Source organism: Lactuca virosa, chromosome 1, assembly GCF_052849685.1.
Source record: "Lactuca virosa cultivar CGN04683 chromosome 1, Lactuca_virosa_CGN04683_v6, whole genome shotgun sequence".
NCBI classification, from domain to species: Eukaryota; Viridiplantae; Streptophyta; class Magnoliopsida; order Asterales; family Asteraceae; genus Lactuca; species Lactuca virosa.
Window position 1 is genome coordinate 286,523,267 of NC_136426.1, and position 144,179 is coordinate 286,667,445.

Below are 144,179 nucleotides of genomic sequence, written 5' to 3' on the forward strand. Positions count from 1 at the left end.
CGGTAAGTTTTAAGACTGTTGCAACACCACATCACTCCGAAAAACATGTCGGTCACATCTCGAATGAATATAGTTGATCAGGCTATATTGATCCTAGCTATGATTACATAACTGTCCAGGTTTTACCGTAGTGTTCAACCTTTAAATACTTCTGTTCTGTTCTTGCTGTGATACTTGTTCTAGTATGTATATATGTATAAGCACGTATGTATACTTTTATAAGGTATGATTATATATTTAAAATATATTCTTATCCAGAGCACTTCGGCCCTATTGTATTTATAGTTGTATATCTTTTATCGGTTGATATACTTAGTTCACTATAAACAATACTCTGATACCAATCTGTCACACCCCAAAACCGGAACGGCAGAAACGTTCTGTGGTGGAGGACGTCATGTTTAGTATCACAAGACATGCATCATACTAATCAAAGTAATAAACAACCATTTCATTAGAAAGAAAGTGTTTACAAAGTATGTGATTCACATAATATAGAATACATAGCAAATAACAAAAAGACATGAAGCTATACTGCTCCATCTTCTAAATCCTAGTGCGCGTACCTGTCTACTGGTCTCCTGAGAATACAAGTTATTTTGAAAGAGTAGATCAGCATTTAAGCTGGTGAGTTCATAAGATTTAAGTGATATAAGTAATTTATAAGAAAGTTGTAGTAAGTTTGTAAGAAAGTTGTAGTAAGTTTGTAAGTTCTGTTTTAGAAAAGTTCGCCTGTTCCTCCAGAAAATCCTATATTTCCTGCTTTGATGAAAGATAAGTAAAAATGACTCTATAATCCTTTCTATGAGTACTAAATGGATACAAGTTATATAAAACCCAGAGTAAACAAACAATCGGTTGTGTGTATCTGCCCTAAGCCTACAACCAAACAAGGAACAGGAAATGAGGCGGAAAGCACACATCCCATTGTTTTTTAGATCATCGTTGTATATAACCCTGGCGTATTCACTTGGTACTCACGGAGTTAACTATAATAGTTCCTTTATATTTGATGAAAAGATTCTTTAAGAAAACCCTTATTTCTTTTAATAAAAATGGTAACCACAGTGGTTCCTTCTATAATCACTTAGTTTATACTAACTATATATAATCTAATATCGAACAGATAGTTAATTGTGTGGATCTTCCCTAAGCCCGCAACCAAACAAGGAACAGGAAATGAGGCGGAAAGCACACATCCAACTACCTATCAGGTATTAATTATATATAACCCTGATGTATAAATTAAGGTATTATAGAATTAACCACCTACGGTCCTTTAAGTTTATACTGGTTTAATAAAATGGATTAAACCCTTTACTGCTATGTTTCTAGTTTTGACTACCAAATGTTCTATTTGAAAAGTATGTTTTGTACTAGAAAGCTGTGCATTGAATTAGTGTCCTATGTCCTGACCCATACCTGGTACCCCTTATGATTACTTGGTGTATATGGAACATATATATAGCTAAGGTCTGATAGATAGTAGGCTGGGTGAATCTACTCTAAGCCCACAACCAAACAAGGAACAGGAAATGAAGCGGAAAGCACACATCCTACTTCCTGTCGGACCCGATTAATATATATATCCCTGAATGCATACACTAAGGAATCATAAGGTTAGAATTATAGGCCCCCTTTCTACTGAATGTACTAGACTCGACGGTTTTGTTTGTCGTTTGTAAAATGTAAATTTTCCCTAGATTATAACTATCTTGACTCGAAAATAGTTTGCATTAACTTTCAAGTGGAACTGTTACAAAATGAAAGTAATGGGAAATTATAAGTACACAGTTGTCTTTTGAATTGACATCCTGACGTACCGATTACCTTAAAACATGTTTGTTTTATTAAGGTCATAATGTGATGGATAGTACCCATACTATACGCTCTCCCTGTAAGAGATTCTGGGGACCAAACGCGACTTACGCAAACAAATTGCTAGGCCGTCTAGATTCACATTAAAGTTATATGATCATGTATACCCAATTTTACTATCACCTTTTGTTTAGAACAATGAGTTAGTGATTCATTGGTATAATTAGATCCTGTAGTTGTTCTTATGCTATAGCATCTTAGTATGTTCGTTCTGTTATAGTATCTTAGTATGTTCGTTCTGTTATAGTATCTTAGTATGTTCGTTCTATTATAGTATCTTAGTATGTTCGTTCTATTATAGTATCTTAGTATGTTCTCTTTGTTATTGCATATTGTTTCTACCTCCCTGTTTCTCTTTATAGTATGCTCTAGTATCTAGTATGAAATGAATCCCTAAACTATACCCCTTATAGTTTACTAGTATTTTACTTGAAATGATATCGAAAAGACTCATTTTTGTACTAAGTTATGCTGGTACTTTAAAAATGGAGTTTTGTTAAACTATAAAGTAACATAACTTTAAAAGAGTTTTTGAAATGTTTTGATCACTTATAAAAGATATAAGCAATCTTTTGAAAGATGTTTATAAGAAACAATTGCACAATTAACATTATGTTCAACTGGTATTCCCCCCTTAAAAGCATTTAAAACAGTTACAAGATTCATTATAGGGGTATGAACTCACCTTATGTGGGTGATTCAAACGAATATGCGCGTAAGGATGAGAAGTTCCACGAATGAAGTCCTGAAACACAAACGAGTCCTAAATGACATATATGGCATGTATTTGCATGAATATAGTGTTTATAAGCAAGTAACATGTAAGGAAACACCCTTTGGGACTAGGAAACACTTGGACCAAGTGTTAGAATGACATGTGGTTCATCTAAGGGATGTTTAAGGCCACTATTTGGTGTTTACGGCCATGGGTTTGTGGCCATGGAGATTACAGCCATAAACTCATGGTAAAATGAGCACAAGAGGGTGATTGAATGATAGGGAAGCTTGTGGGACAATCGCTCAACAAGAGGATAAGCAAAACTAACTTCTTAGAAGGCTTTAAGTTGTTTACGGCCAAGATGGATGAGTTTACGGCCAAGCAAGGAGTTTACAGCCGTAAACTCATGAGCATTATGCACAAGATGGTGTTTTAAAGTCCTATCTATCATCCATTAGGGTTTCAAGGTCTAATGCTTGGATATGAGAAGGGTTTGTGGCCAATATGTGACCAAAACATGGGTTTACGGACAAGGGAGATTCCTATGGCCGTAAACTCATGAGGTTTATACCTAGATGGTTGTTTCAAGACTATGATCTAGTGTTTAACTGCTCTAACTAGATGATAGATGGAATACTCACTCTTTTGAGGGCCTTTGAGGAGTTTTCGGCCACCAAGAACAAGTGTGTGTTCTTGGTGAAAGTTGATGATCTTGAAGATCTAACCAAAAGAGATGATTTTATGGATGAAATCAAAGGGGTGTACTAGATTAAGAAGAATAACAACTCAAGGATGGAAGAACACTTACGTTTTTGAAGATCTAGGATGAAAGGCTTGATGATACTTGAGAGAGAATGGGATTTTCTTGAGGTGGAAGTGTAAGAATGAAAGAAAAGTGAAGGGAATGAGAGTTAGGGAGGGAGTTTTCGGCCAGCCTTGAGTTTACGGCCGTAAACTCATGTGTTATGGCCGTGAACTCCTTTTGATGGTGTTTAAGGCTTGAATGTTGTACAGTGACTCTAGCAGGTACTTCCTATTACTCATTCTTTGGATGTACTAGGCTTAAAACTCATTAGAATGATCCTTAGCAAGGCTAGAAGGCAATGAACTTAAGTCTGACTTTTGGTTGATTGTACTGACTTTACAAGGCAAAAAATTTCGGATTGTCACACCTGCATCTCGGGAGGAGCCAAACGATATGGTGCCTTGGCTATCGGAGCCGCACCAGGGACTAGGTCGATCCTGAACTCCACCTGTCGCTCCGGAGGTATCCTCGGCAGCTCCTCCGGGAATACATCCGCGTACTCTCGCACTACCGGTACATCGCTCACTGACGCCTTACCTGCCTCCTAGGTATCCATAACGTAGGCGACATACCCGTTGCAACCCTGCTGGAGGTAGCGCCAAGCCCTCGTTGCTGAATATAAAGCTGGTCCATGCTGTGGTCTCTCGCCCTGAATCATCAGCTCTCCCCCGCTTGGGGTCCTGACACGTACCAACTGCCGCGCACAGTCAATCACAGCCCCATTAGGGCTCAACCAATCCATACTGATGATGACCTTGTTTCCACGCATAGGTATGGGAACCAAGTCTACTAAGTAACGCTCCTCGAACAGTCTCAAAACACAATCTCCGTAAACCTTTGATCCTCGAACTGATCGGTCATCAGCAATCTCAACCTCTAGCGGGCAATCCAACATGCCCTAAGACTCAGGGAACCTCTTGCCAAGTGCAATAGAGACAAATGATCGGGTAGCACCGAAATCGAACAATAGCTGAACTAGAATGCCGTTCACATGGAACGATCCTAAACAAAACACATATCGCAACACATAAATATCATAAACAACATATAATAAAAGATAGGGAGAAGAAATCATACCCGTCACTACATCGGGTGCGGCGCGTGTCTCCTCGGTAGTCAACTGGAAAGCTCGGCTCCTCACCACTGGAGCTTCTATCTTGCCCTGCCGGCCATCAGTGAGCCGCAGGGTCGCTGGAGCTGGCGCCGCCACTGGCGTTGCTGCTGTTGCTGACAATCTCAGGCAGTTGGCCTTTTTATGGCCTCTCTGGTTGATGTGAAAACACAGCAACTCCGATGTCGGAATGATGGGGGTAGGGGCTGTACAATCCCTGCCAAAGTGCCCCACCTTGCCGCAGTTATAGCATCCCGATGATCCTAGTCTACACACCCCCTCGTGCGGCTTCCCGCACTTCCCGCAGCGGCTCCGGCCCTGATGGCCCTTCGACCTAACGTCGGATCCCTTGGGTTTCTTCCCCGAAACCCCAGTCACCTGTACCTCCTTCACCTTCCTCTTCCTGATGTGCTCCAAGTCTATATCCCTCTCCCTCGCCCTGGCAATCATGGAATCCAGGGTCGGACATGCCGAGTAGCTGACATGCTCCCGGATGTCCTCCCTTAACATATCATGATAGCGGGTCCTCCGTATATCCTCATCTCCTGCATACTGAGGTACTAGTAAGGCCATCTCTCTAAACTTGGCGGTAATCTCCGCCACCGTCTCTATCGTCTGCCTCGTATCCCGAAACTCCATGGCCAGCTGCTGAAGCTCCACGGCCTGTACAAACTCAGCCCTAAACCTGGTCACAAAGTCCGACCAGGTCATCGCCTCAACAGCTGAGGCTCCCAAAGAATCACCAACCGACTCCCACCAATCCCTAGCCCTGCCCCTCAAACATCCAACAACATACCGGACCTTCGATCCCTTCGGGCAGGAGCTAGTCAATTGAGCAGACTCCATGTCTGCAATCCATCTCCTGGCAACAATGGGGTCCTTGACCCCATGGAAGTATGGCGCACCGCATCCCCTGAAGTCCTTAAAGGACAGTGTGCGCGACCCTGACTAGCTAGCCGCCCAGTCACTCCTAAACGCCCTGAGGCGATCCTCCATCAGCTCGATAATCCCTTCCTTGATCGACCTGAAAATCACCGGGGTTGAATCAAGGATGCCTCTGGTGATCTCAGAAGCAATGAACTCTCATAGTCCCTCATTAACAGGCTCGGCACCTGACCCCGAACCTGATCCTGAGCCGGATCCTTAACCTGATCCTCCTCCTTGACGCGTAATCATCACCATTCTGAAACAAAACAAATAACTGTCAGGGTCATACATAACTTCTGGAGGTCTCACATACTACAAGTTCCTTGGTTCTATCTCGGCCCTCCTTGACTCGAGTATGGATCCACTGCTTTCAGTAGTACGGGCCCATACTAAATTCCACATCTATCCGTACTTTCCTCAAGGATTGCCTTGACTTCACCAAATCCCTCTTTACTACTGCCGTCTGCACTAATCCCATCCTAGGCTTACCCTAGGGTAACTCTCCGGCCTACCCTCCGCCCTCAGTTGCATAAGGAATCCATGCTACATTTACCTAACTAGCTCGTGAATACCAATACATATCACTAAGACTAGATAATTCTTCGAATCAGAGGTCCTACCCTACAATAGTTAGACTCAAACAAGAGCTGCGTAATAGGGCTAAACCTAACCTTCTGAAATTATGTAGTCCTTGAAATATGTAACTTAACGTATTCGTTTACTAGTTAGCTAAAGATAACTAGAACTACTAAAAGCACAAAGCTAGCGGCATTCGAGCATTGAGTAACCATACCAAACATATCCTATTCAGACCATCATATTACTCACTAATCAGATCTAGCATATAATCCAATAAGCACATATAGCAGGCACATAAGGCATCTTCCTAGATCCTCAGCCCTAATCTAGCATGCAGTTCTCATATACATTAATAGGCATATAAGGCATCATTCCTAGATCCTTAGCCCTAATCTAGCATGCAGTTCTCATATACAAATCATATCGTAACATAACATGTATGGGTATCTTGGGGAAAACTTACTTGAGCTCGGCCGGTCGCACGCATCACACACCTTGTTCTTTCTTAAAACCATTTTATTTTAAATTTTGGAAAAACTAATTTCTTGTAAAAATCTTTCAAACCCTCGATTTGAGTCCAGACACCCCCAAAGGTATGTCGGAATCCCTCAAACCAAGTCTCTGATACCAACTTGTAACATCCCGATTTTTAATACTAAAAATTTCATTTTTGATTAAGTAATTTATTAAGACTGTTTACTGAAAAGCAACATTAATACTATATCAACTCATACCCCATAAAACAAGTGTCATAAAATAATAAATATGTCAGAGTACAATCCCTAGAACGACATAATGCGAAAATCGAGTGTGTGCGATGCGCTCCTACCGTGTCGGCTCATTCCCGTTCGAAGAAGAGGTACCTTAAACAAAAACTGTAAACTGTAAGCACGAAGCTTAATGACACCCCCCATCATACCACATACCATACAATAACATACTGTCAGGCATATCTGACTGCCCGAATGTCACACCCCAAAACCGGAACGACGGAAACGTTCGGGGGCGGAGGACGTCATGTTTAGTATCACAAGACATGCATCATAGTAATCAAAGTAACAACCAACCATTTCATTAGAAAGAAACGGACGTCATGTTTAGTTCATCCGCACATGAGTTCTTTGTTATCGGGCAGTCCCTCCTATAGTGTCCATTCTCACCACAGCCATAACAGGCTTGGTTTACTTCAACTCCGGGGACTTGGGAGATCGGTTGAGCCGGTTCCCTGCAGAAACGGACTGTGTGTCCCTTTCTGTGGTAGTTCAGGCATTGCATTTCCCGACATACTTCGGTGTGGTGATAGTTGCACTTTCCACACATCGGGAGAGTTCCAGCATATCGATTGACAGATGGTGAAGTAGCAGGTGTTGTGGCGGCGTATATAGTACCCGTTTGTTGCTCTTGCATGGTTTCCTTTGTTGTTCGCTTCTTCTTCCTCTTGTTCCCTGACTTCCGTTTATAGTCCTCTCCCTTTAATGGCTTGGGAACGGGGAATACCATGCCATGGCGGACTCCATGGTCAATGAGTCGCTGGGCCAGGCATTTGGCACTATCGAATGTAGTTGGGTTAAAAGACAGTACATCTCCTTGAATCGGGGTAAATAAACCCCAGATGTACCTTTCTATCTTCTTGCTCTCCGGAGTAACCATCCCGGGGCATAGTGCTGCCAGGTCGCTAAACCTGTTAGTGTAGGTCACTTTGTCTGAGCCGACCATGGTGTGCTCCCATAGTTCTTGTTCCAACTTTTGGACTTCGCCCCTTGGGAAATATTCTTCCAACATCATCTCTTTCAGGTTCTACCAACCTATTGAGTTAGCCACTGATAGGGTCAGTGATTTAACATGGCTATTCCACCATGATAGGGCTCTATCGGAGAAGGTGCATGCAGCAAACTTCACTTTGCTCCTTTGTGTGCACAAACAGATTGCGAAGACCGAATCTGTTTTCTCGAACCATCGCATCAGAGCAATGACTCCCCCATTTCCATTAAAGGATTTAGGTTTGCAGTTCATGAAGTCTTTATACGAACACTCCCGTGGGTGTTCATGGGTAACTCCAGGGTTGGTTAAGTGGGTACTGCTACCAGATTCGTAGGTACCACTTTTGCTGATGTGAGCTAGACCAGCTGCCACTGCGGCTGATATTGCTGCTTGAAGAGTAGCAGGATCGAACTGTGGAGTTTGAGCTGGGGTTATCGGAGTAGTGCGCCTGTTTGACCTACGAGGAGGCATCTTTGCTAAAAGAATACAAAGATGAGATGGAATAAGTCTATAACAGTGGTTTATAAGCCAAAAGCTGAAAGACAAGGTTATCCTAGTTCTGAGTGTATTTGGTTTTGACTTTCATGGGGTTCTGGAAACAATTCATAACAGAGTCTATGCAAAATAAACTTTATGAATTAGAAATGGCTATCCTCGAATGAATATCTGTGAATTGAATAACTGTTACCCGTTGCACGAAAAGACAATAATCCTAACACATAGTGTGAGCAGTGTCTCCACTAGCTCATTAAGTTAAACAAGATTATTATTTATTAGTGTGTCGAATAGGACGTTTTGGTTACTTCGGCTGATCCTTCTTTGAAAACTTCTCATGAACCTGCTCTTGTTCCTCCTTGACTCCTCTGTTTATTGCTATGAGGTAGTGGTTACGTCTATCTGGGTTTGTCGTGCGAGAATGGAACTGTCTAAAGAATCTATGAGACTTTAAGTGAAACATTATGGGGTGATCCTTACAGAGTCCTCCTATAATTGCACAATGTATACAAGTTGTATATAATTTAAGATTAAATAGACCTTCGAATAAGTGATCCTACTCCAAAACCACAACCAAACAAGGAACATGTAGGGAAGCATAGATCACAACTTCTAAGTCTATAAAATCTCAATTATATAAAACCTTGGAAGTATACACTCCAAAATTATAGACCTATCCGTAAGGATCTTTTAAATTATCACATAAGTTATTTATAGTGCCTAAAATACTCCTATAGTATTTTATTATAATGTACTTGGTATGTTTTAAACTTGTTGTTTGTTATAGTATCATAAAATACTCCCATAGTATTCTAACTTTCTGTTCTTATCTAGACATCCCTTGAATAGAGTTAGCTAAGTTTTAAGACTGTTGCAACACCACATCACTCCCAGACACATGTCGGTCATATCTCAAATAAATATAGTTGATCAGGCTATATTGATCCTAGATATGATTACATAAATGTCCAGGTGTGACCGCAATGTTCAACCTTTAAATACTTCTGTTCTGTTCTTCTTGTGATACTTCTTCTAGTATATATATATATATATATATATATATATATATATATATATATATATATATATATATATATATATATATATATATATATAAGCATGTATGTATACTTTTATAAGGTATTGTTATATTTTAAAAATATATTATTATCCAGAGCACTTCGGCCCCATTGCATTTATAGTTGTATATCTTTTATCGGTTGATATACTTAGTTCACTATAAACAATGCTCTGATACCAATCTGTCACACCCCAAAACCCGAACGGTGGAAACGTTCGGGGGCTGAGGACGTCATGTTTAGTATTACAAGACATGCATCATTGTACTCAAAGTAACAAACAACCATTTCATTAGAAACAAAGTGTTTACAAAGTATGTGGTTCACATAAGATAGACTACGAAAGTAAATAACAAAACAAGATATGAAGCTATTATGCTCCATCTTCTAAATCCTAGTGCGCGTACCTGTCTACTGGTTCTCTGAGAGTACAAGTTATTTTGAAAGAGTAGATCAACATTTAAGTTGGTGAGTTCATAAGATTTTAGTGATCTAAGTAAGTTGTAAGTTCTTTTAGAAAAGTTTTCCTGTTCCTCAAGAAAATCCTATATTTCCTGCTTTGATAAAAGATAAGTAAAAATGACTCTACAATCCTTTCTATGAGTACTAAATGGATACAAGTTATATAAAACCCAGAGTAAACAAACAATCGATTGTGTGTATCTGCCCTAAGCCCACAACCAAACAAGGAACAGGAAATGAGGCGGAAGGCACACATCCGATTGTTTGTTAGGTCTTCGTTGTATATAACCCTGGTGTATTCACTTGGTACTCACAGAGTTAACTGTAATAGTTCCTTTATATTTGATGAAAACATTCTTTAAGAAAACCCTTATTTCTTTTAGTAAAAATGGTAACCACAATAGCTCCTTCTATAATCACTTAGTTTATACTAGCTATATATATTCTAATATCGAACAAATAGTTAATTGTATGAATCTGCCCTAAGCCCACAACCAAACAAGGAACAGAAAATGAGGCGGAAAGCACACATCCAACTACATATCGAATATTAATTATATTTATATAACCCTGATGTATAAACTAAGGTATTATAGAATTAACCACTAAAGGTCCTTTAAATTATGCTGGTTTAATAAAATGGATTAAAACCTTTACTGGATAAGTTTCTAGTTTTGTCTACAAAATGTTCTATTTGAAAAGTATGTTTTGTACTAGAAAACGGTGTATTGAATTAGTGTACTATGACCTGACCCATACCTGGTGCTCCTTATGATTTCTTAGTGTATACGGAATATATATATATATATATATATATATATATATATATATATATATATATATATATATATATATATATAGGTAAGATCGAATAGATAGTAGGCTTCGTAAATCTGCTCTAAGCCCACAACCAAACAAGGAACAGGAAATGAAGCGGAAAGCACACATCCTACTACCTGTCAGATCCGATTAATATATATCCCTGATATATAAACTAGTGAATCATAAAGTTAACATTATAGGCCCCTTTCTACTGAATGTACTAAGATTGTTCTGTTTGTCGCTTGTAATGATGTAAGTTTTCCCTAGTTTATAACTATGTTTACTCGAAAATAGTTTGCATTATCTTTCAAGCGAGAATGTCACAATATGAATGAAATGGGAAAATGAAAGTATGCAGTAGTCTTTTAAAATGACTAGTGAAATACTTGTTCATGTTACTAGTAAGTTATGTAGCGTTGTTCTATGGTTTGGCCGACTACTAGAAGTAATGAAATCCTATACTCTTAACGCCTTTATCGATACTGTTGTGAGTTTTGTATATATTTATGTGTTTTATTTATTAATATCCGGTACTTTGTAGATGTACCCCTTTATAAATAAATATGGTACTTTGTAGATGTACCCCATATATAACTCCGATACTTTGTAGATGTACCCCATATATATATAAATCATAGCATATTGTAGATGCACCATATATATATATCCATTATACCACTTTTATTATCACCTTTTGTTTAGAACAATGAGTTAGTGACACGTTCCCTTCCTAGGTTACTGGGAATCATTGGTGTAATTGTGTTAATCATGATTTTTTCTTCTGTTATAGTGTATTGTGTGTTCTCTTTGTTATATTGTATAGTATGTCCCTCCCTGTTTCTTTTTATAGTATGTTCTCTCTGTCCTAGTGTATAAAATGTTCTCTCTGTTATCGTGTATACTATGTTCTTCCTTGTATTAGTTATAGTATGATCTGAACCCCTAAACTATACCTATTATAGTTTACTAGGATCTTTACTTTGAACTGTTACTGACTTGAAGAAAAGACTCATTTATCTACTAAGTTATGATTGTACTTTAAAAATGGAGTTTTTATAAACTATAAAGTAACATAACTTTAAAAGAGTTTTGTAAATGTTTTGATCACTTATATACACATAAGCAATCTGTTAAAATGATGTTTATCACAAAACATTTACACAATTATCATTGTATTCAACTTGTATTCCTCCCCCCCCTAAAAGCATTTAAAACAATTAAAAGATTGATTATAGGGGTATGAACTCACCTTATGTGGGTGATTCAATCGAATATGCGCGTAAGGATGAGAAGTTCCATGAATCAAGTCCCGAGACACAAACGAGTCCTAAATGACATATAATGCCATAAATTGGCATGTAATTAGTGTTTAAAAGCAACTAACATCCAAGGAAACTACCTTAGGGACTAGGAAACACTTGAACCAAGTGTTAGAATCACATGTGATTCACTAAATGCAGTATACGGGCACATCATGGAGTGTACGGCCAAGGGGTGTATGGCCCTGGAGTGTACGACCGTACACTTATGGTAAATCATGCAAAAGAGGGTGATTGAACCATGGGGAAACTAGTGGGTCTATTGCTCAACAAGAATATGAACTAAGTTCTCATTTTGGAGGCCCTTTTGGAGTGTTTTGAGGTGTGTACGACCATGCAAGGGTGTATGGCCGTACACTCCTTTTATTCCAGTTAAGTGGTCGTTTCTAGGGTGTTAAACAAGAGTTGCTAACGTATACCAAGCATAAGGAAATGATACTTACGTTTTGGGAGCTTGAAGAGGGTTTACGGCCACCAAGAACAAGTGTGTGTTCTTGGTGTTCTTGATGAAAGATGAAGATCTTGAAGATCTACCCAAAAAGATGATTTTCATGGATGAAATCAAAGGGTGATGCTAGATTAAGAAGGATAACAACTAATCAAAAGGAAGAAAGGCTTACATTCTTGAAGATCAAGGTGAAAAACTTTATCATAGTTGAGAGAGAATCCGATTTCTTGAGTGAGAAGTGTGAGGAATGAAGAGTAATGAAGGCACAACTCAATTATGGATATGAGTTTACGGCCCTAATGGGTGTACGGCCGTACACTCATGTGTACGGCCGTACACTCCCTTTGATGGAGTGTTCGGCTTGAAATAAACATGAAGAACTTAAGTAACTCATTTCTAAACCCTAACTTTGAATGTACAAGGCTTAGAACACTTAAACAGACTCTAAACAATGCTAAAAGATGGCAGAAACGATTCTGAGTCTCGGTTGAATTGAATGGCTGGATTTACAAGGAAAAAAGTTTCGGGTTGTCACATCATCCCCCCGTTAGATGGAATTTCGTCCCGAAATTAGCTTTCTTAGCAGTACTACTGGGGTTGTGCTCCTCCGATTGACTGAATACTCACTCGTAGACCTGGGCAACTTTTCCCTACTGTCCATGATAGGATTCATACCTGGTCCATCTATATAACAAACCGTTATTTCAAACCTATGTAATAATGTAGGTCAATTTGTATTTCTTTTTAAAATAATAAAGAGAAATTTTAGCATACTGTGTATATTTACATAATTGACCCTCAAAAATAAATTATTAAACAATCTCGATTGGTATGAACCAAGTGATAGAGATTGTAACAAGGTTTCCAAAAACATAAAGAACACTAAAATCCGAGTTATAACGAAAAAGTTATGACCAATCGAAGATCCGCGACAAAACCGGCAAAACACTGTTCAGTGTAAAAACTGAATTTTCAATTAAAGGGTTTTTAGCCTTAGCGATCTGTATGAAAGTTGTAGTTTATGTTAAACCGAGAACTTTCATAAAAAGAACGGCAAAATCTGACATCGTATGAGGAAGTTATGATTTTTCTAAGTTTCAGTATAACAGTGTACAGCTAAAATCTCGAAATAAAGATCGAGTGATTTTTAGCTGACACAACCTAAACAAGAATTGAAGGTCTCGTCAATAGTAGTACAACGGTAAAAAGACAGACAAAAACGGACGTCGGATGAAGAAGTTATGAATTTTTAACGGATTTCCCGTCCTGGTCTGTTAAAAATATTAATATTAAAAATAAATTAAAAATTAGCCGACGAAGTGTAAATGAAAGTCGTAGAGTATGATTTTACCTACGCGTGCATATAAAGAACATAAAAAATAAAGCTCGTATGCGAAAGTTATGATTTTTGCAAGTTTTTGGCACAAAAATCAAGAAAAATGGAAAACCGGGCAATTTCGCATGCATGACCCTCGGACACGTCATCCTCGCATGCGAGCTTCCACGTGTCGACTGCTGATTGGACCGAAGTCTTGCGTGGCACCTTCTGATTCAACCAAGTCCTCGGTCCACTCACCTTCGGACACCTTCGCATGAGACACCCCGGACACCTCCCTCGGACGCCCCTCGGACCTCCGTGCCCTCTTCCCATTGGACCGAAGTCCGGTCCAGTCCGAAGCAGCCATTTGCGAGCCACCTGTCCGAAGCAGCCCCTCCCTTCACCACTTGTCCGAGCACGTGTCAGTCTCGCATAGCCTCGGATCCGAGGCTTCAGTGTATATAAGAGGTGCGAGACCCTCCAGATTTTTCACCCTTTTCACACCAATTTTCACACACTTTCACCCCTTTCGCTTCCATAAGCTCACATACAACCCCTAAAGCCCCGGTATCTTATTTCGAACCCTAAGCAAGCCTCGAAGTCCCGAGATTCCCGAGAAGTTAACCTCTCTCCAGTCGAAACTCTGCCCAATTTGAGCCGGTTTCTCGTCAAACAAACTCCTTTTCGTGAAACGAAACGCTGTCCGAATCACCACCTATCAAGTGAGTTCATACCCCCGTACTTTCATAATTTCTACTGTTTTAAGGGGGGGAATACAAGCATAACACAAGAACTTTGTGTTATAAAATCATGATTTCAAATTATGATAAAACGACATTAAATCATCAAAAATACTCAAAACATTAAACTCTTTTATAAACTTATATTTTTCCCCAATATTCATATTTGTATATATATATGTATATAAATAAGATTTAAAAGGCTTAGGACTGATAACTCATTCTGGGTCCCTTTCCTTGTTTGGATGTGGGCTTATAGTGCCGGTTATTTGTCCGAGTGTCGTTTAAATTTTAATTATATATTAAATTGTATATGTATATGTATATAAATATAAAAGTTATTTCATCAATTCAAATATCTTCGTAACATGTTGAGCAAGGGATTACATGCAAGCATAGTTAAATACCGATTCAGAAAGTACATATAAATTATAATAGGTATAATTTATACATAGAACAATAATACATGATTCAAGTATACTAGAATACACTGTTTTACAAGAAACAAGGGTTTTGATTCAGAACAAATCAAGGGTTTACACTTATCAAATACATGTTCGGAATACTAATTCAAGAACATTATGTCAATCATTTATTTCAGAATGATTGGGTTTTGATTCAAGAACATACATGTTCGGAATACTAATTCAAGAACATACTGTCAATCATTTATTTCATAATGATTGGGTTTTCATAACTAATATACATGTAACGTTTATATGCTTTTTATGAGATATTCAATTCAGGTTGTTTAATTCATTTTAGACAACCAAGGTAAAGCCTTGACATTATAACCAGAATCTCCAGCCCGGGGATCGAAACAAGTTGTGTGTAGATCTATATCGGGATTGACAACCCCAAACTCAGGCTGCTAGCTACATTCAGGCATACACGTCAATGAGTGGCAATTGTTATCAACAGTTTAAACGCCCACAAAGCATTTGTTTCAGGCCATCCGTCATAGTATGGTTATAATAACTCATTAAAAAGATATTAACAATACGTTAATGTATAAACAACTAAACGAAAGTACACACTCAAAGTACCAGTTTACAGAATACAAACTACAATGGTTCAATACAGTTTTCAATAACAGCTGGTGGAGCCAGGCACACTCTCAGTTACAAGTTTTCATAAAGGAATACAAATACAAAACATTGATACAAAGAGAACGGTTTTATGGGAATAAAACTACTTTTCATATACAACAGAAAATATAGGATTTTCTGGAACAGTTTACATATACAAGATACAGAGATACTCTTTCAAACATAAACACTTATGCACTCACTCAACTTTATGTTGATACTCTCTTTTCAAATTACTTGTATTCTCAGGGAAATAATACACAGGTACTCCCCGAGCTTTTTGAGAAGATGGAGCTATGTCGAGTCATATCTTCTTTTGTATAACTATTTTGGTTCAATATACAATGATTGAACACATGTAAATACTTATACTTTTTAAATACAATGGTTGTTTGTACTTTGATGCATGTGTTGTGATACTACAATTGAAGTCCTCCACCCCCGGACGTTTCCGCCGTCTGCTTTGGGGGTGTGACAGATTGGTATCAGAGCATTGTTTATAGTGAACTCAGTATATCAATCCATAAAAGATATACAAACTATAAATACATCGGGGCTAAGAGCGCTGACTACAAGTATACTTTGTAAAGATTTAAGTGTTTTTATAAGAAGTATACTAACACTAATACCTACAAGTACAGTATCACTGTCATAAGAACTTAAAAGTATTTGGATGTTGAACACTATAGTCAAACCTGGGCAGTTATGTAATCATATCTGGAATTAATATAGCCTGATCAACTATATTGATTTGAGATATGACCAACATGTGTTTGGGAGTGATAGTAGTGTTGCGACATGTCTAAAACTTACCATACGTATTTAGAAGAACTACAGAACAGAATACAAAGATTAAAATACTACGGAGAGTATTTTACTAACCTTAATTCTAATACAAAACCTATGGTTGAACACAATTTACCTGGGGACCCCTACAATCCACAAAATGCAGGCTGGATCACAGAATCAGATGAAGAACCCTTTGAGGACAGCGAATAAATTGGTACGGATACAGAGCCACAAGTCTGCAACCCTGGGGAGCGTCCCCTGAGCCAAGATGAAGCAGAACCCATACCCGAGTGGGGCCAATACATAAACCAATGGAGTCGACAAGACGGCCAACGCCCTCCTTACGGAATGGCACGAGGTTTCTATAACGTCTCTAGAGGAGGAACAACTGATAGAGGTCTTCCAGTTATAGTAAAACGAATAGCCCGGAAAGCCGATCAATTAAGGATGTAGATCAATGGAATCCTAGAAGTGAATACGGTAGCGCAGGCGAACACTGCAGATATCCTTCGTCTTGACGAAATGCACGATGACACCCAGCACCATACAGAAGCCCTTCAGAGGCAAGTCTATGCTGCTCAATCAGAGATCAGAGAATTGAGGGAGCATCAAGCTGCCCAAGAAAGGCGCTGGAAGACGCAGGATGAAGCAGGACCTAGCAATCGTCGTAGCAACCGCCGCAAGTAGTGTTCGCACTACTTCTACTTTCTACTTTCTATATCAAATGTATATACTACTTTTCACGATATGTACAAACCGAGTATCAATAAAACAATAAGCACTTTACTTCAACAAGAGTTAGTACGATTCTCATAAACATCCTATTCCAAAGTTTTGGATCACATAAATTTTCCAGTGTTATTTTTCATGCTTTCAATACGACCGCGGAAATTTTATTTTCGGTAGGTCGGTTTGATGTCGATACTTTGTCAGTATTGTGGTATATTATAGACCTGCTTTAAGGTCAAGTTTTCCGAACCTTATGTACTTAATATACCAATACAATCAACATGTACATTCATACTATTTGAAAAATAACCATTCAATTTCATATTATCCTGTTGCAAGTTGTACTTGCAGTCGATTTCTATTTCCAATTCTTTGCGAAGTTCATGTTGAATTATGTGTTTAGTTCAGAGATATCAAATTCATATTCATTCTTGATATCTCACTATCTTTTTATCTATTGACTTTTATAGCAAGAGATGCCTCCTTGTAGAAATCGACGACGTAACACTGAAGCACCGACACCACCCCCACCACCACCTCCTCAATTCGACCCCGCTGTGTTTCAAGCGGTGGTCACGGCAGCTATAGCGGCTGCCATGTCTCATATCCATACTCCTGGTGTTAGTGGATCGGGAGTTGGTGCACATCCTTCTAACCATGGCGAAAGTCATGGGCATTCGAGAGAATGCACTTATAAGGATTTTTCTAATGACAAACCCAGGACCTTTAATAGGACTGGGGGAGTTATGGCACTAAGACAATGGATTGAAAAGACGGAAGCAATCTTTGAAATTTGCTCCTGTCCGGAGGGTAGAAAAGTTAAATTTGCTGCCTGTACTTTTTCAGATAGGGCCCTAACATGGTGGAATGGCCACATTAAGTCACTTACTCTGGTAGTGGCTAACTCGATCAGCTGGGAGAGCCTAAAAGCCATGTTAATGCGGGAATATTGTCCGCGAGGGGAGATACATAAACTGGAGCAAGAACTATGGGCTCTTACAATGGTTGGTTCTGACATATCAACCTATACTAGTAGGTTCTGTGATCTGGCAATTCTTTGTCCGAATATGGTTCCTATGGAGAGCAAAAAGATTGAGAGATATATTTGGGGTATGTCGCCCCAAATTCAGTCAAGTGATTTATTTTCAAAGCCTATTACTTTTGACAGTGCCAAAGAGCTGGCACAATCTCTTATCGACCACTGAGCCCGTCAAAACTCTGTGGTTTCTGCTCCAGAACAACCCAAAGAGAACAACAACAACAACAACAACAAGAAGGGTTGGAACAAGAGGATGGGCAAATCTCCTCTGGAACCTACAAAGAAGCAACAAGTAGTGGCAGTCCATGCTACTACTGTACCTGCTACCATACCCGCTACTGTACCTGCTGCTGTCCCTAATAACCTTGCACCAACTAAGCCCTATGCTGGTACCCTCCCTAACTGCAACAAGTGCAATTTTCACCACAACGGAAATTGCCGAGAATTGCAGTGCCGTAACTGCAACAGGAAAGGACATACTGCCCAATTATGTAGAATACCACCCCAACCACTTAACCAAGTACCTGCCGCTGGAGTAGGCCGAGCATTCTACCAATGCGGTGATGTGGGCCATTTCAAGAAAGATTGTCCAAAAGCTGGAAATGCCGGTGGGGTTGGGAGAATTTTAGCACTGGGTCATGAAGAAGCAGTGGTAGACCCTGCAGTGGTCACGGGTACGTTCCTTCTCAACAATACTTATGCATGCATTCTATTTGATTGTGGTGCTGAGAGGAGCTTCGTGAGCCATAATTTTAAACATCTACTAAATCAAAACTCCCAACCACTAAATGAAACTTCACAGTAGAAATGGGTAACGGGAAATCTAAAACCACCAATGATATATACATAGGATGTATCCTTACCTTGAATGACTTGTCTTTCCCAATAGACCTTATGCCGGTCTCTATCAAAAGTTTTGACATCATAATAGGTATGGATTGGTTGTGCCCCACCCATGCCGACATCCTATGTTATGAAAGAGCTATTCGTTTGAACTTGCCAACTAATGAAACTCTTATTATATATGGCGACAAACCCGGAAAGATCCTTCGGATCATTTCTTGCATCAAGGCACAGAAGTACCTTCGTAAAGAGTACTGTGCTTTCTTAGCTCACGTCGTAGACAAAAAGCAAGAAGTGAAAGATACCGCGAGCATTCTAGAGGTCTGCAACTTTCCCTATATTTTTCCCGATGATCTTCCAGGAGTACCTCCCGAACGTCAAGTCGAATTCCGAATCGACTTAATCCCTAGTGCTACCCCTGTAGCCAAATCCCCCTATCGTCTTGCACCTTCTGAAATGCAATAATTATCCAGCCAGCTTAACGAACTCCTTAATAATGGTTTCAGAAGACCAAGCTTCTCACAGTGGGGAGCACCGGTTTTGTTCGTAAAGAAGAAGCATGGATCATTCCGCATGTGCATAGACTATCGCGAGTTGAATAAACTTACCATAAAAAATCGATATCCTTTGCCTCGCATTGACGATCTGTCCGGCCAACTTCAAGGTGCGAACTACTTCTCCAAAATAGACTTAAGATCCGGGTATCACCAATTACGGATTTTGGAGGAAGACATTCCCAAGACCGCGTTTAGAACTCGTTATGGTCATTACGAGTTTATAGTGATGCCATTCGGATTGACGAATGCACCTGCTGTGTTCATGGATCTAATGAACAGAGTGTGTTGTCCATTCCTGGACAAATTCATCATAGTCTTCATCGACGACATCGTTATCTACTCAAGAAGCAAAAAGGAACATGGCCAACATCTTCTTCAAGTATTACAAACCTTAGGACAGAAAAAGTCTATGCGAAGTTTTCAAAGTGCGAGTTTTGGATTAGGAAGGTTGAATTCCTAGGTCACGTGGTCAGTTCAGAAGGAATACACGTGGACCCTTCCAAAATCAAAGCAATTGAAAACTGGCCAGCACCCAAAACCCCAACAGAAATCCATCAATTCTTAGGTCTTGCCGGCTACTATCGCAGATTCATCCAAAATTTCTCCCGAATCGCTAAACCACTTACCACCCTAACGCAAAAGGGTGTAACTTTTGGTTGGGGAGAGAAGCAAGAAGCAGCATTCCAAACGCTCAAATAAGACTTGTGCAGTACACCGATCTTATCTCTACCCGAAGGGACATAAGACTTTGTAGTGTACTGTGATGCTTCAAATCAAGGGCTTGGGTGTGTACTTATGCAAAGAGGAAAGGTTATCTCCTACGCCTCACGACAACTTAAGACGCATGAAGTCAACTATACAACACACGACCTTGAACTAGGAGCAGTGGTGTTTGCTCTGAAGATCTGGAGACATTACTTATATGGCACGAAATGCACAATATTCATGGACCATAAAAGTCTCCAGCACATCTTCGATCAGAAAGAGCTGACCATGAGACAACGACGATCGGTGGAGCTACTGAACGACTACGAATGTGAAATTCTTTATCACCCTGGTAAAGCAAATGTAGTAGCTGACGCCCTTAGCAGAAAAGAATACTCGGGGACGCCGAGTAAAGTCGTTTACTATGACAATCCATTCACATCTGTCCACACAGATCAAAGAAGCTCAACTTGAAGCCTTGAAACCTAAAAACATGGCAGGTGAAACTCTGAGAGGAATGGATAAGAACTTCGAAATCAGGGATGATGGAGTCTATTATTTCATGAACCGGATTTGGACACCAAAGTTCGGTGGTTACAGAGACGTGGTTATGAATGAAGCACAGAAAACCCAATACTCCATTCATCCAGGTTCAGAGAAGATGTATTTGGACCTTAAGAAACTAGACTGGTGGCCTAACATGAAGGCCGAAATCGCTACCTTTGTGGGCAAGTGCCTTACTTGTGCCAAAGTCAAGGTAGAGTACCAGAAACCTTCAGGTTTATTACAACAACCTGAAATCCCTAAATGGAAGTAAAAGCGGATTACAATGGATTTCATAACCAAATTACCCAAGACTTCGGGTGGTTATGATACTATTTGGGTAATCGTCGATAGATTAACCAAATCCGCACACTTCTTGCCAATAAAAGAAACCGACAAGATGGAGAAACTAACCAGAACTTACCTTAGGGATATTGTTAGACTGCATGGTGTACCAATATCTATTATTTCGGACCGAGATAGTAGATTCACCTCTTATTTCTGGAAGTCTTTACAAAACTCTTTGGGAACTAGGTTGTACATGAGTACAGCCTACCATCCACAAACCGACGGACAAAGTGAGAGGACGATTCAAACATTAGAAGACATGTTGAGAGCTTGCGTGATAGACTTTGGAAAGACATGGGATATTCATTTACCCCTTGTTGAATTCTCTTATAACAATAGTTATCACACTAGCATAAAGGCTGCTCCATTCGAAGCCCTCTATGGCCGCAAGTGTAGATCCCCTCTGTGCTGGGCTGAAGTGGGTGACACGCAGCTAGCTAGAGGTCAAACTCCTGACAGTTCTCTCACTGGTCCGAAAATTATTCGAGAAACCACAGACAAAATCGTACAAATTCGGGAGCGACTTAAAGCTTCCAAAGATAGACAGAAAAGCTACGCTGACAAACGGAGAAAACCCTTGGAATTCCAGGTTGGTGACCGCGTCTTGTTAAAGGTCTCGCCCTGGAAGGGCATGATACGCTTTGGAAAGCGTGACAAATTGAATCCAAGGTACATAGGACCATTCAAAATTCTTACTAGAATTGGTCCTATAGCTTACAAACTTCGACTACCCCAAGAACTAAATAACATTCATCCTACCTTACACGTTTCGAACTTGAGAAAGTGTCTATCCAACGAGACTCTTGTAATTCCACTCGAGGAAATCGAGTTAAACGAGAGCCGCAACTTTGTGGAAGAACCCGTAGAGATTCTAGACAGGGAAGTTAAGAAAACTAAACAAAGCCGTATCCCGATAGTGAAGGTTCGCTGGAATGCAAAACGAGGACCTGAATTCACTTGGGAACGGGAGGATCACATGAAACAGAAATATCCACATCTTTTTTTCCCTAGTCTATCTGAAATGCTAATTTCGGGACGAAATCCTTTCTAACGGGGGGGGGGGGATAATGTAACAAACCGTTATTTCAAACCTATGTAATAATGTAGGTCAATTTGTATTTCTTTTTAAAATAATAAGAGAAATTTTAGCATATTGTGTATATTTACATAATTGACCCTCAGAAATAAATTATTAAACAATCTCGATTGGGATGAACCAAGTGATAGAGATTGTAACAAGGTTTCCAAAAACATAAAGAACACTAAAATCTGAGTTATAACGAAGAAGTTATGACCAATCGAAGATCCGCGACAAAACCATCAAAACACTGTTAAGTGTAAAAACTGAATTTTCAATAAAAGGCTTTTTAGCCTTAGCGATCTAAATGAAAGTTGTAGTTTATGTTAAACCGAGAACGTTCATAAAAAGAACGGCAAAATCTGACTTCGTATGAGGAAGTTACGATTTTTCTAAGTTTCAGTATAGCAGTGTACAACTAAAAACTCGAAATAAAGATCGAGTGATTTTTAGCCGACACAACCTAAATGAGAATTGAAGGTCTCGTCAATAGTAGTATAACGGTAAAAAGACAGACAAAAATGGACGTCAGATGAAGAAGTTATGAATTTTTAACGGATTTCCCGTCCCGGTCTGTTAAAAATAATAATATTACAAATAAAGTTAAAATTAGCCGACAAAGTATAAACGAAAGTCGTAGAGTATGATTTTACCTACGCGTGCATATAAAGAACGTCAAAATCGTATGATTTTTGCAAGCTTTTGGCACAAAAATCAAGAAAAATGGAAAACCGGGCAATTTCGTATACATGACCCTCGGACACGTCATCCTCGCATGCGAGCTTCCACGTGTCGACTGCTGATTGGACCAAAGTCTTGCATGGCACCTTCTGATTCTACCAAGTCCGCGGTCCACTCACCTTCGGACACCTTCGCATGAGAAACCCCAGACACCTCCCTCGGACGCCCCTCGGACCTCTTCCCATTGGACCGAAGTCGGGTCCAGTCCGAAGCAGCTATTTGCGAGCCACCTGTCCGAAGCAGCCCCTCCCTTCCCCACCGGTCCGAGCACGTTTCAGTCTCGCATAGCCTCGGATCCAAGGCTTCGGTGTATATAAGAGGTGCGAGACCCTCCGGATTTTTCACCTTTTTCACACCAATTTTCACACACTTTCACCCCTTTCACTTCCATAAGCTCACATACAACCCCTAAAGCCCCGATATCTTATTTCAAACCCTAAGCAAGCCTCGAAGTCCCGAGATTCCCGAGAAGTTAACCTCTCTCCAGTCGAAACTCTGCCCAATTTGAGCTGGTTTCTCGTCAAACAAACTCCTTTTCGTGAAACGAAACGCTGTCCGAATCACCACCTATCAAGTGAGTTCATACCCCCGTACTTTCATAATTTCTAATGTTTTAAGGGGGGAATACAAGCATAACATAAGAACTTTGTGTTATAAAATCATCATTTCAAATTATGATAAAACGACATTAAATCATTAAAAATACTCAAAACATTAAACTCTTTTATAAACTTATATTTTTCCCCAAAATTCATATTTGTATATATATATATATATATATATATATATATATATATATATATATATATATATATACATAATATTTAAAAGGCTTAGGACTGATAACCCATTCTAGGCCCTTTTCCTTGTTTGGATGTGGGCTTATAGTACCGGTTATTTGTCCGAGTGTCGTTTAAATTTTAATTATATATTAAATTGTATATGTATATAAATAAAAAAGTTATTTCGTCAATTCAAATACCTTTGTAACATGTTGAGCAAAGGATTACATGCAAACATAGTTAAATACGGATTCAGAAAGTACATATAAATTATAATAGGTATAATTTATACATAGAACAATAATACATGATTCAAGTATACTAGAATACACTTTTTACAAGAAACAAGGGTTTTGATTCAGAACAAATCAAGGGTTTACACTTATCAAATACATGTTCGGAATACTAATTCAAGAACATACTGTCAATCATTTATTTCAGAATGATTGGGTTTTGATTCAAGAACGTACATGTTCGAAATACTAATTCAAGAACATATTGCCAATCATTTATTTCAGAATGATTGGGTTTTCATAACTAATATACATGTAACGTTTATATGCTTTTTATGAGACATTCAATTCAGTTTGTTTAATTCATTTTAGACAACCAAGGTAAAGCCCTGACATTATAACTAGAATCTCCAGCCCGGGGATCGAAACAAAGTTTGTGTAGATCTATATCGGGATTGACAACCCCACACTCAGGCTGCTAGCTACAGTCAGGCATATACACCAATGAGTGGCAATTGTTATCAACAATTTAAACGCCCACAAAGCGTTTGTTTCAGGCCATCCGTCATAGTATGGTTATAATAACTCATTAAAAAGTTATTAATAATACGTTAATGTATAAACAACTAAACGAAAGTACACCTTCAAAGTACCAGTTTACAGAAAACAAACCACAATGGTTCAATACAGTTTTCAATAACAGCTGGTGGAGCCAGGCACACTCTCAGTTACAAGTTTTCATAAAGGAATACAAATACAAAACATTGATAAAAAGAGAACGGTTTTATGGGAATAAATCTACTTTTAATATACAGCAGAAAATATAGGGTTTTCTGGAACAGTTTACATATACAAGATACAGAGATACTCTTTCAAACATAAACACTTATGGACTCACTCAACTTTATGTTGATACTCTCTTTTCAAATTACTTGTATTCTCAGGGAAATAATACACAGGTACTCCCCGAGCTTTTTGAGAAGATGGAGTTATGTCGAGTCATATCTTCTTTTGTATAACTATTTTGGTTCAATATACAATGATTGAACACATGTAAATACTTATACTTTTTAAATACAATGGTTGTTTGTACTTTGAATGCATGTGTTGTGATAGTACAATTGAAGTCCTCCACCCCCGGACGTTTCCGCCGTCTGCTTTGGGGGTGTGACAATCTATCATTACCTCGTGTATACAAGTCGTATATAATTAACATTAGTAAGAAGGTCGGATGTTCGACTCTGGCCCAGGTCCACAACCAAACAAGGAACAGGAGATAGGGCGGAAACACACGTACTAAATCAACATAATCTTAATTATATACCACCCTCATGTATACACTTATTAGTGATAGGTGGGCTGTATTCGTCCTTACCCTCTGTGCTTGAACTTGATCTTCTGAACAAGTGGTATTTCGGGAAGGTTTGCTGAACATACGGCGATAAGGTATCGGAGGGCAAAGTACTCTTCGCAAGAGTACTTCAGGGTTTAGAATACGAGGTAGACGATTCCGAAGTATGGGTCAGACTTTCCTTACGAATGACGAAGGTTTCGTGAATTTGACGGTCAAGGCGATGGAAACATGTGAACTTAGTATGGTGAGGACCACTCCAATTCATGACGAATGATAGAAACAGACTCTTTACTGAACAAAAGTTTGGCCGATTTTAAAGAAACGTCTGTTATATGATGATGTATCCCTAGTGTGCTCGACAATGTACTATGTGTATACTTTCTAGTGCTTTCTGTTACCTCTTTGATGTTTACACTTCTACGTATCGTACCGCGATGAGCGAGTATATACTGTGAAAGTGCTTTGATAACTAGTGTCGATACTTTATACTACGATCCTCCTCGGTACCACTATGATCACCTGGCATATACAAGTTATCAATAATTAAGATGAATAAGACAGTCGACTGAGTAACTCTGCCCCAAATCCACAACCAAACAAGGAACAGGAGTTAAGGCGGAATCACTAACTCTAAGTCTGCAAAATCATAGCTATGCACAACCCTGATGTACATACTAAGCCATCATAGCTTCTCTGAATGGATCTTTTAGTTCTCTTGAAGACTATGACTTGTTCCGATAAGTGAGTTATTATAATTACTTTTAAATGTTTTCCCCAAGTTTTAATCTTGTATAAATATAAAATAATTTTTAAAGTAATTCTTATTTTATTTCGAAAACGTACCGTTGCTCGCTGGCGAGTCCGGGGTTGATTCTCCTGCGGTGTTCATCAGAATTCGTTCATCCGCTCCTGAGTTCTTTTTTATCGGGCAGTCCCTCTTATAGTGTCCATTCTCACCACAGCCATATCAGGCTTGGTTTTCTTCAACTCCGGGGACTTGGGAGATCAGTTAAGCCGGTGCCCTGCAGAAACGGACTGTGTGTAACATCCGATTTCCAGGTATCATAAATTGAGCATTTATTTTTGAGTCAAGAAGAGGGACTCGACGAGTTGACGCCTAGACTCGTCGAGTAGGATCGCGATTCTGAATAGGATTAATGAATGGACTCGACGAGTCGGCGGGTCGACTCGACGAGTCCGCGCTGTGAACAGAAACCCTAAATCCTTGGGCCTGCGCCCTATTTAAGGGTCCTTATGGACTTCATTTGCGGCCACCCTTTCAGAGAAAAGAACCCTAGCATATTTGAGCGTGTGTAGTGAGAGAGAGAGCCATCTTGAACCATTTGTTGTGATTTTGCTAAGGAGGAGAAGTGATCCAACAAGAAGGACCAAAGGGGGTTGCTGTTCTGAGACTTTCAGGCAAGGAGGCTTCACTTTGAGGTAGCAATTCGGCCCTTTTCTCCTTTATTGTGTAGGCTTCTTGAATCAAGGGTTTCTTTACCCTTTTTGAGTTGGAATAAGAGTATAAGAGGTCCCAATGTGAAATAGACCTTAGATCTGGACCTTGAGAGGTCCAGAGAGTCCCAAGCATCCAGCTTTATGCAGTCTCTTTTTGGGTTTTAGATCATGGTTGTCATATTAGGGTTAATTCATCAAATAGAGCCATATGTGTGTTGCATGAGCATAAAGTTTGGACCTTTACATAACTTTTGAGTGTTAGAAGGCCAGATCTATAGGTTAGAAAAACAGATCTGACCTTAGAAGGTCGTTTGAGCATTCTCATGGAAGAAACTCGTCGAGTCCATGAACGGACTCGCCGAGTCGGATCGTGTTGCACCACGATTCGTGATCAGTGGTAACCCGACGAGTGAAAGGTTAACTCGACGAGTCGAGTAAGGCCTTAGGAGGATTAAGAGGACGTGCATGGACTCGCCGAGTCACCCGAGTGCACTCGGCGAGTCTGGTCAAAGTTGGACCGTTGACTGGGGTTGACTTTTAGGGTTTGGTCAACACTTGGACATTGGACCATTGGAGGGGTAAACTGGTCTTTTCCCCTTCTGAGAGAATATAGGGAGGAAATACTCTAGCCTTTGAGAGACGTATTAATTAGAGATAATTACTTTAAGTGATTAGGCGTAGTCTAGATCAGATATTCCAGTTTGAGACTTCCGAGATTACCCGAGGCGAGTCTTCTCACTATACATTACCTAGAGTGGTATCTATGTGCAGACCGGAGGGTCTTATGTGTTATGTGTATGTTTGAGTTTATGTGCATTGTGATATATGTATGCTATGTGTTATATAGATCGGACCGAAGGGTCCAACGATTTAGACCGGACCGGAGGGTCCAACGAGCTAGACCGGACTAGAGGGTCCAACGAGCTACGGGACTGGAGGGTCCCGCTGAGACACATTGACCGGAGGGTCATACAGAGTCATAGCCTCGAGTGGCTTATGTGCTATATGTGGTATTTTGGGGAACTTACTAAGCATTTATGCTTACCGTGTTATGTGATATGTGTTTCAGGTACTACCGAGGATCGCGGGAAGGCGCCGACATGATTTGTACACACTGGTAGAGGATTATGTTTTTTGAGATTCTGGGATATGTTTTATTATGATGATATTTGATACACATGGGATTTTGAGAATATTATATGAGATTTATTGTGTTTGAAAAATGAAAAATTGTTTTGAAAAATTACGTTGTTACAAGTTGGTATCATAGCCTTGGTTTGAGGGATTCGGATGCACCTTCGGGCGTATCTGAACTCAAACTGAGGATTTGAGAAATTTTTTCACAAAAGGAACAATTTTTCTAAAAAGTGTAAAAAATTTTGAGAAAAGTAGGAAGGAGCAGTGTGTACGATCAGCCAGCGCCCGAACGGTGATTTCCCAAAATACCCTTACATTATGTGTTATGAGATATTATGTGATATGCTATGCATGTTAGAGTAGGCTAGGTATTTATAGTTTGGACTAGAGTGGGCCTGATTTGTGATGCCTTAGCCTAGGAGTTACTGCTACTGTGAGATACTTCGAGAGTGAGTAGGTAGCAGCGAGGAGCTTATGAGTGGTCTACTGGAGGGTAGCCTGAATTTATTGATGGGACTAATTTCAGTGATTGGATTAGGAACATAAGGATGGTCACTCGCTATGAGGACAAGGAATATGTCCTTGACAAGGTGCTGAAGGAACTTGATGAGTCTTCTGCTACTCCAGAGGAGATCGCTGACTTCAGGACTCATGAGAGAGATGCCACTAAATTGGCATGTATCATGCTGGCCACGATGATAGCCGAGCTCCAAAAGTACTATGAGGACTTTTATCCTTTTGAGATGCACCAGGATTTGATGGAAAGATACCATCAGAGTGCTCATAAAGAGCAATATGAAATAATCTCCTCCATGATAACAACCAGAATGAAAGATGGTGAATCCATCATGGACCACATGCAGAAAATGCAAAGGTTTATGGACCGTCTGCTGAAGTTGAATGTGAACTTCCCCGAGGAGTTGGCAATTGACATCATATTGCACTTCTTACCTACTTGTGATGATCAGTTCCGAATGACCTATCATATGAACAAGGAGGAGGTCACACTCAGCAAACTTCAAGGACTTTTGAAGACCGCCGAAAGTGGTCTTAAAGGTAAATCGGTTGTTACACTCCTACTCTTACCAACACCCCTATTCTGGCCATCGGGCAAGGTAAAGGGAAGAAAAGGAAGACCCCTTCTAAGGGTACCAAGGGAAAGTCTCTTGATGGCTCCTCTTCAAGTAGAACCAAAGGTGGTTCTCTCACTCCTTCTGCCAACCCTAAAGAGGCTGAATGATTCTATTGCCATGAAAAGGCGCACTGGAAGCAAAACTGCCCAAAGTACTTTCAAGATGTTAAGGAAGGGAAAGGGAAACCCAACCATGTAGGTATTTACACTATATTTTATAATAACTCACCATATTCTAATTCTTGGGTCCTTGATGCAGGTTGTGGTATTTGATGGGTTTTCGAGCATTCTAACACTCCTATGGTGTACATGCAACCCTAGAAACCTTGGATCTATGTTTGACTATGATACATGCAAATAATTATTTTTCCATGGTTCTTATCCTATCTAGCATGGCATGGGCAACTTGAATTAAATAAAGCTAGTAGAATTACTTACCTTGTAGTTGTAGTTGATTGCTTGGAGTTTTAGAGCCTAGCACCAATAGTGTGGATGCCTCAAATGGAAATCACAAATCACCACAAACTTGGAACTTTGAGAGAATAGTAATCACCTTCTTGAAATCGACCCTCTTACTTTACTCACCACAACTCGTGTCATTTCAAGAACCAAAGCCTCCTTTATATAGTATGGTGGATTAGGGTTACATCCATGTAAACCCTAATACCATGTCTTTTTATTTCCATGAGATCCATGGGTTAAAGCTCCATGGAGTATCCATGGACTTTCCATGCAAGCCTAGCCCATTCCAAAAAAGCATTACCCCACACTATATAAATACAAGAGCCCATATTTAATTAGTCATACTTTTGATCTCTAAATTAATTCTAAATTAATTATAGATCAACACTAATTAAATAATATGATTTTATATTAATATATTAGAACTTATAATATATTAATAAATCATAACTTATACTATTCTCAAAAGATTATCCGTAAATTGTTCGGGTGAAGTGCAACCCAAATGGACCATGCCGGGTCGGGTCAAGTACATACCAAATATAGTTATGGACTTAGACACTATCTCCAACAGTCTCCCACTTGGATAAGTCTAATAACTATAGTTGCAAGTATGACTTCAGGAACCGATCAGCAATCGTAGCTCTTAAAACTCTGTTGAACTATGAAGCGCCATTTTAGATAAGTGATGATATAATCCTCTGTTATAGATATCAGCCGGACAAATACATGGAACATGGTCTTGCTTATTGTCCAGCATTTGTTTCCCGATTTCTGATTTGTTTGACATAGAACTTAACTGAACACATCAATTTAGTTCTGACCGGGCCCGGTACATAGGTCAAAACAAAATCATCGAGGGGCCCAGATATCGCTTCTAATCCTAGAAGGAACAGATAAACTTCGACTCATATGTTTGCTCTACTACTTGTTGAATTACACACAAAAGCACGGTTTATAACATCGAGTTACCAATGCGTTTTCGTGCAATCAATGCATAACCAACTCATAGGCAACAAATCATATCTCTAGGTTTGAAGACTTATATGATATTACCGTCTCACGATCACTCGAGATAAATTCCATGAAGTGATACAAGTGAGCGTGGGTTGAATCCAATACTCAGAACTTATGAGCACTCATGAGTACTGTAGCCCCGCTTTGTCTAACATCTTAGACCTCTACAAGCCAACCCATGACAGTCTTGATTCATATCTACTTCCAACATATGACCGACTGTGGAGAGTTTGAATAATATGATATAAACCATAACATATTTATTCTGGAAGTCAAAACATGCAAAAAGAAATAATAGTAAACGATTGACAAGAGATAGCAACACTTTACTCATAAATAACAACTTTTATTTATCATCAAATGTCAATTACATTTTACAAATTTCAAGATTATATAACTACTAAAACTAATATCATCCTTCAGCCCTATGCTCCGAGCATGCTGGAGATGGTTAGCCCGAGTCAGTCCCTTCGTGAGGGGATCTGCTGGGTTCTCATCCGATGATTCCCTATTTGCCACGAGGATTCCTTCTTCTATTCGATGTCTAATGAAGTGATATTTTCTGTCAATGTGTCTGGATCTCCCAATATCTCTTGGTTCCTTGGCTAAGGCAACCGCACTATTGCTGTCACAGAAAATCTCCATTGGCTCCTTTATAGCTGGTACAACTCCAAGGTCTCCGATGAAGTTCTTTAGCCATATAGCCTCCTTTGCTGCCTCGCTTGCTGCTATATACTCTGATTCACAAGCGGAATCAGCCACTGTCTCCTGCTTGGAACTTTTCCAAGTAATTGCCCCTCCATTTAGAGTAAAGACCCAGCCCGACTGAGAGCGGAAATTATCCCTGTCAGTCTGAAAGCTAGCATCACTGTACCCTACAACTCTCAAGTCCTCACTGCCACCGAGGGTAAGGACCCAGTCCTTAGTCCTCCGTAGGTACTTGAGGATATTCTTTACCGCAGTCCAGTGTGCCTTGCCAGGGTTCCCCTGATACCTGCTAACCATGCTCAAAGCAAAGACTACATCAGGTCGAGTACACGTCATAGCATACATGATCGATCCTACCGCTGAAGCATAAGGTATTCGACTCATTTCTGCTATCTCAGCCTCAGTACTAGGGCTTTGTATCTTACTCAATCTGGCGTTACTCTGGATGGGTAACTCTCCTTTCTTGGAGTTATGCATGTTGAACCTTTTCAACACTTTGTCCACATAGGTGCTTTGACTAATTCCAATTAGTCTTTTACTCCTGTTTCTCAAAATCCTTATCCCTAGGATATAGGCAGCTTCTCCAAGGTCCTTCATAGCGAAACACTTCCCAAGCCAGGACTTTACTTCCTGCAGGGTTGGGATGTCATTTCCTATGAGTAGTATGTCATCCACATACAGTACCAAAAAGCTGACTATACTCCCACTAGCCTTGATATAGACACAAGATTCATCTTCACTCCTTGAAAAGCCAAATTCTTTGACTTTCTCATCAAAGCAAAGATTCCATCTGCGAGGTGCCTGTTTTAATCCATAAATGGATTTCTCGAGCTTACACACTCTACTGGGGTACTCTGTACTGACAAAACCCTCTGGCTGAACCATGTAAACATCTTCAGCCAACTTTCCATTAAGGAAAGCGGTTTTGACATCCATTTGCCATATTTCATAATCATGAAATGCAACAATGGCTAACAGAACCCTAATAGACTTAATCTTGGCCACTGGTGAAAAGGTCTCATCATAATCAACTCCCGGAGTTTGAGAATAACCCTTTGCAACCAGTCGTGCCTTATAAGTGTGTACATTACCATCCATGTTGGTCTTCTTCTTGAAGATCCATTTGCACCCAACTATCTTACGATCTGGTACATTGTCAACCAAGTTCCAAACTTGATTGTCATACATGGACTGTATCTCGCTATCCATAGCCTCTTTCCATTTAGCAGCCTCAGGGCCTGCCATGGCTTCCGTGTAGCTGTTAGGCTCATACAGATTTACTAGTGTGTTATCACTGATAAGTGTCTCACCTTCTGCAGTAATATGAAAACCATAATAATGCTCAGGTGCATTCCTAACTCTGGTGGAACGCCTCAGAGGTATAGATTCTTCAGTCGGCTCAACAGGAGTTTCCTCCTCAGGTTGAGGGCTAGAGTTTGAGTTTCCTTCACCACTTGACTCTTGAATTTCCTCAAGGTCAATTTGCCTCCCACTATCTCCTTGGCTCATGAATTCTCTCTCTCGAAAGAATCCTCTTCTTGCTACAAAGACCACATTATCACTGGGTCTGTAGAAGATGTAACCAAAGGATTTCTGTGGGTAGCCGATGAAAATACACCTTTCGCTTCGGGCTTCGAGCTTATCGTGAGTCTCGCGTCTCACGAAAGCCTCGCAACCCCAAATCTTGATGTGGTCTAGATTGGGAACTTTTCCAGTCTACAACTCGTGAGGTGTTTTGGAAACCTTCTTTGTAGGGACTAGATTAAGGATATGGGCGGCAGTCTCTAAGGCATACCCCCATCTTAATGTTCCTGCCCAACTGATTCTCCACTTCTTGCTTAAACTCTTTGAATTTCTCAAAGGTTTCTGACTTATGCTTGATTAGGTAGACATATCCATATCTACTAAAATCATCAGTAAAAGTTACATAGAACCGATTAGCATCTCTTGTGGCGGTTCTGAAGGGTCCACACACATCCGTATGTATGAGGTCCAACAAACCTTCACCCCTAGCATAAGTGTCAGTAAAAGGTGACTTTGTCATTTTACCAAGCAAACAAGATTCACAACTATCATCTCACTTTAGGTCAAATGACTCCAAGACTCCATCCTTTTGGAGTTGGCCTATGCGTTTCTTGCTTACATGTCCAAGACGACAATGCCATAAGGATGCTTTATCTAAGCTAGTGGAAGAGTTAATACACAATACATTATTTCCTAGATTATCTAAAACATATACAGTTTCATACACGCCATCACAAGGTAATGCTTTAAAATAAAGAACATTATTAAAGAAAGCATCAATACTACCATTATTATTATCAAAATAAAAGGTAAAACCTTGTTTATACAATGCATGAAAGGAAATAACATTTCTTGCCATTTCTGACGAATAATAACATTTACTCAAATCTAATGTAAACCCACTATTTAGTGTATATACCTGCATGGTTGGGTTTCCTATTTAGTGACAGGTGAAGCTTTCCTATTTCCCATGATCAAGTTTATCTTTCCCTGCGCCACATTCTCACTTCTTTTTAGTCCCTGCAAATCACAACATATGTGAATACCACAACTTGTATCAAGGACCCAAGACTTAGAATGAGGTGAGTTATTAGACAATATAGTGTATATACCTGCATGGTTGGGTTTTACTTTCCCATCCTTCAAATCTTGCTGGTACTTTGGGCAGTTTCGCTTCCAGTGTGACTTTTCATGGCAATAGAAGCATTCAGCCTCATTAGGGTTAGCAGAAGGAGTGACAAAACCTTTCTTGGTTTTTCTTGAAGAGGAGCCTTCAAGGGTCTTACCCTTGGTACCCTTAGAAGGGTTCTTTCTCTTCTTCCATTTGCCATGCCCGATTGCCAAGACATTGGCCGCAGTTGGAGTAGGAGTAGGAGTAGTAACAACCGACTTACCCTTTAGACCACTTTCGACGGTCATCAAGAGTCCTTGAAGTTTGCTGAGGGTGACTTCTTCCTTGTTCATGTGATATGTCATGTGGAATTGATCATAAAACGATGGCAAGGAGTGCAAAATGATGTCTATTGCTAACTCCTCAGGGAAGTTCACATTCAGCTTCAGTAAACGGTCCACATACCTTTGCATTTTCTGCATGTGGCCCGTGATGGGTTCACCATCCTTCATTTGGGTTGTTATCATGGAGGAGATTATTTCATATCGCTCTTGACGAGCACTTTGATGGTAGCGGTCCATCAAGTCCTGGTACATCTCAAAAGGATAATAGTCCTCATAGGACTTTTGGAGCTCGGCTGTCATGGTGGCCATCATGATGCATGCCACTTTTGTAGCATCTCTTTCATGTACCTCATATACAGCAAGCTCTTGAGGAGTAGCAGTTGGCTCGGGTACCTTCAGCTCCTTGGTGAGAACATATTATTTGTTCTCATACCGAGTGACCATCCTGATGTTTCTGATCCAATCTGTAAAGTTGTACCCATCAAAGATGACTCTCCTACAAAGATTCATGAGAGAGAAGGAGCTAGTAGGGTTTGAGCCAGAAGCATTGTTATTGGAAGACATCTGAAAAGAAGAGGGAATAGATTAGATTAGATATAGAGATAGTCTTTAACAAAACACCCAAATGTAATATTAAGGCTAGGACCCAACACAATATTTTATAACTTAGAAGAGGGATGCCGTAATCTAAGCTATAAGATATTTGAAGGTAGGTGAATGACGATTCACCAATTTCCATCATGAAAAACGAAATATTTAATTAGGTTTTAATTGGTTTAGAAACTCCTAGATTCTTTGAGATTCATTGAACTTTCTTCAATGGCATGTTTCAATCTCGAGTGTGCCCTTCAAGTTTTGTGACTGGGATGCCGAAGATCACAAAACAAGGTGTGAAGTAACCATGCAAATTACTTGGTACCCTTAATGTATTACCCCTCAATCGATGTGCCGGTTAACCACACACGCTCCATCGCTACTATGATAAACATTAAGTCACCCTTTACCTACCTTGTTAAGTTCAAGTTAGTGTGCCGGTTAACCACACACGCTCCACTAACGACTTAAACAAAGTGTAAAGTGTAATTTCATGGATTAGCACCTTATTCACATTTTCCTAAAATAACTAAGATTGGGAATTCAATAAAGTTTAGTTACTTTAGTATTATCATTATACTTTTAATGAGAATTTATAAGTCTTTGTCCTACCCGTTCGGCTAACGACCCTCTACCGATCAAGGAAGCGGTGGGTGAGAGTGGACACCCATTAAGTTGCCATTTTATAGGCAACAAACTTATACCCCCCTTATAGACCGGCTTGGTGAATGAGGCGTACTAGCGGTAAGACGACTTGATCTTATACATATATAAATATTATTAAACTTATAATATTATAAAGTATAAGGGTTGAATTTTAACTTTTAAAATTCTAGGGGTTGGAATTAAAGTTTTTAATATGACTTTACATGTTCCAAAACTTGAGGGCAAGTTTTGTAAACTTTCAAAACTTTTCTTTTCTCATAACTTATGAGTTAATGGTTATTAAAAATGAAGACTCTTCATTTTTTGTAACCTATGTGTTCTTTTAATAGTTACTTATAAATGTGACTTTTGGTTATCCATAACTTAAGAACTAGTTATGGACTCCATTAAAACACATAAAGATCAAGAATTAATCTAATCAATTATTAGCACATAATTTCTATGATCTTCTAAACTCATATGTTTATGAACGTTCATATCAAAAATTTCAAGAATCGTAAGTACATATACAAAACTTGAAATTTTGATACGAGCTTTTGAACAAAACTTCGATTTTCAAGTTTTTTTTTTTTTTTTTTTTTTTTTTTTTTTTTGCATCAAGTATCAAATAAACAAACCTGGCTTTGATACCACTGATGGGTTTTCGAGCATTCTAACACTCCTATGGTGTACATGCAACCCTAGAAACCTTGGATCTATGTTTGACTATGATACATGCAAATAATTATTTTTCCAAGGTTCTTATCCTATCTAGCATGGCATGGGGAACTTGAATCAAATAAAGCTAGTAGAATTACTTACCTTGTAGTTGTAGTTGATTGCTTGGAGTTTTAGAGCCTAGCACCAATAGTGTGGATGCCTCAAATGGAAATCACAAATCATCACAAACATGGAACTTTGAGAGAATAGTAATCACCTTCTTGAAATTGGCCCTCTTACTTTACTCACCACAACTCATGTCATTTCAAGAATCAAAGCCTCCTTTATATAGTGTGGTGGATTAGGGTTACATCCATGTAAACCCTAATACCCATGTCTTTTCATTTCCATGATATCCATGGGTTAAAGCTCCATGGAGTATCCATGGACTTTCCATGCAAGCCTAGCCCATTCCAAATAAGCATTAGCCCACACTATATAAATACAAGAGCCCATATATAATTAGTCATACTTTTGATCTCTAAATTAATTCTAAATTAATTATAGATCAACACTAATTAAATAATATGATTTTATATTAATATATTAGAACTTATAATATATTAATAAATCATAACTTATACTATTCTCAAAAGATTATCCGTAAATTGTTCGGGTGAAGTGCAATCCAAATGGACCATGCCGGGTCGGGTCAAGTACATACCAAATATAGTTATGGACTTAGACACTATCTCCAACAGTATTCACATATGTTCTGATTTGTAGGGACTTAGAAGAAGTTAGAATGTGGAGCACGGGAAGATAAACTTGATCATGGGGAATAGGAAAGCTTCACCTATCACCAAGATTGGAGTTTATTATTGTTTCTAAGTAGTGGGTTAAGATTAGACTTGAATAAATTTTGTTACTCGTAAGAAATGGTGAGAAATATTATTTCCTTTCACGGTTTGTACAAACAAGGATTTACTTTTTCATTTAATAATGAATGTGGTGGTATTAATGCTTTTTATGAAACTGTTTTGGTTGTAGATAACCTAGGAAATAATGTGTTGTGTATTGATTCTTCCACTAGCTTGGATAAAGCATCATTATGGCATTGTCGTCTTGGTCATGTTAGCAAGAAATACATAGGCCAACTCCAAAAGGATGGAGTCTTGGAGTCATTTGACCTAAAGTCAGATGATAGTTGTGAATCTTGTTTACTTGGAAAAATGACAAAGTCACCCTTCACTGGCACCTGTGCTTGGGCTGAAGGTTTGTTGGATCTCGTACACACAGATGTGTGTGGACCCTTCAGAACCGCCATAAGGGATGCTCACCGCTTCTATGTAACTTTTACTGATGATTACAATATATATGGCTATGTCTACTTAATCAAGCAGAAGTCAGAAACCTTTGAAAAGTTCAAAGAGTTTAAACAGGAAGTGGAGAATCACCTGGGCAGGAACATTAAGATGCTGCGATCTGATCGAGGTGGTGAGTATCTTAGTACATAGTTCCTTGACTATCTTAAGGAATGTAGGATTGTCTCACAATTGACACCTCCCAGAACACCACAGCTTAAGGTTGTGGCTGAGAGGCGTAATTGAACCTTGTTGGACATGGTTCGTTCCGTGATGAGTCGAGCTTCGCTACTAATCTCATTTTGGGGGTGTGCCTTAGAGACTGCCCTCATATCCTTAATCTAGCCCCAACCAAAAATGTTGCCAAAACACCTCACGAGATGTGGACTGGGAAAGTTCCCAATTTGGACCACATCAAGATTTGGGGTTGAGAGGATTTCGTAAGGCGCGAGACTCACGATAAGCTCGAACCTCGAAGTGACCGGTGTATTTTCATCGGCTACCCACAGAAATCCTTTGGTTACCTCTTCTATAGATCCAGTGATAAAGTGGTATTTCGCGAGAGAGAGTTCATAAGCCAAGGAAAAAGTGGGAGGCAAATTGACCTTGAAGAAATTCAAGATTCAAGTGGTGAAGGTGTTGGGTTTTGAGCATTCTAACAATCCTATGGTGTACATGCAACCCTAGAAACCTTGGATCTATGTTTTCTCTAAAGTACATGCAAATTTGATTTCCAAGGTTTACAACCTAACTAGCATGTTATAGGGTACATGTAATACAAAACATTAAGTAGAATAACATACCTTTCTTTTGTGGTTGATTGCTTGGAGTTTTAGAGCCTAGCACCAATAGTGTGGATGCCTCAAGTGGTGTAACAAATCACCCAAAAATAACTTGGAAATACTTGAGAGAATATGATGCTCTCTAAAATCGGCCCACTCTTGTTTCTCACACACACTAGTGCCAATTCTAGAACCCATGACTCTTCATTTACCTAATACCCATGACTCTTCATTTACCTAGGATCCATGGGTTAAATCTCCATGGACTATCCATGGACTTCCATATACTCTTAGCCCATCCTAAATAAATCTTAGCCCAATCCATATATATGTAAGAGTCCATATTTAATTAGCCTTTTTTGATCACTAAATTAATTCCAAAATCAATTCTTGATCAATACTAATTAAATAATATGATTTCATATTAATATATTATAACTTATAATATATTAATAGATCATGAACATCTTATTCGCAAAAGTATATCCATACAAATTGTTAGGTGAAGTGCAACCCAAGTGCACCATGCCGGGTCAGATCAAGTTCATATCAAATATAGTTACTAACTTAGACACCTTATCCAACAGTCTCCCACTTGGATAAGTCTGATAACTATAGTTTCAAGTATAACTTTAGGAACCAACCAGCAATCGTAGCTTTTTAAAACTCTGTTGAACTATGAAATGCCATTTTAGATAAGTGATCTATAATCCTCTATTCTAAAGATATCAGCCGGACAAATACATGGAACAATGTCATACTTATTGTCCAACAGTTGTTTCTCGATCTCTGATTTGTTTGACATATAACTAAATTGAACACATCAATCAGGTTCTGACCGGGCTCGACACATAAGTCAAAACCAAATCATCAAGGGGCCCAGATATCGCCCCCATTGCTAGAAGGAACATATAAACTTCGACTCAGATGCTTGTACTAACTACTAGTTGAATTATGCACAAAAGCACGTTTTAAGACATCAAGTTACTGATGTGTTTTCGTACAATCAATGAACAACGAACTCATAATCAACAACTGACATCTCTAGGTTTGAAGATATATATGATAGTACCATCTCACGATCACTCGAGATAAATTTCATGAAGTGATACAATTGAGCGTGAGTTTAATCTAATACTCAGACCTTATGAGTACTCATGAATGTTGTAGCAACCATTACAATGTCTAATGCACCTTAGACAAATCATACAAGCCAAATTCATGACAATCTTAATTCAATACCTACTTCTAACGTATGACCGACTGTGGAGAGTTTTGAATAAAATAATTGCTCTAGAAGTCAAAACATGCCAAATTGAAACAATAGTAAACGATTAACATAAGATAGTAACACATTCCTTATAAATAAACAACAACTTTTATTTAATCATCAAATGTCAATTACATTTAACAAGTTTAAGAAATAGCTATCTAATTATTAAAACTAATATCGTCTCTCAGCCCGATGCTCCTCGCATGCTGGAAATGTCTAACCCTAGTCAGTCCCTTGGTGAGGGGATCTGCAGGGTTCTCTTCTGACGATACCCTGTTTGCCACGAGGAGTCCTTCTTCTATCTTTTGTCTTATGAAGTGATATTTTATGTCAGTGTGGCTGGATCTTCCATGATCTCTTGTTTCCTTGGCTAAGGCAACCGTACTATTGCTGTCACAGAAAATCTCCATAGGCTCCTGTATAGCTGGTATAACTCCAAGGTCTCCAATGAAGTTCTTTAGCCATAGCGCCTCCTTTGCTGCTTCACTTGCTGCTATGTACTCTGATTCACAAGTAGAAGCAGCTACTGTCTCCTGCTTGGAACTTTTCCAAGTAATTTCTCCTCCATTTAGGGTAAAGACCCATCCTGAATGAGAGTGGAGATTATCCCTATCAGTCAGAAAACTAGCATCGCTATACCCTACTACTCTCAAGTCATCACTCCTACCGAGGGTAAGAACCCAGTCCTTAGTCCTCCGTAGGTACTTGAGAATATTTTTTACCGCAGTCCAATGAGCCTTGCCAGGGTTTCCCTGATATCTGTTGACCATGCTGAAAGCAAAGGCCACATCAGGACGAGTACAAGCCATAGCATACATGATCGAGCCAACAACAGAGGCATATGGTAATCGATTCCTTAGAGCTATCTCAGCCTCTATACTCGGACTCTGAGTTTTACTCAGTCTGGCATTGTGTTGGGTCGGTAACTCCCCTTTCTTGGAATTCTCCATGTTGAACCTCTTTAACACTTTATCCAAGTAGGTACTCTGACTAAGTCCAATTAGTCTTTTACTCCTGTCTCTCAGTATCCTTATCCCTAGGATATAGGCAGCTTCTCCAAGGTCCTTCATAGAGAAACACTTCCCAAGCCAGGACTTAACCTCCTGCAAAGTTGGGATGTTATTTCCTACGAGTAGTATGTCATCCACATACAGTACAAAAAACTAACTATGCTCCCACTAGCCCTAATATATATACAGGACTCACCCTCGCTCCTTGAAAAGCCAAACTCTTTGACTCTCTAATCGAAGCAAAGATTCCATCTGCGAGGGGCTTGTTTCAATCCATAGATGGATTTCTCAAGCTTACACACCTTATTAGGGTAGTCTGTATTGACAAAACCCTCTGGCTGACTCATGTAAACTTCCTCAGCCAACTTTCCATTAAGGAAAGTGGTTTTGACATCCATTTGCCATATTCCATAACCATGAAATGCAGCAATGGCTAGCATAGCCCTAATAGACTTAATCTTTGCTACTGGTGAAAAGGTCTCATCATAATCAACTCCCGGAGTTTGAGAAAAGCCCTTTGCAACCAGCCGCGCCTTATACGTGTGTATATTACCATCCATGTCGGTCTTCTTCTTGGAGATCCATTTGCACCCGACTGTCTTACGACCTGGTAAATTGTCAACCAAGTTCCAAACTTGATTGTCATACATGGACTGTATCTCGCTGTCCATAGCCTCTTTCCATTTAGCAGCCTCAGGGCATGCCATGGCTTCCGTGTAGCTGTTATGTTCATCCATAATTACCAGTGTACTATCACTGATAAGCGTATCACCTTCCACAATAATATGGAAACCATAGTATTGCTCAGGTGCATTCCTAACTCTCGTGGAACGCCTCAGAGGTATGGGCTCTTCAGTCGGATCAACAGGAGTTTCCTCCTCAGGTTGATTACTAGGGTTTGAAGTTCCTTCACCACTTGACTCTTAAATTTCTTCAAGGTCAATTTTCCTCTTATTGTCTCCTTGGCTTATGAACTCTCTCTCTCACGAAAGACTCCCTTTCTAGCTACAAAGACAACATTCTCACTGGGTCTGTAGAAGAGGTAACAAAAGGATTTCTGTGGGTAGCCGATGAAAATACACCTCTCACTTCGAGGTTCGAGCTTGTCGTAAGACTCGAGCCTCACGAAAGCCTCGCAACCCCAAATCTTGACGTGGTCTAAATTAGGAACTTTCCCAGTCCACGTCTCATGAGGTGTTTTGGCAATCTTTTTGGTAGGGACTAGATTAAGGATATGGGCAGCAGTTTCTAAGGCATACCCCCATAATGAGATTGGTAATGAAGCTCGACTCATCATGGAACGAACCATGTCCAACAAGGTTCGATTGCGCCTCTCAGCCACACCATTCAGTTGTGGTGTCCTAGGAGGTGTCAATTGTGAGACAATCCCACATTCCTTAAGATAGTCAAGGAACTCAATATTAAGATACTCTCCTCTACGATCGGATCGGAGCATCTTGATGTTCCTGCCCAGTTGATTCTCCACTTCCTGCTTGAAGTCTTTAAACTTTTCAAAGATTTCTGACTTATGCTTGATTAAGTTGATATATCCATATGTACTATAATCATCAGTAAAAGTCAAATAGTAGCGATTAGCATTCCTAGTGGCAGTTTTGAAGGGTCCACACACATCTGTGTGTATGAGGTCCAACAAACCTTCACCCCTCTCACAAGAACCAGTGAAGGGTGACTTTGTCATTTTTCCAAGTAAACAAGACTCGCAACTATCTGATTTTAGGTCAAATGATTCCAAAACTCCAACGTTTTGGAGTTGGCATATGTGTTTCTTGTTGACATGTCCAAGACGACAATGCCACAAGATGCTTCATCCAAAGTAATAGAAGAATCAATATGAAATACATTATTTCCTAAGTTGTCTACAATCGACACAGTTTCATATAGACCATCACAAGGTAATGCTTTAAAATAAAACACATCATTATAAAAAGCATCAATAGCACCAATTTTATTATCAAATGAAAATGTGAATCCTTGCTTATACAAACTATGAAGGGAAATAATATTTCTCGCCATTTCTGACGAGTAACAACATTTATTCAAATCTAAAGTTAACCCATTATTAAGCAATAAAGAATAAAATCCAATCTTGGTCACTGGTGATGCTTTCCTATTGCCCATGGTTAAGTTTATCTTCGCGTGCTCCACTTCTTCACTACTTCTTAGGTCCTACAAATCAGTACAAATGTGAATACCACAACCTGTATCAATGTCATAACTAGCATTTTGGCTAGGAAATTCCGCCCTCATGTAAGCAATAACTATTATGAGATTGGTTCTAACACATTAAAAGTGTACATTATGGTTCTTAATGGACCATATAAAGTTAGAATGAAAATCTCTCAAAGAATATGAAATCTCAACCATGATGCATGACTTGTGAAATGGTTGTATATTATGTGAATCACATACTTTGTAAACACTTTCTTTCTAATGAAATGGTTGTTTATTACTTTGCTTACTATGATGCATGACTTGTGATACTAAACATGACGTCCTCCACCCTAGAACGTTTCCGTCGTTCCGATTTTGGTGTGTGACAGATTGGTATCAGAGCATTGTTTATAGTGAACTAAGTATATCAACCGATAAAAGATATACAACTATGAATACAAGGGGGCCGAAGTGCTGTGGATAAGAATATATTTTAAATATATAATGATACCTTATAAAAGTATACATACATGCTTTTACATATATACATAGTAGAACAAGTATCACAACAAGAACAGAACATAAGTATTTAAAGGTTGAACACTACGGTCAAACCTGGACAGTTATGTAATCATAGCTAGGATCAATATAGCTTGATCAACTATATTCATTCAAGATGTGACCGACATGTGTTTGGGAGTGATGTGGTGTTGCAACAGTCTTAAAACTTACCTAACTCTATTCAAGAGAACTCTAGATCAGAACATAAAGATAAGATACTATGGGAGTATTTTATGATGCTATAACACGATAACAAGTTTAAAACGTACCAAGTACATTACATTAAAATACTATAGGAGTATTTTAGGCGCTATATATATAACTTATGTGATAACTTAAAAGACCCTTACGGATAGGTCTATAATCTTGCAATGTATACTCCCAAGGTTATATAATTGAGATTTTATAGACTTAGAATTTGTGATCTACGCTTCACTACCTGTTCCTTGTTTGGTTGCAGTTTTGGAGTAGGATCACTTATTCGAAGGTCTATTTAATCTTAAATTATATGCAACTTGTATACATTGTGCAATTATAGGAGGACTCTGTAAGGAGCACCCCATAATGTTTCACTCAAATCTCATAGATTCCTTAGTCACATCCATTCTCACATGACGAACCCATATAGATGTAACCACTTCCTTATAGCAGTCAACAGAAGAGTCAAGGAGGAACAAAAGAAAGTTCAAGAGAAGTTTCCAAAGAGGGATCAGCCGAATGAACTAAAACGTCTTATGCGTCACACTAATAAATTACAATCTGGTTTAACTTAATGAGTTAGTGGAAACACTGCTCACATTATGTGTTAGGATTATTTTCTTACATGCAGCTGGTAACAGTTATTCAGGTCACAGATATTCATTCGAGGATAGCCATTCCAAATTCATAAAGTTTATTAGGTATAGACTCTTTTGTGAATTGTTTCCAGAACCTTGTAGAAGTCAGGACCCGATACACTCAGAACTAGGATAACCTTGTCTTTCAGTTTTCGGCTTATAAACCACTGCTATAGACTTATTCCATGTCATATTTGTATTCTTTTAGCAAAGATGCCTCCTCGCAGACCAAACAGACGCACTACTTCGATAACTCTAACTCCTCCGCCACAGTTCGATCCTGCTGCTCTCCAAACTGTGATACCCTCGGATCTGGTAGCGGTACCCACTTAACCAACCCCGGAGTTACTTACGGACACCCAAGGGAGTGTTCGTATAAGGACTTCATGAACTACAAACCCATTTCCTTTAATGGGAATGGTGGAGTCATCGCTCTGATGCGATGGTTCGAGAAAACAGATTCGGTCTACGAAATCTGTTCGTGTCCAGAAGGGAGCAAAGTGAAGCTTGCTGCCTGCACCTTCTCTGACAGAGCCCTAACGTGGTGGAATAGCCATGTTAAGTCACTGACCCTATCAGTGGCTAACTCAATAGGTTGGGAGAACCTAAAAGGGTTAATGCAGGAAGAATATTGCCCGAGGGTCGAAGTTCAAAAGCTGGAAGAAGAACTATGGGAGCACACGATGGTCGGCTCAGACATAGTGGCCTACACTGACCGGTTCAGCGACCTAGCAGCACTATGCCCCGGGATGGTTACCCCGGAGAGCAAGAAGATAGAAAGGTACATCTAGGGTCTATCTGCCCCGACCCAAAGAGATGTGCTGTCTTCTATCCCAGCCACATTCGATAGTGCCAAACGCCTGGCTCAGCGACTCATTGACCATGGAGTTCGCCATGGTGTAGGAGTCCCTGTTCCCGAGCCATCAAAGGGAGAGGACTACAAACGGAAGTCAGGAAACAAGCGGAAGAAGAAGCGAACAACACAGGAAATCCCACAGGAGCAACAAAAGGGTTCTATATACGCCGCCACAACACCTGCTACTCCAGCACGTGCCAGTCGTTATGCTGGAACTCTCCCGAAGTGTGATGGTTGTAACTACCACCACACCAGAGTATGCCGAGAAATACAGTGCCTGAACTGCCACAGAAAGGGACACACAGTCTGTTTCTGCAGGGCACCAGATCAACCGATTTCCCAAGTCCCCGGAGTTGAAGAAAACCAAGCCTGCTATGGCTATGGTGAAACTGGACACTACCAGAAGGACTGCCCGATAACAAAGAACTCAGGAGCGGATGGACGAATACTGATGATCAGCGCAGGAGAAACAACCCCGGAGTCGTCAGCGAGCAGCGGTACATTTTCGAAATAGTAATTACTTTAAAAATTAAATTATATTATATAAGATTAAAACTTGGGGAAACACTTAAAAGTAATTATAATAACTCACATTTTGAAACAAGTCACAATATTCAGGAGAACTAAACGATCCGTTCAGAGAAGCTATGATGGCTGAGTATGTACATCAGGGTGGTGCATAACTAAGATTTTGCAGACCTAGAGTGAGTGATTCCGCCTTAATTCATGTTACTTGTTTGGTTGTGGATTTGAGGCAGAGTTACTCAGTCGACTGTCTTATTCATCTTAATTATTCATAACTTCTATATGACAGGCGATCATAGTGGTACCAAGGAGGATCGTAGTATAAAGTATTGACACTAGTTATCAAAGCACTTTCGCAGTATGTACGCGCACATCGCGGTACGATACGTAGAAGTGTTAACAACAAGAGGGGAAAACAGAAAGCATTGGAACATTTACAAGAGTACATTGTCGAGCACAGTAGGGGTACATCATCGTATAACATACATTTCTTTCAAATCGGCCAAACTTTGTTCAGTAGAGAGTCCGTTTCTATCATTCGTCATGAGTTGGCGTGGTGTTTACCATACTAAGTTCAGATGTTTCTATCGCCTCGACCGTCAAGTTCACGAAACCTTCATCATTCGTCACGACAGTCCGACCTAAACCTCAATTTTGTCTTTCGTATTCTAAACCTCGAAGTACTCGTGCGAAGAGTACTTTGCCCTCTGAAGCCTTGCCGCCGATTGTTCCGCATATCTTTCTGAAATACCACTCGTCCAGCAGACCAAGTTTAAACACAAAGGCTAAGGATGAATACAACTCACCTATCACTATTCAGTGTATATGCGAGGGTGGTATATGATTATGATTATGCAAATCTAGTATGTGTGTGTCTGCCCTATCTCATGTTCCTTGTTTGGTTGTGGACCTGGGGCAGAGTCGCACATCCGACCGTCTAACTAATCCTAAATTATATATGACTTGCATACACGAGGTAATGATAGATGGACCAAGTATGAATCCTATCATGAACAGTAGGGCAAAGTTGCCAGGTCTACGAGTGGGTATTATGCAAATCAGAGGAGCACAACCCCAGTAGTACTGCGAAGAAAGCTAATTTCAGGACGAAATTCTATCTAACGGGGGGATGATGTGACAACCCGAAATTTTTTGCCTTGTAAAGTCAGTACAATCAACCATAAGTCAAACTCGCTCCTGCTATCTTTTAGAACTGTTTAGAGTCTGTTTGAGTGTTCTAAGCCTAGTACATTCAAGGAATGAGTGTTAGGATGTACCTACTAAAGTCACTGTGCAACATTCAAGCCTAAGCTCCACCAAAAAGGAGTTCACGGCCAAGGCACATGAGTTTACGGCCGTAAACTCAAGGATGGCCGTAAAATTCCCCTCATAAGACTCCTTCCATTCACTTTTCTTTCATTCTTACACTTCCACCTCAAGAACACTTCCATTCTCTCTCAAGTATCATCGAGATTTTCATTCCCGGTCTTCCAAAAATCTTCATCTTTCACCAAGAACATCAAGAACACACACTTGTTCTTGGTGGCCGAAAACTCCTCAAAGGCCCTCAAAAAGACTCGTTTGTGTTTCAGGACTTCATTCGTGGAACTTCTCATCCTTACGCGCATATTCGCTTGAATCACCCACATAAGGTTAGTTCATACCCCTATAATGAATCTTTTAACTGTTTTAAATGCTTTTAAGGGGGGGGGGGAATACAAGTTGAACACAATGATAATTGTGTAAATGTTTGTTATAAACATCTTTCAAAAGATTTCTTATGTCTTTTATAAGTGATCAAAACATTTCAAAAACTCTTTTAAAGTTATGTTACTTTATAGTTTAACAAAACTCCGTATTTCAAGTACCAGCATAACTTAGTAGAAAAATGAGTCTTTTCCATATCAGTTCAAGTAAAAAACTAGTAAACTATAAGAGGTATAGTTTAGTGGTTCAGTTCATACTAGATACTAGAACATGATAACAGAACGAACATACTATACACTATACATGATAACAGAACGAACATACTAAGATACTATAACAGAACGAACATACTAAGATGCTATAGCATGAGAACAACTACATGATCTAATTATACCAATGAATCACTAACTCATTGTTCTAAACAAAAGGTGATAGTAAAATTGGGTATACATGATCATTTAACATTAATGTGAATTCTACGCGGCCTAGCAATTTGTTTGCGGAAGTCGCGTTTGGTCCCCAGAATCTCTTACAGGGAGAGCGTATAGTATGGGTACTATTCATCACATTATGAACTTAATAAGACAAACATGTTTTAAACGTAATCAATACGTCAGGATGTCAATTCAAAAGACAACTGTGTACATATATTTTCCCATTACTTTCATTATTGTGACAGTTCCACTTGAAAGTTAATGCAAACTATTTTCGCGTTAAGATAGTTATAAACTACGGAAAACTTACATTTTACAAACGTGCTTGTCTTATTAAGGTCATAATGTGATGAATAGTACCCATACTATACGCTCTACCTGCAAGAGATTCTGGGGACCAAACACGACTTCCGCAAACAAATTGCTAGGCCGCGTAGAATTCACATTAATGTTATATGATATAATTATACCAATGAATCACTAACTGATTGTTCTAAACAAAAGGTGATAGTAAAATTAGGTATACATGATCATATAACATTAATGTGAATTCTACGCGGCCTAGCAATTTGTTTGCGGAAGTCGCGTTTGGTCCCCAGAATCTCTTGCAGGGAGAGTGTATAGTATGGTACTATTCATCACATTATGACCTTAATAAGACAAACATGTTTTAAAGGTAATCAGTACGTCAGGATGTCAATTCAAAAGACAACTGTGTACTTATATTTTCCCATTACTTTCATTATTGTGACAGTTCCACATGAAATGATATGGAAAAGACTCATTTTTCTACTAAGTTATGCTGGTACTTTAAATACGAAATTTTGTTAAACTATAAAGTAACATAACTTTAAAAGAGTTTTTGAAATGTTTTGATCACTTATAAAAGACATAAGCAATCTTTTGAAAGATGTTTATAACAAACATTTACACAATTATAACTGTGTTCAACTTGTATTCCCCCCTTAAAAGCATTTAAAACAGTTAAAAGATTCATTATAATGGTATGAACTCACCTTATGTGGGTGATTCAAGCGAATATGTGTGTAAGGATGAGAAGTTCCACGAATGAAGTCCTGAAACACAAACGAGTATTTTTGAGGGCCTTTGAGGAGTTTTCGGCCACCAAGAACAAGTGTGTGTTCTTGGTGTTCCTGGTGAAAGATGAAGATTTTTGGAAGATCGGGAATGAAAATCTCGATGATACTTGAGAGAGAATGGAAGTGTTCTTGAGGTGGAAGTGTAAGAATGAAAGAAAAGTGAAGGGAAGGAGTCTTATGGGGGGAGTTTACGGACAGCCTTGAGTTTACGGCCGTAAACTCATGTGCCTTGGCCGTGAATTCCTTTTTGGTCAAGCTTAGGATAGAATGTTACACAGTGACTTTAGCAGGTACTTCCTAACACTCATTCCTTGAATGTACTAAGCTTAGAACACTCAAACAGACTCTAAACAGTGCTAAAAGATAGCAGGAGCGAGTCTGACTTAAGGTTGATTGTACTGACTTTACAAGGCAAAAATTTTCGAGTTGTCACAGAACCGCTAACTATACTGCTAACTATGTGCTATTTTGACAAACTTAACGTCATGCAATATATGTTTCCACTCTATACCATAACTGGATCATGGGGATATAGGTTGACACAATTAGCACCAGTACGTTAAGATTATACGAGTAAATCGACTTGGAATTAACTACGAGTAGACTCCGCTCACCTTTCATATGCAACAAAGTCATGTCTTCCCATGAAGATAACCAATACCCTGACGGTGCACCGGTCCTACGAATAGACTCCGCCACTTTCCAAGCCACTGTAACAGCTGCCGTGGCAGCTGTCATGGCATACTTCAATGCCAACAGCACGAACGAAAATGGAAGTAGTATCGATAAATTCAACAGTAATAACAACCAGGGAAACCAACGAAGGACAACTCGCCAATGCACCATAAAACCTAAACCTAAGCTCAAGAAACGAAACTTCGGGAATGAAAAAGGAGGCAAATTGACTCAGAAGCTTACTAAAAGACAACAAGTCATCAGTTGGCACCGACAGGCTTGATTCTCACCTTACAAACTCCGAGCACTACAAATAGACTTACGTCCTACTCAACCGAATAACAAAACTCTTTCAGCCGGTAACAACAAATCCCTAGCAACCAGACACCTAAGTCCATATGTAAGAATTACCACGCCCTTCCCTAGCCCCAATAAAGATTGAAAATCAAGAAGCAAAAGGCATCAAGGGAATCCAAAAGGCTTCCAACCTTCCTTTAGAGATTCCCAAGGATCCCTTTGGAAACCTCAACCAAGTGGTAAACGGAGATAGAATCACCCCGACCCCTGGAACCACCCCAATAACCAATCACCCGATACCACTTAGCACGGTCACAAGAACAGATAGTGTCTGATCACAAGATCGACCTAATAGATAAAGGAAACATCAGACTCAGTCCCTAACCACAGGAAGCACCTATCTAACTCATAATGAAGAATGAGGAAACCACCATAAGCACCACCGACTACGAATAAGCCAAACAAACCCATCCTCAAGGATCGATACTCCCTACTCCGAATCGGAGACATGTTCAAGTAACAGCAAAGAACTGGCAGAGGCCGACCTACCATTAGCTCGGAAAACCATAGAAAGAAAACTCCCTAGATAATCTAAGACTCATAAGGTCAACTACATCACGCAAACTCAACCTTGGTGACCATAGTACCAACTCTTAAGGCTCAGAAAACTCTACTTCTAGGACACTAGGATCCCGATCTCTAGAAGACCATTCAAAAGTCCTCGCCAAGGTAGGCCCGATAACTCATAGTCTCCAATTAATCAAAGGACCCAGGTTCGGACATTTTACATTCCATGTATTCAACGCTCATAGGTGTCAGACCACCGAAGTGCTAGAAATCCCACTCGCCGAGATCAGGGTAAACAAGAACCCACACCCCAAAGAGGAGTTTGTGTAATGGAAACTGACAAAGCTGGGGATACCAACCCGCCTCTAATCGAGTACTCATATAACAACAACTACCACTCGAGCATGGGGGTTGTACCCTTCGAGGCCCTGCATGGCCAGAGTTACAGATCATCCTCTGTGGGGCTGAGGTGGGAGACACTAAGCTGGCAAGAGGGCAAACACCCAATAGCATACTAACTTGACCCGAGATTATTCGAGAAACCATGGAAAGGATAGTCCAAACACAAGCACGACCCCAAACATCGTGACACCGACAAAAGAGCTATGCAGATAGCAGATTAAAGCCTTGGAATCCCAAGTAGGGGATCAGGGTATTATTTAAGAACTCCCCTCGGGGAAGAATGACACGAGTTGAAAGGAAAGGTAAACTAAATCCCCGATGCATCAGATCATTCGAAATCCATGCACGAATCGGCCCGGCAGCCTAAGAACTACAACTACCCTCCGAGTTTAGTGACGTACACCCTGTATTCCATGTGTCGAACCTAGAAAGTGTCTATCGGACAAACCCTCCCGGTTCCACTAGACAAGATTAAAGTGAACTAGAACCTCCTAATCATAGATCATCCTATCAAGACAATGAACGGAAAATTTAAGTACACAAACAAAGCCGCATCCCGATTGTGAAGGTTCGAGAGAACACTAGACGTGAGCCGGAATTCACTTGGGAACGCGAAGACCAGATAAATCAAAAGTACCTTCACCTATTCCCATATTCATGACCCTATCTTTCGAAAGAATTTCGGCAAGAAATTCCCTCTAACGGGGGGATGATGTCACAACTAGCATTTTGGCTAGGAAATTTCGCCCTCATGTAAGCAATAACTATTGTGAGACTGGTGCTAACACATTAAAAGTGTACATTATGGTTCTTAATGGACCATGTAAAGTTAGAATGCAAATATCTCAATGAATATGAAATCTCTCCAAAATCTCTCTAAGAATATGAAATCTCTCCCAAATATCTCCAACAATATGAAATCTCTCCCAAATCTCTCTAAGTATATGAAATCTCTCCCAAATCTCTCAAAGAATATGAAATCTCTCCCAAATCTCTCCAAGTATATGAAATCTCTCTCAAATCTCTCAAAGAATATGAAATCTCTCCCAAATCTCTCCAAGTATATGAAATCTTTCCCAAATCTCTCAAAGAATATGAAATCTCTCCAAGAATATGAAATCTCTCCCAAATCTCTCCAAAAATATGAAATCTCTCCAAATATGTGAAATCTCTCCCAAATCTCTCTATGTACCTTCCTCAGTCTAAAACAGCCCAAAACCGAAGTAGAAAACCCAAAAGGACCCTCTTGGTCAGGAACCCTCTTGGGCCGGAACCCCTCTCTGCTTCGGAACTTTAGATGGATTCCGGAATCCCCTAGTTCACTTCGGAACCCCTCTCGCTTCGGATCTCCTCGCATGCTCCGGAAGGTTAAGCTCCGGAAGGTTTAAGACTTGCTTCAGAATTTCCTGGTAAATCTCGCACCTCCGGTCCGGACTGTTGGCTTCGCTCCAGACTTCACATGGACTTCGGATCCGAGAAAAAAGACTCCGGACCTCGCCTGATTGACTCCGGATCTTTGAGAATGACTCCAGAATTTTGGAATTGATTTCGGACCCTCGCAGGTTCCGGACTCCACTCCGGATTTTTGTCCATTTCGGACTTTTTCTTCAGTTTAGAATATTTTGACGTCGGGAATTCCTCTAAACTCGTATTTTTCATATCTTAGACCCCTTAAATCCCTATTGTATGCCAAAATTGATTATTTTAAACATATTTATATAAAATAATACCCAAAATTTTTAAAGGGATTCTAAGAAGATAAGGGTTGACTTTGTGATATGATGTAAATCCTTCATTTCCCATGCAAAGCTCAGTAAAACACACATTATCCATAGATAATAAGGTTTATCCACCAGCCCTCCAAGCAAATGTCAAGTCACCCTTTAATCCCCTCCTTCTTGATACGTGAACTTCTCTTTTCCTCCCCATATTCCACTTATCACTTTCACATCCACTAAACTTCTAAGAGTGCTCTCAACTCCTTCAAGCTTCAAGTCTCATTCCTTCAAAGAAAATTCCCAGATTTCTTTTTGTAAGTGTTTCATCTTCTTTGACTAGTGATTCTCCACATTATTCCTAATATTTCATTATATTTACACATAAAATTATTCTTAGGATATTCTAAAGTTCAAAGAACCTTTCAAGTATTGGAACTTTGAAGCTCCTTAACATTTCATCAAATCACCCACAAAACTAACTCAAGGAGAGCTTCATACCCCTACTTTTTCGAGATTTCTATTGTTTTTGGGGAGAATACAAGTCAAAGTCTTGTGTAAATCATGATCTATTTGCTTATTGTGTATGCATGCCATCTTAGATGTGCTTAAGTATGAAAACTCTTATAAATAGTCCAAAAACTCGAGATTTTGGTTAAGTCTCAAGAGTTTGGATTATATCTCACAAATCATGTTTGGAAACAAGAACTAGTATGTTACCAAGTATAAGTCACGAATTTTATAACAACGACTATAAGGATTTGCTTCAAGATTTACTTAAACAAGTTGTGGGACAAAATATTTTGAAAGTGATTAAATTATGGAAATAATAATATTTTGGATCACTTTTGGCCAAACATAAACACAAGGGTTATCTTGGAATATTATGTCATATTCATGACTTTTTACCATATTAACAAACTATTTGTGATTATTTATAAATATTTAATATAAATAATTTTATCAAGAAAAATATACGAAAACAGAGTTTTCATGACAAAAATATTGCATGTCATAAATTGCTGTCGTAAAACCTTCAGGAACATAAGTAATGTTCTATATGTCATAAAACTGAAAATGCATGTCATAACCTACAGTCATATATTTACACAAATTATAACTTGACACTTTTCTCTTGACTAATATGGGCCTGAGTCGACAATTTATACAAAGGAAAGACCGTTTTTGCCAATTCTGATAATGTTGGGTCATTTTGATAAACGTTCAAAATGGCTTATTTTTCAATAAACGAAACGGAACGAACACGAGCACCCAGTTAACAAGCACAATAAACGATATGGAACGAAAACGATATTTCTATTCAATGAGTACGAATTTCATTATTTATCTAACAAATAATGGATCTCAAACGATTTCTCAAAAGGTTGTTAATATTCTAGTCAGACAAATCTCAAAAGTACCTAAATATAAAAATATTAGTGTACGTCTAAAGTCCTGTAAGGAGTTATAGCCAGAGTCTCCTGGAGGGAGAGCGTGAATTTGTGTATAGATCTATACGGGGTTGACACCTCGCACCTTCGTTGTTCGCTACAGCTAGACCCACCTGTCTAGGGTGGCAAATGTCTTTATCAAAACGAGGGCGCCTGAGAAACGCCAAAATAGGTCTCAGTCATATTAGTATGGTTATAACGACTCACTAGAATATGTTATGTTATCACGAAATTTATGCAAGCAAAACCTCGTAAATAAATTTTGGCACGTTGTGTTGACTGTCCTACGCATGGTAGTGATGGTCCGCATTTGTTGCGTTGATTGTGCTTTTTCATTACGTAGAATGTCCACAATTGCCATGTTGATTTCTTTCACCTAACTAGCATATTGTCTTAATACTGCTATTTTAGAATTCAGAGAACGTAGGCCTTTATGGAAAACGTTTGTATACGATTTTTGAAAACGATAAACTAACACACACATATGCAAGTTTACACAAGGGAAACAGAACACACATTCAATTTTACTCGATAAGCAAAACAATATTTACAACTATATTCACTTTTTGAAAATAGGGGATTTTCTGGAAACGGTTGACTATTACTACACAAAAGAACTATTCTCGAACACAGCTCGCCTTTACAAATTACACTACTTTTCATAATCACTCCTTATAAGGATGAACAAAAGTAACGACATGCACACATATATCCATGATTTTCAAAGCAAGGCTTCAAACGATTTCATAGAAAATATTGGATTTTCTGAAAGTACAATGAGAACGATTCTAAACAAGTGTAAAACATGTTGGGTTTTGAGCATTCTAACACTCCTATGGTGTACATGCAACCCTATAAACCTTGGATCTATGTTTTCTCTATTATACATGCAAATATTAACTATTCCAAGGTTTCATCCTAACTAGCATATTATGAAGCACCTATACTACAAAGTTCTAGTTAGATGACATACCTTTTGATGTAGCTTGATGTCTTCAAGCTTTAAGAGCTTAGCCCCAATAGTGTGGAAGCCTCAAATGGAATCACAAATCACCAAAACACCTTGGAAGAACTTGAGAGAATATGTATGCACACTAAAATCGGCCCACTCTTATTTTCACACACTTGTGCCAATTTTGTGAGCCAAGGACCCCTTTATATATTATGGAGGATTAGGTTTACATCCATGTAAACCCTAATACCCATGACCTTTCATTTACATAGGATCCATGGGTTAAAAGCTCCATGGACCATCCATGAAAGCTTAGCCCAACCTAAATGAACTTGGACCATTCCATATATATAAGAGTCCATATTTAATTAGTTCTTTTTGATCACTTAATTAATTCTAAATTAATTCTTGATTAATGCTAATTAAATAATATGATTCGATATTAATATATTAGAACTTATAATATATTAATATAAATCATAAATATACTATTCTCAAAAGACTATCCATATAAATTGTGCCGGTGAAGTGCAACCCAAATGGACCATCCCGGGTCGGGTCAAGTACATACCAAATATAGTTATGGACTTAGACATTAATCCAACAGTCTCCCACTTGGATAAGTCTAAAACTATCATTGAGTGTGACTTCAAAACCTAACTGGCAATCGTACCTCTTAAAGCTGCTGTCGAACTCTAACCTTGTCAATGACTTGTCCATTAGATAAGGGATCATATATTCCTCCATTCTAGATATCATATGGACTGAGACATGGATTATAATCATTCTCTCTGTCCATTTGTTGTTTCCTGATTTTCGATTTATGATGAATGACTGATTGAACAAATTAAATCAGTCCTGGCTTGGTCAAGCACTCACATGTGTCATCGCTAAATCATCGAGGGGCCCACAAATATCGCTTTTATCCCGAAGGTAAAAGGAATGGATAAACTTCGACTCATATGGCTTGTTCTACTACTTGTTGAATCATACACAAAGGCACGCTTTATAACATCGAGTTACCAATGCGTTTTCATGCAATCAATGTATAACCAACTCATAGTAACAACTCATATCTCTAGGTTTGAAGAATATAAGATATTATCGTCTCATGATCACTCGTGATAAAATCCATGAAGTGATTCAAATGAGCGCGGGTTGAATCCAATACTCAGAACTTATGAGCACTCATGAGTGTTGTAGCACCACTTTGTCCACCAACTTGGACCTCCACAAACCAACCCATGACAGTCTTGATTCATATCTACTTCCAATATATGACCGACTGTGGATGGTTTGAATAACTTAATCATTCAGGAAGAGCGACTTAGTTATTCTGGAAGTCAAAACATGCAAAGTGAAACACAAGAATAAATGAATCAAATATGGTATCAAACCCTATGAATATAAATAAACACTTTTATTTATCACCATACTGATTACTCATTATTCATTGTTTCGGTTTTATAAACCTTATACTTGAATTAAAAAACACTAGTTGTCCCATGCTCCAAGCATGTACACTATGTTTTTCTTAAACAATAACTTTGCCATACACCAAGTATGCACTCTATGTTTGTCTATGATCCTTACTTTGTGAAATAAACCAATTGAACATAATTTCAATGATTCTAATTTCACACTCCCAAATCCTTATCGAAAAATGTGAGAATTTCAAATTCCTATCATTTATCGAAATCCGTTTAGTTTTTAAACTTATATGCACTGACCCTCCTGTAATGAATATGTACAAAGTCACAAAGACTTGTCAATAGTCATTATAAGGTATTCCAATGGAGATCAACTCCATGGAAACTAAGTCTCATATTCAAAGTACATTGCTTTGGACATGCTTCTTGCATTAAGTTTTCTAATCTTACACAGATAACTTCCACCTATGGAGACAACTCCATATTCTCATTTTGACTATCACTTCTGAATAAGAGATGCCTCTTTTCAGAATATGTCAATATGGTCCTTCCAAAATTAGCACTATACTTCCAACTGTCCCTGAGCAACCAATCTTTGGTAAACCTCAGATTGTCCTCGACAATTGCTTAATCATTTTAGTCATATCCAATTCTTGACCTTTTCCCTTCTTAATGCCCCAGACATTTGGAAAATTTTAGAAAGGATGAATATAGCACTTGTAATCGATCCTATATCCGAAGCATATGGGACACGATTCATGATGTCTCACATAAAGACTAAACCAGTCTTTTGTTATAATATTTCCATTTCAATTTGCCAAGTTCTCATAATTCAGATTATGAAAAGGGATGTCGTAATCATAATCGAATTTTAGAACGCAAATAATGGACCCATATATAGAATTTCCTTATGTTGAGCCATTCCAACATGAAATTCATATATATATATATATATATATATATATATATATATATATATATATATCCTTAACTAAATACGATTTAAAACCTCAATCTAAACTTTTAGATTTGAGATGAAGTATAATTTCCTCTCCCTTAATTATAGCAAAACAATTTTTTCCCAATTGAAACCTTTTGTTTTCTATAAATAACATTGCTAACTTGCAACCTTTATCATATTTATCATGCTCCCACTAACACGATGATTATTAGCATAACACTTATGCTCCCACTAGCTTTGACATGTACTCAGAAATCAGCTAAACTTCTAGAAAAACAATACTTTATTGACTTTCTTACCAAAGTTCAGATTTCTGATACTAGATTGCTTTGATAAAACTTTATCAATATCATACACCTTATCTTAGATAGCTCACAGGTGTGTCTAAACAATTTTAAGAACTATGAAAAGGGATGCCGTAATCATAGTCTCGATTGTTTAGACCTTTGCCACTGCTTCAAATCTACTTGGTGGAAGTGTTTCCTCACCATCATTTTCATGAATCGGAGAGAAACCTTATGACCCTTAGATTTTATGGTGTATGTGTTCTTATCCATGTGAATTGTCAAATCCATAGTCACAAGACAAATATAATGACAAATCCAAACTCATATGGACTGAACTCAATCTTAATTTCTTGCCATCTGGCAGCTCAAGGGCCTACCATTGCTTCCAAGTTCTTATGCAACCAATTGAGAACTCTAAGAACTCATATGTGAAGCCAACTTTAACTGGAATGGGCACAGAAATAAAGTATGTCAATACGATAGGTTATAAACCTCACGTCGTGTGCTAGTGTTAAACTACAGGTTTTTATTCTTAATTAGATCTTGAAATTCTTTTCAGGATCTTTAAGACTCCCACTGTCCTCTTGACATATAAGACTATCTTGTCAAATATTCAAGATATAATGCGGATTCTTTATCAAGACAAATATTTCACACAATTGGCCTTAGTTGGTCTTTGTTTTATCCAAAACATCACAACTTACCAATTTCAAATGTACAAGAGTAGAAAACTTTTACTCTTACATTTGACAAGTGTTTTAAACCTTCTTTAAGACATGTCACTCAAGTTACAATCTTAGAGTATAACTCTAAGAATTGTTTTTGGAACGAAGTATGAATCATCTTCTTGATTTAACCACTTCAAGAATTCATAACTCCTCTTCTTAACTATCAGAATGCATTTACAGGATGAATTGTGATAAGGTCTCAAAATCATTAAGATGGTCATAAAACATGATACTAAAGTACTCTCCCATCTTTTCAGATTTGAGAAACTTTTATCTTTCTGCCTAAGTTGATTCTTCTTATTCGCTCTGCCATACATTGGAACCTTTTCCAATGTCTCAGAATTACACTTATGCTTGTAAGTATAACCATATTTACTGAGCTATAGTAAATTATGACGAATAGTCTTATCGATCTTTTGTGGTGGACTTAACTAGTGCACAAGAATGTGTACTCGATCCCTTAGTCCTTTACTTGACTCACACATCCATGAGAACCAGTAGTTAGTCTTAATTTTTCCAATGCTTGAAAGTTCTCATTCATCATGCTATACAAGTTGCATGATTCCAAGTTTCTATCCAACTGAAACTTGGGTGATGAGAATCTTTCCTTATTTGGTAAATTTAGACATTACCACAAATGAAAGTATCAAATTCACTTTCCAATTTTGCTAGCAATGGAATCATACAAACAACAATTTTCACAAATGCCATTGTAAGGATACTTAAAATAAATAAAATCAAAAATTTCCTTTTATTTTAAAACTTTGCGAAAAAACTTATCCTTACCATCCATATGAAAACCTTGTTGTTATCTATTCCTAAGCAATGTGTCATAACTCCTAAGTAACAACTTCAAAATTCTGATGCGATCGAAATCCATCTTCGCGATCAGAAGTAGCATATACTTCGTTTAAGCTTTCTCTCTTTTCTTTGATTCTTATAGCATCACCATGTGACCCAGTCACATTATGTAATAGAATCTCCAAATAGCAGCTTAACAGAGTTAGACAATGGACTTTACCTGAAGTAGAGTCAAACTTATTGACTTTAACATCGTTAGGTAAATTTGGCAGCTTCGCAACCAATGCCCCTTCCTTTGGCAATAGATACCTATGGACTCTTGATAATAGGACTATCTCAGACTTAGCCATTCTCTTTACCATTTGGTTAACCGAGTTGACTATGGCCGGTCCCTTTCCATTGGGAAGAGAGAGCTTTACTGGATATCCAATGTCATCATTGTCAATGTCCATAAAGTTTTAGGAAGTTGATCTTAGCAAATAGATAAGATCATTAAGGGTCTTGTCATAGTCTGTTTCATAGGAGTCCCAAAGGAACTCACTATGTGACTTAGAAAGTGATTGATCATCAGCTTCCTCTAGACTTTGACACCCAACTCTCCCGGCTTGTCAATATGTGACTACATCTCCAAGATGTGATCACACATAGACCTTTGCTTGCCAATAGGGCTTGAGTGACCTTGAACTTGTGGGTTAGGGAGAATAATTGGAGGAGGTGGAGGAAGAGAAGTATGACTTCCATGAGCCAAACTCGGGAAGTCATATTCATTAGGAAAGCTTGGTTTGGGAAGATCATTGTTGTCTAAACCAGACATCAACAATGGGAGATATTCAAGATAGTTGATTTAAAGTCCCTAATATAACACCCAATATGAAATATTAAGGCTAGGACCCAGCACAATACTTTTATAACTTGGAAGAGGGATGCCGTAATCCAAGCTATAAAATATTTGAAGGTAGGTGAATGACGATTCACCAATTTCCACCAAGGTAAACGAAATGTATTATTAGGTTTTAATTGGTTTTGAAACTCCTAGATTCTTTTGAGATTCATTGAACTGTTCAATGGCATGTTTCAATCTCGAGTGTGCCCTTCAGGTTTTGTGACTGGGATGCCGAGGATCACAAAACAAGGTGTGAATAACCATGCAAATATATTTGGTACCCTTAAGTGTTTACCCCTCAATCGATGTGCCGGTTAACCACAGACGCTCCATCGATACTATGATAAACATTAAGTTACCCTTTGCCTACCTTGTTAAATACGAGTTAGTGTGCCGGTTAACCATACACGCTCCACTAACCGACTTAAACAAGGTGTAGAGTGTAATTTCATGGGTTAGCACCAAATTCACATTTTCCTAAGTAACTAAGATTGGGAATTTATAAGTGTTTAGTTACTTAGTATTTATCATTAATACTTTTAATGAAGGGAGAATTATAGTCCTTGTCCTACCCGTTCGGCTAACGACCCTCCACCAGTCATGGAAGCGGTGGGTGAGAGTGGACACCCATTAAGCTACCATTTTATAGGCAACAACCTTATACCCCCCCCCCCCCCCTTATAGACCGGCTTCGTGAATGAGGCCTACTAACGGTAAGATTGACTTTATCTTATACATGTCTATATAATTAAAATTATAATAATAGTGTAAGGGTGTATTTTAAACATTTAAAATACATGGTGGTTAATTAAACTATACTCTTAATTTAATTAAACTTAAACCATGTCTTTATGGAATTATTAACTCTTTTAATTAAACACTTTAACTAATTTAATGAAGTCCATAAAGTTTGAATTTTAACTTTTAAAATTGTAGAGTTTGGAATTAAAGCATTAATGTGTGTGACTCTTAACAAATTCCAAAACTTGAGGGCAAGTTTTGAAACTATTCAAAACCTTTCATTTCATAACTTATGAGTTTAATGGTTCATTAAAATGAAGACTCTTCATTTTTATGTAACCTCTTATTCTTTAATAACACTTTTAAAGAAGTGACTCTTAAACATCCATAACTTGAGGATAAGTTATGGAGTCATAAAATAGTTTAATGAAAAAAAAAACTCTTCATTTTTGTGTAACCTATGACACCTTTATGAGTTTTAAGATTCATAAATGTGACCTTTTATGTGACTTGAAGAAAAGTTACAAAAACACCTTTTATGAACTTCTTTTAGATTAATATGGATTGAAAGCAACTTAACAAATAATATTTTTCATCAATCTAAATTAACTCATAAAACAAGGTAACACAAAAAAACTTTTCATGTTCCATAACTTATGGAGGTTTCAAAAAACTCTTTAGATCAAACTTTTAAAACTAATAAAATAATCATATCATTTTATTTTTTACTAAATTTGACCTAATTCAACTCATATAGTAAAGTGACTCAAATTTTAAAAATAATTAGTTTTTCATAAAATCAAGTAATTATCTTAAAATATGACAAACTTCATGTTTTTTTTTTCCTTTTTTTTTTCTTCAACTTGAAAAAAAAATACATTTGCATCAAATATAATAGAAAACAACCTGGCTCCGATACCACTGTTGGGTTTTGAGCATTCTAACACTCCTATGGTGTACATGCAACCCTATAAACCTTGGATCTATGTTTTCTCTATTATACATGCAAATATTAACTATTCCAAGGTTTCATCCTAACTAGCATATTAGCACCTATACTACAAAGTTCTAGTTAGATGACATACCTTTTGATGTAGCTTGATGTCTTCAAGCTTTAAGAGCTTAGCCCCAATAGTGTGGAAGCCTCAAATGGAATCACGAATCACCAAAACACCTTGGAAGAACTTGAGAGAATATGTATGCACACTAAAATCGGCCCACTCTTATTTTCACACACTTGTGCCAATTTTGTGAGCCAAGGACCCCTTTATATATTATGGAGGATTAGGTTTACATCCATGTAAACCCTAATACCCATGACCTTTCATTTACATAGGATCCATGGGTTAAAAGCTCCATGGACCATCCATGAAAGCTTAGCCCAACCTAAATGAACTTGGACCATTCCATATATATAAGAGTCCATATTTAATTAGTTCTTTTTGATCACTTAATTAATTCTAAATTAATTCTTGATTAATGCTAATTAAATAATATGATTCGATATTAATATATTAGAACTTATAATATATTAATATAAATCATAAATATACTATTCTCAAAAGACTATCCATATAAATTGTGCCGGTGAAGTGCAACCCAAATGGACCATCCCGGGTCGGGTCAAGTACATACCAAATATAGTTATGGACTTAGACATTAATCCAACAGTCTTCCACTTGGATAAGTCTAAAACTATCATTGAGTGTGACTTCAAAACCTAACTGGCAATCGTACCTCTTAAAGCTGCTGTCGAACTCTAACCTTGTCAATGACTTGTCCATTAGATAAGGGATCATATATTCCTCCATTCTAGATATCATATGGACTGAGACATGGATTATAATCATTCTCTCTGTCCATTTGTTGTTTCCTGATTTTCGATTTATGATGAATGACTGATTGAACAAATTAAATCAGTCCTGGCTTGGTCAAGCACTCACATGTGTCATCGCTAAATCATCGAGGGGCCCACAAATATCGCTTTTATCCCGAAGGTAAAAGGAATGGATAAACTTCGACTCATATGGCTTGTTCTACTACTTGTTGAATCATACACAAAGGCACGCTTTATAACATCGAGTTACCAATGCGTTTTCATGCAATCAATGTATAACCAACTCATAGTAACAACTCATATCTCTAGGTTTGAAGAATATAAGATATTATCGTCTCATGATCACTCGTGATAAAATCCATGAAGTGATTCAAATGAGCGCGGGTTGAATCCAATACTCAGAACTTATGAGCACTCATGAGTGTTGTAGCACCACTTTGTCCACCAACTTGGACCTCCACAAACCAACCCATGACAGTCTTGATTCATATCTACTTCCAATATATGACCGACTGTGGATGGTTTGAATAACTTAATCATTCAGGAAGAGCGACTTAGTTATTCTGGAAGTCAAAACATGCAAAGTGAAACACAAGAATAAATGAATCAAATATGGTATCAAACCCTATGAATATAAATAAACACTTTTATTTATCACCATACTGATTACTCATTATTCATTGTTTCGGTTTTATAAACCTTATACTTGAATTAAAAAACACTAGTTGTCCCATGCTCCAAGCATGTACACTATGTTTTTCTTAAACAATAACTTTGCCATACACCAAGTATGCACTCTATGTTTGTCTATGATCCTTACTTTGTGAAATAAACCAATTGAACATAATTTCAATGATTCTAATTTCACACTCCCAAATCCTTATCGAAAAATGTGAGAATTTCAAATTCCTATCATTTATCGAAATCTGTTTAGTTTTTAAACTTATATGCACTGACCCTCCTGTAATGAATATGTACAAAGTCACAAAGACTTGTCAATAGTCATTATAAGGTATTCCAATGGAGATCAACTCCATGGAAACTAAGTCTCATATTCAAAGTACATTGCTTTGGACATGCTTCTTGCATTAAGTTTTCTAATCTTACACAGATAACTTCCACCTATGGAGACAACTCCATATTCTCATTTTGACTATCACTTCTGAATAAGAGATGCCTCTTTTCAGAATATGTCAATATGGTCCTTCCAAAATTAGCACTATACTTCCAACTGTCCCTGAGCAACCAATCTTTGGTAAACCTCAGATTGTCCTCGACAATTGCTTAATCATTTTAGTCATATCCAATTCTTGACCTTTTCCCTTCTTAATGCCCCAGACATTTGGAAAATTTTAGAAAGGATGAATATAGCACTTGTAATCGATCCTATATCCGAAGCATATGGGACACGATTCATGATGTCTCACATAAAGACTAAACCAGTCTTTTGTTATAATATTTCCATTTCAATTTGCCAAGTTCTCATAATTCAGATTATGAAAAGGGATGCCGTAATCATAATCGAATTTTAGAACGCAAATAATGGACCCATATATAGAATTTCCTTATGTTGAGCCATTCCAACATGAAATTCATATATATATATATATATATATATATATATATATATATATATATATATATATATATATCCTTGACTAAATACGATTTAAAACCTCAATCTAAACTTTTAGATTTGAGATGAAGTATAATTTCCTCTCCCTTAATTATAGCAAAGCAATTTTTTCCCAATTGAAACCTTTTATTTTCTATAAATAACATTGCTAACTTGCAACCTTTATCATATTTATCATGCTCCCACTAACACGATGATTATTAGCATAACACTTATGCTCCCACTAGCTTTGACATGTACTCAGAAATCAGCTAAACTTCTAGAAAAACAATAATTTATTGACTTTCTTACCAAAGTTCAGATTTCTGATACTAGATTGCTTTGATAAAACTTTATCAATATCATACACCTTATCTTAGATAGCTCACAGGTGTGTCTAAACAATTTTAAGAACTATGAAAAGGGATGCCGTAATCATAGTCTCGATTGTTTAGACCTTTGCCACTGCTTCAAATCTACTTGGTGGAAGTGTTTCCTCACCATCATTTTCATGAATCGGAGAGAAACCTTATGACCCTTAGATTTTATGGTGTATGTGTTCTTATCCATGTGAATTGTCAAATCCATAGTCACAAGACAAATATAATGACAAATCCAAACTCATATGGACTGAACTCAATCTTAATTTCTTGCCATCTGGCAGCTCAAGGGCCTACCATTGCTTCCAAGTTCTTATGCAACCAATTGAGAACTCTAAGAACTCATATGTGAAGCCAACTTTAACTGGAATGGGCACAGAAATAAAGTATGTCAATACGATAGGTTATAAACCTCACGTCGTGTGCTAGTGTTAAACTACAAGTTTTTATTCTTAATTAGATCTTGAAATTCTTTTCAGGATCTTTAAGACTCCCACTGTCCTCTTGACATATAAGACTATCTTGTCAAATATTCAAGATATAGTGCGGATTCTTTATCAAGACAAATATTTCACACAATTGGCCTTAGTTGGTCTTTGTTTTATCCGAAACATCACAACTTACCAATTTCAAATGTACAAGAGTAGAAAACTTTTACTCTTACATTTGACAAGTGTTTTAAACCTTCTTTAAGACATGTTACTCAAGTTACAATCTTAGAGTATAACTCTAAGAATTGTTTTTGGAACGAAGTATGAATCATCTTCTTGATTTAACCACTTCAAGAATTCATAACTCCTCTTCTTAACTATCAGAATGCATTTACAGGATGAATTGTGATAAGGTCTCAAAATCATTAAGATGGTCATAAAACATGATACTAAAGTACTCTCCCATCTTTTCAGATTTGAGAAACTTTTATCTTTCTGCCTAAGTTGATTCTTCTTATTCGCTCTGCCATACATTGGAACCTTTTCCAATGTCTCAGAATTACACTTATGCTTGTAAGTATAACCATATTTACTGAGCTATAGTAAATTATGACGAATAGTCTTATCGATCTTTTGTGGTGGACTTAACTAGTGCACAAGAATGTGTACTCGATCCCTTAGTCCTTTACTTGACTCACACATCCATGAGAACCAGTAGTTAGTCTTAATTTTTCCAATGCTTGAAAGTTCTCATTCATCATGCTATACAAGTTGCATGATTCCAAGTTTCTATCCAACTGAAACTTGGGTGATGAGAATCTTTCCTTATTTGGTAAATTTAGACATTACCACAAATGAAAGTATCAAATTCACTTTCCAATTTTGCTAGCAATGGAATCATACAAACAACAATTTTCACAAATGCCATTGTAAGGATACTTAAAATAAATAAAATCAAAAATTTCCTTTTATTTTAAAACTTTGCGAAAAAACTTATCCTTACCATCCATATGAAAACCTTGTTGTTATCTATTCCTAAGCAATGTGTCATAACTCCTAAGTAACAACTTCAAAATTCTGATGCGATCGAAATCCATCTTCGCGATCAGAAGTAGCATATACTTCGTTTAAGCTTTCTCTCTTTTCTTTGATTCTTATAACATCACCATGTGACCCAGTCACATTATATAATAGAATCTCCAAATAGCAGCTTAACAGAGTTAGACAATGGACTTTACCTGAAGTAGAGTCAAACTTATTGACTTTAACATCGTTAGGTAAATTTGGCAGCTTCGCAACCAATGCCCCTTCCTTTGGCAATAGATACCTATGGACTCTTGATAATAGGACTATCTCAGACTTAGCCATTCTCTTTACCATTTGGTTAACCGAGTTGACTATGGCCGGTCCCTTTCCATTGGGAAGAGAGAGCTTTACTGGATATCCAATGTCATCATTGTCAATGTCCATAAAGTTTTAGGAAGTTGATCTTAGCAAATAGATAAGATCATTAAGGGTCTTGTCATAGTCTGTTTCATAGGAGTCCCAAAGGAACTCACTATGTGACTTAGAAAGTGATTGATCATCAGCTTCCTCTAGACTTTGACACCCAACTCTCCCGGCTTGTCAATATGTGACTACATCTCCAAGATGTGATCACACATAGACCTTTGCTTGCCAATAGGGCTTGAGTGACCTTGAACTTGTGGGTTAGGGAGAATAATTGGAGGAGGTGGAGGAAGAGAAGTATGACTTCCATGAGCCAAACTCGGGAAGTCATATTCATTAGGAAAGCTTGGTTTGGGAAGATCATTGTTGTCTAAACCAGACATCAACAATGGGAGATATTCAAGATAGTTGATTTAAAGTCCTTAATATAACACCCAATATGAAATATTAAGGCTAGGACCCAGCACAATACTTTTATAACTTGGAAGAGGGATGCCGTAATCCAAGCTATAAAATATTTGAAGGTAGGTGAATGACGATTCACCAATTTCCACCAAGGTAAACGAAATGTATTATTAGGTTTTAATTGGTTTTGAAACTCCTAGATTCTTTTGAGATTCATTGAACTGTTCAATGGCATGTTTCAATCTCGAGTGTGCCCTTCAGGTTTTGTGACTGGGATGCCGAGGATCACAAAACAAGGTGTGAATAACCATGCAAATATATTTGGTACCCTTAAGTGTTTACCCCTCAATCGATGTGCCGGTTAACCACACACGCTCCATCGATACTATGATAAACATTAAGTTACCCTTTGCCTACCTTGTTAAATACGAGTTAGTGTGCCGGTTAACCACACACGCTCCACTAACCGACTTAAACAAAGTGTAGAGTGTAATTTCATGGGTTAGCACCAAATTCACATTTTCCTAAGTAACTAAGATTGGGAATTTATAAGTGTTTAGTTACTTAGTATTTATCATTAATACTTTTAATGAAGGGAATATTATAGTCCTTGTCCTACCCGTTCGGCTAACGACCCTCCACCAGTCATGGAAGCGGTGGGTGAGAGTGGACATCCATTAAGCTACCATTTTATAGGCAACAACCTTATACCCCCCCCCTATAGACCGGCTTCGTGAATGAGGCCTACTAACGGTAAGATTGACTTTATCTTATACATGTCTATATAATTAAAATTATAATAATAGTATAAGGGTGTATTTTAAACATTTAAAATACATGGTGGTTAATTAAACTATACTCTTAATTTAATTAAACTTAAACCATGTCTTTATGGAATTATTAACTCTTTTAATTAAACACTTTAACTAATTTAATGAAGTCCATAAAGTTTGAATTTTAACTTTTAAAATTGTAGAGTTTGGAATTAAAGCATTAATGTGTGTGACTCTTAACAAATTCCAAAACTTGAGGGCAAGTTTTGAAACTATTCAAAACCTTTCATTTCATAACTTATGAGTTTAATGGTTCATTAAAATGAAGACTCTTCATTTTTATGTAACCTCTTATTCTTTAATAACACTTTTAAAGAAGTGACTCTTAAACATCCATAACTTGAGGACAAGTTATGGAGTCATAAAATAGTTTAATGAAAAAAAAAACTCTTCATTTTTGTGTAACCTATGACACTTTTATGAGTTTTAAGATTCATAAATGTGACCTTTTATGTGACTTGAAGAAAAGTTACAAAAACACCTTTTATGAACTTCTTTTAGATTAATATGGATTGAAAGCAACTTAACAAATAATATTTTTCATCAATCTAAATTAACTCATAAAACAAGGTAACACAAAAAAACTTTTCATGTTCCATAACTTATGGAGGTTTCAAAAAACTCTTTAGATCAAACTTTTAAAACTAATAAAATAATCATATCATTTTATTTTTTACTAAATTTGACCTAATTCAACTCATATAGTAAATTGACTCAAATTTTAAAAATAATTAGTTTTTCATAAAATCAAGTAATTATCTTAAAATATGACAAACTTCATGTTTTTTTTTCCTTTTTTTTTCTTCAACTTGAAAAAAAAAATACATTTGCATCAAATATAATAGAAAACAACCTGGCTCCGATACCACTATTGGGTTTTGAGCATTCTAACACTCCTATGGTGTACATGCAACCCTATAAACCTTGGATCTATGTTTTCTCTATTATACATGCAAATATTAACTATTCCAAGGTTTCATCCTAACTAGCATATTAGCACCTATACTACAAAGTTCTAGTTAGATGACATACCTTTTGATGTAGCTTGATGTCTTCAAGCTTTAAGAGCTTAGCCCCAATAGTGTGGAAGCCTCAAATGGAATCACAAATCACCAAAACACCTTGGAAGAACTTGAGAGAATATGTATGCACACTAAAATCGACCCACTCTTATTTTCACACACTTGTGCCAATTTTGTGAGCCAAGGACCCCTTTATATATTATGGAGGATTAGGTTTACATCCATGTAAACCCTAATACCCATGACCTTTCATTTACATAGGATCCATGGGTTAAAAGCTCCATGGACCATCCATGAAAGCTTAGCCCAACCTAAATGAACTTGGACCATTCCATATATATAAGAGTCCATATTTAATTAGTTCTTTTTGATCACTTAATTAATTCTAAATTAATTCTTGATTAATGCTAATTAAATAATATGATTCGATATTAATATATTAGAACTTATAATATATTAATATAAATCATAAATATACTATTCTCAAAAGACTATCCATATAAATTGTGCCGGTGAAGTGCAACCCAAATGGACCATGCCGGGTCGGGTCAAGTACATACCAAATATAGTTATGGACTTAGACATTAATCCAACAAAACAGTTTTTATAAAAAAATGCTTATGAACTCGCCAACTTTTTAGTTGACGCTTTTCAAAACGACTTGTATTCTCAGGGATCTAGAAAGCACGTAACAAGGGACGCGGATGCATGATTATTTAGCTGTAGTTTGGAATTTTTCTGCTTATGTCTCTTTTGTGTAACTCGAAGGACAAATGCAATATGTAAAAAATGTAAGTTTGTTATCTCAATGTGTGATGTTTGGATTGCTCTGTTTCATTTATATTCAATTGTTATGATACTGCACAATGTAGTCACCCGCCTCCAGACGTTTCCGCCGTCTGGTCCGGGGGTGTGACAATCAAGCACCCAAGAGTTAGTATGCAATGAGTTATTAGGCAATATGGTATAAATACCCGCATGGGTGGGTTTAACTTTCGCATCGTTTACATCCTGCAAGTACTTAGGGCAGCTTCGCTTCCAGTCCCCATTTTCGTGGCAGTAGAAGCATTGTGCTTCCTTTGGGTTTGAAGAATGAGGAATGGGACCTTTCTTGGTCCCACTTGAAGAGGAGCCATCAAGAGAATTTCCCTTGGTACCCTTCGAAGGGGTCTTCCTCTTCTTCCCCTTTCCCTTCCTAATTGCCAGAACAGGGGCTGTTGTAGGAGTAGGAGTAGAAGTAACAACCGATTTACCTTTAAGGCTACTTTCAGCAGTCCTTAAAAGTCCTTGAAGTTTGCTAAGTGTGACTTCCACCTTGTTCATATGATAAGTCATACGAAACTGATCATAACTTGGAGGTAAGGAATTGACAATGATATCAATCGTCGTGTCCTCAGGGAAGTTAACATTAAGCTCAGCAACCGGTCCACGAAACTTTGCATTTTCTGCAAGTGACCGGTGATGGGTTCACCATCCTTCATCCTGGCTGTTATTATGGAGGAGATGATTTCATACCTCTCTTGACGCGTGCTCTGATTGTACCTTTCCATCAGATCCAGGTGCATCTCATACGGGTAGAAATTTTCATTGGATTTCTGGAGTTCGGGAGTCATAGTAGCCAACATAATGCAAGACACTTTAGTAGCATCCCTCTCATGTGCAACATACTCCGCAATCTCCTCAGGAGTAGCAGTGTACTCATTGATCACCTTAAGCTCCTTGGCAAGGACATATTCCTTGTCCTCATAGCGGGTAATCATTATGATGTTCCTAATCCATTCATGGAAATTAGAACCATCAAAAGTGACTTTCCCACACAAGTTCATGAGGGAAAAAGAGCCTGTAAGGTTTGAGCCAGCAGCAGTGTTGGAAGACATCTGAAAGAAAAGAAAGACAAGTTTTAATTAGATAAAGAGTCCTTAATAAGTCACCCAAATGAAATATTAAGGCTAGGATCCTACAAACCATTTCATAACTTGGAAGAGGGATGTCGTAATCCAAGCTTTAAAATATTTGAAGGTAGGTAAATGACGATTTACCAATTTCCACCATTATAAACAAAATAAATTATTAAGTTTTAATTGGATTTGAAACCCCTAGATCTTTTCCGATACATTGAACTTTCAATGGCATGTTTAAATCTCGATTGTGCCCTCTCAAGTTTGTGACTGGGATGCCGAGGATCACAAACAATGTGTGAATAACCAAACAAATTGACTTGGTACCCTTAATTTTATCACCCAATTGATGTGCCGGTTAACCACACGAGCTCCATCGATCTATGATAAAACTTAAGTCACCCTTTTCCACTCTTACTAGTCCTAGTTAGTGTGTCGGTTAACCACACCCGCTCCACTAACGACTTGGTAAGGTACAAAGTGTAATTTCATGGGTTAGCACCTATTTCACATTTTCCTAAAGTAACTAAGATTGGGTATTAATAAAGGTTTAATGAGGATTAAGGTCCTATCCTACCCGTTCATGGGTTAGCACCTAAAGTTACTTTATAATTTCATTATACTTTTAATGAGGATTAAGGTCCTATCCTACCCGTTCGGCTAACGACCCTCCACCAGTCAAGGAAGCGGTGGGTGAGAGTGGACACCCATTAAACCTCCATTTTATAGGCAGTAACCTTATACCGCCCTTATAGACCGGCTTTGTGAATGAGGCAAACTAACAGTAAGACCGACTTTTTCTTATACATATATATAATAATTAAACTTTTAATATTATAGAACTATAAGGGTTGAATTTTAAACTTTTAAAATATTTAGGTTCAATTTGGAATTTAAAGTATTAATGTGTGAGACTTTACAAATTCCAAACTTGAGGAAAGTTTTGAAACTATTCAAGAGTTTTCAACTTCATAACTTATAAGTTAATGGTTTGTTAAAATGAGATACTTTTCATTTTATGTAACCTATTTGTTTTTAATATGGACTTTACAAGAGTGACGGTTGGTAATCTATAACTTGAGGACAAATTATGGATTCCATTAAACACATAATTGATCAAGAATTAATCATTAAACAATGCACCAAATAATTCCTATGATCTAACAATAACTGATAAGAACATGAACATTCATATCAAAATTTCAAGAATCATATTAACACATATAAAACATGTAATTTTCATATTAGCCATTGTAAATGGATTAGCATAAGCATTACACCATCTAAAACAAGTTTTAAAACACCAAAACAATTTAGGGTAATATTTCTAGTCCATTTCCAGCAGCAAAACTCGAAAATCTGCATTCAGGGGCTCCTACTCGTCGAGTGCAAGAACCTACTCGACGAGTAGGATGAATTATCACATGGACTCGTCGAGTCCCCCCATGGACTCGGCGAGTTCATGTAGGAGATAGCAGATTTTTGAGCTTTTTCAACAAGTTTGCATCAAGTATCAAGAAAACAAGCCTAGGCTCTGATACCACTGTTGGGTTTTGAGCATTCTAACACTCCTATGGTGTACATGCAACCCTAGAAACCTTGGATCTATGTTTTCTCTAAAATACATGAAAATTTGATCTCCAAGGTTTACAACCTAACTAGCATCTTATGGGGTACATGTAATACAAAACTTTAAGTAGAATAACATACCTTTCTTTTGTGGTTGATTGCTTGGAGTTTTAGAGCGTAGCACCAATAGTGTGGATGCCTCAAGTGGTGTCACAAATCACCCAAAACAACTTGGAAATACTTGAGAGAATATGATGCTCTCTAAAATCGGCCCACTCTTGTTTCTCACACACACTAGTGCCAATTCTAGAACCAAGGACCTCTTTATATAGTATGGAGGATTAGGGTTACACCCTAATACCCATGACTATTCATTTACCTAGGATCCATAGGCTAAAGCTCCATGGACTACCATATACTCTTAGCCCATCCTAAATAAATCTTAGCCCAATCCATATATATATAAGAGTCCATATTTAATTAGCACTCTTTTGATCACTAAATTAATTCCAAAATCAATTCTTGATCAATACTAATTAAATAATATGATTTCATATTAATATCTTATATTTATAATATATTAATAGATCATGAACATCTTATTCTCTATAGTATATCCATACAAATTGTTAGGTGAAGTGCAACCCAAATGGACCATGCCGGGTCGGATCAAGTTCAAATCAAATATAGTTACGGACTTAGACACCTTATCCAACAGAAGGAACCTCAAACCCTAGCAATCAACCCGAGGAGGAAACTCCTGTTGATCCAACTGACAAGTCTATACCTCTGAGGCGTTCCACTAGAGTTAGGAATGTACCTGAGCATTACTATCATTTCCATAGTACTGCGGAAGGTGATACACTTATCAGTGATAGTACACTGGTAAGTGTGGATGAACCTAACAGCTATACGGAAGCCATAGCAGGCCCCGAGTCTGCTAAATGGAAAGAGGCTATGGACAAAGAGATACAGTCCATGTATGATAATCAAGTTTGGAACTTGGTTGACAATGTACCAGGTCGTAAGACAGTCGGGTGCAAATGGATGATCAAGAAGAAGACTGACATAAACGGGAATGTACACACTTATAAGGCGCGATTGGTTGCAAAGGGTTTTTCTCAAACTCCGGGAGTTCACTATGGTGAAACCTTTTCACCAGTAGCAAATATTACGTCTATTAGGGTTTAGCAAGCCATTGCTGCATTTCATGATTATGAAATATGGAAAATGGATGTCAATGTTGGATAAGGTGTCTAAGTCCATAACTATTTCTGGTATGTACTTGACCCGACCCGGCATGGTCCATTTAGGTTGCATGGCACCATGCAATTGGATAAACTAAAATGAGAGAAATAACACTTATGGTTTATTAATATATTATAAGTTCTAATATATTAATAATATTATTTAATTAGTTTGATCAAGAATTAATTTAGAATTAATTAAGTGATCAAAAGATAACTAATTAAATATATAGGTAGATTATGTAAATCTTCCATATCTTATATAGTGGGCTAAGAGGCTCCATGGATTATCAAGTTGGGTTCCACCCATAGGATGCTCCATGGATGCTCCATGGGAGTTACAAACCCATGGGTCATGGAAATGAAGAGTCATGACACATTAGGGTTTACATGGTGTAACCCTAGATGTGTCAACACTATATAAGTATCCCATTCTCCACCAAAATCGGCGACAATAAGAAACAAGAGGGCTAGGCCGATTTTAGAAGTGTGTATTCTCTCTAAAGTCATTCCAAAAGCATTTGGTGTTGTGTGAAGCATTTGAGGCATCACACTTGGGGTACTAGGCTCACAAGGTTTCAAGGATCATAAGCAACAACAAGGTAAGTTATTCTATCTTTCATGCAAGTTAAAATTTGTTCCTTATGTATGCTAGATAGGAATATAACCTTGGAATTCAACTTTGCATGATAATTAGACAAACATAGATCCAAGGTTATTAGGGTTGCATGTACACTTAGGAAGTGTTAGAATGCTCAAAACCCATCAGTTGTATCAAAGCATGGTTCGTTTGTTGTTTTTTTTGTGTGCAAACAGCTTGGAAAAAAATCGTTTTTCTGTTTTCTGCTCGTATGAAAGTTTGCACATTTGTTGCTGGAAATGAACTAGAAACATTAACCTAAACTGTTTTGATGTTTTAAAGCTTGTTTTAGATGGTGTAATGTTTATGCTAATCCATTTACAATGGCAATTATTAAAATTACAAGTTTTTTTTAAGTGTAATTTTTGATTCTTGAAAGTGTTCATATTCATGTTCTTGAACTTATGAAGATTAGATGATCATAGGAATTGTTTGTAACCTTCATGGTAGTTTAATTCATGATCATAATGTGTTTTAATGGAGTCCATAACTTGTCCTCAAGTTATGGAAAACCAAAAGTCTCACTTTTATTAAAGCCATTAAAAGAACACAAGAGTTATAAAAATGAAGAGTCTTCATTTTTATTACTCAATTAATTCATAAGTTATAAGAAATGAAAAGTTTTGGAAGTTTACAAAACTTGCCCTCAAGTTTTGGAACATGTAAAGTCTTGATTAAAACTTTAGTTCCAACCCTTAGAATTTTAAAACTTAAAATTCAACCCTTATATTTATAATATTATAAGTTACTAATATATATATGTATAACGTCAAGTCGTCTTACCGCTAGTACGCCTCATTCACGAAGCCGGTCTATAAGGGGGGTATAAGGTTGTTGTCTATAAAATGGCAACTTAACGGGTGTCCACTCTCACCCACCGCTTCCTTGATCGGTGGAGGGTCGTTAGCCGAACGGGTAAGACAAGGACTTATAAATTCTCATTAAAAGTATGGTGAATATTATAAAGTAACTAAATGCTTTTATTAAATTCCCAATCTTAGTTACTTTAGGAAAATGTGAATAAGGTGCTAATCCATGAAATTACACTTTACACTTTGTTTAAGTCGTTGGTGGAGCGTGTGTGGTTAACCGGCACACTAACTTGGACTTAACAAGGTAGGTAAAGGGTGACTTAAGGTTTACCATAGCATCGGTGGAGCGTGTGTGGTTTACCGGCACATCGATTGAGTGATAAACCTTGAGGGTACCAAGTGATTTGCATGGTTACTTCACACCTCGTTTTGTGATCCTCGGTATCCCAGTCACAATACTTGGAGGGCACACTCGAGATTGAAACATGCCTTTGAAAAGTTCATTGAATCTCAAAAGAATCTAGGAATTTCTAAGAACCAATTAAAAACCTAATATTTATATTTCGTTTTTCATGGTGGAAATTGGTGAATCGTCATTCACCTACCTTTCAAATAAGTTATAGCTTGGATTACGGCATACCTCTTCTAAGTTATAATATATTGTGATTGGATCCTAGCCTTAATATTACATTTGGGTGTTTTATTAAGGACTCTCTTAATATCTAAACTAATCTTGTTCTCTTCTTTCAGATGTCTTCGAACAATGCTGCTTCTGGCTCTAATCCTAATGGCTCCTTTACCCTTATGAACTTGTGTGGGAAAGTCACTTTTGATGGATCCAACTTTAATGAATGGATCAGAAACATCAGGATGATTACCCGCTACGAGGACAAAGAATATGTCCTTGACAAGGAGCTTAAGGAGATTGATGAGACCACTGCAACTCCCCAGGAGATCGCTGACTTCCGGGCACATGAAAGGGATGCTACAAAAGTGGCATGCATCATGTTGGCCACCATGACAGCGGAACTCCAAAAGTCCTATGAGGACTTCTACCCTTTTGAAATTCACCAAGATCTGATGGAAAGATACCATCAAAGTGCACGACAAGAGATGTATTAAATCATATGCTCTATCATAACAACCATGATGAAGGACGGGGAATCCGTCACGAGCCACATGCAGAAAATGCAAAGGTATGTGGATCGGTTGCTGAAGCTTAATGTGAAATTCCCTGAGGAGCTTGCAATAGATATCATTTTGCACTCCTTACCATCGTGCTATGATCAACTACGCATGACATATCATATGAATAAGGAAGAGGTCACACTCAGCAAACTTCAGGGACTCCTCAAGACCGCAGAAACATGTCTTAAGGGTAAGTCGGTTGTTAACACTCCTACTCCAAACTCCGCCCCCGTTTTGGCAATCGGGAAAGGTAGAGGGAAGAAGAGGAAGAGCTCTTCGAAGGGTACCAAGGCTAGGACCCTTGATGGCTCTTCTTCAAGTGGAACCAAGAAAGGTTTTGTCACTCCTTCTTCTGACCCTAAAGAGGCTGAATGCTTCTATTGACATGAAAAGTCACATTGGAAGCGGAACTGCCCAAAGTACCAGCAAGATGTGAAGGATGGGAAAGTTAAACCCAACCATGCAGGTATTTACACTATCTTATCTAATAACTCACCCCATTCTAACTCTTGGGTCCTTGATACCGGTTGTGGTATTCATATCTGTTCTGATTTGCAGGGACTAAGAACAAGTGAGAATGTGGAGCATGGAATAATAAACTTAATCATGGGGAATAGGAAAGCTTTACCTGTCACCAAGATTGGAGTTTATACTTTATCGCTAAGTAGTGGGTTTAGTTTAGATTTGAATAAATGTTGTTATTCGCCAGAAATGGCAAGAAATATTATTTCCTTTCATGCATTGTATAAACAAGGTTTCACCTTTTCATTTGATAATGAAGTTGGTTCGATTAATGCTTTCTTTAATAATGTTCTTTATTTTAAAGCATTACCTTGTGATGGTGTGTATGAAATTGTATCTGTGGTTGATAACTTAGGGAATAATGTATTGTGTATTGATTCTGTTAATGATAATAACTTGGATAAAGCATCATTATGGCATTGTCGTCTTGGACATATAAGCAAGAAATGCATAGGCCAACTCCAAAAGGATGGAGTATTAGAGTCATTTGACCTGAAGTCAGATGATAGTTGCGAATCATGCTTACTTGGAAAAATGACAAAGTCACCCTTCACAGGTTCTTGTGAGAGGGGTGAAGGTTTGTTGGATCTTATACACACGGATGTATGTGGGCCCTTCAAACATGCCACAAGGGATGCTAATCGTTATTATTTGACTTTTACTGATGATTACAGTAGATATTGATATGTCTACTTAATCAAGCATAAGTCAGAGACTTTTGAGAGGTTTAAAGAGTTTAAACAGGAAGTCGAGAATCAATTGGGCAGGAACATTAAGATGCTTCGATCCGATCGAGGTGGTGAGTATCTTAGTTCAAAGTTCCTCGACTATCTTAGGGAATGTGGGATTGTCTCACAATTGACACCTCCCAAGACACCGCAGTTGAATGGTGTAGCTGAGAGGCGTAATCGAACCTTGTTAGATATGGTTCGTTCCATGATGAGTCGAGCTTCGCTACCAATCTCATTTTGGGGGTACGCCTTAGAGACTGCCGCCCATATCCTTAATCTAGTTCCCACAAAGAAAGTTGCCAAAACTCCTCATGAGATGTGGACTGGTAAAGTACCCAAACTAGACCACATTAAGATTTGGGGTTGCGAGGCTTTCGTGAGACGCGAGACTCATGATAAGCTCGAACCTCGAAGTGAGAGGTGTATTTTCATCGGCTACCCACATAAATCCTTTGGTTACCTCTTCTACAGACCTAGTGAGAATGTGGTCTTTGTAGCTAGGAGGGCTTTCTTTCGAGAGAGAGAGTTCATAAGCCAAGGAGACAGTGGGAGGCAAGTTGACCTTGAAGAAATTCAAGAGTCAAGTGGTGAAGGAACTTCAAACCCTAGCACTCAACTTGAGGAGGAAACTTCTGTTGAGCCAATTGACAAGTCTGTACCTCTGAGGCGTTCCACAAGGGTTAGGAATGCACCTGAGCATTACTATGGATTCCATATTACTGCGGAAGGTGATACACTTATCAGTGATGAGACACTGATAGGTCTGGATGAACCTAACAGTTACGCGGAAGCCATGGCAGGCCCTGAGTCAGCCAAGTGGAAAGAGGCAATGGACAGCGAGATACAGTCCATGTATGACAATCAAGTTTGGAACTTGGTTGAGAATGTACTAGGTCGTAAGACTGTAGGGTGCAAATGGATCTTCAAGAAGAAGACCGACAGGGATGGTAATGTACACACTTATAAGGCACGACTGGTTGCAAAGGGTTTCTCACAAACTCCGGTAGTTGATTATGATGTGACCTTTTCTCCAGTGGCCAAGATTAAGTCTATTAGGGTTCTGTTAGCCATAGCCGCATTTCATGACTATGAAATATGGCAAATGGATGTCAAAACCGCTTTCCTTAATGGAAAGTTGGCTGAGGATGTTTTCATGAGTCAGCCAGAGGGGTTTGTCAACACAGAGTACCCTAAAAGAGTATGTAAGCTTGAGAAATCCATTTATGGGTTAAAGCAAGCACCTCGCAGATGGAATCTTTGCTTTGATGAGAAAGTCAAGGAATTTGGCTTTTCTAGGAGTGAAGATGAATCTTGTATATATGTCAAGGCTAGTGGGAGTATAGTTAGCTTTTTGGTATTGTATGTGGATGACATAGTACTCATAGGAAATGACATCCCAACTCTGCAGGAAGTTAAGTCCTGGCTTGGGAAGTGTTTCTCTATGAATGACCTAGGAGAAGCTGCCTATATTCTAGGGATAAGGATCTTGAGAGACCGGAGTAAAAGACTAATTGGACTTAGTCAGAGTACCTACTTGGATAAGGTGTTGAAGAGATTCGGCATGCAGGACTCCAAGAAAGGAGAGTTACCCATCCAGAGTAATGCCAGATTGAGTAAGACACAAAGCCCTAGTACTGAGGCTGAGATAACAGAAATGAGTCGAATACCTTATGCTTCGGCTGTAGGATCGATCATGTATGCTATGCCGTGTACTCGACCTGATGTAGCCTTTGCTTTGAGCATGGTTAGCAGGTATCAGGGGAACCCTGGCAAGGCACACTGGACTGCGGTAAAGAATATCGTCAAGTACCTACGGAGGACTAAGGACTGGGTCCTTACCCTCGGTGGGAGTGAAGACTTGAGAGTTGTAGGGTATAGTGATGCTAGCTTTCAGACTGATAGGGATAATTTCCACTCTCAGTCAGGCTGGGTCTTTACCTTAAATGGAGGAGCAATTTCTTGGAGGAGTTCCAAGCAAGAGAAAGTGGCTGATTCAACATGCGAATCAGAGTATATAGCAGCTAGTGAGGCAGCAAAGGAGGCGATATGGCTGAAGAACTTCATTGGAGACCTTGGAGTTGTACCAGCTATTAAAGAGCCAATGGAAATTTTATGTGATAGTGAAAGTGCAGTTGCCTTAGCCAAGGAACCAAGGGATCACAGGAGATCCAGACACATCGACAGAAAATACCATTTCATCAGACATCGAATAGAAGAAGGACTCCTCGTGGCAAAGAGGGTATCATCGGATGAGAATCCAGCATATCCCCTCACGAAGGGACTGACTCGGGTTAAGCATCTCCAGCATGCTCGGAGCATAGGGTTGAAGGATGATATTAGATTTAGTAGTTAGATAACCTTGAAATTTGTAAAGTGTAATTGACATTAGAAGATGAATAAAAGGTGTTTTATTTATGAGTAAAGTATTGCTATCTCTTGTCGATCGTTTACTATATTTCTTTTGCATGTTTTGACTTCCAGAATAATTATGTTTGGTATATCATATTATTCGAACCTCCACAGTCGGTCATATGTCGGAAGTAGGTATGAATCAAGACTGTCATGATTGGTTGCAGAGGTCTAAGTTGTTGGACATGGCTACAACACTCATGAGTGCTCATAAGTTCTGAGCATTGGACTCAACCCACGCTCACTGGAATCACTTCATGGAATTTATCTCGAGTGATCGTGAGACGGTAATATCATATAAGTCTTCAAACCTAGAGATATGATTTGTTGCCTATGAGTTGGTTATGCATTGATTGCACGAAAACGCATTGGTAACTCGATGTTATAAACCGTGCCTTTGTGTGTAGTTCAACAAGTAGTAGAGCAAACATATGAGTCGAAGTTTATCTGTTCCTTCTAGGATTAGAAGCGATATCTGGGCCCCTCGATGATTTTGTTTTGACCTATGTACCGGTCCCGGTCAGAACTAAGTTGATGTGTTCAATTAAGTTCTTTGTCAAACAAATCGGAAATCGGGAAACAAACTGCTGGACAATAAGTAAGACATTGTTCCATGTATTTGTCCGGCTGATATCTAGAACAGAGGATTATATGATCACTTATCTTAAATGGCGTATCATCATCTTATCAGTTCCGAGAGACCTTAAAAGAGCTACGATTGCCGATCGGTTCCTGAAGTATTGCTGTTATAGTTATTAGACTTATCCAAGTGGGAGAATGTTGGATAAGGTGTCTAAGTCCATAACTATTTCTGGTATGTACTTGACCCGACCCGGCATGGTCCATTTGGGTTGCATGGCACCATGCAATTGGATAAACTAAAATGAGAGAAATAACACTTATGGTTTATTAATATATTATAAGTTCTAATATATTAATAATATTATTTAATTAGTTTGATCAAGAATTAATTTAGAATTAACTAAGTGATCAAAAGATAACTAATTAAATATATGGGTAGATTATGTAAATCTTCCATATCTTATATAGTGGGCTAAGAGGCTCCATGGATTATCAAGTTGGGTTCCACCCATAGGATGCTCCATGGATGCTCCATGGGAGTTACAAACCCATGGGTCATGGAAATGAAGAGTCATGACACATTAGGGTTTACATGGTGTAACCCTAGATGTGTCAACACTATATAAGAAACCCATTCTCCACCAAAATCGGCGACAATAAGAAACAATAGGGCTAGGCCGATTTTAGAAGTGTGTATTCTCTCTAAAGTCATTCCAAAAGCATTTGGTGTTGTGTGAAGCATTTGAGGCATCACACTTGGGGTGCTAGGCTCACAAGGTTTCAAGGATCATAAGCAACAACAAGGTAAGTTATTCTATCTTTCATGCAAGTTAAAATTTGTTCCCCATGTATGCTAGATAGGAATATAACCTTGGAATTCAACTTTGCATGATAATTAGACAAACATAGATCCAAGGTTATTAGGGTTGCATGTACACTTAGGAAGTGTTAGAATGCTCAAAACCCATCAGTCAAAACCGCTTTCCTTAATGGAAAGTTGCCTGAGGATGTTTACATGAGTCAGCCTGAGGGTTTTATCAATACAGAGTAACCTAATAGAGTGTGTAAGCTTGAGAAATCCATTTATGGATTGAAACAAGCACCTCGTAGATGGAATTTTTGTTTCGATGAGAAAGTCAAAGAGTTTGGCTTTTCGAGGAGCGAAGATGAGTCCTGTGTATATGCCAAGGCTAGTGGGAGTATAGTTAGCTTCTTGGTATTGTATGTGGATGAGATACTACTCATAGCAAATGACATCCCAACTCTGCAGGAGATGAAGTCCTGGCTTGGGATGTGTTTTGCTATGAAGGACCTTGGAGAACCTGCCTATATCCTAGGGATAAGGATATCGAGAGACAGGAGTAAGAGACTAATTGGACTTAGTCAAAGTACCTACTTGGATAAGGTGATGAATAGGTTCAACATGCAGCATTCCAATAAAGGAGAGTTACCAATCCAGAGTAACGCCAAACTGAGTAAGACTCAGATCCCGAGTATAGAGGCTGAGATAGCTGAGATGAGTCGAGTACCATATGCTTCCGCTGTAGGCTCGATCATGTATGCTATGACTTGTACTCGACCTGATGTGGCCTTTGCTTTGAGCATGGTCAGCAGATATCAGGGGAACCCTGGCAAGGCTCACTGGACTGCGGTAAAGAACATTCTCAAGTACCTACGAAGGACTAAGGACTGGGTCCTTACCCTCGGTGGGAGTGATGACTTGAGAGTAGTAGGGTATAGGCATGCTAGCTTCTAGACCGATAGGGATAATTTCCGCTCTTAGTCAGGCTGGGTCTTTACCTTAAACGGAGGAGCAATTAGTTGGAAAAGTTCCAAATAGGAGACAGTGGTTGATTCGACTTGCGAATAAAAGTACATAGCAGCAAGCGAGGCAGCGAAGGAGGCGATATGGCTGAAGAACTTTATGGGAGACCTTGGAGTTGTACCATCTATAAAGGAGCCTATGGAGATTTTTTGTGATAGTGAAAGTGCAGTTGCCTTAGCCAAGGAACCAAGGGATCACGAGAGATCCAGACACATTGATAGAAAATAACATTTCATTAGACATCGAATACAACAAGGACTCCTCATCGCAAAGAGGGTATCATCAGATGAGAACCCAGTAGATCCCCTCAAGAAGGGACTGAGTAGGTTTAAGCAGTTTCAGCATGCAAGGCGCATTCGTCTAAAGGATGATATTAGTTTTAGAAATTAGATAGCATTTGAAATTTGTAAAGTGTAATTGACATTTGACGATTAAATAAATGTTGTTATTTATTTATAAGTAAAGTGTTACTATTTTCTGTCAATCATTTAGTATAATTTGAAATTTGCATGTTTTGACTTCCAGAATAATTACTTTATTCAAACTCTCCACAGTCAGTCATATGTTGGAAGTAGATATGAATCAAGACTGTCATGAATTGGGTTTGTAGATGTCTAAGGTGCTAGACATAGCAAATGGTTGATACAACATTCATGAGTGCTCAGGAGTTCTGAGTATTGGATTCAACCCAGGCTCACTTGTATCACTTCATGGAATTTATCTCTATTAATCATGAGACGGTAATATCATATAAGTCTTCAAACCTAGAGATACGAGTTGTTGACTATGAGTTGGTTATTCATTGATTGTACGAAAACGCATTGGTAACTCGATGTTATAAAACGTGCTTTTTTGTATGATTCAACAAGTAGTTAGTACAAGCATATGAGTCGCAGTTTATCTGTTCCTTTTAGTCATTGGAGGATTAGAAGCGATTTCTGGGCCCCTCAATGATTTTGTTTTGACCTATGTACCGGGCCTGATAAGAACCAAATTGATGTGTTCAGTTTAGTTCTATGTCAAACAAATCAGAAATCGGGAAACAAATTGCTGGACAATCAGTACGACATTGTTCCATGTATTTGTCCGGCTGATATCTTTAGAGCAGAGGAATATATGATCACTTATATTAAAGGGCAGGTCATCTTAGTTCCGCGAGACTTTGAAAAAGCTACGATTGCTGATCGGTTACTGAAGTCATACTTGTAGTTATAGTTATTAGACTTATCCAAGTGGGAGACTGTTGGATAAGGTGTCTAAGTCCATAACTATTTCTAGTATGTACTTGACCCGGTTGGCATGGTCCATTTGGGTTGCATGGGATTATGATAAATGGATAGACAAAATGAGAAGAAGGATACTTATGATTTGTTAATATATTATAAGTGATAATATATTAAAATGAAATCATATTATCTAAATAATATTGATCAAGAATTAATTTGGAATTAATTTTGTGATCAAAAAGAGACTAATTAAATATATGGGGATTGATTGTGTAAATCATTCATTCTTATATCGTGGCTAATGATCCATGGTTTATTGGATTGGGTTAAAATCCATAGGGTGCTCCATGGATGCTCCATGGAGGTTAAAACCGATGGATCATGGAGGAAATGAAAAGCCATGTCAATTAGGGTTTACATGGTGTAACCCTACTTGTGACACACTATATAAAGACCCTGTAGGCTAGCAAAATCGGCACATAGTTAAGAACAAGGAGGGCTAGCCGATTTTAAGTGATAATGTGCTTCTCTCAAGTTATTCCAAGAGTTGTGGTGTTGTGTGAAGCATTTGAGGCATCACATTTGGGGTGCTAGGCTCACAAATTTCTTAAGGAATCCAAGCAACAAGAAATGTATGTTATTCTACTAGCTTTTATATTACAAGTACCCCCATGCCATGCTAGTTAGGAATAGAACCTTGGAAAATCAAATTTGCATTTATCTTAGTAAAACATAGATCCAAGGTTACCAGAGTTGCATGTACACTATAGGAGTGTTAGAATGCTCAAAACCTTTCAGTGGTAACATTTAAGAAGAAAAATAAATTACATATAATATGAAACAAGTTATGTAACATTTAAAAAAAAACTAAATCACATATAATATGGTTTCTTTTTGTATATAAATTGTTTTATTATATAGGGAAATTGTTAGAAAAATTTTAATATTTTTGCAAAAGTTATAATTTATTCCTAAGTTTTTTTTTTGTTTGGTTTTTTTGTTTTGTTTTTTTGAATATAAAAGCCCTTATTATTTTATTTTGACTCAAATTAACAAATTTTTTTTTCTTTTAACAGGAAAAGACATATTATCGTGTTTTTACAAATAATTGGGATTTTTATGTTAAAAAAAACTTAAGACTAAAGTGTAACTTCTCTGAAAATATTGGGTATTTTCTAATAATTTCCCTATATATATATATATATATATATATATATATATATATATATATATATATATATATATATATATATATTACTTTTGCATATTAGTTTTGAACACTCTAATAATATGATTTCTTTAAGACATTTAATATAAAATTGTTATTTGTTATTATGATAAATAATTTATAAAAATTATAGACAAATATAAATAATTAGCTCCTAAGAAATACTAAAATAATTAACTTTAAAGCTGACAAATATATATATATATATATATATATATATATATATATATATTCAACAAACTAAATAACGTATTATTTAGAAATGAATCCAAGTTAAACCTAAAAGGTAAAAAGAGTTATTTTCCTTGGAAAATTCCATATGTACAATTATTATTATTATCGGAAAGGTATATCATTTTTTTTTTTGGGAAAATGACTTATCAAGGTAATTTATTTTTCAGAATGTTCACATCTAGGTAACTATCTTTTTTTGTACACATCTAGGTAACAAACTTGTTGGAAGTGTTCACATATGACCATTATGACCTGCTGTAGCAGGTTACATCCTAGATATGAACACTTTCAACAAGTTCGTTACTGTACAAAAACAATAGTTACCCAAATATGAATAAAACGAAAAGTAAGAGTAGATTACACGAATGGTCCATGTGGTTTGGGGGAATTTGTATGATGTATATTCTAATGTTTTAGATAATCCAATTACATATTTCGATTTTTATTTATTTAGAATGATGTATATTCTAATGTGTTTACATTTGTTACTTTTTAAATGTCAAATGTGTTATCTATTTGCATCCAAAATGTGAATGTATTTTTATTTTTAATATAAAATAACAATATACTTATACTTTTAAAACAAAAAAACATTATTATATTATTATATTTGTTGCACCAACATTATTACAAAATTACTATATCTTTGTTAAAATTACTTAATAGTTAGGTGGTATGAAATATATTTATAGAGTTTAGAGAATAATAATGACAATTAACACAATATACAAAACTAAAGGTACAACCGTAGAAATAAACTTTTTTTATGACAACATAAATAATGTTATATAAAATTCTATATCTAGGTTGATAAAGTTTTAGTCTAATTTACACGAACATCAAAATCCATAAAAGTCGAACTAAAACAAATAAACTGAAACCGAACAAAAACCTGAATTTGAACAAAAAAGACTGCTAAAACAAATTGGTCTAGAACAAAACCAAACCGAAAAAAAAAAGATGAGTTGGAAAAAAAAGAATGGATAAAAGAACTGGTACAAAAAAAGAGCAGTCGATTCCTCCTAACATAGGTCGAAAGGAAACTATTCATCGTTCGGAAAAAGTTAATTAATCTCAAGAATGAAGTTATTTGACGCCCGCTGCATCGTGTTGGTTCGCTGCTTGTGTGTGTGTGTATATATATATATATATATATATATATATATATATATATATATATATATATAAAAGATATATTTTAAAACTTTTTAAAACCACAAGGAATTAAATGTTTATATTTTAATTAACCGATTAATTAATTCATTCATTTATTTAATAATTAAATAATTATCTTTAATTATACCACTAAGTATCTAATTAAAATTTAATCCTTATCCCTCAAATTTTCGAAATTAGGGTTAGGGTTACCAAGTTTTAATTTGTTTAAATTTAAGACATTTAATATAACAAGATAAGGAAACTACAAACCCTAGGAAACCAGATGCATTCTTGAAAATAAGGCAAGGAGGCTAGGGTTTCAAGAAACCCTAGCTAAAGTCGAAGTTCTCAAGAGTAAGGGTTTATTTTCGATAAACCCTAGCTTGATAAATTCACCTCATGCACAATTAGTTGTGAGACTAAGGCTCTGATACCACTGATGGGTTTTATAGGTTATTAAAATACTTGTGAATGCGGAAGATACACTTAACACTTAAGGGAACATGCAACCTATAAAGGATCTATGCATTCACAAATAATAACAACATACTATGGATATCAAGAACCCTAGAGAAACCCTATTGAAATAAAAAAAAATTCAAGAGTAGGGTTTACATACATTTAGAATTATTATAGCAAATAATTATATTGATTCCTTCCTTTGCTCTTCAGAAATCTAGCACCAAAAACTTAGTGCCTCTAATGGCTTGTACCCAAACCCTAGAAACTAGAAGACAAGAGGAGAGAGGCTGAGAGTAGAAGAAAATCGGTTATTCCTTTAGTACATGTGGTGGACCCGAATAGGCTACCTAAGAGGTCCTATTTATAGCTGATAGGAAAACCCTAGAAACCCTAATTTGGAATATAATAATAATATTTCAAATTCAGGGGGTAATTTGGTATCATTATCTGTAGGAGGCTTCCGGGAAACCCTAATTTGGGGCACCCAAAACCATCCCGTATAGGAAGGTTTTGGAATCTTTTCTTTGTTCAACTTTTGAACAATTATAGATGAAGTCCTTGCACCTTTAATTCACTCTAATTAACCAAGAATTAAATATAAATTAATTATGATTAATTCTTAATTAATTATTACTATTTCTAATTAATATATCATACAATATATTAATAAATCATTTATTTTAACTTTTAATTAATTTATTATGCTCATAATAAACTAACAAATTATCCTCTCTCTCTCTCTCTCTCTCTCTCTCTCTCTCTCTCTCTTTCTCTCTCCAAATGTCATTCTACTCAGTTACTAGTTATAAGGTCAACCCCAAAAGGAGTTTGGTTTTAATTACAAGTATATACTAGTTTAGTTACGAGCTTAGACACCTGAATCCGACAACTACTTCCATAGTAAAGTAATTATGGAATTTCATTTCTGTTGTGATATGTCTTCGAGCCTAACGTCGTTGGTAGATCGTATCGTCTGGTTAAGACTAAGAATCACAACAAAGAAAGAGAGAGGGCGATCCTTTATTCCGGAGAAGAAGGATCTTTTTTATACCTTTCGTCGAGGGAGCACGTCCCTGACAATACCTTTTGTCTTGCTTGGATTATTAGGACGTGGAGGTGTGCTATTGGTGAGTCGTGCATCACTAGTGGTTATCCGCTATCGATGCAAAGTTACTGAGAAGCAACGCTCTGAATGCTACACTTGTTGTTCTGGGGAGCAATATGGTACTGTTTTAGCATGTTATAGGCCTTGGTGTTAGGACGCCGGGGCCTCAGAATGAGACCGCAAGGGCGATGTCCCGGACCTAGAACTTACGCCGGGTAACGACTGTTAGTTAGACCGTCTAATGGATAATAATCCTTATATCTTTGGCATATTCTTAGAGGGATACATTAACAAGTCCCCTAGGCTAGTAGATGCCAAGTTAGCCTTGGGTTGCTTGGGTTTTTCTAGCTTAGATCAAGACACATGTTGGGTGAGGATGGCTTCGATGTCTACTGATGTGACGGAATCGACTGCACAGACGGTTTCATCATTGAGATCGTTCGAATTTACTGTCTCTCCTTTAAAGCTTTCCCTATAGGGGACAATTTCCTTTTCTTCGCTCTACTGCTCTTCAACCGTCCCTTCTTTTTTCATTGGTTCCTTTCTCTTTCGTCTTGCATCTGTTAGTGGTAAGCAATGGAGACACTGATCACTGCAATCAAACCTACACCAAAAGATTTTGAGCCCTGCAGGCCTGATTTGGGTTTCTTCCTAAGCACGGGGTGCAATATCCTTTAAGGGGTGCAATAGCCTGAAGGGAAGGTTGGAGTCCCAATCCCAATCTTCGAGGCGGGTCTTTCGCTACCGACGACCGACTTTTTCAATGATATCATGCATCATCATGGCTTCTCTGTTGACGATATGACCCCTAACGCCGTCATAAGAGATTGTTGGTTTTGAAATGGCTTGTTGAGCTTTGGGCGTGCTCCCTTAATTCTGGGGTTTCAAGTACTTCTTCTACTCCTCTACTCAATCTGGCGTGCATACGTTCTCTCAACGGCAGGGCATCCATGCGTTCTTCATAAACCAGAAGGCCTCCAGGAAGAACTAGAAAAACAAATGATTGTAGGTGAACCGCAACTTGGTCGGCTTTGGCTATCCTCGCAAAACCACTTTCACCTACCGGACGCCCCAACTCTGCGGGGTCAGAGAAATTGTGGCGCACATGCTGAGGACTATATCCTTCAATGAGGAGGATTAGGAGGACTAGATGTTGGCCGCCATCGGGATGAGCGCTACCTGGAGGGCACACAAGATGATGCCCTAGTTCTTCGTGGAGAAGGATGGTAAGTGCGCATCTTCTACCCCCCATTATATATATATATATATATATATATATATATATATATATATATATATATATATATATATATATATATATATATATATATATATATATATATATATATTTGTAAATCTTGGTCGGGAAAGGGCTTTGCCATTACGTATGTGATTTGTTCATTGTTGCAGGTCGCGAGAGGATCAATTGTTTCGAGACAGTTCTACGGGGTAGGTTCTAAGGTAATTTTCAGCATAGAGAAGTGCCTCTGGTGGAGATCCTTCCTCCACTTGTCGATCTTGATCGTGCTCCGGCTCTTTCTAGTCTTGGCGGTACTATGGCACAAGGTTCCAGTGTGCAGGCTCACCCGAAGTTGATCGACGCAATTGTTGAGGGTGTTTCTCGCGACGATCCTTTGCCTCCTGATCCGGAGGATGAGGTCTCAAGGGAGGTGGTGAATGGAGCGAGCTGCTTATCTATCTAGCGGTGGTTGGCTTGGTTAGAATCCCAACTTACTGAGGGCGCCCGTGCTAGCACTATTAGCAGGCGTCTTCGTAAGAAGCGGAATGTTGACTTTTTTTGGTAGAGTCGGACGCGGTGGTGGAAATTCCTGATGATAACACTTCGAAATAGTCGGAGGGAATGGGTGAAGAGGCTATTCAACATCCTCATGAACCCAAGGAGGAGCCAAAGGATACTAGTGTTCCTGGTGAAGGTGCTATAGGCAAGGAGCCTGAGGTCAAGTTTCAAACCTCTTCTGGTTTTTCTTCGCCTCTGGCGAATGATAGTGTTATTGTAGGTTCTTCTTCTTCGCCTCCACGACCCCCAAAGTTTATATCCCGGAGTGGGGGCTCACTAGGGAATCCCTTCTTACACAACATCCCGTTGCATATGAAAGGGGTCGTTATGCTTTCCTTCCAGCCATAATCGAAGCTTTGGAGCTCCTCTCCAACTCTCATAGGTCCAACAGTATCCAGTATGTAGCGGCTCAGATCGCTCCTTATTTGGTGGTTGCCGCTCTGCGCCTTCATCGGGTTAGTTCAGATTCAGCGGAGCTTGCCTCTGCGAGATGAGTTAAGGGTAAGAGTGTTGGGGCTGTAGGAGGAGAAACGCAAATTTAAAGAGCGTTATGACATTTTGGCCGGTGAGAAGGCGTTTGTGGAGGAACAAGTTGCAAGTTTAGATGGTTCAATAGAGCTTTTTGCGAAGAGAGTGGAGACTTTGGTAGGAGATAGGGAGTTATTGGAAAAGCAGGTAAAGCAGCAGGCTGGATAGCTGGTTGCCGATGAATCCAGGAGGAAGACTGTGGAGGGTGATATGGTATGGGTATTACAGGAAGGTATTGTTCAAGTGGTTGATCGAGTCATTCAGAGTCCTGAGTTCTTGGCTGGGATCTGGCGTATGAAGGTGGCGTGTGTTGCAGTTGGTGTGGTGGGGGGCAAACAGGTAGTGAATGAACAGGTATCCTCCGGGAAATTCAATCTGTATGAGCCATGTAGTGTGGTGGAAACGAATCAGGCCATGCATGCTTCTGTGATGTCATTCATGGAAATGGCTTTTGCCTCCCTCCTTCATTTGGGTGAGCTCGACTTGGGGGGACTTTGCCATCTATGTCGTGATCCTGATGTTGAGGACAACCCTCCTGAAGGTGACCCTTTCAAAGTTGGATCTTCCTCTACTGCTTTCGATAAGTGATCTTCCCTTTTTCCTGATTTGCTTACGTGGAACAGTGTTTGAACTTGTGTGTTTCTGAGACAATGTCCTCAATACAATACTTTTGTAACGACCCAAATTTTCAAAAGAAAATTTTCATTTTCAATTAATCAAATCATTTCCACAAACCATGAAATCCCAAAACAATTGTTTTCAAATCCACATTCATTACAACTTTATTTAAAAACATCAGAGTGTCCAATAAAATGTCGGTAAGAGAGTGCACGCCGCAACATTAAGCCTTGCCCTTGCCCGTGGGCTCAGATGTACCTGAAACAAATCCACAAACTGTAAGTTAATGCTTAGTGAGTCCCCCAGAGCATACCCTACACACAAGCCTAATAACACATATCATATTAGCTATAAAAGCTATCTCTAGCACATAACATATCATATTAGCCATAAAGCTATCTCTACAATATAACATATCATATTAGCCATAAAGCTATCTCTACCATATACCACGTATCATGTTAGCCGTAAAGCTATCTCTACCATATAACATTAGCTATAAAAGCTATCTCTACAACATATCCTTGCAAAAGGAAGCCATGGGCTCCCCCACATGGTCTTACACCTAAGTGCCATGGGCTCCCGCCATGGTCTTTCCCTGTGGGACAACCATGGGTTCCCCCACATGGTCTTACATCCAAGTGCCATGGGCTCCCCCCATGGTCTATCATGCAAATATCACAAAATCACTAGCATACAACTTAGCATAAGGCTAACTATCATACCACATATTTCTACTACAGCTAGTGTACCACATATCATAAAATGGGCCGGCCTTGGTGCCTTAGACCCATTGGTATGGTGAGAAGACGCACCTCTGTCTGAAGAATCTGAAGGCTGCTCTCCTAACAGTCCGTAGACACCCGTGCTGAACAATAATAATATCACTCAATGCTAGAGCTAAGCACAACCTAGTTGGAAAACCCAAACTCCATGTCCTTTCACAAAGGCCCAAAAGGTCTTCCTTAGTTAATGGGCCCAAAGTCCATATCCAAAATCATTAATGGGCCTCATGGCCCAATAAGGCCCAATCATAACACCCATGGTCCAAAACAGATACACTGGCCCACTAACCCCAAAACATGACTAGGCCCAATGACTAATTGAGGCCCAAAAGCACACAGGCCCAAAACAAGTCCAAGTCCATCTGGTATGCGTACGCTTAGCGTACCACCCTGGTACGCGCAGCGTACTGAGTCCTTAAGCAGTACACGCTACGTACACTAATTTACGCCCAACGTACTAACAGATTAAGCACGTTTTATATTAAGTGCTTAATACTCGATTTCATCATGTCCAAAATTCAGATCTAGGTTTATTAAGACGTCCTAGGGCATAAATTTGGCAACTTTATGCCTTTACATGTCTCATATGCTCCCAAAAACGCATTAAGACCTTCCCAAGGGTCTTAATCCATGCATGAGGTCAAAACACCCATCAAGACTTCATTTTTATGTTATGAATGGACCAAAGGACCTCAGATCTAACCTTTCTACCCACTGGAGTTCCTCAACTCACAAGAGGAGATTCAAAACCAACAAAACGGACATAACTAGAAAAGCCTAGCTAGATATAATGAATAAGATGGAAAGATCAAAGCTTTATACCTCCAGAAGATCCTCAAGGTGAAATAGATGCAGATTCTTGAAGCCCTTGGCAGTTTATCCTTCTTGAATGGACACTAAAATAGCCAAAAATGCACTCCTTAAGCTCAAAACACACTCTCAAATGGTGCTAGGGTTTTCAGAGACGTTTGAAGGTGAGGGAGGTTGATTAGGGTGAGGCTCAAATGAGATAAGGGTGCTTATATAGGGCTCAAGTATGGAAATTAAGGTTTGGACATCCGTCACGTACGCCCAGTGTACGTGCTGTCCCTCCGCGATTAATTATACATAGTACGCTAAGCGTACCCATGAGTACGCCCAACGTACTTAAGGGACTTATTTTGAAAATTTTAAAATCTTTAAGGGCTTTAAGGTAATACCTGGTTTGGAGTGTTACAACTCTCCCCCATTTGAACTAGACTTCGTTCTCAAAGTTCGTAGATGCAAATAGATCGGGGTAATGCTCCCACATCTCTCCTATGTCTCCTATGTGCATTCGGATGCCCTTCGGTGCTGCCATTGCGCCTTTATGTCGCACCCCCAAACCAGAACGTCGGAAATGTTCGGGGGCGGAGGACTTTAGGTAAGTATCACAACACATGCAATATAGTAATCAAAGTACAAACAACCATTGCATTAATAAGTATAAGTTTTACATAAGTGTATAAACATTACATATTCAAACACTAAAGTAGGTACAGTAGAAGACAAGAGTCGCGGTACGGTACTAGGTAGTCTTCTCAAAAGCTTCGGGAGTGTACCTGTCTACTGGATTCCTGAGAATACAAGTTATTTGGAAAGAGTAGATCAGCAATTCAGTTGGTGAGTTCATAAGTATTTTAGTTCTGTTAAGTATACCCTAACCTCTTTGGATAAGTTCACTGGTTTCTCCAGGAAATCCTATATTTCCTGAGATGCTACATTGATAACCTCAATAGTTTCCCTCTGTAATTACTTAGTTTATACTGATTATATATAACACAATATCGAATTGACTGTCAAATGGGTGTATCTTCCCTAAGCCCACAACCAAACAAGGAACAGGAAGTAAGGCGGAAGTCACACATTTCACTGTCAATCAGACATTACTTGTGTATAACTCTGATGTAGCAACTAAGGAATTATAGAATTAACCACTAAAGGTCCTTTCTGTTATACTAGTTTACCAAAAGTAAATGACTAGGTTCCCATTTGTAAAAGTAGTTTAATCCCATAAACCGTTCTCTTTGTATTACTATTTTGTATTTGTATTCCTTTATGAAAACTTGAGACTGAGAGTGTGCCTGGCTCCACCAGCTGTTATTGAAAATTGTATTGAACTATTGTATTTTGTATTCTATAAAGTGGTACTTTGAAGGTGTACTTTCGTTTAGTTGTTTATACACTAACGTATTGGTAATATCTTTTTAATGAGTTATTATAACCATACCATGATGGATGGCCTGAAACAAACGCTTTGTGGGCGTTTAAACTGGTGATAACAATTGCCACTCATCGGCTTGAAAGCCTGACTGTAGCTAGCAGCCTGAGTGCGGGGTTGTCAATACCGATATAGATCTACACATACTTGTTTCGATCCCCGGCTGGAGATTCTGGTTATAATGTCAGGACTTTTCCTATGTTGTCTAAAATGAATTAAACAACCTGAATCTAGTGTCTCATAAAAAGCATATTAAACGTTACATGTATATTAATTATGGAAACTTAATCATTCTAAAATAAATGATTGACAGTATGTTCTTGAATTAGTAATCCAAACATGTATTTGATAAGTGTAAACCCTTGATTTGTTCTGAGTCAAAACCCTGGTTTCTTGTAAAACAGTGTATTCAAGTATACTTAAATCATGAATTATTACCTTGTGTTTACTAACTCTGGTATTCTGTATAGTACCTTTGCTAATGCAAACCCAGTATAATGTATTATTACCTCGTGTTTGCTAACTCTAGTACTCTGTATAGTACATTCACTAATGCAAACCCGGTAGAATGTATTATTACCTCGTGTTTGCTAACTCTAGTACTCTGTATAGTACCTTCGCTAATGCAAACCCGGTAGAATGTATTATTACCTCGTGATTGCTAACTCTGGTACTCTGTATAGTACCTTCGCTAATGCAAACCCAGTTAGGATGTATCTTTACTTCTTTAATATGTTGTTCGTATATTAAAGGTATTATACATATCTTGGTATAGTTGAATGAATTTTGGTAATTTCCTTGGAAAGTATACAGTCGTGAATCATACTTGTATAGTTAGTTTTGGATCATAAATTATACCTATTATAATTGATATGTTCTATCTGATTAGCATGATTCTCATGGATGATCACCTTTGCTCAGCCTGATACAAAGGTAATGATACTAAAAGGAGTAACCTTTTATACTCATATATGTATAATATATATATATATATATATATATATATATATATATATATATATATATATATATATATATATATATATATAATTAAGGAGAAAACGACCTTCGGACAAATAACAGCACCTTCACTCCACATCCACACAAGGAAAAGGAAACAAGGTAATTCATTAGTCCTAGGCCTTTCAAATCTTATTTATATATTTATACATATATAAACATGATTTTCGCATATATAATTTGAAATAGTTTATAAAACAATTTTCAAAGAATTAAATGGAGTTTACATGACTTTAAAGATTTTCGCATATTATAGGGGTATGAACTCACTTTGATAAGCGGTGATTCGGGCAGCGTTTCGTTTCCCGGAAAAGAGTTTGTTTGACGAAAAATCGTCTCAAACTGGGCAGAGTTTCGACAGGAGAGAGGATAACTTCTCGGAAATTCCAGGGCTCCGGGGCTTGCTTCGGGCTTTAGACACGATACCGGGGCCTTGGGGGTTGTTTGTGAGGTTATGGAAGTGAAAGGGGTTAAAAGGGACCAAAAATGGGGTGAAAAAGTGTAAAAATCTGGAGGGTCTCGCGGGCTATTTATAGTCCGAAGCCTCGGATCTGAAGCTATGCGAGGCTGACACGTGCTCGGACAGACGGCGAAGGGAGATGGTCTCGGTTCGAACAGCTGGCTCATGTGAAGGCGAGTCAGCAGGGCACGCGTCGGAAGGAGCGAGGTCCACGTGCGAGGCTCGGACAGGTGTAGGCTTCTAAGTGGGCCGAACTTCGGTCCAACGGGGAAGGAGGGTGACGACTTCGGACCAATCAGCGGGTAACACGCGAGGCTGCGGTCCAATAAGTAGGTGACAAGTGTAGGCCTCGCATGCGAGGATGACGTGTCCGAGGATGACTCAGCGAAATTTCCCGGTTTTCTAGATTTTTTTCGATTTTCGTGCCAAAAACTTGCGAAATTCATAACTTTCGCATACGAGCTCCGTTTTTGGCGTTCTTTATATGCACGCGTAGGTAAAATCATAGTCTACTACTTTTGTTTAGACTTCGTCGGCTGATTTTGACTTTATTTTTAATATTATTATTTTTAACAGACCGGGAAAGGAAATCCGTTAAAAATTCATAACTTCTTCATCCGACGTCCGTTTTCGTCTGTCTTTTTACCGTTGTGCTACTTTTGACGAGACCTTCGATTCTCGTTTAAGTTGCGTCGGCTAAATATCGATCGATTTGTATTTCGAATTTTTAGCTGTCTACTGCTAAACCGAAACTTCGAAAAATCATAACTTCCTCATACGAAGTCAGATTTTTACGTTCATTTTATGAACGTTCTCGGTTTAACATATTCTACAACTTTCATTCAGATTGTTAAGGCTAAAAATTCTTTTATCGAAAATTCACTTTTTACACTAAATAGTGTTTTGCCGGTTTTATCGCGGATTTTCGATTGGTCATAACTTCTTCGTTATCACTCGGATTTCAGTGTTCTTTATATTTTTGGAAACCTTGTTACAAACTCTACCACTTTGTTCATCCCAATTACGATTATTGATCAATTTAGTTTTGACCAAACTTTGACTGGTGTCACATTATCCCCCTGTTAGAGGGAATTTTGTCCCGAAATTAAGTCTAAGTGATACTCATGGACTAGGTCTAACCTTTCCTTTCCCAAGTGAATTCAGGTCCCTGGTTTGTAATCCAGCGAACCTTCACTAACGGGATGAGACTTAGCGTGGTTCTTTAGATTTCCCTATCCATGGTTTTTATTGGTTCTTCTACAGAGTGTAGACTTTTATTTAACTTGATTTCATTGAGTGAAATAACAAGTGTTTTATCGGATAGACACCTCTTTAGATTAGATATGTGAAAGATGGGATGAATGTTATTAAGTTTTTGGTGGTAGTTTAAGTTTAAAAGTACAAGACCGATTCTGGTAAGAATCTCAAATGGTCCAATGTACTTTGAGTTTTGTATTTTACGCTTTCTCAAGCGCATCTTGTCCTTCCTGAGTGAGACCTTCATATGACAAGGTCATCAATCCTGGAATTCCAAGGGTTTTCTTTTATCGAAGCCGTAGCTTCTCTGATTAACTCTGGAAGCTTTATGGCGCTTCCTGTTTCGTATTTTGTTTTTGGTAGTTTCTCGGATGAATTCCAGATCAGCGAGGATGCTGTGTGGAAATTGGATCTCTAGCTAGTTGCGTATTATCTAATTTAGTCCAGTGCAGATAAGATCTATACTTATAACTGCAGAAGGTTCTGAATGGAGCAACTTAAATGCTAGCGTGATAAAGGACTCGACTAATTGGTAAATGGGTATCCCATTCTTTACCATAGTCGATCTCATAGAATCATGACTACTCTGGTTCCTAGAGATTTTTGAGTGACGGCCTGAACTGGGAGATGATTCTATTATCTCAATGGAGATAACAGATATTGGCATACCGTGCACTCACACGTTCTAGTTATCTTCTCTACTTGCCACATTTTTAGGTTTCAAGGCTTCCTGTTGAGCCTCCTTACTTTGTGTGGAGAGATTTGAAAGGGTTATCATAGTCCATGATTGGCACTGTGACCTGGGTACTCTTTCCGACTTAGGGTGTCAACTACTATATTGGCGTTGTCGGGATGATAACGAATTTCAACTTCGTAGTCATTTAGTAGCTCGACCCACTGTCGTGGTCTCATGTTGAATTCCACCTGGTAGAATACATGATGCTGGCTTTTGCTCCGAAGTTCATGATCAGACTCATACTTAGCTCATCCACCATTACCTCGTGTATATAAGTTGTATATATTTTAGATTTCACAAAACGTTCGGATGGGTGACTGTGCCCCAGGTCCACAACCAAACAAGGAACATGAGATTGGGCGGAATCACACATCCTTAATATTGTTAAGTCTAACTTATATACCACTCTCGTATATACACTTAGCAGCGATAGATTAACTCAATGAGTTCTTAGTCTCTATTCTTGAACTTGACCTATGGTTCAATGATTTTCCTATGAGATCTATTGCGGTACTTCGGTAGTTACTGACTTCTAAGACTACTTCAGTGCTTTTCGTTTGAAGTTTCCTGTCTACTGAGTAGGCGAGAATGGCGTGGTACTCTTCGCATGGGTACTTCTGAAGTTTTGAAACGAGGGACAACCTAAGGGTTTTGTGTTATGATTGAAAGAATTTCATCTTACGGCTGATTAAGGAAAAAGTTTTCTTATACAGCATAAGAATTTTCACATGGTAAGGGCTAGGCCAAACCATGTCGAATGAGAATGTCAAATTTTTTCTCGACAAAATAGATATTAAGTCGTTCTGGGAGGAATGATTACTAGGCTGATTTCTTATGATCCTAAGTTTTCAACGTTTCTGGTTTTGTTCTGTTATTATCCCTACGAACCCCTTTTTGATTCGAAATTGGCGGGTACTACCAATACGAGGGTTCTGATAATTTGAAATTATGAAACTATCCTTACCAGGTCTCTCTATAATCGCTTAGTGTATACAAGTCATGTATAATTAAGATTGGTAAGACCTTTGACTGAGCAACCCTGCCCTAAATCGACGACCAAACAAGGAACAGGAAATGAGGCGGGATTACTCACTCTAAGTCTACAAATCTTAGTTATAAATGACCCTTATGTATACACTAAGTCATCATAGCTTACCTGTTAGGGTTTCAATTTTATATAATTGTTGTGATTTAATTTGAACGGAAGAGTAATCATAGTTTTAGATAATTATCGGGGTTTGGAAGCGTACCAAAATATAGCAGGGTTCTTTGATGTTTCCCCATGTATTGGGGTCAAATTCCTCCTCCCCGTCATTCTTCTCAGTTGGACAGTCCCTCTTGTAATGTCCTATTTCACCACAAAGGTGACATATGAGAATGGTTCCAACATTGGCAGTTGAAGTGATGAACTCAACCGGAGTTCTACAGATGCGGGCGGTATGCCCTTTTATGTTGCATCTATTGCAATGCAGCTCTCGGCAAACTCCATGATGATGGTAGTTGCACTTGCTGCAGTGTGGGAGGTTTCCTAAATATGGTTTAGTCGGTGCTAGAATAACAGGGCTGATGGGGGTATTGACTGCCCCAGTTCGTTTCCCTATGTTAGGTTCTTGAGTTGAACAACTCCCTTTCTTGTCCTCGAACTTTCGTTTAAGGATATTAGGCTTAAGGTTCAAGGTGTTCTTACAATTAGGTGCTCGTTGCTGTACTTGGCCATCACCACGATCGGGGTTACCGATAGCATTACTACTAACATTTGCATTGTTAGTATTAAGGTGTGCCATGACAGCTGCTACAACTGCTGTGACCGCAGCTTGAAACGTAGCCGCATCTATCTGAAGGATTGATGTTTCGCTAGTGGGTTGGTTACATTTCTTTGGAGGCATGATTATGTTACGTGATAAGAAAATGAGCTCGTGAGCGACTATCGTGTCTCTAGATGTATTCTAACCATTTGTACCTATGTATAAATCTTTTTTTTGTTATATTGTTCTCAATGATTCGACCTGCATCCCTATGATGTAGTCCTGGTAAGGAATAGAAATAAGTTTATAGAATGGTTATGAACCAAGTATCATCCGAACTAAGTTACCTTCGTTTGGTGGATATCGTTTCCCAATTTTCAAAAATATTCGAAAATAATTCATAACAGTGTCTACATAAAATAGACTTATGAATTTGAGAAGTAATCACTATCAATTAAGATTTCGTGATCTGATTTATTGTTATTAGCCGTGACTGGAAAAGAGTATAAGTTCAAAACCTAATGTGAGTAATGAAATCACTAACTCACTAGGTTGAGTCGATTTACTAGTTATTACTTAGATGAAATGGTGCTCAAACACTTCACATGAATCATGCGTGGTTTTTCTTTGTTCTCTGTTCTATTCTGGGTGGTAATGATTTGTTCTCTTCTGGTATGTATAGGGCGTCCTTCTCCTCTGTAGGTATATTGAATTCCTGAGCTGTCTTACTTCCGATTCAGACACTGATCCCCATTATTACGTAATGAATATTTTGAATCTCGGAAGTTCATGCGAATCTCTCATTGGTGTCCTTAATAGGGTAAGGACAGTAAATGATTTCTATAGTTTATCTGTTTCTTTCTTGGAATTCTCCTAATGAAATTCTGTTGGATCCTCCTTGACTCTTCTATTGATTGCTGGAGTAACTATGTTTATCTAACGGATTTATACGAGAATGAGAATGTCTAAAGAATCTATGAGAAAATTTAAATTTTTACGGAGATGATTCTTTCTGCTCCTTCTATAATCACATGGTGTGTACCAATTATATATAATCCAGATCAAATAAACCTTTGAATAAATAATCCTACTCTAAAACCACATCCAAACAAGGAAAAGGAAGTAGAGTGAAAATCACATATTCTAAGTCTATAAAATCTCGACTATATATAACCTTAACGTATCCACTTACTAATTATAGACTTATCGGCAAAGATCTTTTTAACAATTCCTCAAAGGTATGTAAAATACCTGCATGTTATTTTAGTTATGAGTTTGATTCTTGGACTCCTAGGTATAAGAACTGGACAAATTTTCAGTTTTCTTGTTATAGCATCCTAAAATACTCCCATAGTATTTTAGTCTTTATGTTTGGTTCTAGAATTCTTCTGGTACTTAGGTAAGTTTAAGACCAGTTACAACACTACAATCACTCCCCAAACACGTGTTGGTCATATCTCAGATGAATATAGTTGATCAGGCTATATTGATCTCAGATATGATAACATCACTGTCTAGGTTTAACTGCAATGTCCAACATCCCAATACTTTAGTTTTGTTCTTCTTGTGACACTTATTCTGGTATACATACTCTGCATGTACTTATACTTTTATAAAATATTAATATATTTTTACAGTGTAACTCTTGGTCAGAGTGTTTTTATCCCAATGGGTTTATAGTTGTATATCTTTAATGACTGATATACTGAGTTCACTATAAAACCTAGCTCTGATACCAATCTGTCGCACCCCCAAACCAGAACGGCGGAAATGTTTGGGGGCGGAGGACTTTAGGTAAGTATCACAACACATGCAATATAGTAATGAAAGTACAAACAACCATTGCATTAATAAGTATAAGTTTTACATAAGTGTTTAAACATTACATATTCAAACACTAAAGTAAGTACAGTAGAAGACAAGAGTCGCGCTACGGTACTAGGTAGTCTTCTTAAAAGCTTCGGGAGTGTACCTGTCTACTGGATTCCTGAGAATACAAGTTATTTGGAAAGAGTAGATCAGCATTTAAGCTGGTGAGTTCATAAGTATTTTAGTTCTGCTAAGTATACCCTAAGCTCTTTGGATAAGTTCACTGGTTTCTCCAGGAAATCCTATATTTCCTGAGGTGCTACATTGATAACCTCAATAGTTTCCCTCTGTAATTACTTAGTTTATACTGATTATATATATCAAAATATATCAATATTGACAGTCAAATGGGTGTATCTGCCCTAAGCCCGCAACCAAACAAGGAACAGGAAGTAAGGCGGAAGTCACACATTTCACTGTCAATCGGACATTACTTATGTATAACTCTGATGTAGCAACTAAGGAATTATAGAATTAACCACTAAAGGTCCTTTCTGTTATACTAGTTTACCAAAAGTAAATGACTAGGTTCCCATTTTTAAAAGTAGTTTAATCCCATAAACCGTTCTCTTTGTATTATTGTTTTGTATTTGTATTCCTTTATGAAAACTTGAGACTGAGAGTGTTCCTGGCTCCACCAGTTGTTATTGAAAACTGTATTGAACCATTGTATTTTGTATTCTATAAACTGGTACTTTGAAGGTGTACTTTCGTTTAGTTTTTTATACACTAACGTATTGGTAATATCTTTTTAATGAGTTATTATAACCATATTATGATGGATGGCCTGAAACAAACGCTTTGTGGGCGTTTAAACTGGTGATAACAATTGCCACTCATCGGCTTGTAAGCCTGACTGTAGCTAGCAGCCTGAGTGCGGGGTTGTCAATCCCGATATAGATCTACACACACTTGTTTCGATCCCCGGCTGGAGATTCTGGTTATAATGTCAGGACTTTTCCTATGTTGTCTAAAATGAATTAAACAACCTGAATCTAGTGTCTCATAAAAAGCATATTAAACGTTACATGTATATTAATTATGAAAACTTAATCATTTTGAAATAAATGATTGATAGTATGTTCTTGAATTAGTATACCAAACATGTATTTGATAAGTGTAAACCCTTGATTTGTTCTGAGTCAAAACCCTGGTTTCTTGTAAAACAGTGTATTCTAGTATACTTGAATCATGAATTATTACCTCGTGTTTGCTAACTCTGGTACTCTGTATAGTACCTTTGCTAATTCAAACCCGTTATAATGTATTATTACCTCGTGTTTGCTAACTATGGTACTCTGTATAGTACCTTCGCTAATGCAAACCCAGTAGAATGTATTATTACCTCGTGTTTGCTAACTCTGGTACTCTGTATAGTACCTTCGCTAATGCAAACCCGGTAGAATGTATTATTACCTCGTGATTGCTAACTCTGGTACTCTGTATAGTACCTTCGCTAATGCAAACCCGGTAGGATGTATCTTTACTTCTTTAATATTTTGTTCGTATATTAAAAGTATTATACATATCTTGGTATAGTTGAATGAATTTTGGTAATTTCCTTGAAAAGTATACAGTCGTGAATGAAACTTGTATATTTAGTTTTGGATCATAAATTATACCTATTATAATTTATATGTTCTATCTGATTAGCATGATTTCTCATGGATGATCACCTTTGCTCAGCCTGATACAAAGGTAATGATACTAAAAGGAGTAACCTTTTATAGTCATATATGTATAATATATATATATATATATATATATATATATATATATATATATATATATATATATATATATATATATATATATATATATATAATTAAGGAGAAAACGACCTTCGAACAAATAACACCACCTTAACTCCACATCCAAACAAGGAAAAGGAAACAAGGTAATTCATTAGTCCTAGGCCCTTCAAATCTTATTTATATATTTATACATATATAAACATGATTTTGGCATATATAATTTGAAATAGTTTATAAAACATTTTTCAAAGAATTAAACGGAGTTTACATGACTTTAAAGATTTGACATGGCTTTAATGCATTTTGGATGTATTTGGTAATTCTTGAAAGCATACGAAAACTCTTTGTGTGATTAATATCAGATACAGATATTAACACAATTTAATATTGTGTTAAACTTGTATTCCCCCCCTAAAAAGCATTTAAAAACCATTAAAAAGGTAAATTATAGGGGTATGAATTAACTTTGATAAACGGTGATTTGGGCAGCGTTTCGTTTCCCGCAAAAGAGTTTGTTTGACGAAAAACCGACTCAAACCGGACAGAGTTTCGACAGGAGAGAGGATAACTTCTCGGGAATTCCGGGCCTCCAGGGCTTGCTTCGGGCTTTAGACACGATACCTGGGCCTTGGGGGTTGTTTGTGAGGTTATGGAAGTGAAAGGGGTGAAAAGAGACCAAAAATGGGGTGAAAAAGTGTAAAAATCCGGAGGGTCTCGCGGGCTATTTATAGTCCGAAGCCTCGGACCCAAAGCTATGCGAGGCTGACACGTGCTCGGACAGATGGCGAAGGGAGATGGTCTCGGTTCGGACAGTTGGCTCATGCGAAGGCGAGTCAGCAGGGCACGCGTCGGAAGGAGCAAGGTCCACGTGCGAGGCTCGGACAGGTATAGGCTTCTAAGTGGGCCGAACTTCGGTCCAACAGGGAAGGAGGGTGACCACTTCGGACCAATCAGCGGGTGACACATGAGGGTGCGGTCCAATCAGGAGGTGACACGTGTAGGCCTCGCATGCGAGGATGACGTGTCCGAGGATGACTCAGCGAAATTTCCCGGTTTTCTAGATTTTTTTCGATCTTCGGTGCCAAAAACTTGCGAAATTCATAACTTTCTCATACGAGCTCGGTTTTTGGCGTTCTTTATATGCACGCGTAGGTAAAAACATACTCTACGACTTTCGTTTAGACTTAGTCGGCTGACTTTGAATTTATTTTTAATATTATTCTTTTTATCAGACCGGGACAGGAAATCTGTTAAAATTCATAACTTCTTCATCCGACGGCCGTTTTCGTCTCTCTTTTTACCGTTGTGCTACTTTTGACGAGACCTTCGATTCTCATTTAAGTTGCATTGGCTAAATATCGATCGATTTATATTTCGAATTATTAGCTGTATACTGTTAAACCGAAACTTCAAAAAATCATAACTTCCTCATACGAAGTCAGATTTTTACGTTCTTTTTATGAACGTTCTCGGTTTAACATATTCTACAACTTTCAGTTAGATTGTTAAGGCTAAAAAGCCTTTTATCGAAAATTCACTTTTTACACTGAATAGTGTTTTGCCGGTTTTATCGCGGATATTCGATTGGTCATAACTTCTTCGTTATAACTCGGATTTCAGTGTTCTTTATATTTTTGGAAACCTTGTTACAAACTCTACCACTTGGTTCATACCAATTACGATTATTGATCAATTTATTTTTGACCTAACTTTGACTGGTGTCACACTTTACAAGCTTCACTGCCTTGTTCCGAAGACCCTTGGTCTTCCTATCCTAATTCGCAACGGGCCTCTCAATGTAGTTTAGACCCTCGTCTACCTGAATCTCATCCAAAGAAACGACTGTGGACTCGGCAGTGACACACTTCAGAAGCTGTGACACACGGAAAGTGTTGTGTATCTAGCTAAGCTCATCCGGCAACTCCAAGCGATATGCCACCTTGCCCACCCAGGCTGTAATCCTGTATGGACCTATATATCCAGGCCCTAGCTTGCCCCTATTACAGGGCGACATTTTTAGTAACACGAAGTCCCCCACCTGAAACTGCAGATCGAATCACTGCCGGTCAGCGTAACGTTTCTGACGGCTCTGCGCGACCCGCAGCCGGTCACGCACCTGCTGAATCAACCCTGTAGTTTTGAGCACTACCTCAGTGCTCCCCATGACTCGGTGTCCAACCTCGTCCCAGCAAACAGGAGTCCTACATCTCCTCATATACAACATCTCAAATGGAGATCGGTCAATACTGGCATGGTAACTGTTTCTGTATGACAACTCTGCCAGTGGGAGGTACATATCCCAACTCCCTCCAAAATCCAACACACATCCTCGCAGCATAACCCCAAGTGTCTGGATCGTCCTCTCACTCTGGCCATCTGACTGGGGGTGGTACGTTGTACTAAAATGCAGCTGAGTGCCGAGTTCCTCGAGGAATTTCTTCCATAACCTGGATGTAAACCGAACATCTCTGTCAGAGACTACCGATATTGGCACCCCGTGCCTCGCCACCACCTCCCGTACATAAATATCCACCAAATTCTCAGCAGATATACTCTCAGGAATCGGAATGAAGTGGTCACTCTTCGTCAACCTGTCCACGATCACCCATATGGCGTCTACATCCCTCGCCGTCCTCGGTAACTTCGTGATGAAGTCCATGGTGATCTCTGTTGGGTTTTAGTATACTACAACATCCTATGGTGCACATACTGATGGGTTTTGAGCATTCTAACACTTCCTAAGTGTACATGCAACCCTAATAACCTTGGATCTATGTTTGTCTAATAATCATGCAAAGTTGAATTCCAAGGTTATATTCCTATCTAGCATATATGGGGAACATTTATAACTTGAATGAAAGATAGAATAACTTACCTTGTTGTTGATTATGATCCTTGAAACTTTGTGAGCCTAGCACCCCAAGTGTGATGCCTCAAATGCTTCACACAACACCAAATGCAAAGGAGTAAACTTTGAGAGAATCTTACACTTGCAAAATCGGCTCTAGCCCTCTTGTTTCTTAGTGTCGCCGATTTTGGTGGACAACATGTTGCTTATATAGTGTGTCACATCTAGGGTTACACCATGTAAACCCTAATGCAGCATGACTCTTCATTTCCATGACCCATGGGTTTGTAACTCCCATGGAGCCTCCATGGAGCATCCTATGGGTGGAACCCAACTTGATAATCCATGGAGCCTCTTAGCCCACTATATAAGATATGGAAGATTTACATAATCTACCCATATATTTAATTAGTTATCTTTTGATCACTTAATTAATTCTAAATTAATTCTTGATCAAACTAATTAAATAATATTATTAATATATTAGAACTTATAATATATTAATAAACCATAAGTGTTATTTCTCTCATTTTAGTTTATCCAATTTCATGGTGCCATGCAACCCAAATGGACCATGCCGGGTCGGGTCAAGTACATACCAGAAATAGTTATGGACTTATACACCTTATCCAACAGTCTCCCACTTGGATAAGTCTAATAACTATAACTGCAATACTTCAGTATCCGATCGGCAATCGTAGCTCTTTCAAGGTCTCTCGGAACTGAGAAGATGATGATACGCCATTTAAGATAAGTGATCATATAATCCTCTGTTCTAGATATCAGCCGGACAAATACATGGAACAAAGTCTTACTTATTGTCCAGCAGTTTGTTTCCCGATTTCCGATTTGTTTGACAAAGAACTTAATTGAACACATCAACTTAGTTCTGACCGGGCCCGGTACATAGGTCAAAACAAAATCATCGAGGGGCCTAGATATCAGCTTCTAATCCAAGAAGGAACAGATAAACTTCGACTCATATGTTTGTTCTGCCACTCATTGAATTATACAAAAAAGCACGTTTTATAACATCGAGTTACCAATGCGTTAACGTACAATCAATGCATAACCAACTCATAAGTAACAAATCATATCTCTAGGTTTGAAGACTTATATGATATCACTCGAGATAAATTCCATGAAGTGATTCCAGTGAGCGTGGGTTGAGTCCAATGCTCAGAACTTATGAGCACTCATGAGTGTTGTAGCCATGTCCAACAACTTAGACCTCTGCAACCAATCATGACAGTCTTGATTCATACCTACTTCCGACATATGACCGACTGTGGAGGTTCAAATAATATGATATACCAAACATAATTATTCTGGAAGTCAAAACATGCAAAAGAAATATACTAAACGATCGACAAGAGGTAGCAACACTTTACTCATAAATAAAACACCTTTTATTCATCATCTAATGTCAATTACACTTTACAAATTTCAAGGTTATCTAACTACTAAATCTAATATAATCCTTCAGCCCTATGCTTCGAGCATGCTGGAGATGCTTAACCCGAGTCAGTCCCTTCGTGAGGGGATCTGCTGGATTCTCATCCGATGATACCCTCTTTGCCACGAAGAGTCCTTCTTCTATTCGATGTTTGATGAAATGGTATTTTCTGTCGATGTGTCTGGATCTCCCGTGATCCCTTGGTTCCTTGGCTAAGGTAACTGCACTTTCACTATCACAGAAAATTTCCATTGGCTCTTTAATAGCTGGTACAACTCCAAGGTCTCCAATGAAGTTCTTCAGCCATATCGCCTCCTTTGCTGCCTCGCTAGCTGCTATATACTCTGATTCGCAAGTTGAATCAGCCACTGTCTCTTGCTTGGAACTCTTCCAAGAAATTGCTCCTCCATTTAAGGTAAAGACCCAGCCTGACTGAGAGCGGAAATTATCCAAATCAGTCTGAAAGCTAGCATCACTATACCCTACAACTCTCAAGTCTTCACTCCCACCGAGGGTAAGGACCCAGTCCTTAGTCCTCCGTAGGTACTTGAGGATATTCTTTACCGCAGTCCAGTGTGCCTTGCCAGGGTTCCCCTGATACATGCTAACCATGCTAAAAAAAAAAGGCTACATCAGGTCAAGTATGTTGGATTAGTGTCTAAGTCCATAACTATAATTGGTATGTACTTGACCCGACTCGGCATGGTCCATTTGGGTTGCATGGCATCAGAACATTTGGATAGACCGTTTATGAGGAAAAGACATTTTGTGACATATTAATATATTATAAGTTCTAATATATTAATATGAAATCATGTTATTTAATTAGTATTGATCAAGAATTAATTTGGACTTAATTTAGTGATCAAAAAGAGACTAATTAAATATATGGGGATTGATTGTGTAAATCATTCATTCTTATATATGTGGGCTTATGATCCAAGATTCCTTTATTTTGGGTTTAACCCATGTGGTGATCCATGGATACTCCATGGAGGTAAAAACCCATGGAGCATAAGGAATGGGTAAAGTCATGAGTTACATGGTGTAACCCTAATAGCCACACTACATAAGAACCCCTTTAGTTCAAGAAATTGGCACTAGTGATACATATGTAAGAGGGCTAGCCAATTTGAACATGTATGTCTTCTTCTCATGGTTATTCCAAGAGTTCATGATGTTGTGTGAACCATTTGAGGTGTCACACTTGGGGCACTAGGCTCTCAAGCTTCATGGAGTCAAGCAACAACAACAAGGTATGTATTCTATCTATTTTAGTATCCTAGTATCAATGTTTTGATATGCTAGTTAGAATAATACCTTGGATAATCATATTTGCATGTATAATAGAGAAAACATAGATCCAAGGTATTTAGGGATGCATGTACACTTAGGAGTGTTAGAATGCTCAAAACCCAACAGTAGTATCAGAGCCTAGGCTTGTTTTCAATTATACTTGATGCAAATTGCTGAAAAATGCTAAAAAAGTCGAATTTCAGGCATTCTGGGCACTGGACTCACCGAGTCCACTGATGAACTCGCCGAGTCCATGAAGAAAATCATCCTACTCGCCGAGTAGGTGGATACACTCGACGAGTAGGAGCCCCAGACAGCATATTTTCGAGTTTTTTGGCTAGAAATGGACTAGAAACATTACCCTAGGATGTTTTTGAACTTATAAACTTGTTTTTGATGTGGTAATGTTCATACTAATCCAATTTTAAAGATAATTGTCAATAGATTCATGTTTTGTATTAGTTTAGTGATTAGGCTAATTACATGAAAAAGTTTGATTTGAATTATCTTGTTCTTATGAGTTGCTTAGATTAATAGAAAAGTTAATTGATTATGTGTTTTCAACCCATTATAATCTAAGATTTGATTCTAAAATGTGTTTTTGTAACTTGTCCTCAAGTTATATGAAAAGTCACATTCAAGTTTCATAAAACTCATAAAAGTTGGCAATGGTTACAAAAATGAAGAGTCTTGTCCTCAAGTTATGGAGGTTCAAGAGTCACTTCATTAAGTAATAAAATGTGTAACCTTAATTAATTCCATAAGTTACAAAATAAAGAAAAGCTACATTCTTTTATTAGTTTAAAGTCTTCCATAACTTGTCCTCAAGTTATGGAACTTGAAGAGTTTTTTAATTAAAACTAATTTAAACATATAAGTTATGGAGTTAATTAGTTTTGAATAGTTTGAAAACTTGCCCTCAAGTTTTGGAATTTGAAAAGTTTCACTTATGAATACTTTAATTCCAAGTTAGCCCTTAGAATTTTAAAAGTTAAAATTCAACCCTTATACTATTATTATAATTTTAATTATATGGATATGTATAAGAAAAGTCAATCTTACCGTTAGTAGGCCTCATTCACGAAGCCGGTCTATAAGGGGGTATAAGGTTACTGCCTATAAAATGGCAGTTTAATGGGTGTCCACTCTCACCCACCGCTTCCTTGACTGGTGGAGGGTCGTTAGCCGAACGGGTAGGACAAGGACTATAATTCTCCCTTCATTAAAAGTATTAATGATAAATACTAAGTAACTAAACGCTTATAAATTCCCAATATTAGTTACTTAGGAAAAATGTGAAATTGGTGCTAGCCCATAAAATTACACTTTGTACCTTACCAAGTCGTTAGTGGAGCGTGTGTGGTTAACCGGCACACTAACATGGACTAGTAAGAGTGGCAAAGGGTAACTTGACTTTATTATAGATCGGTGGAGCGTGTGTGGTTAACCGGCACATCGATTAGGTAATATTGTTGAGGGTACCAAGTCAATTTGTATGGTTATTCACACCTTGTTTGTGATCCTCGGCATCCCAGTCACAAACTTGAGAGGGCACAATCGAGCTTCAAACATGCCATTGAAAGTTCAATGTATCTCAAAAGATCTAGGAGTTTCAAATCCAATTAAAACTTAATTATATTTCATTTTTCTATGGTGGAAATTGGTAAATCATCATTTACCTACCTTTAACTATTTTATAACTTGGATTACGACGTCCCTCTTCCAGTTATAAATAGGTTATTGGGTCCTAGCCTTAATATTTCATATTGGGTGTTATATTAAGGACTCTAAATCAACTAACTTGAATATCTCCCAAAAGATGTCTAAGTTCAGACATCTATGATCTTCCTAAATCTCTTGAAACAAGTTCCTGAAAAGTTTAAGGTCACTCAAGCCCTATTGGCAAGCAAAGGTCTATGTGTGATCACATCTTGGAGATGTAGTCACATATTGACAAGCCGGGAGAGTTGGGTGTCAAAGTCTAGAGGAAGCTGATGATCAATCACTTTCTAAGTCACATAGTGAGTTCCTTTGGGACTCCTATGAAACAGACTATGACAAGACCCTTAATGATCTTATCTATTTGCTAAGATCAACTTCCTAAAACTTTATGGACATTGACAATGATGACATTGGATATCCAGTAAAGCTCTCTCTTCCCAATGGAAAGGGACCGGCCATAGTCAACTCGGTTGACCAAATGGTAAAGAGAATGGCTAAGTCTGAGATAGTCCTATTATCAAGAGTCCATAGGTATCTATTGCCAAAGGAAGGGGCATTGGTTGCGAAGCTGCCAAATTTACCTAACGATGTTAAAGTCAATAAGTTTGACTCTACTTCAGGTAAAGTCCACTATCTAACTCTACTAAGTTTCTATTCTGAGATTCTTGATACATGATGTGACTGGGTCACATGTTGATGTTTTAAGAATCAAAGAAAAAAGTGAAGAAACTTAAAGAAAGATTATGCTGAATCTGATCGCGTAGATGGATTTCTATCGCATAGTTTGAAGATCGGATTCTTAAGCTACATCTTAGGAGTTATGATATATTGCATAGGATTAGATAACAACAAAGTTTTCATGTGCTTTTGTATTGTAAGGATAGTTTTTCCGCAAAGTTTTTAAAATAAAAGGAAAAATGATGATTTTATTTATTTATTTATTTATTTTAAAATATCCTTACAATGGCATTTGAGGAATAAATTGTTGCTTATAAGATTCCATTAAGAGCAAGAGTGGAAATATAAATTTGATTCTTTCATTTGTGGTAGTGTCTAAATTTACCAAATAAGGAAAGATTCTCATCACCTAAGTTTCAGTTGGATAGAAACTTGGAATCATGCAAGTTGTATAGCATGATGAATAAGAACTTTCAAGCATTGGAAAAATTAAGACTAAGTACTTGTTCACATGGATGTGTGAGTCAAGTAAAGGATCGAGTACACATTCTTGTGCACTGATCAAGCCCACCACAAATAATCGTTAAGACTATTCGTCATTATTTACTAAAATTCAGTAAATATGGTTATACATACAAGCTTAAGTGTAATTCTGAGACATTGGTAAAGGTTTCAATGTATGGCAGAGCGAATAAGAAGAATCAACTTAGGCAGAAAGATAAAAGTTTCTCAAATCTGAAAAGATGGGAGAGTACTTTAGTATCATGTTATATAATCATCTTAATGATTAAGAGACCTTATCACAATTCATCCTCTAAGTGCATTCTAGTAGCTAAGAAGAGGAGCTATGAATTGTTGAAGTGGTTAAATCAAGAAGATGATTTATACTTCGTTCCAAAAACAATTCTTAGAGTTATACTCTAAGATTGTAATTTGAGTGACATGTCTTAAAGAAGGTTTAAAACACTTGTCAAATGTAAGAGTAAAAGTTTTCTACTCTTGTACATTTGAAATTGGTAAGTTGTGATGTTTTGGATAAAACAAAGACCAACTAAGGCCAATTGTGTGAAGTGTTTGTCCTGATTAGAATCCACACTATCTCTTGAATATCTGACAAGAAAGTCTTATATGTCAAGAGGACAGTGGGAGTCTTAAAGGTCTTGAAAGTCTCAAGAACTAATCAAGAATAAAACCTGAAGTTCTTCACTAGCACACGACATGAGGTTTATAACCTATCGTGTCGACATGTCTGTGCCTATTCAAGTTGGCTTTGCATAGGACTTCTAAGAGTTCTCAATTGGTTGCACAGCTACTTGGAAGCAATGGCAGGCCCTTGAGCTGCCAAATGGCAAGAATTTAAGATTGCACAAGTTTAATCCGTATGAGTTTGAATTTGTCATTATCCTTGTCTTGTGACTATGGTTTTGACAATTCACATGGATAAGAACACATACACCATTAAATCTAAGTGTCATAAGGTTTCTCTCCGATTCATGAAAATGATGGTGAGGAAACACTTTCACTAAGTAGATTTTAGCTAGATAGCAATTGTGATATTTGCATTCTCAAAGTCGTTAGTGGAGCGTGTGTGGTTAACCAGCACACTAACATGGACTTCTGAGAAGTGGTAAAGGTCTAAACAATCGAGACTATGATTACGGCACCCCTTTTCATAGTTCTTAAAATTGTTTAGACACACCTGTGAGCTATCTAAGATAAGGTGTATGATATTGATAAAGTTTTATCAAGGCAATCTAGTATCAGAAATCTGAACTTTGGTAAGAAAGTCAATAAAGTATTGATTTCTAGAAGTCCAGCTGATTTCTGATTACATGTCAAAGCTAGTGGGAGCATAAGTGTTATGCTAATAATCATCATGTTAGTGGGAGCATGATAATTATGATAAAGGTTGCAAGTTAGCAATGTTAATTATAGAAAACAAAAGTTTCAATTCGTGAGGCTGCAGGGGTTGAAAAAGTTGTTTTGCTATAATTAAGGGAGAGAAAATTATACTTCATTTCAATTCTAAAAGCTTAGATTGAGGTTTTAAGTCGTATTTAGTCAAGGATATATATATGAATTTCATGTTGGAATGACTCAACATAAGCAAATTCTATATATGGGTCCATTATTTGCGTTCTAAAATTCGATTATGATTACGGCATCCTTTTCATAATCTGAATTATGAGAACTTGGCAAATAGAAATGGAAATGTTATAGCAAAAGACTGGTTTAGTCTTTATGTGAGACATCATGACTCGAGTCCCATATGCTTCAGATATAGGATCGATTACATGTGCTATATTTATCCTTTCTAAAATTTTCCAAATGCCTGGGGCATTAAGAAGGGAAAAGGTCTAGAACTGGATATGACTAAAAGGATTAAGCAATTGTCGAGGACAATCTAAGGTTTACCAAAGATTGGTTGCTCAAGGACAGTTGGAAGTATAGTGATAATTCTGGAAGGACCATATTGACATAATCTGTAAGGAGGCAACTCTTGTTCAGAAGTGATAGTCAAAATGGAATATGGAAATGTTTCAAAGTTGGAAATTATTCAATCTGTGTAAGATTAGGAAACTTAATGCAAGAAGGATGTTTCCAAGGAGTTAATCTCCTTGGAATGCTCTGTAATGGTTGTTGTCAAGTCTTTCTGACTCTGTGCATAATCATTACAGGAGGATCAATGCATATAAGTTTAGAATCTAACAGATTTCAGTAAATGGCATGAATTTGGAATTCTTGCATTTGCAGTAAGGATTTGGGACTGTGAAAGAGGATCATTGGAGTTATGTTCAATTGATCTAATTCACAAAGTGAAGATCATAGACAAACATAGTATGCATACTTGGTGTATGGCATGACTAGTGTTTATAAAACATAGTGTACATGCTTGGAGCATGGGACAACTACTGTTTTAAATTCAAGAATAAAGTTAATAGCTGAAACAGTATACAATGAATAATGTGTAATCATATGGTGATAAATAAAAGGTGTTTTATTTATGTTCATAGGTTTTGATACCATATTAGATTCTATTATTATTGTGTTTCATTTTGCATGTTTTGACTTCCAGAATAACTAGGTCGTTCTTCCTGATTGACTAAGTTATTCAAACTATCCACAGTCGGTCATATGTTGGAAGTAGATATGAATCAAGACTGTCATGGGTTGGCTTGTAGAGGTCTAAGATGTTGGACAAGGGGCTACAACACTCATGAGTGCTCATAAGTTCTGAGTATTGGATTCAACCCGCGCTCATTGGAATCACTTCATGGATTTTATCACGAGTGATCATGAGACGATAATATCTTATATTCTTCAAACCTAGAGATATGAGTTGTTACTATGAGTTGGTTGTACATTGATTGCACGAAAACGCATTCGGTAACTCGGTGTTATAAAACGTGCCTTTGTGTGTGATTCAACAAGTAGTAGAACAAGCCATATGAGTCGAAGTTTATCCATTCCTTTTACCTTCGGAATAAAAGCGATATCTGTGGGCCCCTCGATGATTTGATGATGACAAATGGAAGTGCTCGGCCAAGCCAGGACTGATTTGATTTGTTCAATTAGTCAGTCGTCATAAATCGGAAATCGGGAAACAACAAATGGACAGAGAGAATGATTATAATCCATGTCTCAGTCCATATGATATCTAGAATGGAGGAATATATGATCCCTTATCTAATGGACAAGTCATTGACAAAGGTCAGAGTTCATCTACAAGGTCAGAGTTCGACAGCGGCTTTTGAGAGCTACGATTGCCAGTTGGTTCCTGAAGTCATACGCAATAATAGTTTTAGAATTATCCAAGTGGGAGACTGTTGGATTAGTGTCTAAGTCCATAACTATAATTGGTATGTACTTGACCCGACTCGGCATGGTCCATTTGGGTTGCATGGCATCAGAACATTTGTATAGACCGTTTATGAGGAAAAGACATTTTGTGACATATTAATATATTATAAGTTCTAATATATTAATATGAAATCATGTTATTTAGTTAGTATTGATCAAGAATTAATTTGGACTTAATTTAGTGATCAAAAAGAGACTAATTAAATATATGGGGATTGATTGTGTAAATCATTCATTCTTATATATGTGGGCTTATGATCCAAGATTCCTTTATGTTGGGTTTAACCCATGTGGTGATCCATGGATACTCCATGGAGGTTAAAACCCATGGAGCATAAGGAATGGGTAAAGTCATGAGTTACATGGTGTAACCCTAATAGCCACACTATATAAGAACCCCTTTAGTTCAAGAAATTGGCACTAGTGATACATATGTAAGAGGGCTAGCCAATTTGAACATGTATGTCTTCTTCTCATGGTTATTCCAAGAGTTCATGATGTTGTGTGAACCATTTGAGGTGTCACACTTGGGGCACTAGGCTCTCAAGCTTCATGGAGTCAAGCAACAACAACAAGGTATGTATTCTATCTATTTTAGTATCCTAGTATCAATGTTTTGATATGCTAGTTAGGATAATACCTTGGATAATCATATTTGCATGTATAATAGAGAAAACATAGATCCAAGGTATTTAGGGTTGCATGTACACTTAGGAGTGTTAGAATGCTCAAAACCCAACAGAGTACACGTCATAGCATACATGATCGATCCTACAGCCGAAGCATAAGGTATTCGACTCATTTCTGCTATCTCAGCCTCAGTACTAGGGCTTTGTGTCTTACTCAATCTGGCGTTACTCTGGATGGGTAACTCTCCTTTCTTGGAGTCCTGCATGCCGAATCTCTTCAACACCTTATCCAAGTAAGTACTCTGACTAAGTCCAATTAGTCTTTTACTCCGGTCTCTCAAGATCCTTATCCCTAGAATATAGGCAGCTTCTCGTAGGTCCTTCATAGAGAAACACTTCCCAAGCCAGGACTTAACTTCCTGCAGAGTTGGGATGTAATTTCCTATGAGTAGTATGTCATCCACATACAATACCAAAAAGCTAACTATACTCCCACTAGCCTTCACATATACACAAGATTCATCTTCACTCCTAGAAAAGCCAAATTCCTTGACTTTCTCATCAAAGCAAAGATTCCATCTGCGAGGTGATTGCTTTAACCCATAAATGGATTTCTCAAGCTTACACACTCTATTAGGGTACTCTGTGTTGACAAAACCCTCTGGCTGACTCATGTAAACATCCTCAGCCAACTTTCCATTAAGGAAAGCGGTTTTGACATCCATTTGCCATATTTCATAGTCATGAAATGCGGCTATGGCTAACAGAACCCTAATAGACTTAATCTTGGCCACTGGAGAAAAGGTCTCATCATAATCAACTCCCGGAGTTTGTGAGAAACCCTTTGCAACCAGTCGTGCCTTATAAGTGTGTACATTACCATCGATGTCGGTCTTCTTCTTGAAGATCCATTTGCACCCTACAGTCTTACGACCTGGTACATTCTCAACCAAGTTCCAAACTTGATTGTCATACATGGACTGTATCTCGCTGTCCATTGCCTCTTTCCACTTGGCTGACTCAGGGCCTGCCATGGCTTCCACGTAACTGTTAGGTTCATCCAGACCTATCAGCGTCTCATCACTGATAAGTGTATCACCTTCCGCAGTAATATGGAATCCATAGTAATGCTCAGGTGCATTCCTAACCCTTGTGGAACGCCTCAGAGGTACAGACTTGTCAATTGGCTCAACAGAAGTTTCCTCCTCAAGTTGAGTGCTAGGGTTTGAAGTTCCTTCACCACTTGACTCTTGAATTTCTTCAAGGTCAACTTGCCTCCCACTGTCTCCTTGGCTTATGAACTCTCTCTCTCTCGAAAGAAAGCCCTCCTAGCTACAAAGACCACATTCTCACTAGGTCTGTAGAAGAGGTAACCAAAGGATTTTTGTGGGTAGCCGATGAAAATACACCTCTCACTTCGAGGTTCGAGCTTATCATGAGTCTCGCGTCTCACGAAAGCCTCGCAACTCCAAATCTTAATGTGGTCTAGTTTGGGTACTTTACCAGTCCACATCTCATGAGGAGTTTTGGCAACTTTCTTTATGGGAACTAGATTAAGGATATGGGCGGTAGTCTCTAAGGCATACCCCCAAAATCAGATTGGTAGCGAAGCTCGACTCATCATGGAACGAACCATATCCAACAAGGTTCGATTACGCCTCTCAGCTACACCATTCAACTGCGGTGTCCTGGGAGGTGTCAATTGTGAGACAATCCCACATTCCCTAAGATAGTCGAGGAACTCTGAACTAAGATACTCACCACCTCGATCGGATCGAAGCATCTTAATGTTCCTGCCCAATTGATTCTCGACTTCCTGTTTAAACTCTTTAAACCTCTCAAAAGTCTCTGACTTATGCTTGATTAAGTATACATATCCATATCTACTGTAATCATCACTAAAAGTCAAATAATAACGATTAGCATCCCTTGTGGCATGTTTGAAGGGCCCACACACATCTGTGTGTATAAGATCCAACAAACCTTCACCCCTCTCACAAGAACCTGTGAAGGGTGACTTTGTCATTTTTCCAATTAAGCATGATTCGCAACTATCATCTGACTTTAGGTCAAATGACTCCAATACTCTATCCTTTTGGAATTCGCCTATGCGTTTCTTGCTTATATGTCCAAGACGACAATGCCATAATGATGCTTTATCCAAGTTATTATTATTAACAGAATCAATACACAATACATTATTTCCTAAGTTATCAACCACAGATACAGTTTCATACACGCCATCACAAGGTAATGCTTTAAAATAAAGAACATTATTAAAGAAAGCATTAATCGAACCAACTTCATTATCAAATGAAAAGGTGAAACCTTGTTTATACAATGCATGAAGTATAAACCTTGTTTATACAATGCATGAACATTATTAAAGAAAGCATTATTCTTGCCATTTCTGGCGAATAACAACACTTATTCAAATCTAAACTAAACCCACTACTTAGCAATAAAGTATAAACTCCAATCTTGGTGACAGGTAAAGCTTTCCTATTCCCCATGATTAAGTTTATTCTTCCATGCTCCACATTCTCACTTCTTCTTAGTCCCTGCAAATCAGAACAGATATGAATACCACAACCGGTATCAAGGACCCAAGAGTTAGAATGGGGTGAGTTATTAGATAAGATAGTGTAAATACCTGCATGGTTGGGTTTAACTTTCCCATCCTTCACATCTTGCTGGTATTTTGGGCAGTTCCGCTTCCAATGTGACTTTTCATGGCAATAGAAGCATTCAGCCTCTTTTGGGTCAGAAGAAGGAGTGACGAAACCTTTCTTGGTTCCACTTGAAGAAGAGCCATCAAGGGTCCTAGCCTTGGTACCCTTCGAAAAGCTCTTCCTCTTCTTCCCTCTACCTTTCCCGATTGCTAAAACCGGGGCGGAGTTTGGAGTAGGAGTGTTAACAACCGACTTACCCTTAAGACCTGTTTCTGCGGTCTTGAGGAGTCCCTGAAGTTTGCTGAGTGTGACCTCTTCCTTATTCATGTGATATGTCATGCAGAATTGATCATAGCACGATGGTAAGGAGTGCAAAATGATATCTATTGCAAGCTCCTCAGGGAAGTTCACATTAAGCTTCAGCAACCGATCCACATACCTTTGCATTTTCTGCATGTGGCTCGTGACGGATTCCCCATCCTTCATCATGGTTGTTATGATAGAGCATATGATTTCATACCTCTCTTGTCGTGCACTTTGATGGTATCTTTCCATCAGATCTTGGTGCATTTCAAAAGGGTAGAAGTCCTCATAGGACTTTTGGAGTTCCGCTGTCATGGTGGCCAACATGATGCATGCCACTTTTGTAGCATCCCTTTCATGTGCCCGGAAGTCAGCGATCTCCTGGGGAGTTGCAGTGGTCTCATCAATCTCCTTAAGCTCCTTGTCAAGGACATATTCTTTGTCCTCGTAGCGGGTAATCACCCTGATGTTTCTGATCCATTCATTGAAGTTGGATCCATCAAAAGTGACATTCCCACACAAGTTAATAAGGGTAAAGGAGCCATTAGGATTAGAGCCAGAAGCAGCATTGTTTGAAGACATCTGAAAGAAGAGAACAAGATTAGTTTAGATATTAAGAGAGTCCTTAATAACACACCGAAATGTAATATTAAGGCTAGGATCCAATCACAATATATTATAACTTAGAAGAGGTATGCCGTAATCCAAGCTATAACATATTTGAAAGGTAGGTGAATGACGATTCACCAATTTCCACCATGAAAAACGAAATATAAATATTAGGTTTTTAATTGGTTCTTAGAAATTCCTAGATTCTTTTGAGATTCAATGAACTTTTCAAAGGCATGTTTCAATCTCGAGTGTGCCCTCCAAGTTTTGTGACTGGGATACCGAGGATCACAAAACGAGGTGTGAAGTAACCATGCAAATCACTTGGTACCCTCAAGGTTTATCACTCAATCGATGTGCCGGTAAACCACACACGCTCCACCGATGCTATGGTAAACCTTAAGTCACCCTTTACCTACCTTGTTAAGTCCAAGTTAGTGTGCCGGTTAACCACACACGCTGCACCAACGACTTAAACAAAGTGTAAAGTGTAATTTCATGGATTAGCACCTTATTCACATTTTCCTAAAGTAAATAAGATTGGGAATTTAATAAAAGAATTTAGTTACTTTATAATATTCATCATACTTTTAATGAGAATTTATAAGTCCTTGTCTTACCCGTTCGGCTAACGACCCTCCACTGATCAAGGAAGCGGTGGGTGAGAGTGGACACCCATTAAGTTGTCATTTTATCGGCAACAACCTTATACCCCCCTTATAGACCGGCTTCGTGAATGAGGCGTACTAGCGGTAAGACGACTTGTTGTTATACATATATATATTAGTAACTTATAATATTATAAAGTATAAGGGTTGAATTTTAACTTTTAAAATTCTAAGGGTTGGAACTAAAGTTTTAATCAAGACTTTACATGTTCCAAAACTTGAGGGCAAGTTTTGTAAACTTCCAAAACTTGTCATTTCTTATAACTTATGAATTAATTGAGTAATAAAAATGAAGACTCTTCATTTTTATAACTCTTGTGTTCTTTTAATGGCTTTAATAAAAGTGAGACTTTTGGTTTTCCATAACTTGAGGACAAGTTATGGACTCCATTAAAACACATTATGATCATGAATTAAACTACCATGAAGGTTACAAACAATTCCTATGATCATCTAATCTTCATAAGTTCAAGAACATGAATATGAACACTTTCAAGAATCAAAAATTACACTTAAAAAAAAACTTGTAATTTTAATAATTGCCATTGTAAATGGATTAGCATAAACATTACACCATCTAAAACAAGCTTTAAAACATCAAAACAGTTTAGGGTAACGTTTCTAGTCCATTTCTAGCAACAAATGTGCAAACTTTCATACGAGCAGAAAACAGAAAAACGATTTTTTTTTCAAGCTGTTTGCACACAAAAAAAAAAAAAAAAAACAAACCTGGCTCTGATACCACTGATGGGTTTTGAGCATTCTAACACTTCCTAAGTGTACATGCAACCCTAATAACCTTGGATCTATGTTTGTCTAATAATCATGCAAAGTTGAATTCCAAGGTTATATTCCTATCTAGCATACATGGGGAACATTTATAACTTGAATGAAAGATAGAATAACTTACCTTGTTGTTGATTATGATCCTTGAAACCTTGTGAGCCTAGCACCCCAAGTGTGATGCCTCAAATGCTTCACACAACACCAAATGCAAAGGAGTAAACTTTGAGAGAATCTTACACTTGCAAAATCGGCTCTAGCCCTCTTGTTTCTTAGTGTCGCCGATTTTGGTGGAGAACATGTCGCTTATATAGTGTGTCACATCTAGGGTTACACCATGTAAACCCTAATGTGGCATGAGTCTTCATTTCCATGACCCATGGGTTTGTAACTCCCATGGAGCCTCCATGGAGCATCCTATGGGTGGAACCCAACTTAATAATCCGTGGAGCCTCTTAGCCCACTATATAAGATATGGAAGATTTACGTAATCTACCCATATATTTAATTAGTTATCTTTTGATCACTTAATTAATTCTAAATTAATTCTTGATCAAACTAATTAAATAATATTATTAATATATTAGAACTTATAATATATTAATAATCCATAAGTGTTATTTCTCTCATTTTAGTTTATCCAATTGCATGGTGCCATGCAACCCAAATGGACCATGCCGGGTCGGGTCAAGTACATACTAGAAATAGTTATGGACTTAGACACCTTATCCAACACATACAACCCTAAAAGCTTTGGATCTATGTTTTCACTAATTATACATGCATGTGGTTTCCAAAGCTTTAAGCCTATAACTAGCATACAAATAACATATGTATAATAAGACAAGTTTTAGACATACCTCTTGATGTTGTTGATGTTGCTAGGAAGACTTTGGCCTTTAAGAACTTAGTGCCCCAAGTGTTGCACCTCAAATGGAATCACAACTCACCTTGGACGAAGGTGACTCTTGAAAGAGAATTTTCATGCACCAAAAACACCTCCATGAACTCCAAGAACTAGAAGTGGCGGTTTTAGGTTATGCACCTAAATCCATACCCATGGGTTTTATGATCCATGGTTCATGTGGCCCAACTCTTTATGTATCCATACATAAACTTAGTCGAATATGGTGTTGGGTTTTGAGCATTCTAACACTCCTATGGTGTACATGCAACCCTATAAACATTGGATCTATGTTTTCTCTATTATACATGCAAATATTAACTATTCCAAGGTTTATCCTAACTAGCATATTATGAAGCACCTATACTACAAAGTTCTAGTTAGATGACATAACTTTTGATGTAGCTTGAGAGAATATGTATGCACACTAAAATCGGCCCACTCTTATTTTCACACACTTGTGCCAATTTTGTGAGCCAACGACTCCTTTATATATTATGGAGGATTAGGGTTACATCCATGTAAACCCTAATACCCATGACCTTTCATTTACATAGGATCCATGGGTTAAAAGCTCCATGGACCATCCATGAAAGCTTAGCCCAAACTAAATGAACTTGGCCCATTCCATATATATAAGAGTCCATATTTAATTAGTTCTTTTTGATCACTTAATTAATTCTAAATTAATTCTTGATCAATACTAATTAAATAATATGATTCCATATTAATATATTAGAACTTATAATATATTAATATAAATCATAAATATACTATTATCAGAAGACTATCCATATAAATTGTGCCGGTGAAGTGCAACCCAAATGGACCATGCCAGGTCGGGTCAAGTACATACCAAATATAGTTATGGACTTAGACATTAATCCAACAGTCTCCCACTTGGATAAGTCTAAAACTATTATTGAGTATGACTTCAAAACCTAACTGGCAATCGTAGCTCTTAAAGCCGCTGTCGAACTCTGACCTTGTCAATGACTTGTCCATTAGATAAGGGATCATATATTCCTCCATTCTAGATATCATATGGACTGAGACATGGATTATAATCATTCTCTCTGTCCATTTGTTGTTTCCCGATTTTCGATTTATGATGACTGACTGATTGAACAAATCAAATCAGTCCTGGCTTGGCCAAGCACTCACATGTGTCATCGCTAAATCATCGAGGGGCCCATAGATATCGCTTTTACCCCGAAGGTAAAAAGAATGGATAAACTTCGACTCATATGGATTGTTCTACTACTTGTTGAATCATACACAAAGGCACGTTTTATAACATCGAGTTCCCAAATGCGTTTTCGTGCAATCAATGTATAACCAACTCATAGTAACAACTCATATCTCTAGGTTTGAAGAATATAAGATATTATCGTCTCATGATCACTCGTGATAAAATCCATGAAGTGATTCAAATGAGCGCGGGTTGAATCCAATACTCAGAACTTATGAGCACTCATGAGTGTTGTAGCACCACTTTGTCCACCAACTTGGACCACTACAAACCAACCCATGACGGTCTCGATTCATATCTACTTCCAACATATGACCGACTGTGGATGGTTTGAATAACCTAATCATTCAGGAAGAGCGACTTAGTTATTCTGGAAGTCAAAACATGCAAAGTGAAACACAAGAACAAATGAATCAAATATGGTATCAAACCCTATGAATATAAATAAACACTTTTATTTATCACCATACTGATTACTCATTATTCATTGTTTCGGTTTTATCAACTTTATACTTGAATTAAAAACACTAGTTGTCCCATGCTCCAAGCATGTACACTATGTTTTTCTTAAACAATAGCTTTTCCATACACCAAGTATGCACTCTATGTTTGTCTATGATCCTTACTTTGTGAAATAAACCAATTGAACATAATTTCAATGATTCTAATTTCACACTCCCAAATCCTTATCGAAAAATGTGAGAATTTCAAATTCCTATCATTTATCGAAATATGTTTAGATTTTAAACTTATATGCACTGACCCTCTTGTAATGAATATGTACAAAGTCACAAAGACTTGTCAACAGTCATTATAAGGTATTCCAATGGAGATCAACTCCATGGAAACTAAGTCTCATATTCAAAGTACATTGCTTTGGACATGCTTCTTGCATTAAGTTTTCTAATCTTACACAGATAACTTCCACCTATGGAGACAACTCCATATTCTCATTTTGACTATCACTTCTGAACAAGAGATGCCTCTTTTCAGAATATGTCAATATGGTCCTTCCAAAATTAGCACTATACTTCCAACTATCCCTGAGCAACCAATCTTTGGTAAACCTCAAATTGTCCTCGACAATTGCTTAATTATTTTAGTCATATCCAATTCTATACCTTTTCCCTTATTAATCCCTCTGGGCATTTGGAAAAATTTAGAAATGACAAATATTATAGCACATGCAATCGATCCTGTACCCAAAGCAAATGGTACACGATTCATGATGTCTCACATAAAGACATGATTCTAGACCAGTCTTTTGCTATAATATTTTTATTTTCCATGTTTTCAAAATTTGACTATGAAGAGGGATGCCGTAATCATAATCGAATTTTGAGAATGCAATATATAGAATTTCCTTAAGTTGAACCAATCCAACATGAAATTCATATATATATTCTTGACTAAAGATGCTTAAGGTCTCAATCTAATCCTTTAGAACTGAAATGAAGTATATCCTCTCCCTTAATTATAGCAAAACAACTTTTTCAATCCCTGCAGCCTCACGAATTGAAACTTTTGTTTTCTATAATTAACATTGCTAACTTGCTACACTAACAATAATTATCATGCTCCCACTAACATGATGATTATTAGCATAACACGTATGCTCCCACTAGCTTTGACATGTACTCAGAAATCAGCTGGACTTCTAGAAATCAATACTTTATTGACTTTCTTACCAAAGTTCAGACTTCTGATACGAGATGATTTGATAAAACTTTATCAAAATTATACACCTTTCCTTAGATAGAATGCATGTGTGTCAAAAAAATTTCAGAACTATGAAAAGGGATTTCGTAATCATAGTCTCAATTGTTTAGACCTTTTGCCATCTGCTTCAAATCTACTTGGTGGAAGTGTTTCCTCACCATCATTTTCATGAATCGAAGAGAAACCTTATGACCCATAGATTTTATGGTGTATGTGTTCTTATCCATGTGAATCGTCAAAACCATAGTCACAAGACAAGGATAATGACAAATCCAAACTCATATGGACTGAACTTATGCAATCTTAACTTCTTGCCACTTGGCAGTATAGGGCCTACCATTGCTTCCAAGTTGTTATGCAACCAATTGAGACCTTTCAGAACTCCTATGCAAGGCCAACTTTAACTGGAATGGGCACAGAATATATCAACATGATAGGTTATAAACCTCAAGTCGTGTGCTAGTGAAGAACCTCAGGTTTTATTCTTGATTAGTTCTTGAAATTCCTTTTAGGATCTTTAAGACTCCCACTATCCTCTTGACATATAAGACTATCTTGCCAAATATTCAAGAGATAGTGCGGATTCTTTATCAAGACAAACACTTCACACAATTGGCCTTAGTTGGTCTTTGTTTTATCAAAAACATCACAACTTACCAATTTCAAATGTACAAGAGTAGGACAATTTTACTCTTACATTTGACAAGTGTTTTAAACCTTTCTTTAAGATATGTCACTCAAGTTACAATCTTGGAGTATGACTCTAAGAATTGTTTTGGAACGAAGTATGACTCATCTTCCTGATCTAACCATTTCAACAATTCATGACTCCTCTTCTTAGTCATAAGAATGCACTAAGATGACCTTTAGAGGACTAATTGTGATATGATTTCTAAATCATTAAGATGATCACAAACATGATACTAAAGTACTCTCCCATCTTTTTAGATTTGAGAAACTTTTATCTTTCTGCCTAATTTGATTCTTCCCATTCGTTCTACCATACATTGAGACTTTTCCAATGTTTCAGAATTATACTTAAACTTGTAAGTATAACCATATTTACTAAACTTTAGTAAATCAAATAGTCTTAACGAGCTTTGTGGTGGACATGACCAGTGCACAAGAATGTGTACTCGATCCCTTTAGTCCTTCACTAGAATCACACATCCATGTGAACAAGTAATTAGTCTTGATTTTCCAATGCTTGAAAGTTCTTATTCATCATACTATTCAACTTGCATGATTCGAAGTTTCGGTCCAATTGAAACGTGGGTGATGAGGAAATTTCCTGATTTGGTAAATTTAGACACTACCACAAATGAAAGAATCAAATCCATTTTCCAATATTGCTGTCAGTGGAATCATATAAGCAACAATTTTCCACAAATGCCATTGTAAGGATACTTCAAATAAATAAAATTAAACAATTTTCTTTTATTTTAAAACTTTGCGGAAAAACTTATCCTTACAATCCACATGGAAAATTGTTGTTATCTATTCCTTAGCATATATCATAACTGTTGGAATAGTGTCTAAGTCCATAACTTTATTTGGTATGTACTTGACCCGACCCGGCATGGTCCATTTGGGTTGCATGACATTGGAATACTTGGATAGACTAAATGAGAGAATAAGGCACTTATGGTTATTAATATATTATTAGTCCTAATATATTAATAATAGTATTATTTAATTAGTATTGATCAAGTATTAATCTAGTATTAATTTGGTGATCAAAGTGAGACTAATTAAATATATAGGGTTGATTATGACAATCATCAATTATTTTATGGTGGATTAATGATCCATGGTTTATGGGTTTGGTTATAACCATATCGAGCTCCATGGATAGTCCATGGGAGTTACAAATCCATGGGTCATGGGAAATCAAGAGTCATGACAATTAAGGGCATTCATGTGTAAACCCTAATTGTGACAACACTATAAAAGGAACCCTATGGCTAGCAAAATGTAGAGCTAGGTGACCTAGTGTTACTAGAGAGGGCATAACCGATTTTGAGTGCTAGAAGTATTCTCTCAAGTTATTCCAAGTCTTGTGGTGTTGTTTGAAGCATTTGAGGCACAACATTTGGGGTGCTAGGCTCACAAAGTCTTGAAGGAATCCAAGCAACAACAAGGTATGTATTTCTACTAGTTTTATGTTTTATGTAATCCCCATGCCATGCTAGTTAGGAAATAACCTTGAAAAAGAAATTTGCATGTATATAGAGAAAACATAGATTCAAGGTTACTAGGGTTGCATGTACACTTAGGAAGTGTTAGAATGCTCAAAACCCATCAGTGGTATCAGAGCCTAGGATTGTTTTCTGTATACTTGATGCAAAACTGCTTAAAAATCGAAAATTTTGCATTCTGACGACTGGACTCGCCGAGTCCATGGGGAGGACTCGCCGAGTCCATGAACAAATTCATTCTACTCGCCGAGTAGAATAATGCACTCGGCGAGTAGGAGCGTGCTGGGCAGTTTTTTCGAGTTTTGTTGCTGGAAATGGATTAAGATCATTATCCCAATCTGTTTTAGACTTGTAAAATCTGTTTTTCAAAATGATAATGATTATGTTAACCCATTTTACATGACTTTTATCAATTTTCAAGTATTGTATATGTTTATATGATTTCTTGAGATTGCTTGACATGAATTTGTGTTCTTATGAGTTTTTAGAAGATCATAGGAATTATGTGTAACCACCATGTGTGTTTAATTCATGATCTTAATGGCTATGATGGTGTCCATAACTTGTCCTCAAGTTATGGATAACCAAAAGTCACTTCTTTTAATTGTGCTTAAAGAACTAAAGAGGTTTCATAAAATAAAGAGTCTTCATTTTTATGAACCATTAAAACTCATAAGTTACAAATTAAAGAGACTTGGGATAGTTTCAAATTTTGCCCTCAAGTTTTGGAATTTGAAAAGTCTTACACTTTATTACTTTAATTCCAAATTAAACCTTAGATTTTTAAAAAGTTTAAAAATCAACACTTATACTATTATTATAATTTTATTATATAGATATGTATAAGAATATGTCATTCTTACCGTTAGTAGGCCTCATTCACGAAGCCGGTCTATAAGGGGGGTATAAGGTTGTTGCCTATAAAATGGTGACTTAATGGGTGTCCACTCTCACCCACCGCTTCCTTGATCGGTGGAGGGTCGTTAGCCGAACGGGTAGGATACGAATTTAAATACTTGTTAAAAGTATAATGAATTATAAAGTAACTATACATTATAAATTCCCAATCTTAGTTACTTTAGGAAAATGTGAAATTGGTGCTAGCCCATAAACTTACACTTTGTACCTTACCAAGTCGTTAGTGGAGCGTGTGTGGTTAACCGGCACACTAACATGGACTAGTAAGAGTGGCAAAGGGTAACTTGACTTTATTATAGATCGGTGGAGCGTGTGTGGTTAACCGGCACATCGATTAGGTAATATTGTTGAGGGTACCAAGTCAATTTGTATGGTTATTCACACCTTGTTTGTGATCCTCGGCATCCCAGTCACAAACTTGAGAGGGCACAATCGAGATTCAAACATGCCATTGAAAAGTTCAATGTATCTCAAAAGATCTAGGAGTTTCAAAACCAATAAAACCTAATAATAAAATATTTCGTTCTTATGGTGGAAATTGGTAAATCGTCATTTACCTACCTTCAAATATTTTATAGTATGGATTACGGCATCCCTCTTCCAACTATAAATAGTTAGTTGGATCCTGGCCTTAATATTTCATTTGGGTGAATTATTAAGGATTCCTAATCTAATGAAACTTGTCTTTCTTTCCTTTCAGATGTCTTCCAACAATGCTTCTGGCTCAAACCCAACATGCTCCTTTTCCCTTATGAACTTGTGTGGTAAGGTCGTCTTTGATGGATCCAATTTCAATGAGTGGATCAGAAACATCAGATTGATTACCCGCTATGAGGACAAAGAATATGTCCTTGATAGGGAGCTTAAGGTTGTGAGTAAAGCCACTGCTACTCCTGAAGAGTTTGCGGAGTTTGTTGCACATGAAAAGGATGCTACTAAAGTAGCATGCATCATGATGGCCACCATGACTCCTGAACTTCAAAAATCCTATGAAGATTTCTACCCCTATGAGATGCACCAGGATCTGATGGAAAGGTACCATCAGAGCGCACGTCAGGAGAGGTATGAAATCATCTCCTCCATGATAACCGCAAGGATGAAGGATGGTGAACCCATCACCGGTCACTTGCAGAAGATGCAAAGGTTCGTTGACCGGTTGCTGAAGCTAAATGTTGACTTTCCTGAGGAAATGGCGATTGACATCATTCTCCATTCCTTACCTCCAAGTTATGATCAGTTTCGTATGACTTATCATATGAACAAGGAGGAAGTCACACTTAGCAAACTTCAAGGACTCTTAAGGACAGCTGAAAATGGCCTTAAGGGTAAAGCGGTTGCTACTTCTACTCCTTCAACAGCCCCTGTTCTGGCTATTGGGCAGGGAAAGGGTAAGAAGAGGAAAAGCCCTTCGAAGGGTACCAAGGGTAAGACTCTTGATGGTTCCTCTTCAAGTGGGACAAAGAAAGGTCCCATTACTCCTTCTTCAAACCCAAAGGAAGCACAATGCTTCTATTGCCAGGATAAGGGACACTTCAAGCGAAGCTGCCCCAAATATCTGCAAGATCTAAAGGATGGGAAGGTTAAACCCACCCATGCAGGTATTTACACAATATTGTCTAACAACTCATCTAATGCTAATTCTTGGGTGCTTGATACAGGGTGTGGTATTCACATTTGTACTGATTTGTAGGCACTAAGAAGAAGTGAGCAAGTGGAGCACGGGAAGATAAACTTAGTCATGGGCAACAGGAAAGCATCACCTGTTACCAAGATAGGAGTTTATTCTTTATTGCTTAATAATGGGTTAATGTTAGATTTGAATAAGTGTTGTTACTCGCCCGAAATGGCGAGAAATATTATTTCTTTTCATGGCTTGTACAGACAAGGTTTTTCATTTTCATTTGATAATAAAAATGGTGCTATTAATGTTTATTACAATGATGTATTTTACTTTAAAGCATTACCTTGTGATGGTGTATATGAAGCCGTGAATGTTGTAGACAATCTAGGAAATAATGTGTTGTATATTGATTCTTCAGATAGCTTGGATAAAGCATCCTTGTGGCATTGTCGTCTTGGACATGTTAACAAGAAGCGCATAGGCCAACTCCAAAATGATGGAGTCTTGGAATCATTTGACCTCAAGTCAGATGATAGTTGCAAGTCTTGTTTACTTGGAAAAATGACAAAGTCACCCTTCACAGGTACTTGTGATAGGGGTGAAGGTTTGTTGGACCTTGTACACACGGATGTGTGTGGGCCCTTCAGAGTTGCTACAAGGGATGCTAATCGCTATTATGTGACTTTTACTGATGATTACAGTAGATATGGATATATTTACTTAATCAAGCATAAGTCAGAAACCTTTGAAAAGTTCAAAGAGTTTAAGCAGGAAGTGGAGAATCAATTGGGCAGGAACATCAAGATGCTCCGATCCGATCGGGGAGGAGAGTATCTTAGCATTGAGTTCCTTGACTATCTTAAGGAATGTGGGATTGTCTCACAATTGACACCTCCCAGAACACCACAGTTGAATGGTGTAGCTGAGAGGCGCAATCGAACCTTGTTGGATATGGTTCGTTCCATGATGAGTCGAGCTTCGTTACCAATCTCTTTCTGGGGGTATGCCTTGGAGACTGCCGCCCATATCCTTAATCTAGTCCCTACTAAATAGGTTGCCAAAACACCTCACGAGATGTGGACTGGGAAAGTTCCCAATTTGGACCACATCAAGATTTGGGGTTGTGAAGCTTTCGTGAGGCGTGAGACTCATGATAAGCTTGAACCTCGAAGTGAGAGGTGTATTTTCATCGGCTACCCACATAGATCCTTTGGTTACCTCTTCTACAGACCCAGTGATAATGTGGTCTTTGTAGCAAGAAGAGGAGTCTTTCGTGAGAGAGAATTCATAAGCCAAGGGGACAGTGGGAGGCAAATTGACCTTGAAGAGCTTCAAGAGTCAAGTGGTGAAGGAACCTCAAATGCTATCGACCAACCTGAGGAGGAAACTCATGTTGATCCGATAGATGAGTCTGTACCTCCAAGACGTTCCACTGGGGTGAGGAACGCACCTAATTTTTATTATGGTTATCACATCACCACTGAAGGTGATACATTTATTAGTGATAGTACACTAATAGATTTGGATGAACCTAATAATTACAGGGAAGCCATGGCAGGCCCTGAGTCTGCTAAATGGAAGGAGGCTATGGACAACGAGATTCAGTCCATGTATGACAATCAAGTTTTGAACTTGGTTGACAATGTACCATGGCGTAAGACAGTTGGGTGCAAATGGATCTTCAAGAAGAAGACCGACATGGATGGGAAGGTACATACTTACAAAGCGCGACTGGTTGCGAAGGGCTTTACTCAAACTCCGGGAGTTGACTATGATGAGACCTTCTCACCAGTAGCTAAGATTAAGTCTATTAGAGTATTGTTAGCCATAGCTGCATTTCATGATTATGAAATATGGCAAATGGATGTCAAAACCGCTTTCCTTAATGGAAAGTTGGCTGAGGACGTTTACATGGCTCAACCAGAGGGTTTTGTCGATACAAGATACCCTAATAGAGTGTGTAAGCTTGATAAATCCATTTATGGATTGAAACAAGCATCTCGTAGATGGAATCTTTGCTTTGATGAGAAAGTCAAAGAGTGTGGCTTTTCTAGGAGTGAGGATGAGTCTTGTGTGTATGTCAGGGCTAGTGGGAGCATAGTTAACTTCTTGGTGTTGTATGTGGATGACATACTTCTCATAGGAAACGACGTCCCAACCTTGCAGGAGGTTAAGTCCTGGCTTGGGAAGTGTTTCGCTATGAAGGACCTTGGAGAAGCTGCCTATATCCTAGGGATAAGGATATTGAGAGATAGGAGTATGAGACTAATTGGACTTAGTCAAAGTACTTACTTGGATAAGGTGCTGAAGAGGTTCAGCATGCAAGAATCCAAGAAAGGAGAATTACCAATCCAGAGTAATGCCAAGCTGAGTAAGACTCAGAGTCCGAGTACAGAGGCTGAGATAGCTGAAATGAGTCATATACCATATGCTTCCGCTGTGGGCTCGATCATGTATGCTATGACTTGTACTCGCCCTGATGTGGCCTTTGCTTTGAGCATGGTCAGTAGATATCAAGGGAACCCTGGCAAGGCACACTGGACAGCGGTAAAGAACATTCTCAAGTATCTGCGGAGGACTAAGGATTGGGTCCTTACCCTCGGAGGCAGTGATGACTTGAGAGTGGAAGGATATAGCGATGCTAGCTTCCAGACTGATAGGGATAATTTCCGCTCTCAGTCAGGCTGGGTCTTTATCCTAAATGGAGGGGCAATTACTTGGAAAAGTTCCAAGCAGGAGACAGTAGCTGATTCTACTTATGAATCAGAGTACATAGCAGCAAGTGAAGCAGCTAAGGAGGCGATATGGCTAAAGAACTTCATCGGAGACCTTGGAGTTGTACCAGCTATAAAAGAGCCAATGGAAATTTTCTGTGACAGCGAAAGTGCGGTTGCTTTGGCTAAGGAACCAAGAGATCACGGGAGATCTAGGCACATTGACAGAAAATACCATTTCATCAGACATCGAATAGAAGAAGGACTCCTAGTGGCAAAGAGGGTATCATCAGATGAGAACCCGGCAGATCCCCTCACGAAGGGACTGAGCAGGGTTAAACATTTACAGCATGCGAGGCGCATTGGGCTGAAGGATGATATTAGTTTCAATAATTAGATTCTTGAAACTTGTAAAATGTAATTGACATTTGATGATAAATAAAAGTTGTTATTTATTTATGAGTAAGGTGTTACTATCTTGTGTTGATTGTTTACCATGTTTCAATTTTGCATGTTTTTACTTCCAGAATAATTATGTTATTATTCAAACCATCCACAGTCAGTCAAACTTTGGAAGTAAGTATTGATTTAAGACTGTCATGAATTTGGCTTGTATGATTTGTCTAAAAGTGCTTTGGACAATGCAATGGTTGCTACAACATTCATGAGTACTCATAAGGGCTGAGTATTGGATCCAACCCACGCTCACTTGCATCACTTCATGGAATTTATCTCGAGTGATCGTGAGACGGTAATATCATATAAATCTTCAAACATAGAGATATGAGTTGTTGACTATGAGTTGGTTATTCATTGATTGTACGAAAACGCATTGGTAACTCGATGTTATAAAACGTGCCTTTGTGAGTAATTCAACAAGTAGTTAGTACAAGCATATCAGTCGAAGTTTATCTGTTCCTTCTAGAAATAGAAGCGATATCTGGGCCCCTCGATGATTTGGTTTTGACCTATGTACCGGGCCCGGTCAGAACCTAATTGATGTGTTCAATTTAGTTCTATGTCGAAACAAATCAGAGATCGAGAAACAAATGCTGGACAATAAGTAAGACCATGTTCCATGTGTTTGTCCGGCTGATATCATGAGAATAGAGGATTATATGATCACTTATCTTAAATGGCGTATCATCATCATCTCAGTTCCGAGAGACTTTGAAAGAGCTACGATTGCTAGTCGGATTTTGAAGTCACATTTGCAAATATAGTTATTAGACTTATCCAAGTGGGATACTGTTGGATATAGTGTCTAAGTCCATGACTTTATTTGGTATGTACTTGACCCGACCCGACATGGTCCATTTGGGTTGCATGGCATTGCAATACTTGGATAGACTAAATGAGAGAATAAGGCACTTATGATTATTAATATATTATAAGTCCTAATATATTAATAATTGTATTATTTAATTAGTATTGATCAAGTATTAATCTAGTATTAATTTGGTGATCAAAGTGAGACTAATTAAATATATAGGGTTGATTATGACAATCATCAATTCTTTTATGGTGGATTAATGATCCATGGTTTATGGGTTTGGTTATAACCATATCGAGCTCCATGGATAGTCCATGGGAGTTACAAATCCATGGGTCATGGGAAATCAAGAGTCATGACAATTAAGGGCATTCATGTGTAAACCCTAATTGTGACAACACTATAAAAGGAACCCTATGGCTAGCAAAATGTAGAGCTAGGTGACCTAGTGTTACTAGAGAGGGCATAACCGATTTTGAGTGCTAGAAGTATTCTCTCAAGTTATTCCAAGTCTTGTGGTGTTGTGTGAAGCATTTGAGGCACAACATTTGGGGTGCTAGGCTCACAAAGTCTTGAAGGAATCCAAGCAACAACAAGGTATGTATTTATACTAGTTTTATGTTTTATGTAATCCCCAAGCCATGCTAGTTAGGAAATAACCTTGAAAAAGAAATTTGCATGTATATAGAGAAAACATAGATTCAAGGTTATTAGGGTTGCATGTACACTTAGGAAGTGTTAGAATGCTCAAAACCCATCAATAACTTCTTAAGCAACTGCTCAAAATTCTGATGCGATCGAAATCCACCTTCGCGATCAGAATCAACATATACTTCCTTTAAGATTTCTCTCTATTCTTTGATTCTTAAAACATCAACATGTGACCCAGTCACATCATGTAATGAGGATCTCAGAATAGAACTTAACAGTGTTAGATAATGGGCTTTACCTGATGTAGACTCAAACTTATTGACTTTAACATCCTTAGGTAAATTTGGTAGCTTTGCAATCAACGCCCCTTCCTTTGGCAAAATAAACATATGGACCCTTTGGTAATGGGACTATCTCAGACTTAGCCTTTCTCTTTACCATTTGGTCAACCGGGTTGACTATGGCCAATCCCTTTCCATTGGGAAGAGAATGTTTTTTCTGGATTTCCAGTGTCACCATTGTCACTGTCCATAAAGTTTTTGGGAAGTTGATCTTCTAATCAAATTTGCTTTACTATCGTTCCAAATCATTGCTGATTCAGCAGCACCAAGCAAATAGATATGATCATTAAGGTTCATGTCATAGTCTGTTTCATAGTAGTCCCAAAGGAACTCACTATGTGACTTAGAAAGTTATTGAACATCCAACTTTCTCAAGACTTTGACACCCAACTCTCCCGGCTTGTCAATATGTGACTTCATCTCTAAGATGTGATCACACATAGACCTTGCTTGCCATTAGGGCTTGAGTGACCTTGAACTTGTGGGTTAAGGAGAATAATTGGAGGAGGTGGAGGAAGAGAAGTATGACTTCCATGATCCAAACTCGGGAAGTCATATTCATTAGGAAAGCTTGGTTTGGGAAGATCATTGTTGTCTAAACCAGACATCAACAATGGGAGAAATTCACGTAAAGTTGATTTAAGTCCTTAATATAACACCCAATATGATATATTAAGGCTAGGACCCAACAAACTATTTGATAACTTGGAAGAGGGATGCCGTAATCCAAGCTATAAAATATTTGAAGGTAGGTGAATGACGATTCACCAATTTCCACCAAGATAAACGAAATGTATTATTAGGTTTTAATTGGTTTTGAAACTCCTAGATTCTTTTGAGATTCATTGAATTTTTCAATGGCATGTTTCAATCTCGACTGTGCCCTTCAGGTTTTGTGACTGGGATGCCGAGGATCACAAACCAAGGTGTGAAGTAACCATGCAAATATACTTGGTACCCTTACTATTTACCCCTCAATCGATGTGCCGGTTAACCACACACGCTCCAACGATACTATGATAAACATTAAGTTACCCTTTGCCTACCTTGTTAGGTCCAGGTTAGTGTGCCGGTTAACCACACACGCTCCACTAACAGCTTAAACAAAGTGCAAAGTGTAATTTCATGGATTAGCACCTTATTCACATTTTCCTAAGTAACTAAGATTGGGAATTTATAAGTGTTTAGTTACTTAGTATTTATCATTATACTTATAATGAAGGGAGAATTATAGTCCTTGTCCTACCTGTTCGGCTAACCACCCTCCACCGGTCAAGGAAGCGGTGAGTGAGAGTGGACACCCATTAAACTGCCATTTTATAGGCAGTAACCTTATACCCCCTTATAGACCGACTTCGTGAATGAGGCCTACTAATGGTAAGACGACTTGCTCTTATACATATAATATATTAAACTTTTAATATTATAATAGTATAAGGGTGTATTTTAGACATTTAAAATACTTGGTGGTTTAATCTATTATTTAAATTAGACTTTTAATTTAATTAAACTCAAACCATATATTTATGGATTTAATAATATTCTTTTAATTAAACGCTTTAATTAACTATTAATAAAGTCAATAAGAGTTAATTTGAACTATTCAACAAAACATCATAATTCCAATTATTAAACTCAAAATTAAAACCATTTAATTAATTGTTTAAGTTATGAACCCAAGAGTTTTAGAATTCAATTTTTTTTTCATAAAAAACTTTTCTCAAATTCCAAAACTTGAGGGCAAGTTTTGTAATTCTTGAAAACCTTTGGATTCCATAACTTATGGAATTAATGGTGTTTTATGATGAAACTTTCCATGTTCCATAACTTAAGAACAAGTTATGGAATTTTTTAAAACATTAACACCAAATTTTGTAACTCCATAAAAACTTTGAATCAAATTTTTTTTTTAAAAAACTTTCATATCCATAACTTATGGAAGTTTCAAAAACCCTTAAGATCACAAAACAAGTAATTATCTTAAAATTTGACAAACGTCATGTTTTTTTTCCTTTTTTTTCAACTTGAAAATAAAACATTTGCATCAATATAACAGAAAACAACCAGTGGCTCTGATACCACTGTTGGGTTTTGAGCATTCTAACACTCCTACGGTGTACATGCAACCCTATAAACCTTGGATCTATGTTTTCTCTATTATACATGCAAATATTAACTATTCCAAGGTTTCATCCTAACTAGCATATTATGAAGCACCTATACTACAAAGTTCTAGTTAGATGACATACCTTTTGATGTAGCTTGAGAGAATATGTATGCACACTAAAATCCGCCCACTCTTATTTTCACACACTTGTGCCAATTTTGTGAGCCAAGGACCCCTTTATATATTATGGAGGATTAGGGTTACATCCATGTAAACCCTAATACCCATGACCTATCATTTACATAGGATCCATGGGTTAAAAGCTCCATGGAATATCCATGAAAGCTTAGCCCAACCTAAATGAACTTAGCCCATTCCATATATATAAGAGTCCATATTTAATTAGTTCTTTTTGATCACTTAATTAATTCTAAATTAATTCTTGATCAATGCTAATTAAATAATATGATTCCATATTAATATATTAGAACTTATAATATATTAATATAAATCATAAATATACTATTCTCAAAAGACTATCCATATAAATTGTGCCGGTGAAGTGCAACCCAAATGGACCATGCCGGGTCGGGTCAAGTACATACCAAATATGGTTATGGACTTACACATTAATCCAACATATGGATCATAAGCCCAACACATATAAATATAACCAATTACCATAATTAGTCCCCATAGATTTAATTAGTCTCTTTCGATCACTAAATTAATTCCAAACTAATTCTTGATCAATACTAATTAAATCCTATGATTTCATATTAATATATTAGAACTTATAATATATTAATAAATCATATATAACCTCTCCTCAAAAGTCCATCCTAACAAATTGTCCCGATGTTATGCAACCCAAATGGACTATGCTACTCTCGAGACGAGTACATACCAATAATAGCTATGGGCTTAGACATCTAATCCAACAGTCTCCCACTTGGATAAGTCTAAAACTATTATTGAAAATATGACTCCAAAATCCCGACTAGCAACCGTAGCTCTTAAAAGCCGATGTCGAACTCTGACCTAGTCAATGACGTGTCCATTAGATAAGGGATCATATATTCCTCCATTCTAGATATCATATGGACTGAGACATGGATTATAATCATTCTCTCTATTCATCTATTGTTTCCCGATTTCTGATTTATGATACCGACTAATTGAACAAATCAAATCAGTCCAGGCTCAGCCGAGCACTTTGGGTTGTCATCACGAAATCATGGAGGGGCCCACAGATATACCTTTTATCCACATTGGGTAAAAGGAATGGATAAACTTCGACCCAAATGCTCGCTTGTACTCACTCATCAAATTACACACAACGATATGTTTTATAACATCCAAGTTACTGGTGCGTTTACATATGTCAATGTGCAACCGACTCGCAAATACAACTCATACGTCTCCGTTTGAAGAATATAAGATATTATCGTCTCATGATGACTCATGATAAAATCCATGAAGCGATTCAAATGAGCGTGGGTTTAATCCAATACTCGAATCTTATTCCAGGAGCACCCATGAATACTGCAGCTATGTCTAAAACACCTAGACATACTACAGACCCATTCATGACAGTCTTGCTTCAATACCTACTTCTAAAGTATGATCGACTGTGGATGGGTTGAATAACCTAGTTATTCAGGAAGTCAAAACATGCAAAGTGAAACACAAGAATAATCCTAATCCTATATGGCCCAAAAAACTTTTGAGTCATATTGATTACTCATTATTCATTGTATAATGTTTCAAATAATTAACTTAATACCTGAACTAAAACAATAGTTTTCCCACGCTACAAACATGCACACTATGTTTACATATGGTCCTTTCTTTGTGGAATATATCAATTGAAAACATTTCAATGATGCTCATTTCACAATTCCAAATCCTTATGAAAAATGTAAGAATACAATATTCTTTGCCATTTACTGAAATCTGTTAGATTCTAAACTTATATGCAATGATCCTCTTGTAATGACTATGCACAAAAGTCACAAAGACATGGCAACAGACATTACAAAGTATTCCAATGGAGAGCGATTCCATGGAAACGAAGTCTCACATTCAAAGTACATTCCTTTGAACATCCTTCTTATATTAAGTTTTCTAATCTTACACCGATTTAAAGAATAACTTCCACTTATGGAAACATTTCCATATTCCCATTTTGACTATCACTTCTGAACCAAAGTTGCATCTCTTCAGAATATGTCAATATGGTCCTTCCAAAATTAACATTATACTTCCAACTGTCCATGAGCAACCAATCATTGGTAAGCCTCAGATTGTCCTCGACAATTGCTTAATCATTTTAGTCATATACAGTTCTGGTCCTTTTTCCTACTTAATGCCCACGGCATTTGGAAAATTCAGAACACATAGAAATATTATAGCGTATGCAATCGATCCTATACCCGAAGCATATGGTATACGATTCCTAATGTCTCACATAAAGACATGATCCTAGACCAGTCTTTTGCGATAATTTTTTCTATTAGCTATGTTCTCAAAATTCGGACTATACCATTCCAACATAACATTCATATATATATATATATATATATATATATATATATATATATATATATATATATATATATATATGTATATACTTGACTAAATTTGATTAAAATCTCAATTTAAGCTTTTAGAATTGGAATGAAGTATAATCTCCTCTCCCTTAATTATAGCAAAACAACTTTTCGAACCCTGCAACTTTGCAAATTGAAACATTTGTTTTCTATAATTAACATTGCTAACTTGCAACACTTAACATAATAATCATGCTCCCACTAACATGATAATTATATTCTTATCATCATAACACTTATGTTCCCACTAGCTTTGATATGTATCCAGAAATCAGCTGGACTTCTAGAAGTCAATACTTTATTGACTTTCATTACCAAAGTTCAGGTTTGTGATACGAGATGCTTCGATAAGACTTTATCTAAGCTTCCCAAAATCATACACCTTTCCTTAGATAGCTCACATGTGTGTCTAAACAATTTTAGAACTATGAAAAGGGATGTCGTAATCATAGTCTCAAATGTTTAGACATTTGTCATTGCTCACAATTCGAATTATGAAAAAGGATGCCATAATCCTAACTGAATTTGAGAATACAAATATCATAATTTTTATCTGCTTAAAATCTACTTAGTGAAAGCGTTTCCTCACCATCACTTTCATGAATCGAAGAGAAACCTTATGACACTTAGATTTTATGGTGTACGTGTTCCTATCCATGTGAATTTGTCATAACCATAATCATAAGACAATGTTAGTGACAAATCGAAACTCATATGGACTGAACTTGTTCAATCTTAACTTCTTGCCACCTGGCAACACAAGGGCCTACCATTGTTTCCAAGTAGTTATGCAAACAACTAAGAACTCATTGAACTCACACGCATAGTCAACTTTAACTAGAATGGGCACAAAAACAAGAATATGTCAACACGATAGGCTATAACCTCAAGTCGTGTGCTAGTGATAAACAATACCCCTGTTTAGTTCTTGAAACTTTTCAAGATCTTTAAGACTCCCACTGACCTCTTGACATATAAGATTCTCTTGTCAAGAACCATTCCTTGACAAAGCAAATATTCAAGAGTTAGTGCGGATTCTTTTCAAGACAAACACTCCACACAATTGGCCTTAGTTGGTCTTTGTATTATCCAAAACATCAGAACTCACCAATTTCAAATGTACAAGAGTAGACAACATTTACTCTACATTTGATAAGTGTTTTAAACCTTCTTAACATTATCTCACTCAAGGCTCGATCTTGGAGTATTACTCTAAGACTTAATTTTGGAACAAAGTATGATTCATCTTTTGATTTAACCATTTCAACAATTCACGATTCCTCTTCTTAGTCAAACAAATGAACTAAGATGTCCTTAGAGGATCAATTGTGGTATGGTTTTTCCTAATCATTAAGATGATCATAAAACATGATAATGAAGTACTCTCCCATCTTTTCAGATTGGAGAAACTTTTATCTTTCTGCCTAAAATACATGCAAAATACTTTTATCTTTCTGCCTAGAAAAACCTTGGATCTATGTTTGTCTAAAATACATGCAAAATACTTTTTCCAAGGCTTATAATCCTATCTAGCATACATGGGGAACTTTAATCATAAAAGATGGCTAGAATTACATACCTTGTAGTTGTTTTGATTCTTTGAAAACCTTGAGAGCCTAGCACCCCAAGTGTGATGCCTCAAATGTTTCACACAACACCAAATTCTCTTGGAATAAACTTTGAGAGAATTTGCTAACACTTGAAATCGGCCTTGCCCTCTTGTCTCACTAGTGTTTAGCCAATTTTGGTTGCTAGAAGCATGCTTATATAGTATGTTGCATTAGGGTTACACCATGTAAACCCTAATGTAACATGGCTCTTCATTTCCATGACCCATGGGTTTGTAACTCCCATGGAGAATCCTATGGACCTTAGCCCAACTAGATAATCCATGGAGCATCTAGCCCACTATACAAGTATGGGTGATATACACAATCAACCCATATATTTAATTAGTCTCCTTTTTGATCACTTAATTAATTCCGGATTAATTCTTGATCAATACTAATTAAATAATATTATTAATATATTAGAACTTATAATATATTTATAAACCATAAGTGTTATTTCACTCATTTTAGTCTATCCATTTGCATGATGCCATGCAACCCAAGTGGACCATACCGGGTCGGGTCAAGTGCATACCAGAAATAGTTATGGACTTAAACACCTTATCCAACAGTCTCCCACTTGGATAAGTCTAATAACTATAACTGCAAGTATGGCTTCAGGAACCGATCAGAAATCGTAGCTTTTTTCAAGGTCTCTCGGAACTGAGAAGATGATGATACGCTATTTAAGATAAGTGATCATATAATCCTCTGTTCTAGATATCAGCCATACAGATACATGGAACAATGTCTTACTTTTGTCCAACAGTTTGTTTCCCGATTTCAGATTTGTTTGACATAAAACTTAATTGAACACATCAACTTAGTTCTGACCGGGCCCGATACATAGGTCAAAACAAAATCATCGAGGGGCCCAGATATCGCTGCTAATCCAAGAAGGAACAGATAAACTTCGACTCATATACTTGTTCAACTACTTGTTAAATCACACACAAAGGCACACTTTATAACATCGAGTTACCAATGCGTTTTCGCACGATCAATGCATAACCAACTCATTGACAACAAATCATATCTCTAGGTTTGAAGACTTATATGATATTACCGTCTCGCGATCACTCGAGATAAATTCCATGAAGTGATACCAGCGAGCGTGGGTTGAATCCAATACTCAGAACTTATGAGCACTCATGAGTGTTGAGGCCATGTCCAACAACTTAGACCTCTACAACCACCTCATGACGGTCTTACTTCATATCTACTTCCAACATATGACCGTCTGTGGATAATTTGAATAATATGTAAAACATAAATATTATGGAAGTCAAAACATGCAAAAGAAATAATAGTAAACGATTGACAAAAGATAGCAACACTTTACTCATAAATAAACACAACTTTTATTCATCATCAAATGTCAATTACACTTTATAAGATTCAAAAATTATCTAACTACTAAAACTAATATCATCCTTCGGCCCTATGCTCCTTGCATGATGAAGATGCTTAACCCTACCCAGTCGCTTCGTGAGGGGATCTGCTGGGTTCTCATCCGATGATACCCTCTTTGCCACGAGGAGTCCTTCTTCTATTCGATGTCTGATGAAATGGTATTTTCTGTCAATGTGTATGGATCTCCCGTGATCCCTTGGTTCCTTTGCTAAGGCAACTACACTTTCACTATCACAGAAAATCTCTATGGGCTCCTTTATAGCTGGTACAACTCCAAGGTCTCCAATGAAGTTCTTCAGCCATATTGCCTCCTTTGTTGCCTCGCTTACCGCTATATACTCTGATTCGCAAGTTGAATCAGCCACTGTCTCCTGCTTAGAACTTTTCCAAGAAATTGATCCTCCGTTTAAGGTAAATACCCAACTCGACTGAGAGCGGAAATTATCCCTATCAATCTGGAAGCTAGCATTACTGTACCCTACAACTCTCAAGTCATCACTCCCACCAAGGGTAAGGACCCAGTCCCTAGTCCTCCGCATGTACTTGAGAATGTTCTTTACCGCAGTCCAGTGAGCCTTACCAGGGTTCCCCTGATACCTTCTAACCATGCTCAAAGAAACGGCTACATTAGGACGAGTGTAGGTCATAGCATACATGATCGAGCCTACTGCAGAAGCAAAAGGTACTCGACTCATTTCTGCTATCTCAACCTCGGTACTCGGGCTCTAAGTCTTACTCAATCTAGCGTTACTCTGGATGGGTAACTCTCCTTTCTTGGAATCTTACATGCTGAACCTCTTCAGCACCTTATCCAGGTATGTACTCTGACTAAGTCCAATTAGTCCTTTACTTCGGTCTCTCAGAATCCTTATACCTAGAATATAGGCAGCTTCTCCTAGGTCTTTCATAGCGAAACACTTCCTAAGCCAGGACTTCACTTCCTACAAGGTTGGGATGTCATTTCCTATGAGTAGTATGTCATCCACATACAGTACCAAAAAGATAACTATACTCCCACTAGCCTTGACATATACATAAGATTCATCTTCACTCCTTGAAAAACCAAACTCTAAGACTTTCTCATCGAAGCAAAGATTCCATCTGCGAGGTGGTTGTTTCAATCCATAGATAGATTTCTCAAGCTTACACACTCTATTGGGGTTCTCTGTACTGACAAAACCCTCAGGCTGACTCATGTAAACATCCTCAGCCAATTTCCCATTAACGAAAGCGGTTTTGACATCCATTTGCCATATTTCATAGTCATGAAATGCAGCAATGGCTAATAATACCCTATTAGACTTAATCTTGGCTACTAGTGAAAAGGTCTCATAATAATCAACTCCCAGAGTTTGAGAAAAGCCCTTTGCAACCAGTCGCGCCTTATAAGTGTGTAAATTACCATCCATGTCGGTTTTCTTCTTGAAGATCCATTTGCACCCAACTGTCTTGCGACCTCGTACATTGTCGACCAAGTTCCAAACTTGATTGTGATACATGGATTGTATCTCGATGTCCATTGCCGCTTTCCATTTAGCAGACTCGGGGCCTACCATGGCTTCCGCATAGCTGTTAGGTTCATCCAAACTTACTAGTGTCTCATCACTGATAAGTGTCTCACCTTCCGCAGTAATATGGAAACCATAGTAGTGTTCAGGTGCATGCCTAACCCTTGTGGAACGTCTCAAAGGTACAGACTTGTCAAGAGTTTCCTCCTCAAGTTGACTGCTAGGGTTTGAGGTTCCTTCACCACTTGACTCTTGAATTTCTTCAAGGTCAATTTTCCTCCCACTGTTTCCTTGGCTTATGAACTCTCTCTCTCTCTCGAAACACAGCCCTCCTTGCTACAAAGACCACATTCTCACTAGGTCTGTAGAAGAGGTAACCAAAGGATTTGTGAGGGTAGCCGATGAAAATACACCTCTCACTTTGATGTTCGAGCCTATCGTGAGTCTCGCGCCTTACGAAAGCCTCGCAGTCCCAAATCTTGATGTGGGCTAGATTAGGAACTTTTCCAGTCCACAACTCGTGAGGTGTTTTGGCAACCTTCTTTATAGGTACGATATTAATGATATGGGCGGCAGTCTCTAACGCACACCCCCATAATGAGATTGGTAGCGAAGCTCGACACATGATGGAACGAACCATTTCCAACAAGGTTCGATTGCGCCTCTCAGCCACACCATTCAACTGTGGTGTTCTGGGAGGTGTCAATTGTGAGACAACCCCATATTCCTTAAGATAGTCGAGGAACTCTGTACTAAGATACTCACCACCTCGATCGGATCGAAGCATCTTAATGTTCCTGCTTAATTGATTCTCTACTTCCTGTTTAAACTCTTTAAACCTATCGAAAGTCTCTAACTTATGCTTGATTAAGTATACATATCCATATTGTTACACCCCAAAACCAAGAACGGCGGTAACCTTCAGGGGTGGAGGACGTCATGTAGTAAACAAGCAACAACATCATCCATTGCATTAAAAGTAATGTTTTAATACATGAGTGTTCTTTCATAGTAATAATAAGACACCAAAATATATAATCAAAATAAAAGACGAGTCTTGTTTGTGCTCCGTCTTCTCAAAACCTGGTCATCGTACCTGTCTACTGGTGACCTGAGAATACAAGTTATTTTGAAAGTGTAGATCAGCATAAAGCTGGTGAATTCATAAGTATTATGGTGTCATTGATTTGAAAAGCTGTTATGAAAGACTTGTAAATATTTGATGAAACATTTAGTATAAGTGTGAAAACCCTAGAAAATCCCATATTTCCTACTAGTATAAAAAGTAGTCTTCTACCAAGACGCGAATGCTTTGAAGGTTTGCATTTCTGTATCAATGAAGATTTTTCCCTGTACAACTATTATTATAAAAATATAGTCTACCTCATCGTTTATGTGAATGTGTCACAAAATAAAAGTAATAGGGAAAATTATATAATCATTAAAATCGTATCCTTTTGCCTTAGGATAAACACGACGTGGAAACTCGCCGAACAGTACAACCGAGATCATCCGTCGATGAACAGGTCCCGCTGTAGCTAGCATCCAGGTGTAGGATGGTCAGTCCCGTATAGTATATATATAGTATTTCCCTCTGTATAGA